The sequence below is a fragment of the Ipomoea nil genome, unplaced genomic scaffold (genome assembly GCF_001879475.1).
Source record: "Ipomoea nil cultivar Tokyo-kokei standard unplaced genomic scaffold, Asagao_1.1 scaffold1043, whole genome shotgun sequence".
NCBI lineage: Eukaryota > Viridiplantae > Streptophyta > Magnoliopsida > Solanales > Convolvulaceae > Ipomoea > Ipomoea nil.
Genome location: NW_017617471.1, coordinates 9,053,763 through 9,175,658, shown reverse-complemented (window position 1 = coordinate 9,175,658; position 121,896 = coordinate 9,053,763). Strand labels below are relative to the sequence as shown.

General features: G+C 34.1%; 10 protein-coding genes, 4 long non-coding RNA genes and 2 other non-coding genes across 19 annotated transcripts; 10 read left to right on the top strand and 6 right to left on the bottom strand.

Moving 5' to 3' along the window:
• Positions 1-756: 756 nt before the first annotated feature.
• Positions 757-9,411, bottom strand: LOC109181853. The gene is made up of 3 exons (XR_002054289.1): positions 9,402-9,411; positions 2,635-2,638; positions 757-842 (listed from the first exon to the last, which is right to left on the bottom strand). It is a non-coding gene; the product is annotated as an uncharacterized LOC109181853 (long non-coding RNA).
• A 3,017-nt stretch (positions 9,412-12,428) lies between these two features.
• LOC109181849 (WAT1-related protein At3g28050-like) lies at positions 12,429-15,168 on the top strand. Of its 2 annotated transcripts, none has more exons than XM_019331787.1 (7): positions 12,429-12,690; positions 12,775-12,837; positions 12,933-13,049; positions 13,133-13,361; positions 13,596-13,754; positions 13,869-14,020; positions 14,754-15,168. In XM_019331787.1, exons 1-7 carry the CDS (start codon positions 12,491-12,493, stop codon positions 14,893-14,895), a joined length of 1,062 nt encoding a protein of 353 aa, XP_019187332.1. In that variant the 5' UTR covers positions 12,429-12,490; the 3' UTR covers positions 14,896-15,168. The 2 variants fall into 2 exon arrangements, with proteins under 2 accessions (XP_019187332.1, XP_019187333.1); XM_019331788.1 differs by having other exon boundaries at positions 13,596-13,758; positions 14,754-14,860.
• Positions 15,169-17,981: 2,813 nt separating this feature from the next.
• LOC109181845 (WAT1-related protein At5g40240-like) lies at positions 17,982-20,536 on the top strand. Its single transcript, XM_019331781.1, has 8 exons — positions 17,982-18,123; positions 18,216-18,449; positions 18,539-18,601; positions 18,716-18,832; positions 18,989-19,244; positions 19,473-19,631; positions 19,743-19,894; positions 20,113-20,536. Exons 2-8 carry the CDS (start codon positions 18,250-18,252, stop codon positions 20,252-20,254), a joined length of 1,089 nt encoding a protein of 362 aa, XP_019187326.1. The 5' UTR covers positions 17,982-18,123; positions 18,216-18,249; the 3' UTR covers positions 20,255-20,536.
• A 4,079-nt stretch (positions 20,537-24,615) lies between these two features.
• Positions 24,616-29,723, bottom strand: LOC109181909 (light-inducible protein CPRF2). The gene is made up of 6 exons (XM_019331878.1): positions 29,176-29,723; positions 28,778-28,877; positions 26,823-27,027; positions 25,794-25,869; positions 25,593-25,718; positions 24,616-25,267 (listed from the first exon to the last, which is right to left on the bottom strand). Exons 1-6 carry the CDS (start codon positions 29,686-29,688, stop codon positions 24,875-24,877), a joined length of 1,413 nt encoding a protein of 470 aa, XP_019187423.1. The 5' UTR covers positions 29,689-29,723; the 3' UTR covers positions 24,616-24,874.
• Positions 28,343-53,985, top strand: LOC109181912. Its single transcript, XR_002054293.1, has 3 exons — positions 28,343-28,442; positions 47,443-47,454; positions 53,972-53,985. It is a non-coding gene; the product is annotated as an uncharacterized LOC109181912 (long non-coding RNA).
• LOC109181911 (probable prefoldin subunit 4) lies at positions 38,531-41,668 on the top strand. Its single transcript, XM_019331881.1, has 3 exons — positions 38,531-38,662; positions 38,751-38,867; positions 41,150-41,668. Exons 1-3 carry the CDS (start codon positions 38,654-38,656, stop codon positions 41,408-41,410), a joined length of 387 nt encoding a protein of 128 aa, XP_019187426.1. The 5' UTR covers positions 38,531-38,653; the 3' UTR covers positions 41,411-41,668.
• Positions 42,289-44,538, top strand: LOC109181910 (sec-independent protein translocase protein TATA, chloroplastic-like). The gene is made up of 2 exons (XM_019331879.1): positions 42,289-42,742; positions 44,075-44,538. The coding sequence occupies exons 1-2, from the start codon at positions 42,413-42,415 to the stop codon at positions 44,207-44,209; spliced, it is 465 nt and encodes a 154-aa protein (XP_019187424.1). The 5' UTR covers positions 42,289-42,412; the 3' UTR covers positions 44,210-44,538.
• On the bottom strand, positions 45,315-45,388 carry TRNAW-CCA. The gene has a single exon. It is a non-coding gene; the product is annotated as a tRNA-Trp (tRNA).
• On the bottom strand, positions 50,877-50,948 carry TRNAW-CCA. The gene has a single exon. It is a non-coding gene; the product is annotated as a tRNA-Trp (tRNA).
• A 2,796-nt stretch (positions 53,986-56,781) lies between the features above and the next one.
• Positions 56,782-62,655, top strand: LOC109182287 (metallocarboxypeptidase A-like protein MCYG_01475). The gene is made up of 11 exons (XM_019332417.1): positions 56,782-57,250; positions 57,718-57,775; positions 57,849-57,959; positions 58,220-58,357; positions 58,478-58,547; positions 58,652-58,707; positions 59,031-59,156; positions 59,675-59,814; positions 60,220-60,292; positions 61,948-62,022; positions 62,127-62,655. The coding sequence occupies exons 1-11, from the start codon at positions 57,072-57,074 to the stop codon at positions 62,439-62,441; spliced, it is 1,341 nt and encodes a 446-aa protein (XP_019187962.1). The 5' UTR covers positions 56,782-57,071; the 3' UTR covers positions 62,442-62,655.
• A 5,445-nt stretch (positions 62,656-68,100) lies between these two features.
• Positions 68,101-69,998, bottom strand: LOC109181089. The gene is made up of 3 exons (XR_002054170.1): positions 69,893-69,998; positions 69,709-69,794; positions 68,101-68,306 (listed from the first exon to the last, which is right to left on the bottom strand). It is a non-coding gene; the product is annotated as an uncharacterized LOC109181089 (long non-coding RNA).
• Positions 69,999-70,100: 102 nt separating this feature from the next.
• LOC109181090 lies at positions 70,101-70,574 on the bottom strand. Its single transcript, XR_002054171.1, has 3 exons — positions 70,512-70,574; positions 70,328-70,411; positions 70,101-70,206 (listed from the first exon to the last, which is right to left on the bottom strand). It is a non-coding gene; the product is annotated as an uncharacterized LOC109181090 (long non-coding RNA).
• Positions 70,575-75,951: 5,377 nt separating this feature from the next.
• Positions 75,952-80,213, top strand: LOC109181233. The gene is made up of 5 exons (XM_019330986.1): positions 75,952-76,133; positions 76,220-77,145; positions 77,241-78,461; positions 78,553-79,905; positions 80,050-80,213. The coding sequence occupies exons 1-5, from the start codon at positions 75,952-75,954 to the stop codon at positions 80,211-80,213; spliced, it is 3,846 nt and encodes a 1,281-aa protein (XP_019186531.1).
• A 1,199-nt stretch (positions 80,214-81,412) lies between these two features.
• On the top strand, positions 81,413-86,985 carry LOC109182180 (uncharacterized protein At1g04910-like). 2 transcript variants are annotated; one of them, XM_019332273.1, is made up of 10 exons: positions 81,413-81,809; positions 81,962-82,012; positions 82,126-82,216; positions 82,417-82,493; positions 83,120-83,208; positions 83,356-83,539; positions 84,368-84,549; positions 84,982-85,084; positions 85,628-85,959; positions 86,040-86,985. In XM_019332273.1, exons 1-10 carry the CDS (start codon positions 81,642-81,644, stop codon positions 86,479-86,481), a joined length of 1,719 nt encoding a protein of 572 aa, XP_019187818.1. In that variant the 5' UTR covers positions 81,413-81,641; the 3' UTR covers positions 86,482-86,985. The 2 variants fall into 2 exon arrangements, with proteins under 2 accessions (XP_019187818.1, XP_019187819.1); XM_019332274.1 differs by lacking the exon at positions 81,962-82,012.
• A 15,104-nt stretch (positions 86,986-102,089) lies between these two features.
• LOC109182354 lies at positions 102,090-108,003 on the top strand. Of its 2 annotated transcripts, XM_019332513.1 has the most exons (12): positions 102,090-102,579; positions 103,107-103,198; positions 103,347-103,540; positions 104,505-104,544; positions 104,689-104,770; positions 104,933-105,010; positions 105,172-105,297; positions 106,341-106,462; positions 107,001-107,040; positions 107,161-107,235; positions 107,319-107,574; positions 107,742-108,003. In XM_019332513.1, exons 1-11 carry the CDS (start codon positions 102,281-102,283, stop codon positions 107,524-107,526), a joined length of 1,356 nt encoding a protein of 451 aa, XP_019188058.1. In that variant the 5' UTR covers positions 102,090-102,280; the 3' UTR covers positions 107,527-107,574; positions 107,742-108,003. The 2 variants fall into 2 exon arrangements, with proteins under 2 accessions (XP_019188058.1, XP_019188057.1); XM_019332512.1 differs by having other exon boundaries at positions 107,319-107,786.
• A 5,585-nt stretch (positions 108,004-113,588) lies between these two features.
• On the top strand, positions 113,589-114,254 carry LOC109181232 (zinc finger protein KNUCKLES-like). The gene has a single exon (XM_019330985.1). The coding sequence runs from the start codon at positions 113,589-113,591 to the stop codon at positions 114,252-114,254; it is 666 nt and encodes a 221-aa protein (XP_019186530.1).
• Positions 114,255-121,896: the final 7,642 nt, after the last annotated feature.

Genomic DNA, 121,896 nt, shown 5'->3' with positions numbered 1-121,896 from the left:
CTTTCGATTTCTATGTTAAAAATATTGTGTCTCATTTATTATTTCTCTTCATTATTCATTTATTACTTGTTTTTCGGTAATATTGGACCATCATATGATTACCTTCAAAAAACCCTAAAATCAACATTGGCGCTGTTTGTGGGGGTTGATACAAAAGGTCACGTGGTTCCTACCCCAACAAATCAACAATCCCATATTTAAGTACGCACCTGCATGGAAAATTTGGGTCCGTGTACATACTATGACGTGGCAAGCGTAAAGGCAATTATATAGGGAAGTCGCGTGCGTTCTGTACAGGACAATTATAAAACATTTTATAACTGATATAAATATTACATTTCATTTTGACCCGATCCATTTCACGTATAAGGATATGTGAGACCGTCTTAAACAAGTTTTTACTATTAATTAAAATCTAATTATAACGTACATTTTGACAGTATTATTGGATCAATAATCGTTATTGTTGGATTCTACATGGTGATGTGGGGCATGTGGAGAGAGGCAATAATCATTCTTCCAAAAGGTTGAACCCCAACCCTAAGGATCCCCCACACCCCGGCCCAACAGAGCATTTGGAAGGATGTAAATCATGGTGACTCAACCATATAGGCTAGACCTTTGCTCACTGCGCACAAGAAAGCCCCTCACTTTGAGAGGTTACTCTCACACTGTCGCTGGTGAGACTCGATCCCTGGTCATTCTTCCAAAGTTTCACCTCTGTGACCAGTTGAGCTGCCCATGCGGGTAGAGAGGCAATAATCATAGTTGAGCCACTGGATATTTTGCGTCAAAGTGGAGCTGCTAATGAAACATCCCATCTGCTACAAAAGTAAACCGGCCTGGCCTGATAATCATGATCAGGGCCGGATTTTAGGCTGTGCAAGCTGGGCTACCGCACAGGGCCCCCAATTTTAGAGGGGCCCCAAATTTTATAGGTCCAATATTTAATTTTTACCTAGCTAGTTTAGAAATAAAAATTAAGAGTTTTCAATTAAACTTAAAAGGTTCTATGAAGAGATGGTAAAAATGTATATTTATTGTATTTTAACTTGGAGGTCAAAGGTTCGAAACTTGCATGTATTGATTTTAAAAATTGTGATTTTGGTAGGGCCACATTTATTTACCAGAACAGGGCCACCAAAATTTAAAATACGGCCCTGATCATGATTTACTTAAAATTAAAGATCCATTAAAGTTGTTTCAAAAAAAAAAACATTCCATTAAAGTAGCTAGTGATAGATGAGGCCAAATACTGATAAATGTTCTGTAGTAGTGAACTTTATTTGTGGTGGAAAAAACACACTGCGGTAGTTGCACGTGTTCGGTTGCATGAATGCTCCAAATTACATTTACATGACATTATTGTGATTGTGATTGGTGCATGGAGATATTTTTTACTAATACTGAAATTTCATCTCAATCTAGAAAGTGGTTAAAGTCGGTGTAATATATACCTCAAGATGAAAATAATTCAATGTTTTTTTTAAAAAAAATTAAAGGAGAACATTTCATTCATAAATACCCGAGGATAAAATATTACATTATTACAAATGAAGATAGGAGGATTGAAGGACCACTACTCTGAGCAACTAGACATAGAATTGGGAACAAGTACTTTGAAGAATATTTCATTTAACCTGTATAAGAAAATCCCCTTTTTCTAAACTTCTTTGGGTTTAATGGGACTGCTGGGATATGATTGGAGAATAAAAGCGTTGTAGGAGTCTGGTGGATATTGATAATACAATGCATTATAATGAATATATTTAATTTGAACACATAAATATAAACATTTTCGGCGATCAAGAACAAGGAAAAACACTTCTGATTTTTCTTCAAGTTTATTTATTTGTGTTGATTAGTTTTACATTATAATTGGTAAATATATAGAAAAGAAATGATACTTCGTATTAGAATACATTTGGTTTAATATAGTATTTAATAATGGCAAAAACTTGTATCGATGACATGGGTTGGGTCAATATGAAAATGTAATACTTATACTAAAAAAATGTAATACTTATACTGTAAAATGTAATACTAATTAGGAATAAAGTGTTTGTTACTTATAAAGAAAATAGTGTAATACTTTTGAAAAAAATGTAAAACTTTTACATTTTTCTCAAAAGTATTACGGAGTATATTTTTTCATCAAAATTATTACACTTTTCCTTATAAGTAGCAAACATTTTATTCCTCGCTAGTATTATATTTTTCAGTATAAGTATTGCATTTTCATCCCGCCAACCGACCCGTCTCAATGATAAAGATTTGTAGGACGGTCTCACGAAAGAGTCACTCTTTAATAATTAGGTAAATTATTTTGGTAAATAATGTATTCAAGGTAAACGTAATTGATTTAGTAATTAATACTTCCTAACTAATTAATTAACGAAATAATTAACAGTGAAAGGGCAATTTAATCTGAAAAGATTACAGTAAACTACTTTTATTTAAAATAACATACAACTTGACAAATATAAAAGAATATGAACATAATTCAAAGATATAACCTCCGTTAAATGATATAAGTTAGGTAAATTGTTTTGCCCCTCATTAAAGGCAATTTGCTCATAGGTACTAATTCATAACAGTAGTTCGAATACCAAATCTGATACCTTAAAGTCAAACTCAACTGATTCAATTAGACAAGTTTGACAATGACTAATTTGAAAGTGCCAAATTAACTTTAATTTCTCTATACAAAAAGATATTTGGTATGTAGTGAACTTTATCTTTGCGGGAGTTGTACGTCTTTGGTTGCATGGAAAGCTCCAAAATACATTTACATGACTTGATTGTGATTGTGATTGGTGCATGGAGATAGACGATGCTAGATGCACCGACATTATCACTCACAACTTTGTCACTCGATTTAATTTTGACGTGTCAAGTTCTAATAAGTTGATATTTTTTTAAAAAGTCTATTAAAATTTGTCACATACATCAAAAAGTGACAAATTTGTGAGTAACATTTGTAGGGATCAGATAAATATAAATAGCATTTTCCTATCTACTAATACTGAAATTTATCTCAATCTAAAAAGTGGTAAAAGTCTGTGTAATATATACTTCTAGATGAAAATAATTTAATGTTTGTCATCAACAAATGTAGTACTTATATACATGTGTTATTTTTATTATATGTAACATTCAGGCTTTAAAATTTTAATCTTTAAGGCACTATTTTCATATAATTGAAAAGAAATATATTATTGGTGTGTTTTTCATAATAGATGAGAAAGTTTAGTCTTCAAAAACTTTTGTATGACATGGTGTATGTTGCATGGAAAGCTCCATATATAATAACCAGATTGTGAGACATTTTTGTCTTTTCATATTTTTCTTTTGTTATTTTTCCGATTTTAATCAGTTTAATTGGTTTAGACTGTGGTCCACACAATAATTTGGCTAGTGGTTCATGGCCTAGTATTCCCAATCGTTATATCCTACACCACGGCGCACATAGCACTGTGCGCCGCGCGCCTCCCAAAACGATGTCGTTTTGGGGTAGTGTTGGGAGGCGCGGTAGGAAGTTGCTGAGATTATGTGTATTTGTTCACAACGTTATGTGTATTTGTTCACAACGTTATGTGTATTGGTTCATACAGTTATGTGTATTTTTTATACAATTATGTACATTCTTTTTATACAATTATGTACATCCGAATCAAAAAATTTGTGTGTATTATGTTAAGAGTTGATGTGTATTATGTTAAAAGTTTATGTTTATTATGTATTATGTTAGATTATGTGTATTATCTTTTAAAAAGAGTATGTATATTTTGTTATATAATTATGTACATTCATGTATAACATTATGTGTATTCTAGTATAACATTATGTACATTTTTGAACAGCGGGTTTTTTTTAAAGAAAAAACTACTGTCATTTACTGGGGCGGGAAATTTCAAAAAAAAAAATAATAATAATTAAAACGACGTCGTTTTGCATCTGGGCACATAGTGCAACGCGCGTCGTGGTGTAGGATATAAATTGCCTAGTATTCCTAGTAAAGAACAATGTTGTGGGCCTTGTGGCCTAGCTCTAAAGCGCACGTTATGATCAGTACTAGACCTAACATGGCGCGGTGGCGCCCATCTACTCCAACTCTGTATTAGTAATACAAGAGGCTGCATGATGTTAGGATTGGTCGTAGAGCGCGACATATCGTTAGAAAGGGTAGGGTATGTTAGAGGCAAATTATGCCCTGGACCATTGTGGACACGGGCCCAAAACGATGTCGTTTTTTCAAAAAAAACACGTCATTTAGTTATTAAAAAAAAAAAAAAATCGTGCGTGTTTTGGCGTTAACGGCGTTATTATTTTTTGGATTGAATGTACAGTTATGCCATTATGAATGTACAGTTATGCAATTATGAAATTATGAACACAGAGCTCTAACATTATGAACTTACAATTATGAACATATAATGATAAAATTATGACCATGGAGCTTTAAAATTGTGAATATAGCGCTTCGAAGATTATGAATGTACAGTTATGGAGTTATGAATGTACAGTTATGGAGTTATGAATCTACAGTTATGGAATTATGAATGTACAGTTATTGATCGAATTATGAACAAAGAGCTCTGACATTATGAACTTACAATTATGAACATATAGTGATAAAATTATGAACATAGAGCTCTAAAATTGTGAACATAGAGCTTCGAAAATTATGAATATACAATTATGGAGTTATGAATGTACAGTTATGGAGTTATGAATGTACAGTTATAGAGTTATGAACGTACAGTTATAGAGTTATGAATGTACAGTTATTAACATATAGTAATAAAATTATGAACATATACTCCTATAACGAAGCGGTCTGAAATTAAAAATTAAAAAAAAAAAAAAAAAAAAAAAAAAAAAAAAAAAAGAAGGAGATAACAAAAGGCACTGTTACCGGTGTCTAACATGCATGATGGACACGGGTCCATAGCATACCGATTGGTATGTATACCACGAAAGCCGACATATGAAGATAGATTAGAAATTGGTAAGTTTAGTAAGGTTTAGGGAAGAAATATCCGGTCAAATATATTCTTCTTTACGGGGCGTTTGGTGGGAGGGAATTTAAATTCCATTCCCACATAATTTCAAAGGCCATAAAATTCTTTAGTTTGGTTGGAAAGAATTGCAATTCCATGGAAATTGCAATTCTCTCATTTTCATGGAATTAAAATCTCATGTCCCCCCTAGGATTTTAGGAAGAAAAAAAAAACTAGTGATGAGACAAAATTACCCCTCCCTTTTTTAATCTAAAATTAATACCACAACAACTACAAGAAAAATTGTGAATCGCAACGAAATTTTTCCGTCGTGAATGGGTAATATTCCGTCGCGAATCGCGTTTTGCAACAGAATGGTGATAGAATTTATTCCATCATATATCACTTTGTCGTATTTTGACAGACGACGGAATATTTCGTCGCAACTTTTGGCGATGGATTATTTTCGTCGCCATTTGGCGAGGGAAGTATTCCGTCGCACATTTCGCAACGGAACTGTAACACCCCGTGTTACGACCCCTAAGATCAATTAAATCATTTAATCAATTACCCAAAAGAAAGAATTAAATCACAATAATTAATTAGGAAGGCCCACCATAGTCCACGGGTCCTTATCCCTAAACCCAATCCTTAGTCCCAAAAGAAATAGAACTAGCAAGCCCATAATATTAGTTCCTAACTAGGACACCTAAATATATAAATAGGGGACTTAAGAGGCACCTAGAACCCTCCCCACAAGATTAACGCCCCACCACCCCAAAAGAGCTCCAAGAATCCCCTTAGGAGAAATCAAGAAAGCAAGAAAGCTTAAAGAAAGACCCTTCATAGCCAAGGAATTAATTAAGGCTAAGAGGTAACCCATGTCTCAACAAAACCTATTTTCATAGTTATGATTTCCCCCGTAGGATTTCCCCATATTATTGTGTATTGATGATTTGTGATGTTATTATTGATGATTGATGGGATAATTCCATGGGTGATCTTGATATCGGGAGATTCTTGATAATTATGGTGTTCTTAACGATTATGTGGAGTTCGTGATGATTATATGTTGCTCTTGATAATTGTATGGCATTCTTGATGCTTGTGTGTTATTTGTACCGAATCTTGTAATTAGAAGACGAACCGTATTCTTGTTGATGTAAAAGTGATTAGAACCCTAGGTTGTATCGTATGATATTATTATTGGTGTATCGGGTGGGGAAATCGCATGTTTGGGTGTCAATTATGTTTAGAAAAGCATGATAGGTTATGTGACGTACGTTTCTCGTATTTGATCCGTTGATTGTCTACGTGTTGATCGTTAATTGCGTTGTAAAGTGTCTAAGCATGGTTTCGGATTCCACAACGGTTCCCGGGGCGTTTTGTGTATAAAGAGTCAGTGGGGGGTAGGTGGGGGGTAGGGGACCCGCCACCTACCCGCGGTCAAAAGAGGGCAGTCCCGGCAGCGGGCAGCTGCCCGCCGGCGACCCGCTGCCCGGAACAGTGTTACCGGCGGGTGGCCCCCCACCCACCGGCTACCCGCTGGAAATTCTCATTCGGGACCCCGGCCTCCCCGTTTGATGTTTCCCCGATCCCCGTGGTGTCCCAACAGACTCCGTCTATCGTGCCTATGTCTAGTTGGATATTTCGGGTACTGTTCGTAGGTTGTATGAGTCTTATATATTGCATGCTAGTTGAATTGGTATCCCGTTGACCTAGGTGGAAGAAGCATGAACCCCTTAGGATTATTCTTAGTATGTGAAGGATCACGCATAGGTTTTGTTATACGTTTTCTCCCCCTTCCCAATGTGTTAATGTGGGTTGCATGTGCTTGCTATGTGTTATGTGTGCATGATACCCCAATTCGGTTGCAATCGGATTGGTTATTCCTGAGCTGCGGTCAGATTTACACTCTTGGGCTGCGGTCCACCGTTTGGTTGCGATCAAACGTTTCCACATGAGCTGCGGTTCATACTTTCCTGGCTGCGGTCAGATGACATTCTCTTGGGCTGCGGTCCATTGTTTGGTTGCGATCAAACATTATGATGAGCTGCGGTTCATCGGTCGGTTGCGATCGACCCCTCCGTGTTGCGATACGGGGCAGGGTGCTGCAGGGCCGTGTCAGAGCTATATGCGCTGACCCTCATGTATGGGCATGCGATTGGTCCTGTGGCGCCAACAAAGTGTGCTATGTATTGAGATATGGATGAGTTGTGATTATGAGTATCTTGGGGGTTGTGACTATGGGATTTATGTTGGGGATTGTTTACGTTAGGTTATGATTATTAATGGTGCTCAGCTTTATCTGTCTTGCCTGTTGTGGATTGTATAAGCTTGTTATAATTGTTGCTTGTGTCTAGCCTTATCTGTCGAGTCATCCCCGGATTTAAAAGCTAGAGTTCGTAGGATATATCTTCATGCTCAAAATGGTTTTCGTATATCTATATATATCTCTATATGTAATGTATTTCAACGCGTTGGAGTGGGTTACCAACATCTCTCGCTGAACAGATATATTTGGCTTTCAGGCACAGAAGAATAAGTCACTGGAGCGTGCTAGAACTTGGAACGTAGAAGTAGATAGCTTCCTCCTCGGCCTGCGTGACATGCTTATGCATTTACATTATTGAGGATATTAGTTAGTTAGCCAGTGCACCTGAGTTCTCTAGCTCAGGTGTGACATAGCACCTCGTACTCTTGTATTATGTTTTGGGATTTAATGAGATTTCACCCTTATTTTATAAGCCTTAAATGTCTTGAAAATCTGGGGTGTTACAGGAACTGTTTCCGTCGCAAATTCGTCGTTAATTCTGAACCGAATATTACGTCGTCATATTATCTTTTCAGTCGCCCATTTCGCAACATAAATGTTTTCCGTCGCATCATTGTTAACAATTGGCGTTTTGGACTTTATACTCAGTGCCGTTCCAGGCCATGTTTTGCCGGAGCGACCGCACAGGGCCCCCAATTTTGGGGGGTCCAATTTTTTTTTGAAAAATATTTTAGACATAATCTATTATTTTTATACTTGACAATTATTTTTAAAAAAAATTTATAGATTGGTCTTAATTGTAATTGAAAATAAAATATTAGAAGCAATTGACATCGAAATTTTGGTGAAAAATTTTGTATTTAAATTTAAAATCGAAATTTTGGTGAATAATTTTTTATTTAAATATAACCGAAAAATGACACTTTTATATTAACTTTTGAATTGTATTATTTTTTTGTTAATTTTTTTATGCAATATATTTAGACAAAAATTTTAATTGTATTTTTATTTTTGTTATCGAATATAATAACTTGGAGTCCAAATGGATTTGAGCTCAATTACCTCATTTATAGATATTTTCTAGATCTTCTAGACTTCTATCTTTATCTTTCAGAGGTCTTTTGAGATCATGTTTCTTACCTTTATAAATAAAAATCTCTATCACTACAACGAAATTTAAATATTTAAACATTCTCTCTCTCCCCCTATGTTCTTGTCTCTCTATTATTGTTTTTGTCTTTGCAGTTTACTATATTATATATAGATTGGTCCATATTAAATTATTAGACAGGGCCCCTATTTTTAATGGAACGGCCCTCTGTTTATACTACTTATTCCCTTTCAATTCCCAAGTATACCAAACATTGGTAAATTATTGTATGGACCATGGTCCAGACAATGTTATGTGGACCAAAATAAAAAGTACATTTTTAACATACTAAATCTACATTATTTTTGTACTAAATGTACATTATACAATATAATGTACACTCAGAACAAAAATAATGTATATCCCCTGTATGCAATATACATTATTTTTGTACTGAATGTACATTACTTTATAATAGACAAAATATGGTCCACACAATAATGATTGCCAAACATTGGAATTGATATTTTCAGTAATTCTATTCCTGTAAACCAAACACTGAAATTTAAATTCCAACTTTATTTCCAATAATTCATCTCCCATGAAATTACAATTCTTTTTCCACGTCATTCTCCTTTCCAACCAAACGCTCCGTTAAGGGCATGCCATTATATATCCCTCCAAAATGAAGAGTTACATCTCCAACATGTACTCATGGCATGTTAGTTGTCGCTAACATCCATTATGGATATATATGTCTCTTCAAAGAAAGCATACCAACCACTACAAAATCCGCTTTTTAGGGATACTTGTTATACTTCCATTGCACTGATGATCCTCGTAGAGCAAGGAAGTGAGTGACTAATTATGAAATATATTCCAATAGGCAAGCCTAGCCCAACCGCAAAGTGAAATATATTCTCAAAGTGAGTCTCACCAGCAATAGTGTGAGAGCAACCTCTTAAAGTGAGGGGACTTTTTGTGCACAGTAAGTAAAAGTTTAGCATCTGTGGTTCATGTTCAGTTGAGTTACCATGATTTACATCCTCCCAAATGCTTTGTCAGATCGGAGTGTGAGGACCCTAGCCTTAGAGTTGGGGTTCAACCTTTCGGAAGAATATATGCTCATTTTCTTGATAAGAGAAATAGCCTACTGTTTATAATACAAATTAATGGTTGAAACGCTCAAAAGGGAGCGAAGCAAAACTTAATAAGAGTGTGGTCACATTTAACTTATCATATTCCTCACAACTCTTTGTTCTTGCTCTTCTCCACCCCAATATTCATTAATCATGGCACTAAGTCTATTCAAGTGTTGACCTATCAACACCTTGAATTAGTAACCCCTGTCAATTATTATTATTATTATTATTATTATTATTATTATTATTATTATTATTATTACATAGCAAATTTGACATTACAAAAATATCCTATTCCAGAGCTTTTATATATTAGAATAGTTATTCAGGAAAATGGTTCATTCTTGAGAATAAAAAGTCTTACCAAATGATAAAATAGACTTAATCACAAAAAAATTATTTCATTTCCGACTTATTTCGTAAATTAAGTTTGCTATTAGTGAATTAGGGGTAGATGAGTAAAGTAGAAAACGTGATTAGTTGGGCAAGTATATATTATAGTAATGCTTTTACTAATTGTGCTTTGCGACTCAATTGTTATACCGTGGACCATGGTCCACATAGCACTGTGTGGATCATAATTATCGATTGAAACTGTAGTAGAATTAAAATGATACTTTAGTACGTATTGCTATAATGAAACTAGTGTGTGGAGAATGATCGAAACTAAAAAACAGATGACATTATTGTCAAATGAAATTGTAATATAATTAAAATGATATTTTAGTGTTGCTATAATTAAACTAGCGTGTTTGAAAAAATAAACTAAAATCCAAAGCTATACGATAACATATATTGTCAAATGAACCTGAAATGTAATTAAAATAATACTTCAGCATTACTATAATTAAACTAGTATTTGTGAAAAATGAACTAAAAAAATGGAGTTGATGTAATAATGTATATTGTCAAATAAAACTATAGTAGAATTAAAATGATACTTTGAATAATGAGACTATGTCCGCCTGTGAAAATCTTAGGTTACATTCCAAAATATATATAAATAAATAAATAAATAAAAATTATAGTACTTGCATCCTTAGAGCTAGATGCCTACAATTCGATCAACGAGAAGACCACGAGGTGTCTTAGCAGACCCTAACTATATGAGAATTGAAGCTCGTACTATACTCAGACTAATTATCGTTCGCACTGGACCGACGCAATTAAGTGACAAAGTACTTGCCATATTAATTTTTTTTACACGAGAGGAGATTCGAACACCCGACCCCTCTTAAGCGATAAGAGTGCACGGTCACTTACGTTAACCAAGCTAGTTATGATCAACGAGAAGATAGATCACTATGTTGAGTTACCGCGAAAAAAATTATAGTAATGCCTACACCATTAGTATCAATTAGGCCGGGGGCCACGAGATGTGTTTTGCCCCCTTATAAGGAAATTTCACTTTATTACCATTACATGCATATTTCCTCCTTGACTAGTGAATTGCCTGATTGAGTACGTTAGGAATGCTATGGGTGAAGAAAGCTCATACTTAGGCTCTGTTTGGCAGAGCTTGCTTATAGCTTATTTTAAACTATTAATAAGCTATAAGCTTTGTTTAATAATGTCCCAAAATAAATTCCTAGCTTAAAATAAGAGTTTATTTTAGAACGCTACTTTAGGTAGCGTTTCAAAATAAGCTCCTAGCTTCCTAATTTTTTTTCCATCTTTATCCTTATTATTTTAAAGAAATCACATAATTTACCCTCCTAATTAAAATCATTTTCTCTTCTCCTTTATCCGCAACTTTCACCCGCAAATATTATTATTATTATTATTATTATTATTATTATTATTATTATTAGATTTGCAACAATATTACTACTTCATTATGAGATGCTAGATCATGATTATGCTAATAGTTTTATTTCAAAATGTTTTTTTTTAACGACAAAATGTTAAATTTTAATATGTAAACAAACTAATTTAAATTTTATGAAGATGTCTTTTTTAGTCTTTTTACCTTTATCAGCTTATCAAAAAGCTAATTTTACCAAACACTTTCAATCATAACAGCTAACTTAACAGCTTTTCATTTTTCAGCTCCGAGCTTATAGCTTTTCAGATTTCAACTCCTTTTCAGCTTTCAGCTTTCAGCTCCTAGCTTATAACTTTTCAGCTAGGTTTGCACAGAGCCTTAGCAAATTTTGACAATATGAGATGACCTAACCACGTGCATGCATTTATAATTACGTACATTGTCTGTAACTTAATTACCCAATATTTAGTTAGTAGGTGAGATTAGTGCTCATAGGTCTTGGTACTAATTCATAACACTACAATATATATACTAATAAATTTTGATACCGTAATTACCTTTAAGTCAAATTTTAAATTGTGAATATTCAGTATATAAATTGTGTATTTTGACTCTAAATCTATTTGGTGGACTCGAGTCCGTGGCATAACTATTGATCTTGGTTCTTCATTTTAAAGTAACCCCACCAACTATAAAAAAGCTCCTGCTAATTCGCGTGAGGCACAACCAATGTCCCACTATGTGGCCGTTGGGCACGTTATTTCCTTTCATGTTTCTTTTTTTTTTTTTTTCTTCTTCTTCTTTCACTTTTTTTTTTTTTTTCATTTTCTCTTCCTAGTCACACCTAAACTTCAAAAAGAAAATGATACGTGTACTCCCATTTTGTACTCTCACACACAAAATCGTAGACACTTGTATTGGGATCGACATGAAAAAAATAACTTGTTAAATCCGTCACAAAGTAAAATTTAGGAAGTAAGATTAGGCAGTACATGTAATGTAGTAGAACTCACTTCAAAAACTACCACTATTGAGGATGTTGTGTGCTCATAGGTCTTGGTAATGGGTACTAATGCATAGCATTATCAAATTACGCAATCACGACGTTGACGTACTATTTAATTTGAAAACTCAACTCAACATTTCAGTTCGTCTCTATACAAATATATATATCCCGTATGCGTATGCATCTGAAAGTGGTTTCAGAGAGCGGCCATGGCAATGGGAAATGAGATTCTGAGAAAGGAAGTTCTTCCATTTGCAGCAATGGTAGTAGTGGTGTGTATGGAGATGGCAACATCCACAATAGCCAAAGCAGCCCTTAATTCCGGGCTAAGCTCTCTTATTTTAGTGCTTTACTACAATTTCCTTGGCATCCTCCTTCTTCTTCCTGGATTCTTCATCCAGAGACACAGGTTTAACAGATCACTCCAATTTCAATTCCAATTCGTCTACCCAAATTTCCAAATTTAAATCCTGCATTTACTGTCCTGTTTCAGAAGGAACCCACTGCCTATAACGTTGTCTATTCTGAGTAGATGTTTCATCCTTGGCCTGATCGGGTAATACATTGATGAAATTTGTGAAAGGGGAGAATTGAAGATCTTACTTACTAAGAGATCAAAACAGTTTATTATAATGAATTATGATATTGCAGGACATGTTTGGTGATGGGTTTGGGTTTCCAAGGGCTCAAGTATAGCTCTCCTACTCTGGGTGCAGGCATTAGTAACTTGATGCCTGGTTTTACATTTGTTCTTGCCATGATTTTCAGGTATATATAATATAATGCTGGTTTAATTTTAGCAGCTAGCTAGCATGCTTTTGAGTTTTGTCTCTCAACTTCCATGAATTTAGGATGGAGAAGTTTGAGGTGAATAGAAGAACATGGCAAGCAAAATCAGTGGGCACAGTTCTTTCAATTATAGGGGCATCTATCATGACTCTATATCAAGGACCAACAATCTTGGGATCATCTTCATCTACTTTGCCTTCTGATTTGCCTTTATATTCCTCAAAGTGGGTGCTGGGGGGTGTTATGATTCTAGCCGTATACCTTTTTGCATCTGGGTGGAACATTTTGCAGGTACAATATTGTTAAAATCAAACGTTTATTATTGCATCAAAAGCAACTTTATTTCCCCACACTTTCGAGAGGTAGAGTACAAGACTTGCCCTTAGCCTCTGCCCAGCAATCTCTAACCATATAGTACTGGACTTGGCCTTTCACCAGTCTTCGCCAAAAAAATACAATTATGGATCCTATTACTGAAAAACTAGTTTTGATTTATTTTTTTTTTTCTGAGTTTTGAATCTGCAGACAGCTACTCTAAAGGAATACCCAGAACAGATGACGGTGGTGTTCTTCACTACTTGTTTTGGGAGCATCCAATGGGCAATTGTTTCAGTACTAGTAGAAAGGAAGGTAGATGCTTGGAAGGTGCAGCCTGGCATTGGAATGGTTGCCATTGTTGTTTCTGTAAGTAAGCTAGAATTTAAATTGTTAAACAAGACTCTAACAGATTTTGGGTTCCCGTCTTGCTATATTTTTCTTATGCCATTGATTATTAACAGTAACACATCTCCATTGTAGGCGGTTTTAGATCCTCTGTGTTGCAAAAATATTACTACTTTCTGCTTGGACACGAAGGGCCCTCTCTACGTTGCCATGTTCAAACCCCTGGGAATTGTCATTGCAGCAACTCTTAACCTTGTTTTTCTTGCGGAGGCCCTTCATTTGGGCAGGTAATTAAACACCATGCCCTCCGTATCTCCAATCAAACTATGGGACAATCCCAGCCAAATTGATCGGAATGTTGACTTGGTAATTCGAAGGTTACAAATTCAACTCCCATGGAAGTAGTCTATTGACTGACCTCTTTAATTTAAACCGGTCAACTTATAGACAACTTAAGCTGATTTATCTTGTCACCCAAATAGTGGTGGTTGAGAGCAGAAGGTTACAGAAAGTTCAACTCCCACTAGGAGCAGCCTATTGGCCTTGATTTGAATCAGTCAACAACTAGACTGGTTTACCTCATTCGGGTTTTTACCAGCTAAAGTGCATAACCCTCAAATAATGAAAGTGGATTTCCCTCCGTCACCCAAAAAAAACTCTATGGCCCTGTTTGGTAAAATATTAACCTATCAGTCAATTTTAACTTATTTGACCACTATTAATTATTTGATTTGGTTAAAAAATCAACTCCAAAATACTAAAATTCAAAAAGTTGCTCAAAATAGTTTTTTCAATTAGATTTTTGAGAAAAGAAATTATACTAAACAGCTAATTTATCAAACACCTTCCTACAATCAACTTGTGTTATCAACTACTTATACTCTCTAATTAACTCAATCAGCTAAACACCGCTTATATAAACTATGACTAATCAGCTATGATAACATTTTTGGCAGTGTTATTGATACACGGCTTATATAAACTATGACTAATCAGCTATGATAACATTTTGGCATGCAGTATTATCGGATCAATAACAATTATTATTGGATTCTACGGGGTGATGTGGGGCATGTCAAGAGAGGCGACCATAGTTGAGCCAACAGATATTTTATGTGAAAGTGGAGCTGTGAACGGAACGTCCCCCCTGCTACACAAGTAATTCAACACTGTTTAAAACGTGATTATATTGTGACCGTATAGATTATATTCCATTAGCTACTGCCTACTGGTGAGCCCAGAAACTAGATCACCTTTCCTCCTTTGTTGTGTAGTGAAGTTTATTTGTGGTGGGAAAACACATTGGGGAAGTTGTACGTCTTCTATTATTGCATAGAAATATCCAGAATACATATGAAACCTTATTGTGATTGGTGCACGAAGATATTGTATACCTATCCTGCGTGCTATCTCAATACGAGGAGTGTTTAAGGTCTCTGCAATATGTTTTTCTGTTGGCCTAGGAATTAGAATTTGTCCATTTAACTTTTTTTTTTTTTTTAAAACCAAACGACAAATGCATTAAACTAAATCCAAACGAAGAGAGTTACAGATGATAGGAGGAGGATTTGTGAACTACTCCGAGCAATCAGACAAAGAAATAGACTGTCTTGTTAATAAGTGGGTCCCCTGATTCGCATATTGCTTAATGAAATTTAAACTACAATGAGCAAAACCACTCATTAAGTTTTTAATATAGCTAAAATCAAATGAAAAGATGATTCTCCAATCTCAGAATTTAAGCTCTGAACAACTTGTAAGGAGTCGGACTCAATGATAACGTTGTCAACGGGATTTAAGCCAGCCAGGATAATGATTCATGGATCGCCACTGCTTCGACCTCTTTAGATGAAAACGATCATCTCCAGTAAGCTCCCCTTGCAGCCCTGAACTGTCCATGATCATCCCTTAAGACACAGCCAAATCCCATACAGCCTCGTTGACACTTATGGCAGCATCTACATTCAATGTATTGAACTTAGGACCATACTAGGTTTTTAATATTAAAGGTTAACTTGCATGATGTGCCACCATAGTTAATTCTGGATTTCTGGATAGCTATTTTTATTACAAAAATTTATTTTGACTCCGTTTCTCATTTTCGTCTCATATATATATATATATGAAATAAATTTTAAATATTAATACTTTCTTGTAAAAATGTAGTATATTCTTTATGAGTTAATACCTATTATGTTTTCACTAAGGACTCGTTGGTTCGTGAAAATCAAGAGGAGAAAATAGCGTTATTCAAATTTAATATAACTTTTGATTCCGGGAACATTTTGATTTATACTCTCAACTATTAATTCAAGCAAATTTAGTCTCCTAATTTTTGCATGTACTTTTTACCTGCATTCATTGATTGGGTGCACCTACGTTCACCTACAAGTGTACCTACTTTCGACTGCAAGTGCATGTAATTTTGTCTGGTTAACATTCATTGATCTGAGTTCAGCGGATAGTAATATCCCTGACAACCACCCGCAAACATTCATGCACCTAGGTGCAACTACTTATAACTATAGGTGCAACTACATATAACTATAAGTGCACTTAGTATCGATGCTCAGTGTGCACCTATAATACATTTTACATCCACTTGTAATACATTTTACGTGCACTTCGATGTTCAATTATTTACAAAAATACCACCGCGTTTTTTTTAAAAAATCACTGTTTCTCATCCATTAGATCTGGACACGTGAACGGACATCAGTCATTCCTATTTCGCTCCTGAAAAATCCATTAGCACGGGAGTGTAACTCTCTCTCTCTCTCTCTCTCTCTCTCTCTCTCTCTCTCTCTCTATATATATATATATATATATATATATATATATATATATATATATATATATATATATATATATATATGGGTTTTTATGAGAACACCTATTTAGGTGAGATTGTTTTAATCAAATCTTGTTCATCAATCTAATAAATTTTAAAGGTCTATTCAGGCGTTGACCTATCAACACCTTCAGTTAGTAACTTTGCCAATTATTGTTATTATATTATAAATACATAGACGGAGCCAGAGGGGGGGCAGGGGGGTCAGCTGCCCCCCCTCACCCCCACCCCACCCCTCTCCTACCCTATATTGTATATAATATGTATATATAGTACATTATTGATATAAGTATTATAAAACAGATTATGTAAACAAAGACTGTTATATATATATATATATATATATATATATATATATATATATATATATATGGGTTTTTATGAGAACACCTATTTAGGTGAGATTGTTTTAATCAAATCTTGTTCATCAATCTAATAAATTTTAAAGGTCTATTCAGGCGTTGACCTATCAACACCTTCAGTTAGTAACTTTGCCAATTATTGTTATTATATTATAAATACATAGACGGAGCCAGAGGGGGGGCAGGGGGGTCAGCTGCCCCCCCTCACCCCCACCCCACCCCTCTCCTACCCTATATTGTATATAATATGTATATATAGTACATTATTGATATAAGTATTATAAAACAGATTATGTAAACAAAGACTGTGATAGACAAAGTGGTAGCTAATGTGTATGAGTTTCAAAATAGTCTGGGTTCAAGTCTTTGCATTTATAATGTCATAGTTTTCTTCACTTTTTTTATTAACACAATTAAATTTTGGCATGATATATATAACTTCCATTATAACTTTCTTTATATTAATAATGGAATGTACAATTTATAATGTGTTTTATATTCGAATTATTTTATCAAATTAATTATGTTTCATATTTTGTTATAAATATTTTTATAAAGTTTTAATATGTTTTATTTTTCGCTATATCCAACAATATTTATTGTTATACTTTCATTTTTTTTAAACTTTCTCTTTTATTTTAATTTTTTTTCCTCACTAAAAAACATTTCTGAATCCGCCATTGAATCCATCCTTACTTCTTTGCCCCCCCCCCCCCCCCCCCCCCCCCCCCCCCCCCAACATATTTTCTGGCTCCGTCCCTGTATAAATATATAAATTGTGAACATTTAATATATAAATTGTATATTTTTACTCGAATTCACCTTACAAAGTGGACTTGAATCCATGACATAACTATTGAAGTATCTTTGTTCTTCATTTTAAAGTGGAGCCCACCAACTATAAAAAGGATCCTACTAATTTGCATGAGGCACAACCAATGCCCCACCATCTGCCCGTTGGGGGCGGTATATCCTTTCCTGTTTCTTTTTTTTTTTTTTTTTTTGTTCTTCTTCTTTCCCTTCTCTTAATCATCTTTTCTTTCTAGTCACACATGTAAAAACTCCTCAAAAACCACAACAATTGAGATGCTTGCTCTGTGCTCATAGGTCTTGCCCTCTTGGTGATTGGTACTAATGCATAGCATTATCAAATTTGTTAGTTGATGTCAAATGATTGAATTAAGCAAACATGACGTTGATTACTTAATTTGAAAATTCAACTCAACATTTCAGTTTGTCTCTATACCAAATACATATCCCGTATGCGTATGCATCTATCTGAAAGTGGTTTCAGAGAGCGGCCATGGCAATGGGAAATGAGATTCTGAGAAAGGAAGTTCTTCCATTTGCAGCAATGATAGTAGTGGTGTGTATGGAGATGGCAACATCCACAATAGCCAAAGCAGCCCTTAATTCCGGGCTAAGCTCTCTTATTTTCGTGCTTTACTACAATTTCCTTGGCGCCCTCCTTCTTCTTCCTGGATTCTTCATCCAGAGGCACAGGTTTAACAGATCACTCCAATTCCAATTCTTCTATGTTGTTTGTTTGAAATATAAAACCTGCATTTAATTTACTGTCCTGTTGGTTTCAGAAGGAATCCACTGCCTATAACCTTGTCTATTCTGAGTAGATGTTTCATCCTTGGCCTGCTCGGGTATTCGACGATGATTTTACTAGTACATAGATGAACTTTGTGAAAGGGGAGAATTGAAGATCTTACTTACTAAGAGATCAGAACAGTTTACTATAATGAATTATGATATTGCAGGACATGTCTGGTGATTGGTTTGGGTTTCCAAGGGCTCAACTATAGCTCTCCTACTCTGGCTGCAGGCATTAGTAACTTGATGCCTGGTTTTACATTTGTTCTTGCCATGATTTTCAGGTATATATATATATATATATATATATATATATATATATATATATATATATATATATATATATATATATAATATAATGCTGATCTAATTAGCAGCTAACATGCATCCTTTTTGTCTGGTAACTTCCATGAATTATTATTGATTGTTGCAAAATTTAGGATGGAGAAGTTTGAGGTGAAGAGAAGAACATGGCAAGCAAAATCAGTGGGCACACTTGTGTCAATTATAGGGGCATCTATCATGACTCTATATCAAGGACCAACAATCTTGGGATCATCATCTTCATCTTCATCATCTACTTTGCCTTCTTATTTGCCTCATCAATCTCTTCTGTCACATTCCTCAAAGTGGGTGCTAGGGGGTGTTATGCTTCTAGCCGCATGCTTTTTCGCATCTGGGTGGAACATTTTGCAGGTACAATATTGTTAAAATCAAGCGCTTATCATTGTGCCAAAAGTAACTTTATTTTTTTATACTGTCACATTTTCGAGAGGCAGAGTGCAGAACTTAGCCCTTCAGCCTCCACCCGGCAGTCCCTAACTACATAGTACTGGACTTGGCCTTCGCCCAACAAATACAATTGAGTATGGATCCTATTACTGCAAAACTAGTTTTGATTTGTTCTGAGTTTTGAATCTGTAGACAGCTACTCTAAAGGAATACCCAGAACAGATGACAGTAGTGTTCTTCACTACTTGCTTTGGGAGCATCCAATGGGCAATTGTTTCAGTACTAGTAGAAAGGAAGGTAGATGCTTGGAAGGTGCAGCCTGGCATTGGAATGGCTGCCATTGTTGTTTCTGTAAGCAAGAATTTAAATTGTTAATCAAGACTCATTTTGGGTTCCCGTCTTGCTATATTTTTCTTCTGCCATTGATTATTAACAGTAACACCATCTCCATTAATATTATAGGCGGTTTTAGAGCCTCTGTGTTGCAAAAATATTACTACTTTCTGCTTGGACACGAAGGGTCCTCTCTACGTTGCCATGTTCAAACCCCTGGGAATTGTCATTGCAGCAACTATAAACCTTGTTTTTCTTGCGGACGCCCTTCATTTGGGCAGGTAATTAAGTTGATCTGAATGTTGACTTTGTAATCAGCAATCTATTGGTCTTATTGGTTTGAATGGTCAATTTATAGACAATTTAAATTAATTTATCTCGATACTCAAATAGTGACGGTGGGTTTCCATCGTCACTAAAAAAAAAAAAAAAAAAAAAAAAAAAAAAAAACTCTGTATAAACTATAACTAATCAGCTATGATAACATTTTGGCTTGCAGTATTATCGGATCAATAACAATTATTATTGGATTCTACGGGGTGATGTGGGGCATGTCAAGAGAGGTGACCATAGTTGAGCCAACAGATATTTTATGTGAAAGTGGAGCTGTGAACGGAACATCACCCCTGCTACACAAGTAATTGAACAGTGTTTAAAACGTGATTGTGACCGTATAGATTCCATTTGCTACTGATGAGCCCACAAACTGCATCACCTTTCCCAATCATTATACCGTGAACCAGTGCACTTTGGACTCTGATCCTAAACGACGTAGTTTTGAATTTTAATTTTGACGGCAACAATTATTTGTTGTTTGTCTCTTGTGTTATGCGTTTCTGTGTCTCATGTTATGCAATTTTGTACTTTAAGCGTATGGATTCTGTACTTGAAATAAAGTAAAAATAACATGCACTTTTGTGTCTTGTGCTATGTGTTTTTTGTGTCTTATGTTATGTAATTTTGTACCTTAAAAATATGAGAAAATTTCAATTTTGGTCCACTGACTATTGGAGTTGTGTTAATTGCAATACTTGACTTTAAAAAATGTTAATTTATTACCTTGACTATGCAATTTCTATCAATTTTGATCACGCCAGCCAAATTGTCGGCCAAATCTCACCAAAAAATTTTAATAGGTCAAATAATTAGGGTATTTTAGTCATTTTACTATCTTTTCTTTCTTCCCCAATGAGCTTTTCTCCATTTCCGGCGACAATTTCTTCTCCGATGAACTTCTCCACTTCTTCTGCTTTCTTGTTTTCTTTCCTTATTACTTCTCTCTCTAAAACACTATGACTTCTCTCTAGGGAAAAAGCGACACAAGTTCGGCCGAAACTTGCGACTGCCTTTCCGGCGCCGGCAGGACTCCAGCCGGCGATCTGAACCAGTCAATCGCTCCGTCTCATGGAGACAAACACGGAGGTGGGTCAGCCGCCTCCCGAATATGTAGAACAAGAACTCGATTGCGCTAGGAACTTTCTGGCCGAGTTACGTCGTAGAATCGTGACACTTTCTCCATCGGCGATCTGCCGCCTCTTGGCCGGCAATGATGATTTGGAGCCGGCCAGTGATGTCTCCAACGCTCAGCAACAACATCGCCACCATCAGATCATGGATCGGCGGTCTCTTGCGATCTCCAGCACTCAGCAACAATGTCTCCTGCAAATGCTTCGTCAGAATGCAAAGGCGGTTATGGGTGTTGCTGACGTCAGTGTTCGTGAGCTGTTTCTGAATCGCCAGTTTCGCCGACACCTCGCGGGTTTCCGGCAGGAGGAGAATCAGGTTCTTGATTTTCTCCGACAGCCCTGGCGGTGGAGAATTAGGTTCTTGATTTTCTCCGCCGATGCTCCCTCATTCCTGGATCTCTTCCTTTTCCGGCCGTTTGGAGATAAGCTCATTGGAGAAGAAATTATCGCCGAAAATGGAGAGAATCTCATCGGAGAAGAAAGAAAATATAGTAAAATGACTAAAATACCATCATGATTTGATTTATTAAATTTTTCCAGTGAGATTTGGTTGACAATTTGGTCGGCGTGACCAAAATTGATAGAAATTGCATAGTCAAGGTACTAAATTAACATTTTTGAAAGTCAAGTGTTGCAATTAACACAACTCCAATAGTCAGTGGACCAAAATTGAAATTTTCTCTAAAAATGTTGATTCTGTACCTTAACTAAAGTAAATATAAAACATGTGTATATGTTTTGTGTTATGCGTTTGTTCTCACGTTATGCAATTGTGTATCTTAAGCGTATAGATTAGTAGTTGTGTAACACACAACATATTGTGTCTTATTTTACGAATTAATGTCTTGTATTATGAAATTATGTGCCTATAGGACATATATTATCTACATAAATCATATTTGAGAATAAGTAAATATATAACACATGTGTATGTGTTTTGTGTTGTTAGTTCGTGTTATGAAATTCTGTACCTTAAAGAGTATTGATTCTGTACCTAGAATAAATTAAAATTTGTGTTGAAACATAAGAAACGTGACACTACAGAATTTGTTAAAGCTTAAATATCAAAACGACGAAACGACGTTGTTTTGATCTAGGGTCCACAATGGTATGTAAACCCTGGTCCACGATATAAATTGTCTACCTTTCCTTTTTTGTTCTGTCAGTTGTTATACCATGGACCCTTGTTCTAAATTGTGTATTTTTAGTATTAGAATTGTGAACATCTAGAATATAAAGTGTGTTCCTATTGTTAGGATCGAAACGGGTTCACAACACCAAATTTACAATAGCAACTTGAACTGGAAATATTGAGAATAAATTCTAGTGTAAGATTTAAAGTAAATCATACACAGAACAAGGCAATTTGAAGAAGAATTTTTCTGTATTGGCAAATAATAATACAATAGGAATTATAAATATAACTCTCTATTTTTCTCTACAGAATTTTGCTATACTCTCTGTTTCGAATGAGATGGGATGGGATGGGATTATCTGATTAATGAAGGATGTTGCCTTATTTATAGCAATCCATGAGTCTAGAATTTTCCAAGCTAGAACCCATGTGCTTAGAGATAATGTTATTTCTTTCCCTGCAAGTTTTCCCCAAAACACATGCCCAAACCTAGCCCCATGCTCTTAGGCAAACCTCCTCCCAAGTCCCTAAATCTCCTCCTAAATTCCTTTAGGAAATCTCCTCCCAAAATCATCCCAGGCAAAAAATATCTGCCCATTCCACATTCTGACTTTAATATTTACACCTATGTTTAAAAAATTTGTGAATATAATAGAGTCATCACAAATTGTGATTTTTAAAAAATAATTATGTATATTTAATATGTAAATTGTATATTTTTAGATCTGGGTCCACCTTAGTCCACAGAATAATTTGCCTTGTTCTGTAGTGAACTTTATTTGTGGTGGTGGGAAAACACATTGTGGAAGTTGTACATCTTCTATTGCATTGAATTATAGAAATATCCAAAATATATCTTTGAGTTAAGTTTTTACCTTAAAAAAAATCCAAAATACATACGAAACCTTATTATGATTGGTGCAGGAAGATATTTTATACCTATCCTGCTATATCAATACGAGGAGTGTTTAAAGTCTCTGCAATATGTTTTTCTATTGCCCTAGGAATTAGCATTACCCATTTAACTTAGGAATTAGGACCGCTTTTAAAAGATATCTACCAAAAAATTGAAGGTTAACTTGCATAATGTGACACCATAGTTAATTCAGGATAACTATTTTTATCACAAAATTTTATCTTAATTCGGTCTCTCATTTCCGTCTTATATGAAATAAATTTTAAATATTAATATTTTTTTTTATGAAAATGTAGTATTCTTTATGAGTTAATACGTATTATGTTTTCACTAAAAGACATTACTTTTTTTTTATAGTGAACCATAAGAAAAAAATTATTGTTACATTAGAAGGTAAACATTATAAAATAAAATTAAGAGGAGAAAATAGCATTATTCAAATTTAATATAACTTTTGATTTTGGTAACATTTTGATTTATATTCTCAACTATTAATTTAACCAAATTTAGTCTCTTGATTTTCTAAATATACCAAAATTAATTTACAATATTTAAAATATCATAATTTGGAATATTTCACCGTTTTAGAAGTGATAACATTTTGAATTAAACTTGTTCAACCAATGTTTAATAAAACAATAGTCAACTTGGCATTCTATTGCCTACTAGCTTGCTTAAGCCCATAGAATTATCTCATCAACATACATACTTGGTTTGGCTTGTCACTTTGAAATCCAAGAGGGAGGACCATGTAGACCTCCTCATCTAAATAGGAAGGCATTATTGATATCCAACTATTAAATGTGCTACCACTGCAGAGAAAGTCTTAATAGTTGACAATTTTGCTACGGGTGAAATAATTTCTATATAATCCACATCAACTGTTGAGTGTATCCTTTAGCCACTAACCTGACCTTATATCTTTCTATTGAGCCATCTGATTTATGTTTGATCTTATACACCCATTTGCAGCCTATTAGAGTTTTCCCACGAGATAAATTAGTGATGAGGTCCACGTATAAATTAATTGTCTTGAATGCCTTGAATTTCAGCATGCATTGCTCGTTTCCAACACTGAAATTTGATTGCCTCATTAGTCATTATGTCTTAGGTTCAGAATTGGAGGAGATAGCAGTGGTTGTGAAATGACGTCAAAAAATTCACAATACCGAATGAATAAAAGAAATTTTACTGTGATTTAGTTAAACTTTTTTGTGTTCATAGTTCTATCCAAAATCACATCCTTCTTTGCAGCCACTAGCCATTTTATCCCAAAAAGGAAAAAATAAAATAAATTAGAGAAATAGAAAGAAAAGAAAATGGTAGTCTTCAGTCAAAGCAAATGCTGATTTCTTTCTCGCATAGCACTCCACTGAATTAAGAGATCAGATTCTTGGAAAGGTAAATTAAATGGAGACAACTACAATCAGAAGCTTCACAGTAAGTTCCTTAGCAGAATAAGCCAATGCAAACCAAGCATGCGAGTGACAACAGAAACTGAAGTACCTCAGTACTAATACCATGTTATAGGTTTAATTATCAGAAGTTCATGATACAATGACACAAAGAATAGGATCATTTCTGCACAAATGGGATTTTTTTTTTTCTTTTTGGTTTTCCAGAATGCAATGAGTATGGCCACCATTTTTGGTTCATAAGCATAGGACTAATGAGCATTCTGCTCAATGGGGTGAGCAAAAGCAAAAAAGAATAGTTGTATCAGTGCAATCTGGCAAAATAATCTTCACTGTTTTTGGTCTCTCTCGGAACTTCCTACTTCTCCACGGATTCGCTTCTGAAGATGTTCTAAGCTAGCCACTCGCTGCATTGAAGCTGTTCTTCCCATCTTGTTCGCCCCAGCGGCCTCTGATGCAGTTGGGCCCTGCTTTGCATCATCAATTGGAGGAATGTCTACTAAGCCATTCTGCATTCCAGGGTTGTGGGTGGGAATACCACTGTTTGACGGGGGTTGATAGAAGTGATGTTTGAGGTCATCTTGCACAGGTACGGAAGCATCAGAAGATGTGTCAGGACTACCTGCAAAGGGTGGCAAGCCCATTGTGGGTATCTCAGGCATCGCTTGAAATAGAGGATTCAGGCCAGTGGCTCTTTTAACTGCTTCTTCAGCCATCTTTACCTGCAAGCAGAAGAATGTTTTATATACGGAGTAATTAAGAAATGAGAGTAGCAAAAAGCAATCCAACTGAAAAGGTCATTATTTTAACACTTTGTTTCTTATGTTTAACAAGGTCACTGCATTTAGAACTTCTGTTGTCTCCTAAAACAGTGTTATAGAAAGCAAAGGTTTAAGACTCCTACAAGATGGAATGCACGGAAATCCTTGTTTGTTTTCATACTTCAGATCTTCAAATGACAAAGGATAATAGACAGATTAGTAGCTTTACCAGTTCAACACATAATGAAGAGAGAAAACTTAGTAAATCATCCTATGAACATGTTACCTTGGCTCTCAATGTCTCAACATCTGCTTTCAAGACTCTATTGTCAACTGCCGATTCATTGTATTTTTGGCTTATGTCGGTCAAACGTTTCAACAAAGAGGAGTTTTCAACTCTCAATTGAGAAACCTACAGAAAACCATGACTAATGCTCAGTTATCAATAGTCAGAGAGTAAAAAGACAAGTGGATCCAAGAAATATACCTGTGTCTCCAATTCCGTCAAGTGGGCCTGCTTTCTTCTCCTAGAACGTCTAGCAGACTCTCTATTGGATAGCATTCTGGTGAACACAAAAAATTAATAGTTTTAATATGTACATATTAGCAAGTGCATGTATGCATATATGTACCCGATGTCCCGATAGCAAGTATACTATTGCACTCATAAAATTCAACTTTCAGTTGCTAAAAAACAAGGAAATCAGATAAATATGTGATTGCACAGAAAATTTGTTGATTTGGTGAAGAAAAGAGTAGATTCAAACACCTCATGTTATTAATGCATAGTATCAACAAACAAGACTCATTTTCAGGAGTGTCACACAGTAAACATGCAGCCTCTAATGGATGAACCTTCCCTTCACTTTTAGTGCCCCCACTCCTAAAAAAAGCACCTCTTTTCCCTCAATGGCAACTCTTATTCACACCATTCTCAGTGGGATGGGAATTCTTTATCCTCTTTGGGACTTAATGCCAACCTAATTGTCTTATATAAACCTGTATGCTTTACCACAGAACTACTGACTATCCATGTAGTTTATAAAACCTTCACTGCACATCAAACTCGAGAGTCAAAAAAAATTAGTTTTCTAGTTGTCTTTCTTTGTACACAACCCATAATTAAATGAGATGTAAACAAGTGCATGGAATAATAGACTAGGATGCAACACAATGTGTATATAAGATTTTTTCCTTCAGTAGGCATCTACAATAATAGAAGACTATATCTTAGGCAAACTTCTTGTATAACAAAGGGAAATGCAGTTGATAGGTCAGGGTACTCAAGGTCAGGCAGAAGCCTATAATGATGATCATTGATCAATGAACTACAAAGTGGATGAATTGAAGCTCAGAAGCATTTGTTGTTGATCAGAATTTGCTCACTAACTAGATGAGCGACAATTCATTACAAATTGATGTGGCTGCTTAATCCTCCCTTACTCCCTATTTTATTTGCTCCTAGCAATAAAAAAGTCTAAATTGAACATAAAAATACTTATTTAAAAGTGCTAACCTCCTTACGCGTTTTACATCAGCAGGATTCGTTTTATCAGTTGTTTCTGCTTCTCCCTCAGCTTCTTCATCCTCTGATTGCTCCGAGCCACTTGTTGTTGATTTAACCTGGGCAACAAGTTTCTTCTGCATTGAAGGCAAGGAGGGTATCCCAATAGGCCCTCCAGCCTCCTCCTCTTGCACCTTAGGTAAATCATGTGCAGGCACTAAACAGCAAAGATAAATAGGCCAACAAATTTCCAAAATAAGTTTTACATTCAGGAATCACCCATTTGGCCAGACAGTAAATATGTTCCTCATACGTTCAACCTAGGTGGCATGGAAATGGGAAATAGGAGCAAGAAAAAACACCAATTTCCAAAAATGTAGGACATGAAAAGTAGAAAAATGTGTACAAATATAAAATTTATAGGTGTATATTTACAGTTTTTTTCCTTAATATGCAAAAATATTAATTTTCTACTTGTTTCATAATTAAAACTAATATACTAACAAATACCAAGAAGTCCATTTAAAATAAATAAAATAAAATAAAATGTCCAACAATAAGAAATTATATAAATTGCCAACTTTGGAATCTCTGATTTTGAACTGCTAAAGAAGTTATATGATCTCTGCTTCATTTGTGAGATTAGTCACTAGACTGAAAGCTAGGTACTAGGGTTGTATTGGATCAAAGGGAAGATTGAAAGAGTGAATACACTTATGGCAGTAGTCAGATCGGAGGCCCTTTTTTTAATATAAATTAGACCCTTCAAATGCATTTCTTGAAAATAAAACACATTTTCAATTTTTTCAAGTTATGAAAACAACCAAAAAACATTTCAGGACAATTTCTATGAGTTTCCATAGGGAAACATGCTCGAAATGCAGAAATGCTATCCCCCAAGGTCTGCCATATTTGTAATGATGCATAGCACCCATGGAGGTGGGATTAGCTGCCAAGACTATGGGGACCAAGCCAAGAAAGACTGCTTGCACATGAGGTGTAGAACTTGCTACTCACAGTGGACAAGGAAAGATTATCAAATTATTCAATTTAGAGAATTAGAGTTGATATTTAATTGACAATTTTGCCCATGCTTTAAAAATCCAATTGACGAAAAATTGCACAAACTCAATACTCAAAGGTCAAAATGGGTCAATTTTAAAGCTGATGATCAAAAGTAACAAACCCTTCTATGGCTAATGTCCTTATCAGCGGATTTTAAAATTGATTGGTAAGGAAATTAGCACATTACACATTTTCTAAGACATATTACAAATTTTGAATATACATATCACACATATTACATATCAGTGGGGTGTTTGGTAAATAGTTGTTAGCTGATTGGGTGAGTAGGTTTGTCTAGTTAATAGCATTAGCTGATTGTAGAAAGATGTTTGGTAAATTAGTTATTAACTGATAACTGTTTATAACTTTATATGCAAAATGACTTTCTCAAAAAGCTGATTGAAAAAACTACTTTGAGTAGTTTTTTGAATTTTAGTTTTTTGGAGCAATAAGTTGTTAAAAAAGTTAATTAATCAAACACTTATATTTGTTGTTTAAGCAAGTCAAACAACTAATATTGGTTAAATAAGTCAAAATTGACTATAAGCTAACTATATTACCAAACAGGTCACTAGATGTTATATTGATTATCCAAAAATAAGTACAAAGTAGCAGGCATGATTCACCTTTTATAAAATAACAGAGCCAAGCTGGTTTCTACAAAATACCTACATCTAGCACACATTTTCAAGTACCGTTCTACTCTGTAAAAATAGTGCTTCAACAAGAACAAGGAAAAAATCTCAAGCAAAACACCAAACACCAAAAGCAAGCCAATAAGTATCATGCAAAACTAAGCAGAAACAGGTAAATTTTACTCAGGTTATGAGCCTATTATATCTGAATATGACAGGCATAACAATTTCTATATAAAGTAATAAATCTAGGAAAGAACAACTAACCTTTAACAGGCGTCTGAGATCCTAGTTGTGGCGTATGGGAGGCCAGCGATGTGTTTTCAGAAGGCACCGAGGCTGAATCTTGAGCTTTCATGTTATTTGCCTGATAAATAAACACCACTTTAAATACACACTTCTTATACTCCATTTTTTAAAAATCGATCGCGGAAACCAGTGATTCACTGGCATGCATGTCATGGAAGGAAGATAAGCATCAAGATTAATAATAATTCGAAGATTAAATGGTATATAAGCATCAATTATTAAGTTCACTAATTTGCAGAAAAACCAATTAAGCCACGTAAGTATGTTCCTCGCTTCTTCTTTTTTTTTTTTTTTCTCAATATGGAAAATTAAATATCTACCGGGTTGAAATGGAAAAATAAAGCGTTGAAACATACGCGAGTCAAAGCAACGGCGGCGCAAGCCAAATCGAGGCGCTTTTTGAGGAATGCCTGGTAGTCCTCCGAATCAATCGGAATATCCGAGGCAGCTCCCGACCCTAACGACGTCGTCGTCTTTGCAGTTGTAGTCGCAGTCACCGTCTCCACCTCCTTGCCGGAGCTCTTGTAACCATAATCCGATTTCCGATCAGCATCGAGCCTCCCGCCCTGGATCTCAACCACATCGCTCGGAAGAGACTTTTGCGAATGAGAACTAGAAGTGGCGGAGGAAGCAGCGGCAACCGAAGACGGCGGAGCAGCAGCCTGATCGACGGCGGCGACTGCGGCGGGGGAGGAGTTAGCTGAGGCTTCCTGCAGGAAGCGTTGGAAGGCCCACTCCGAGGAGCTGCGGTTCATCACTTTAGATGAGGCGGAGGAATCTATGTCGAGGTCCGCCGCCTGCGACAGCCGAACCGGCGGCGGCGACCAGAATTGGTCAGCTATATCCTCGACGGAAAACACCCTATCCATTTATCTCTCCGTCAAATCGTCAATTCCCTATTTTCTCTCTCTTGTCCGAACCTTCTTACGATAAATAGTAGTGGCGTTGCATTCCGGTATAATTGAGTTTTGTTACCCTACATCTACGCCCAGGGGTAGGGATGGATACGCATACATTGGATGAAATAAATCACCATTATTTTGTTTCTAAAATTCAAATATTACTCCATCAATCATTTGATATTTTCTTAAATACTTTAATGTTTGGTTCAAGCTATAAATTATAATCAAAGGAATGTGACATTCTAAAGCTTACATTCATATGTATAGTTCATATTATTTTACTTTTATGAGAAAATATAACATTCGTCAAATAATGCAACATACCATTTACATAAGATTTTGAAGAGAATGAGATTCCCTTACACTTTTTGAGTTATCTAAGATTACGAGAAATATTTATAAAATTTGTCATTTTATTTCTAATTATACTACGTATATTTCATGTTAGCTCATTATATGTAGGCAAATTCTATTTACACCACCTATTTTGCCATTTGCACCACCTATTTAGTACGTCAAATAGCTTTATAGGTGATGTAAATGCAAATTTGCTATTTACACCATCAGCATTAAATGTGGTCAAAGATTATTATTTATTTTTCATTTTTTTTTAAATTAAAAAAAAAAAAAAAACAAAAAAAAAAACAAACAAACAAACAAACAAACCTCCCTCCCTCCCGTCACCTTCTCCGGTGAGAAGGCAACCCAGTGGGTTGTTTAACCAAAAAAAAATAATAATAATAATGAAGGAAACCATCGCCTTCTCCAATGAGAAGGCTATGGACATGCCTTCTCACTGGAGAAGGCAACCCAAGGGTCGCCTTCTCACCGGAGAAGGTGACCCATGTAGCCTTCTCCGGTGAGAAGGCAGCCCAGTGGGTTGCCTTCTCACCGGAGAAGGCAGCCCAGTTGCCTTCTCCGGTGATTCTCACCGGAGAAGGTGGGATTTTTTTTTTAATTTTTAATTAATTAATTATTATTTAAACATAATAAATGTGATTTAATTAAGGTGGTGCAAATAGCATTTTGACCACTCATTAGGCTATTTGCACCACCTATTTATTTATTATAAATTTTTAACTTTTTATATTTTCAATGTACTTTTTACCCTATTTTAGTCAAAGGGGGTGCAAATAGCAACACCCTATATGTATTATATTTAATTAGTTTTTCTAATTATATATTTTATTTTATTTGTTATTACGTCATATTTGCTTATAAAATAATTTTATTTCTCGAGTTCAAGATTTTAGTTAATTATTTTTAAATCATGTAATTATATATGATATCATTATCTCGTTGTTTATTTTAATTTTAAATTTTATTAAAATATATGAAAATATATTAAGTGTATTAAAGTAAAAAAAAAATTAAAAAAATATATACATAACATAAAAGATAACCTCTAAATCAAACAAGTTTATATTACATACCTCAATTTTAGCCAAACATAGGAATCTAACATTCCCAGCAATCTAACATTTCATAAGGTAATCTAACATTTCGTAAACCAAACGAACCCTAAAATCTTATTGAGTACCAACTAAATCCTGATTTTCCGCAGTACAAGAGGATTTTGGAAAAGCGAGAAAAAGGAAACCAATAAATTCTAACCAAAAAAAAAAAAAAAAAAAACTAAAGGCATTAAGCGCTCAAAGGCGCGTGCATTGCATGCGCCTTCTATGTGCGCAAATTGATGCACATGCGAAGCAATCTGTGCAAATTTTTGTCTTTCCTTCCAAAAGTGGATGATTATTAGGAAATTGAAATCAAACATAAAATTCAAATTCATATTTATGTGTAATTATTAAGAGAGAAGAACACAATTTATGAATTTACTTAAGAATTATTTACCTTGTGAGGTATGGTTAACTTTGCTCAGGATGTAGATTGAGGAACAACCACTCTGGATAATGCCCCGGTTGATATAATCAGTCTTCTTCAGGATGATGCGTGTAACACTCCTTATATAAGGATTAGATAATGCTCTCAAGTGAGGGCTTTAGATGTACCGAAAAATAAAATGTTGTAATATATCAATCTTATCACAAATTAAATGTATTTAATATTCAAATAAAAAAAATCAACTACTTCCTCTTATCCTATTTTATGTATTAAGTTCAGTTGACAAAATCTGATTCTAGTTATTTATAATACAATCTTTTGTAATATTTAGTTTGGTGTTATTATGTTATCATAATCTGAAAATTATATAAAGAATACTATTTTTTTTTTGAAACAATATAAAAAATACTATTAAATATATAAAAATTAAATAAATGTGAAAGAAATAAACTACAATATATTATTATTTTTTATTTCCCAAATGTGGTCAAAGATATTTGCATGTGAGTATAGTCCGCGATGCAGGCAATCCTTTCTACACAGATGTGTCGTCGCCGTAGGCCAATTGGCAGAGACAACTTTTCCGGTGGTCTGATTCGTGTTTCTATGGCAAATTACGATCCACACAGTGTTATGTGAATCATAATAAAAAGTATATTTTTAATATATTAAATGTATATTATTTTTGTAATGAGTATAAATTATATAATATAATGTATATTTAATACAAAAATAATGTACATCTCCTGAATATAATGTATATTAATTTTGTATTGAATGTACACTATTTTTGAATTGAATGTATATTATTTTACATATATAAATATGGTCCACACAATAATGATTGGTGTTTCTATTGGATAGACATTCTCTGGCCCATTTTACGGATAAATATTGAAATTCAGTCCACATATTGCAGGGCCCACCATTCATGCAATTGGGGCCCAACAGACCTTTTCTCCACTTTAAAGGTGCAAAAGCTGCGTTCGTTTCTGGCTCGCTAGTTTTGTTTTCTGCATTTCATTTTTTTTTTTCTTTTTCTTCCTTTGCGAAAAGTTCTCATGGATTATCCACAAATGGATTTCCACTTGGCCCACTTGGCCCACATGGATAATGGATTATCATCATTTTGACGTCGATTTAAAAAAAATAAAAAAAAATTCAGAATTACATAACTAAAACACATCCAGAATTGCATAACTACACATCCATAACTTCATAACTATAAATACAGAATTTTATAACTTCATAACTATACATTCAGAATTGCATAACTACACATCCATAATTTCATAACTATAAATCCAGAATTGCATAACTATACATCCATAATTTCATAACTATACATTCAGAAATTATGCACAACATAATGTTGTTGACGGGAATCGAAACTGATTTTTTTTTTTTTTAGTTTGACGCGTGTTTTTAGTCAAAACGACGTCATTTTTGCATCCATGTGCACCATGCATGGTGTACACGGATGCACAACATTATTTGCCGATGTTTTTAGGGTTGCGCATCGATAAATTTTCGGTTAATAATCAAAATTTTAATCGAACCTTTACAACTGATCAAAAATTGGCCGATCAATTTTCATAATCGATATAATTGAAATCGACGATTTCAATTGGTTTCAGTCAATTAAATATAACTGAATTTTTTAGCAAACTAGCTGAATTTTATTTTATTTATTTGATTAATGTTAAGAGACTTAATTATTAAAGGAAAAAAATATATTATTATTTATAATCAATCAATTAAAAGTAATATCCTCAAGTAAAATAGTAGTTTACTGAGATACAAATGAACTATATTAATGCGATAGATTATGAACTTGCAAAATGTAAATAGAATGAGGTTAGATTTTTTTTTTTTTTTCCTTTAGATTAATCTGTGATTTTTCTGTCCGTTTTCAATTTTATCTATAAAAATTGATAACCGACCCAAAAATTGAAATAATCAAATTTTTTTACCTTAATAACTGAAACAGAATAAAAAATTGAAATATTCAGACGATTTGATTTTTGATCGCGGATTTTTCAGTCAGTCCAATTTTTTTCTCACTCATAGATGCTTTACAGTTTTTATTTTATATTTCACAGGTTTTTTTAGGGGGTGTAAAGGGGAAATGGCTGAAACAAAAAGAGCACAAGTAGGCCAAGCAAATATGGGGTCGGGGAATATCTATTAAACAAACATGACCTCAATTTGCTAGATAGGGTGGAATTGCATTAACTTCCTTTTGGATATTCAGTGATGCTACATTTCCCTTTAAATTTATTTATTTGACTAGTTATAATACGAGGATCACACGATTAAATAAAATAAAAATGATGTATTAACAGTTTTCAGTTAAACTAATGAACTATTTTTAATGTGATATTGTGATCATTGATGAACTGGTAAACTTAATTTACTTTGATAAAAACTTGTGAGAGACAGGGTCTCACTGATCCTTGTCAGTAAGAGTGTAAGGCGGATCAAGTCGTAAACAATTGATATGTAAATATCACAATTTTAAAGTAGTACAATATTTATTATTAGTACCAATCAATTTTACTCTAAATAGTATCACAACTTCACATATAAGTATTACAATATCTATTATAAGTAACGATTTATGTATAATTCAAATTGGGTATTAAATTTTCTATAATAAGTATTATAATTTCCTTCATAAGTAAGATTTCACATATAAGTATTACAATATTTACATTAGAATTACATTTTGTAAGTATCACAGTTTCAATTATAAGTATTGCAATATTTGTCATTATTCATTAGTAACAACTATTTTGCCTTGAATAATATTATAATTTTCACATATAAATATTACAATATATATTATAAGTAACATTTTATTTATTTCAAAATTATATTAAATTTTCTGAATAAGTATTATGATTTCTATCATAAGTACTACGTAACAAACAACTATCCTAGATTCAACCCATCTCACAAATTAAGATCCGCGAGACAGTCTCATACAAGTGTGATTCACTTATTTTTTGTTAAAAGTAACATGATTATAATAGGCTTAATGATGATGTTAAATAGTAATTAAAGAGGTGTGTAATGAAGTTACAATGTACGAATTCATAGATTTTCTTATTGTATATGATCGAAACATCAATTGATGTTAAATATCAACTATTCCTCTTCTAAATCCTCATTGATATTTTGAAATAATAATTTTCCCTATAAGTTTGATTAGATTATTAAAATTTTAAATTTAAATTCTTAATGTATAGATAAATTTTGTCCCATACATAATAGATTAACTTGTAATAAAATATGAATTTTAATTGAAGCAATATAGTTTTGGAATTAATAATTAAAATCTATGCTACACTAAATAAGATTTGATTTAAGCAAAGTGAAGACAATGATGTTCAGAATAATTATAATATGACATTAATATTCTTTTAGGATAAAAATTTGAAAGAATAATATTAACACGGTTTAGGTATTAAAATAATGGAATAAGGTTCAAATTGGCCACTGAACGTAATCTGAAAATGCAATTAAGCCACTGAACGAAAAAAAAGTGCAAGTAGGCCACTGAACACTCCAAAAATGTGCAATTTCACCTGATAGCAGGTTACCCTCAATTTTAGCAGGTTATCTGCTTACGTGGCAGCTGAGTTGGCATTTTTAATAAATTTTAAATCATTTTTAATAAATTATAATAATAAATTTTTATTTAAATTTTTTTTTAAAAAATAGACTTTATTTTATTTTTTATTTAATTTTTTTTCAATTTTTTATAAAATTTATTATTAAAATTAATTATTAAAAATTATTAAAAATGCCAACTCAGCTGCCACGCAAGCAGGTAACCTGCTATCCGGTGAAATTGCATACGTTTGGAGAGTTCAGTGGCCTAATTGCACGTTTTTGGAGTGTCCAGTGGCCTAATTGCACTTTTTGTTCGTTCAGTGGCCTAATTGCATTTTCAGGTTACGTTCAGTGGCCAATTTGAACCTTATTCCTAAAATAATTAACCAAAAACCAAAAGAATTAAAGAAGTGTAAAATTGAACCGCTCGAACCTGCCAGACGCACACCCCTAATGCCACTATTTTTTGCAAATTGTACCTCCTATTCATGTATTATGTTGCCGTGAGGAGGTTCAATCATGTGTCATCTGTCGAATTCTTTTTTGCATCCTCATATGAGAATGATGGTCATTCATAAATTTGCGCATACTTCTTTTTGTTGAGCCCCCAGAAAATTTTTAAATATTTGTAAGAAAAAAAAAAGTCAAATTGACCGTTAAGTCAAACGAATAGTGTAATTATGTCTCATAAGTGAAAAAGCTACATTTACATTTCATAAATTTGTTAAAATGTTCAATTAAGTTCAAAATTACATGTTTAGCATGTTGGTGTTTTCTAATGTTGACACGTCTCATTTTTAAATTTGTATTTCTTAATATTTTTTTTTTATTATCTATTATTATTATTATTTTTTAGTTTTCATATAGCTACATGTGGTTGTCATTGTTCAAGGACAATTGTCTATCTGGTAGTCACGATTGCCCTAAAAGACGGGTATGACCGTATAAAAAATCAATTTTTTATTTTTTTTAGACAGCCGTAGCTGTCTTCATTAAAGTACAGTCCCGCGACAGCTACGAGTCTACGACAGCCTAAAATGACAATTGTGGTTTCCTGATAGCAACAGTCCATTATAGAGCTTCTCAAATGCCGTCAACAGCTTCCCCAACGGCGCGATTCGCAAGACCTCCGCCATCACTGCTGCCTGGATCGATTGGAAATAGACACCGAAGGCACACATTTTTAAGGTAGACGTGCTGACACTGAAGAATGAGGAGGTGAAGGTTGAGGTGTAGGATGGCGGGGTGCTGCATATCAGGGAGTAGAGAAGCAATGAACAAGATAACGGTTCTGGCTGCCCGAGAATAATGCTAAGATTGATTCAATGAAGGCAGTGATGGAGAACGGTGTGCTTACAGTTACTATCCCTAAGAGGAAATTAAGAAGCTTGAGATGAAATCCATTCAGATCTCTAGTTGAACCTAATCGTCTCTTTTGGTTTACATCAGTATTAATGTTGTGCTACTACATGTTTTGTTTTCTTTTTCCTCGGATGATGATGCTGAATAAATCATACGTGGCAGTTGGCTATATGAAAAAAAAAAAAAGACAAAAAAAAAAAAAAAAGAAAAGAGACACTTATCAACATTAGAAAACACTAACCTGCCAACTATGTAATTTTGAACTTAATTGCGTTTTTTAACTGATTTTGAAAATTTAATTGAAGTGTTTTTTTTTTTTTTTTTCGCTTAGGGGTTCAATTGCAATATTGGTTTAACTTCGGGGATCGAATTAACTTTTTTTCCTATTTGAAATAAAATAGGAATAAGGGTCAAATTGGCCACGGAACGTAACACGAAAGTGCAATCAGATCACTGAACTTAAAAAACGTGCAATTACCCCACTGAACGCCTAAAATGTCTTGAATTTCACTGGATAGCCGGTTTTCACTTGTTTCTCCCGGTTGATTGCTGACTTGGATGAATACTTGACATTACTTATTCTGTTTCTTTATTTTCTTTTGTTCTTCTTTCTTCATGCGTACAGAGACTCTAATTCAAGCACAAAACCATCATCGCTCCGATGGAAAATCCTTTGTCGTGCTCTTCTTCGTCGCCCGGTTTCCAATCTAGATCCGATCATATGTACACGCATCTATATACCCACTTGTCCCTACCACCACCACCATACTTCTCCAAGAACCCAAATGCAAAAACCCATAAATTCTTACTTCTATCAAACCCAGAGATTTCAAAACCAAAAAATGCAGAGGAAAGTACAACTATAACAGCTAAAATATAACCAAATTTTCCAAAAGAACAGAGCATTCTGCATCTTTTACCTGGAAAATTCTTGATAGCTCCAAGAAACGTGAGAAATTGTGGGTATTTCCAACTAAAAGCTTAGGCTGGGAACACACAGTGTTTTCTGATAACCCGCAAGCAAGTCGGCAAATACCAAGTTGTTAGCAGCGAGAGTCTCAGCGGAGAGCTCCAGCACCAAGGCACTCCCATTACTCCCCTTGAGAGAGACTCAACATCGCGTCGAAGATTCCCTCGGGACCGCACTCCTCCGTCAGGATTGGGAGCTGGGGTTACGTCGATAGGAGACACCTAGCTTGGGAAAAGGATCCGGCGAGTAGTTCGAGTAACAAGAGTGTTAATGTTGGGTTTGTGAGAGGGGGGAGGCGGGGAAGGAATGGGAAATGGAAGATGGGGATTTGGTCTTGTGAGAGAAATCAGCTGAAGTAGTAGTGGGATTGTCGGGGCTGTGAGGCGGCTCGACGAAGCAGTACCACGAGCGGCGGCGGGTCACAGCGGCATTTGGATTTGAAAAGAAGAGAGCGGAAGAAAGAAGAAGAGAGCGGAGGAGGAAGACAAGAAAATAAATGAAAAGAATAAAAAAATGCCAGGTAATTATCCCAGTCAGCAGTCAACCTGGAAAAAAGAGTGGAAACCGACTATCTGGTAGAATTGAAGACATTTTAGGCGTTAGTGGGCTAATTGTACGTTTTTTAAGTTCAACGATCTGATTGCACTTTCCTGTTATGTTCAGTGGCCAATTTGGCCCTTATTCCAATAAAATATGAATACTACCAACCCAACCCAAATACTTTCACTACTCAATATAATTATCACTTATAATTGACGTTTTTCTTTTAATATGATTTTTTTGGGAATAATTTTGTATGTTATAAATTAAAAGTTACTTAAATTTGAATATGCTTTTTAGTTTTCATAATGAACATTTAAAATATTTTTGAAAAATTGAGAATGAAAAATAGGTAATAGGAAATAAAAAATTGTACAGTACTAACCAATAGGGTAAGGGGTAACATGCAAATATGCAATAGAGTAATGATCAATGACTCAATGAGTAATATTTTCAAATAATAAGGGGTAACATGCAAATCTTAAAAAACACAACCCTCTCCGACTCTCATCAGTCTTGTTCGAATCACATCTTTCTTCTGGTTTCCACAAAACCTACGAAGACGATCTTACCATCTTCAATCGGTCCAAGTTAAACATGCAGCAGGTGAGTTTTCCTTTCGATTTCTCTGATTTATAGTGAATATATAGATTTTTTTTTTTCTAATACTGGCAAGGAATAAATGGATGCGAAGGTCGGAGCTTCGAGTTCGGAAGTGGAAGTGACCTGGGAGGATCAACAGAAAATCAACAAATTCAGCCGACTTAACACTCGCTTCCATGAACTCGAAGATGAAATCAAGGTCGCTAAGGTAATAATTTTACTTTTTCAGTGTTTCCATTTACAATTTACTTCATTTTTCGCGAATAATGATAGAATGGAATATAAATGAATGAAAAAACGTTTATTAGACCCTTACATGGAAGCAAAATAGGGAAATTATATTGGGAGTTGGATAAATCACATTATCATGACTATGGTGAAAAGTGCATTGTTAGAAGCATGATTGTTTCTTGGTATATTACTTTTTTCTTTGTCGTAGATGTGATTTCCATTGATTAACAAAGAGAAACATTGAAGCAAGTAGAGAGCTGTAGTATACAGGATGTGGAACCCATTTGTGTACTTGGGTTGTTTATGGTTTTTGGGTTTTAAGTTGGTAAACAGTTGTTTTATGTCTTTCATGTTCTAGATTGGCTCTTAAGTCTTAAGGTTCTCTCTCTCTCTCCTTTTTATGTTTTTTTTTGGGAGGGGGCACATCAGAAGAAAAATGAGGGACTAAAGTTTCATTACCTTGATGTCTAATGCATCCTCTGCTAGAATGCTCCTGATGCCATCGGGTTGTTATTCAGAGACAAAGGTTCCAGCTGGAATCTCCAAAACCATAGTTGCTTTTCCTAATGCATGCCTAACTAGTATAAAGAGTACTTGTAAACCTATTTCCAACAGTTTGCCAGAACTATAGAAGCGAGCCCCTTTTCGCTGTGAGCTCTTGAATCCCATCACAGCAATGGGTGAGTGCAATTCCACAACAAAATTTGCTATCCCTCTATCCTTAGCATGTAGAAATAACTAGTTAATGTTTGGTTCAAGGCCAATCATCTGGTCTTGTGGATTTCTAATCTGACCTCCAGCAGTAGCTAGCTGATTAGGTTCTTGCCTGGGTGCCTGGCACCATCTGTGTTTAGCTTTTAGAACCGTTCTTTAGGTGTTTTCCATCCCACTGTTCTTGGCTGTACAGGGTGAATACTGAATCCATAGCCAAGTAGCCAACTCTTAACAGCCTCATGCATCAGGTGCCATGCCACCCCACACTGTGGGCAGATATTAGAGATATTGTCTAATTCTTAGGGTTTCTCTTGTAAGTACCTAACATTCTTAAGGTGTGCACTCTCATTTCTACTTGTAACAATTTACTTATCAGAAAACTAAGGAAAAAGAGCATAAATCTTCCCAGAAAAAGTAAATGAATGACTATGAATGTAGGAACATAAAGAAAATTTCATCTAAAACAGAGCTTTCTCCATTACTCATGAGCGTCACACATTAAGTGCAACTCTAGTCTCTGACATCAAAGATGCCAGGAGATAATTCTTTATCATTCCTTCAATGCTAAATTCTAGAATCTAGATGTAGTAATCTTTGAACTAAAGATCTAAAGTAAAACTCAAATTTCAGAAACTACTGTATCTTGACTAATAATACATTCAAATAGCAATAAAAAAAAATGCAGAAATAGTTAAGCTCTGATTCCAAACCTATCGGCAAGAAATTGAATTAAAAGGGGCAGTGCACAAAGTTCCTGCTATGCTTAGGGTCCAGACTGATGATCTATTGTACCATAAATCATTGAATTACTGCATAACAGTCAATTGCAAAAGTACCCTTGGCCTTTTCAAAAGTAAAGTAATACAAAGCTAACCTAAAACAACTTAACTAATGTAAACCCATAATTCTAAATAAATGGTGCTCCAAGGCTTGAGCTTGACAGTTCCTAACTCATTACTAACCAACTTAACAATTTTGTTTGAGGAAATTTTTACCTTTGGTTTAAGAGAGGTGCCTGGGCCTGGAGCCCTGGATTCATTTCTTAGAAGTTCATTGGTGAGCACTTGGTCAACATTAGTCGCAATCTTCTAATGGTTGATCATTGCTTGAAAAAATTAAAAAAAAAAACAGAAAATTCTTTTACAGATTTCCAGTATGTAGCTTTCACCACTATGTTCCCCCTAGGTTCATGCATTGATTCACACGCAGTTGCTGTGTGTTTACCCCCATACACTCTGGATCTTTCTCTGATGTCCAGAGTGTTTTATGATCTTTAACCTGTTTCTCAAGTTATATAATCTTTGCATTTTGTATTTTATGATGTTTATGTCTGCCTTTGCTGGATTATTCAAGCCAAGTGTAAACCAGTGTTGTAAAAATCGGCCTAGGCTACCGCCCCTAGGCCAAAGGAATTTCACTCCTAGGCGCTATTTAGGCGGTCGGCCAACTCAGCCAATTGGTGTAAACTACTTTATATCTTGGAAATGCAATTTCCGTATTGTTTTTGTGCTTACCTACTGACTTTATGGTTAAAATTATTGGCAGGAAACATGTGAAAATATGGAAGATGCAAGCAACGAGTTAATTCTCACGGACGAGGAGGTAGTGCGGTTCCAGATAGGAGAGGTTTTTGCACATGTGGCAAAGGAAGAAGTGGAGAGCAGGATAGAGGAAATGAAAGAGGTTACTAGCAAGAAGCTGGAGAAACTAGAGGAAGAGAAGGAAAGCGTGGTTGCCCAGATGGCGGAGCTGAAAAAGGCGTTGTATGCAAAATTCAAAGACTCCATCAATCTGGAGGAGGATTAACAAAATGCCATACTCATACAGCCATAGTATGGTAATTTTGCCATCCATCCAAATATGCTATGGAATTGTAGCCTAAATACCATTAGTATCTTGCTGTGCTTGCCCTGGATTTGTTTTATTGAGTAGGATTGTTCACGTGTGAAATTGAATTTTCAGTTCATTTAATTTTTGATTAGTTTATTGGTGACAACAATTGGTACTACAACAACCAAGACTTTCAAGTTTAAACATGTTTTTAGGATGCAGTTCAGCTTATTCGCATGTTGAATCTTTTAAGTGGGATCCATTTCTTATATTAATATAATTATATGATTTTACGGAGTACTTTTATTCATATTTTAGACTTAATTATAGTTTTGAATTTTTTTAAAAGATAAAATTGATTTTTGAGTTTAAAATTAACTGATTCTGAATATTTAGAAATCATTAATGAAAAATAGAAAAAACTCAATAGTTGAGTAATCAAAATTGAATCGAAGTATTGAATGTATAAATAATAGACATTGTTGCAAAAATTCTGCTACGCACCGATTAATCGACGTCTACTCTGTCTAGGTGTTAGGTGCTTAGTCGGCTGCCTAGTATAGTTGTCGGTGGTTTAGGTGGCTGGTCGGCTAGGCGGCCTAGTTTAGGTGTTGATATGCCTCATAGGCACCGACTAGATCACCTAGTCTAGGTGTTGATAGGCTTCATAGGCACCGATTAAGTCGTCTAGTCGGTCAATTAACTATTATTCTCTTATTTTCACTCAAAACAACATCATAATGTTTGAAGAAAGAAATATAGTGCATAAAATGTTTGGTTTGCAGACATATGATTCATATGTATTGTACGTGCCAAAATAAATAAGGTTTGGTGAGATTGGGTTTCAACAACTACTAATCATCAGAAACGGCAAAAATATCAACAACTCATCAATTTGGCACACGTTTCCTTTAAGATAGAAAACCAAATAAAGCTGCTTCAAGATTTTGTTCTTCAAAGCTCCGAGTGCGAGTGGAAATGGCGACAATCTCATCAGTAACACCCACCATCTCACTCTCACGCTCACACGCATCAAAGCTCACTTCTTCTTCTTCGTCTTCGACTGTTGCTTTGTCTTCCTCTAGCTCCTTGTTCCTCAGAAGTAACGGGGCGGGGCTCCGGATGGTTTCGGGTCAGAGAGCTGCTAGGAGTAGTGGTGGCAGAAAGCGGTTTTCTTGCAACTGCTTGTTCGGGCTTGGGGTGCCGGAGCTGGTGGTCATTGCTGGTGTCGCCGCCCTCGTCTTCGGCCCTAAGAAGCTTCCCGAAGTTGGCCGCAGTATTGGCAAGACTTTTAAGGGCTTCCAACAGGTCAAATCTCTCATTCTCTCCCATTCCATCTACTTTTACTCTTCCTTCTATATTTGCTTCCCTATTCTCAAATACTCTCAATTTTTATTAGCTAGAGATATATGGCTTTTGATTTGTTGGATAACGGGGAAATTTAGTAGTTTTGCTACATTTCTACAATTGCCAGGTCTAAGGCTAAGTTGGAGAAATTTTCAAGGGAAAATTATTTATTGAAAAGTATAAATATCTTCACAAGCCACTTATTGCAGCCTGTCAAGGTTACTAGTTTGTGGTTTTGATCCTAATTTCAGTCATATTTGCTTTGTTCTTGACTGGCCTCAATTTGTTTGGTCACAACAGCTTTAAAGATTAACAAGTACTGGAGATCCTTTTTAAGGATAATTGTGCGAAGTACAGTGGATTAGATAGCGGAGGCCGTCTAGCTTAGTTGCTTATGTTAAGAATGATATTAGTGTAATTTGGTGCTGTCAATTGGAGCCTCGGAGGACTTGAAACAATCTTGTAGAGTGGCTTTCTGGTTTTGAATTTTGATTTTGAGCACAAGTTGAATCTTGTGGTTTGTGTAAGCATGAGGTTTCTCCCAATTTTTCACTAAAGGTTCCAACTAAATAGCCTTACAATCTAGCTAGAGTTTTGGCTTCTATTCTTGAGCTTTAACTATGACACAGTTGCACAGTTAGCCTTACATTTTAATCGCTGACTCTGAATAACATCATATTTGTATCTTCAATGCTCTATATAGAGCTGCAAATGTGATGATAACCCCGAAAATGCTATTTCACCATGTGATTAAAGCCTAATTAACGAATAAAGTTGGAAAATATAAAACTCTACATCTCAAAGCCAAGAAAATATAGAAAGCACAGTCTAGACTCTAGAAGTTCGCAAGAGTTTAGGATTGGTACTAGCAATTACCTTGGCTATGTTGGATCCAAATTTCTATATTTGCAAGCTTTAGGGGAAGTGTTTAGAGAAATATTGAGAGTGCGGAGCTAAAGCTATAAATAGGAACTAAAGAGGCATGACAATTAGTCAATTACTATGCTTGATTTCTTAATAACTCATTTCCACTAGAACCAGCCTTTATGGTTTTCCTTTTTTTTTTTTTTTTTTTTTTTACGATGTAGTATCTGTTCATACATACTTTCTCAACCTACTGAAGCACAATGTCCCCACTCTGGGGTTCAAACCTGAGACCTCTCATTTGAGGGGCCACAGCTATGCCGCTTGACCACAAGGCCTTTGGCATGGTTTTCCCTTTTGAAAACAAAGGATTGGAAGTACTATAGTTGTTGCCTTTATGCCTTCTTCATTGGACTTTGGTGATTGCAGGCAGCAAAGGAATTCGAAACAGAACTGAAAAAGGAACCTGATTCTCTAGCTCAGGCCCCTTCCGAGGGAGTCGAAGAAATAAATCAACAAGAGAAACGGGACGCTACAGTGTCCAGCACAAAGGAGGACTCGTAAACTGCCACAGCAACTCGTTTGCTACTGCTTCTAGTTTAGGTAATTCTCGTATTGCGTGTTATAAGCATTAGCTGTGTTGAGATGCTGTTTTGTTTCGCGTAGTTGTTTCACTTTCTCGGACGATAATCAATTACGTAGACTGCTCAGTCCTAATCTGGTGTTTTTTGCGGGAAGAATTAAACTGCACGGAAATGTAATCCAACTTTTATTCTACAGCAGCAGGATTCATGCTTCTTCACTGGTGTTGTGTTTATTTTTCTTATATAGATACTAAAGGGGCTAATTGAATTGCCTCTGAAAGTAATAATAATGCTTTGAATTTCAAGACAGCTCTTAGGAACTAAACACTGGCACACAGTTCACTTGTTGATGTAGAGCTCAAAGTCTTCTAAAAGAAAAAGAAGATAAAAATAAAGGGACCCAAAGGCAAGTGATTGCACAACTTCTGAAGGGAATTTCAAGTTTTAAACTTTTTTCAGGTAACCTGCCAATTTATGCCAGACTTCTGTGGCCATCAAGCTTGTGCCAATTCACTCTCTCTATTGGAATGTCATTTTTAACCGTAAATATTAATTCTAAATGATAATATTGTTGGTTTTGTGACTCGGAGGTAGTCCGTGACAGGCTAACATAACCAATTCGTGTAAATAATGTAAAATATAAATGAGTAGAGAAATAAGTAGAGACAGTAATTTTAACGTCAAAACCAAAAGGAGTTTGGTACATGTATAGTAGGGTGTTCTCTAAAGGGTGTAGCCCAACAAAAAGTATTATCTATCATGTATGACAGCGGTGAATAACAATTGTCTTTAACATAAAACACAATGGTGAAAAATTGTTGTCTTTAACTATGCATACATTAACAACAATTTTCTTTTTTCTTAAATGATACGGAGTAATAATTTTTCATTATGATTATTTTTTATGGAGTGCTACCAAAACACTAACTTTGATTGTTATGTATTAGTGTTTGTCTAATCGAACTTATATAGAAGTATATAAACTAAGACAAAAATAGGCCTATGGCTATATCGTAGTTAAACTATGTTTTGGGGATATTAATGTGATGAATGGAACTTCCATTAAAAGTACGGATCGAGGGATTTGAACCCGTAACGTGAATCGAACACGCAACCTTCTGATCTGGAGTCAGACGCGCTACCATTGCGCCACGGATCCTGTTGTTTTAATATATCATACAGAAACATCTTATTCAATGTAAAAACAGCAAAAGTTTATTGACTTTATTCCATAATCGTGGTGACTGACTATAGTAATCGAACAAATATTGTACAGTCCGTAAGGTTTCAAATTCGATCCCGTGAAAATTATCTATTAGTTTTATTGATTTGAGTCTGGTAAATTATGACAATTTATGTTAATTTATTTCTTTAAAATTTTTTATCAATTAAGGTCACAAGCATATATGTAGTATTTGATTTGGATTTCGCTACTGATAATATACTCCTTCCATACAAACACGCAGTCATTGTACTGCATGCATAAACAATTAATAAAATGAAATTTAACTCGGGGTGGTAGTTCAATTGACAAATGAGCTCCCATGACCTCCCGGAATGAACGTGGATTAGTCGGGTGAACCTGAACCGTTAAACAAAATCACCTCATGTTTAAAAAAAAAAAAAAAGAATGAATGAAACTTGATCTTTTCTACTCTTTATAGATTGTTTGTTCATTCATTTATTTTGGATTAATTAATTGAGTTATGTTTATGTCATGCATGATTGTATCAAATTAAACTTACTAACTAGTAACTACTTAACGTGCGCATGTTCTGCTGAGTGTTGTAGTAATTGTTTGTATCCTTGTATGGTGTAAATTACAAAAACATCTATGTTTTATTTTTTTATTTAATTCAATTATTTATCATATTTATGCTATTTAATTAATTCTATGGTTAATGTTTGTATTGACTGATGAGAGCAAATTATTTATATTTTTTAATTAATTCTATGGTTAATGCTATTTAATGGTCATTTATTTAATTTTTTTTTCCTGGGGAAAATAGTACTATAGTTGAGCAATAAAAAAAATTAGAGGAGGATCGGATAAGATCGGTTAATTTTAGGATTCTTAATCAGTCCTTATATTAAAAAATAAGTCAGAGAATGTTACTTGTTTTTTGTGACAATTTCAAGTTTAATCCTAGACTATTATTTTTGCTATTTAACACCCCAAACTATCATATTTTGAACAATTTTAATCATCCGATAATTTTTTTTTCCGGAGAAACTCCATTTTAGACAACAACATGTTTGTCTCATTACTTTTTTTTTTTTTCTTGATTTTCTTATTCTCTTGTGCACGGGCAGCCAGTTTTCTTCAATGCTTCTTTCAGAGTTTCAGCCCCAAATCACTTTTGGTTCTTCTTCAACACCAATTGAAACGAACCCTATAAGTATTTAATTTGTGAATTGTTTGATGGAAGCCAATAGTAAACAAGAAGCCGCCATTGAAATGTTTCAAGCTCAGGCTCATATCTACAAGCACGAATACAACTACATAAACTCCAAGGTCCTTGCCACTGATACAACTCAACTAAATATTCCATACATAATCCACAACTATTGAAAACCAATTATCATTCCGGAGCTTGTTTATGCACTTAATAAACTCCCTTCGCTCCTCAGAAATCTAACACTCAATAATTCCAGCCTTCTGCTGAAGCCATCATGTTCAAGGTACGAAATTTATTTCATGATACTTTATAACGTAATTCCTTTTATACTAAAAATTGACAATTTGATTAAAATCATGCATGTTATGCATAGTTAGTTAGAGTGATGAGGATTGTGTGAAAATACTGAAGAAAGGAAAATAAGCTATCAGAAACAAGAATGATGGAATGAAGGGGAAGCTCATCATCATTGACATGGTTTGAGCGCAAAGAAAGAGACATAATTGAGATGAAGCTGATGTTCGATGTTTTAGCTGATGATGGTTCTTCTTATTGGGAGGGAACAAATAGAGTAGAAGAAAACTGGAAAATTATTATTATTATTTTTTTAATAAAAAAGTGATGGAGACAAAAAAATTCTTGCCTAAAATAGAGTTTTCGCTAAAGAAGTTGTTGGAAAGATCAAAAGTGTCTAAAATATGATAGTATGAGGTGTTAAATGACAAAAATCATAATTTGTGACTAAACTTGGAATTACCACAAAAGACAAGAGACATTGGCTAAAATAGAGTTTCGTCGAAAAAGTTGCTGGAAGGACCAAAATTGTGTAAAATATGATAGTATGGAGTGTTAAATGACATAAAATCATAGTCTATGACTAAACTTGGAATTACCACAAAAGACAAGGGACCTTCGCTGAAATTAACTCTAAAATAAATATGAAAGTAGTAGTTTGTAAAATTATTTTATTCGAATAATACAGAAAATAATTTTGTAAAATTTACAAACTACCTATATCTCAAAAAAAAAAAAAAAAAGAGTCAATATTGCAAGCGATCGAATGGGTAACCTCAACCAAGTTGATCAAACTATTGACTTGATAGCCACAATGTTATAACTTCGATTTCAATGAGAGTGGCCAATGTTGGTCTTCTTGGTTTGAATCGGTTAGCTATTGGCGACATGGACTGGTTTACCCAGTCAGTTATGGACAACCTAGGCTGGTACCCTCAAAAGGGTGTGCGTGGCTGAGTGGGTGGAGTGAATGGAACATAATTCTCGTTATACATGGTCTTCCTAGTGTAGTCAGTTATGGGCAACCTAGGTTGGTACCCTTGAAAGGGTGAGTGGGTGGGTGGAGTGAGTGGAACATAATTCTCGTCACACATGATCTTCCTAATGCATTTATCTATCTCTCTCTTGTGTGGTTTGCGGACTATTACAGAAGAATACCCGTGATGGAGTGAGTGGAACATAAGTCTCATCAGACATGGTCTTCCTAGTGCGGTTTATCTCTCCCTCTCCTGTGTCGTTTGCGGACTATTACACAAGAATACACAGGAGTGGCTAAGCGGGGGAGTGAATAGAACATAATTTTCGTCACACATGATTTCTTAGTGAATGTCTATAATAATAATAAGTGCACAAGCCCATCGCACGTGGTCTTTCTAATGTAGTGTGGTTTGCAGATTATTACACATGAGTGGTGTTTACCTAGTACACACTCTCAAATAGTGATGGTAGCTTGCATGTTTCCTTTATTACCTAAAAAATAATAATAAATATTATGTTACAATTTTTTTTTTATTTAATTAAGAGTAATCCTACCACCCCTCCAAATTAAAATTTTCACTCCAACCTTCTCCTCCTTATATAACATTTTATAATTAAACAACTAACTTTATTTTTAACTAATGATAAGATTAGCCAATTCATAAGCACCCAATGAATTGAAACAATATCGGAAGGGAATGATAAGAGGAAAAATTCAAAAGGGAAAAATAACATTTTTCTTTAATTAATTGATATGTTAATGTGTCAACATACATAAATATGAAACCTAAATTACCCTGAAGGAGACCTGGTGTGACTTGATTAAATTAGTTATAATTTACGAGATAGGGATATTAGTGTAGTATGATTTTTTTATTATTATTATAAATAAAATAAAACGAAGAAGATAAAAGAAATTAAACATCGTACATGCTAAAGGTGCTGAGTCGCATTTATAGGTCACATCCTTGGTGTGTCTAAAACACACTTATAACGAACGGGAATATCTCCTAATTTGAAGTTTAATAATATACGTACAACTTACAATTGTTAATCCCATGCATAAACTGTTTAATGCATACATAATCTTATTAAACTAAATAAACTTGTAGTGTAGTGAAAAAAATGTTTGGGGTTGGGACAATATTTATATTTACAATAAATAAATTGGTAATTTTTTGTAGCTGGTACGGTAATGGTTTAGTGTGGCATGTAAAACAATTTAATTATTAATTCAAATATTTTTAATTTACTTTCAAAAAAAAAATATTTTTAATTTATTACTCATATCATGTTATGTGAGTCAACTCATTTAATAACTATTCTTACATTAATCAAAGTAACAAAATACGAAAAATGTGATAGTAGGTCAAGTTTTACTCATTACTAATATACATTTAAGATTTACTTAAATTTAAGATTTACTCATTACCCTGGTCCTAAACGACGTATAAATGGTCTATTTTTAGTATTGAAACTGTGAACTTTTAGAATATAAATTGTATTTTTAAGTTAAAACACATAACAATTATAGAATGAAATTTGTGAATACAATATAAGATCATCAAATCATAATATTAATATTGTGTGACTGCAGTATTTGAAAGGAGCTTCAGAATACAAAACAATATAGTCAATTACATATATGTTAACATGGTGTGTTTTAAAAGGTAAATTGTGAATATTTAGATCTGGGTCTACATAATAACTTATCAATTTATGGGATCCAAGACATATTTCATTGGATTCATAGGGATTTTATGCCTAAATTGTCAAATGTTATATCATGGATCTAACAGGGCGTTTGGTTGAATGGAATTTAAATTCTCTTCCACCTAATTCCCACCTAATTGCAAAGGCCACAAAATTCCCTTGTTTGGTTGAAAGGAATTGCAATTCCATAAAATTACAATTCTCCCATTTTCATGGAATTAAAATCCCATCCCCCCCCCCCCCCCCCCCCCCCCCCCCCCCCGGGATTTTAAGAAGAAAAAAAGATAGTCATGAGTCAAAATTACCCCATCTTTTTTTTAACCTAAAATTAATGTCTAACAACATCAATGTACATTTTTTGACTTTATACTACTTATTCCCTTTCAATTCCCATGTATACCAAACATTGTAATTGAATTTCATAGTAATTCTATTCCTGTAAACCAAACACTGGAATTTAAATTTTCACTTTATTCTCAGTGATTCATCTCTCATGAAATTATAATTTCTTTCCCACGTAATTTTCCATTTCCAACCAAACGCCCTGTAAGGGGCTTGTGGTTCCCAGGAGATGTACAATCAATGTGGTTGTTAGGGCACTTTAAAATAAATTCAAACATATAATATGAAAAAATAAAGGTTTTATTTGAACTTTTAACTCCTTTGAACCAACTTTTATTGATTATCATAAATTAGCAAATTCACTCTAAAATTGTAGAATCACTTCCATCTTCATCAGCGTAAGGTGAAAATTCGTTGTCTTCAAGATAACAATTTTTTAATCAAGTACTTGTCACTATGCTAAAAAAATTGTAGATAGTAGCGAAGACATACACAACTTGCAATCAGTCCCATGGTCCGATGATAGGATGCTGGACTCAGCTCTGATCTCTAAGGTGCAGTCCAACAAAAAGTATTATCTATCATGTATGACAGCGGTGAATAACTATTGTCTTTAACATAAAACACAATATAATGATAAAAAATTGTTGTCTTTTAACTATGCATCCAATAACAACAATTTTCTTTTTTCTTAAACGATAATAATTTTTCATTATGATTATTTTTTAGGTAGTGCTACCTAAAACACTAACTTTGATTATTATAGTATTAGGGTTTGTCTAATCGAACTTATATAGAAGTATATAAACTAAGACAAAAATAGGCCTATCCGCCTATGGCTATATCGTAGTTAAACTATGTTTTGGGGATATTAATGTGATGAATGGAACTTCCATTAAAAGGCATACGGATCGAGGGATTTGAACCCGACGTGAATCGAACACGCAACCTTCTGATATGGAGTCAGACGCGCTACCATTGCGCCACGGATCCTGTTATTTAAATCTCTCATACAATAACATATTATCTTAATGTAAAAACAGCAAAAGTTTATTCCATAATCGAGGTGACTGACTATAGTAATTCATATTTGTACAATTGTACAATGCGTAATGTTTCAAATTTGAAACCGTGAAAATTACGGAGTATCTATTAATTTGAGTCTAGTTTTTTTTTTTTTTTTTTTTTTTTTTTTTTTTTTTTTTTTTTTTTTTTAATGTGGCCCTATTACATAGTGTAGTATGTGTCACCAATAACGCCTCCATTGATGTTCGAACTCATAACCTTTCAAATGGAAGTCCAACCCGGGTACCATTAGACCACATAGTCTTGGTGATTTGAGTCTAGTTAATTATGACAATTTATGTTAATTTATTTTTTTGTAGTTTTTTTATTAGTTGAGATCACAATGTAAATTTCATTCAAAGTGTACTCTCTTGAATTACAATTGCATAAAGTGTTTGGTTTTTCTTTCCCACAGACAAGCATATATGTAGTATTTGATTTAGGTTTCGCTAGTGATAATATATTCCTTCCTTACAAACACGCAATCATTGTATTGTATGCATAGGCAATTAATAGAATGAAATTTAACTCGGGGTAGTAGCTCAAGTGGCAAATGAGATCCCATTACATGGTCTTTCGAAGTAAATGAGGATTAGTTGGGTGGACCTGAACCGTTAAACGGTCAGAGAAAGATCTGGACCACCTCATAGTTTAAAAAAAAAAAAAAAAAACTGAAACTTGATCTTTTCTTCCTCTTTATAGATTGTTTGTTCATTCATTTATTTTGGATTAATTAATTCAATTATGTTTATGTCATGATTGTATCAAACTTACTAACTAGTAACTACTTAACGTACGCATGTTGTGCTGATTGTTGTAGTAATTGTTTATATCCTTGTGTAAATTAAAAAAAAAAACATCTATGTTTCTTTTTATTTAATTCAATTATTTATCATATTTATGCTACTTAATTAATTCTAAGGTTATTGTTTGTAATTGAGTGATGAGAGCAATTTATTTATATATTTTTAAATTCATTCTATGGTTAATGCTATTTAATGTTAATTTATTTAATTTTTTTCCTGAGGAAAATAGTACTATAGTTTGAGCGATAAAAAAACAGAGGAGGATCGGATGAGATCGGTTAATTTTAGGATTCTTAATTAGTCCTGACGATATGATGCAATCATATCATATATTAAAATAAAGAGTTAATTTCAACGAAGGTTACTTGTCTTTTGTGACAATTTCAAGTTTAATCCTAGATTATTGTTTTTGTCATTTAGAACACACAGACTATCATATTTTGGATACTTTTGGTACTTTTAAAATTTTTTTTGGAAAAATTTCATTTTAGGCAAGGACTTTTTTGTCTTACCACTTTTTATTTTTCTAGTTTTCTTATTCTTCTCTTGTGCACGGGCCAACCCGTTTTCTTCAATTCAATGCTTCTTTTAGCCCCAAATTCTAACTCCAACCCTAAATCACTTTTGGTTCTTCGTCGACACCAATTGAACCCCACAACTATTTAATTTGTGAATTGTTTGATGGAAGCCAATAGTAAACAAGAAGCCGCCATTAAAATGTTTCAAGCTCAGGCTCATATCTACAAGCCAGAATACCGGCCTTCTGTTGAAGCCATCATGTTCAAGGTACGAAATTTCTTTCATTATATGATACTTTATAACATATTCCTTTTTATACTAAAAATTGGCAATTTGATTGAAAGCATGCATGTTATGCATAGTTGGAGTGATGAGGATTGCGTGAAAATACTGAAGAAAGACAAATAAGCTATCAGAAACAAGAATGATGGAATGAAGGGGAAGCTCATCATCATTGACATGGTTTGGGCGCAAAGAAAAGACAATGAAAGAGACATAACTAAAATGAAGCTGATGTTCGATGTTCTAGCTGATGATGGTTCTTCTTATTGGGAGGGAACAAATAGAGTAGAAGAAAACTGGAAAATTATTATTATTATTTTTTAATAAAAAAGTGACGAGACAAAAAAATTCTTGCCTAAAATAGAGTTTTCGCTAAAGAAGTTGTCGGAAAGATCAAAAGTGTCTAAAATATGATAGTATGAGGTGTTAAATGACAAAAATCATAATTTGTGACTAAACTTGGAATTACCACAAAAGACAAGGGACCTTCGCTGGAATTAACTTTAAAATAAATATGAAAATAGTAGTTTGTAAAATTATTTTATTCGAATAATACATAAAATAATTTTGTAAAATTTACAAACTACCTATATCCAAAAAAAAAAAAAAAAAAAAAAAAGGAGTCAATATTGCAAGATATTGAATGGTAACCTCAACCAAGTTGATCAGATTGTTGACTTGATAACCACAATATTACAACTTTGATTTCAATGAGAGTGACCAATATGAACCTTTTTGGTTTGAACCGGTCAACTATTGACGACCTGGACTGGTTTACCTAGTTAGTTATAGACAACCTAGGCTGGTACCCAAAAAGGGTGGCTGAGTGGGTGGAGTGAGTGGAACATAATTCTCGTTATACATGGTCTTCCTAGTGCAGTCAATTACTCAATTATGGACAACCTAGGCTAGTACCCTTGAAAGGGGTGACTGAGTGGGTGGAGTGAGTGGAACATAATTCTCGTCACACATGATCTTCCTAATGCATTTATCTGTCCCTCTCTTGTGTGGTTTGCGGACTATTACACAAGAATACCCGTGATGAAGTGAGTGGAACATAAGTCTCGTCAGACATGGTCTTCTTAGTGCGGTTTATCTCTCCCTCTCTCCTGTGTGATTTGCGAACTATTACACAAGAACACAAAGGAGTGGCTAATTAAGTGGGGGGAGTGAGTATAACATAATTCTCGTCACACATTGTTTTCTTAGTGCAATTTACCTATAATAATAATAATAATAATAATAAGTGTGGCACAAGCCCATCGCAAGTGGTCTTCCTAGTGTAGTATGATTTGCAGATTATTACACATGAGTGGTGTTTATTTAGTGCACACTCTCGAATAGTGATTATAATTTTTTATTTAATTTAGAGTAGTGCTACCACCTCTCCAAATTAAAATTTTCACTCCAACCTTCTCCTTGATCCTTATATAACATTTTCTAATTAAACAACTAACTTTGTTTTTAACTAATGGTGGGGTTAGTCAATTCATAGGCACCCAATGAATTGAAACAACATCGGAAAGGAATGATAAGCAGAAAAATTCAAAAGGGAAAAATGACATTTTTCTTTAATTAATTGATATGTTAATGTGTCTGCATACATAAATATGAAACCTAAATTGTCCCAATGAGACCCCTTGATTAAATTAGTCCGTTATAACTTACAATTTATGAGATATGGATGTTAGTGTGGTATGATTTAAAAAAAAAAAATAAAATAAAACGAAGAAGAAGAAAGAAATTAAACATCGTACATGCTAAAGGTGCTGAGTCGCATTTATAGGTCACATCCTTGCTGTGTCTAAAGCACACTTATAACGAACGGAATATCTCCTAACAATATGTTAAGTTTAATATACGTACGAGTTACAATTGTTAATCCCATATTCCCATGCATAAACTGTTTAATGCATACATAAACTTATTAAACTAAACTTGTAGTGTAGTAGAAAAAATGTTTGATGTTGGGACAATATTTATATTTATATTTTAATATTTATCAACAATAAATTAATTGGTAATTTTGTAGCTGGTAATGATTTACTGTGGCGTGTAAAACAATTTAATCATTTTTTAAAAAAACCAACAGAAAATTTTTATTAAATTAAACGTTCAATACAATTTTTTTTTGAATGCTACTGGTTCTATTACATTGTAGTATCTGTTCATATACTTTCTCAACCTACTGAAACACAGAGAACCAATAACGCCTCCACTGAGGCTCGAACCCATAATCTTCCAAATGGAAGTCCAACCCGGATACCATTGGACCACATAGTCCTGGTAACGTTCAATACAATTAGTAATAGAAGAAAATCAATTAAACGGACCAATTTGTGAATGAACCGCTGATCTAGCTAGGAATGAACTTAAAGGACACTGCTTCAAAGTATCGTCGAAACTCCTTGCATGCATTAATGACACAGCCTGCATAAGACAGATCAATCCTGAAACTGTTAAGCAAAGAGCAAACTGTCATGACCTTAGCATAGCCTCTTTCTTTGACTCACGAAAGAACTTCTTTAACAGCCCCGACTTCTACCAAATGAGCATCATTTAAGCACCGAATCAAACCATTCCTAGCTGTCAAAAAATTACCATCGCTATCCATCGCCATACAACCAAAGAAAGCCTGTTCAGGATAAGAGAAAACCGTTGCATCAACAAAGACTTTAATCATATATCAGATGGGGCTTCAACCACATGCTGCAATAGTTTTAATTTATTACTCATATCATGTTATGTGAGTCAACTCATTTAATAACTATTTTTACATTAATGAAAGTAACAAAATAAGTACAATGTGATAGTAGGTGAAGTTCTACTCATTAATAATATACATTTAAGATTTACTTGAAGTTGTGGGGTCCAAGTCATATTTCGTGGGATTCAGGGGGATTTTATGCCTAAATTGTCAATTATATTGTTATATCATAGACCATCAACTTAACTTTACATTGTGAATAGCGATCCAAAACAATATTTAAATTATGTATGTATTTTTAATTAATAAATTATGTACATACTACAATTAATATATTATATATCTGCAGTTAATTTAATATATACTTGCAGTTAACATATTATGTATTTGCATTTAATAAATTATATACATACAATTAACATAATATGCACCTTCAACTTATTTATAGGTACATAATCTGATTGAATGTACATAATATGTTAACTGTAGGTATATAATATCATTTTTGAACTAGTGACCTTGGTCCATGGTATAATTTGCCCTAAATTGTCCATGGTTACATTCTCACAAAAAATCAGTTTTGAAATCTTGTGATTATCAAACTAATTGTATGACCAACTCAATTGGGGTTACCGCTACGGTCATAGTTATAATAGTGTAATACGATATCTACTCGCAAGTTCTACTCTATGTTGATGTGCCATATTCTAATTGATCTAAATTTATTTTTCTTTATCCAATAAAATTTGTACACGTGACGAGAGTTATATTTCATGATAGTACATTTATCATTTTCTGTATTTTTATTCATTTATTTTTTTACCCATTAAAATTTGTACACATAAAAAGAGTTACACTTCATAAGACTACGTTTATCATTTTTCTGCCCGCATTGACAGCTCAGTTGGTCATAGGGGTGAAGTTTGGAAAGAATGACCAGTGATCGAGTTTCACCACAACCTCTCAAAGTGAGGGGGCTCTTTGTGCGCAGTAAGCGGTCTAACCTATGTGATTCAGCTGAGTTACCATGATTGGGCCGAGGAGTGGGGGGCCTCGGCGATTTCAACCTTTCAGATGAGTTACCATGATTGGGCTGGGGAGTGGGGGGCCCTTGGAGTTAGCAATTCAACCTTTAGAAAAGAACGTTTATCATTTTCCTATTTAGAGTAACAATACGTAATTGTATCAAATATAATTGATATTAATAATAATTATGTGGTTGACACTATAAAAATTTTCATAATTTATAAATTATAAATGAGTTAATACTCAAACTTTTGATTAAAATCACCGACTACAATAATTTTTTCAATTTAATCATTGATTTTAAATTCTAATCGTGAATAACTCAATTAAATAAAATCGTCAAAGTTGATAATCTAATTTAAACATAAAAACAATCATTTAACCCCACATGTAAATAAAGAAGAGAGATCTCGAGAGAGAGAGAGAGAGAGAGAGAGAGAGAGGATATGCGGCAATGCGCGTTGGATTCACAGGCCAATTGCCCAACCATCGTAACCGTTAAAATCAAGAACTTAGATCAATCGACGACGAACGGAGGCTACATCCTCCCTTAATCAAAGTCGTCTTCTTCGTCTTCTCCTCCCTTACATTTGCTGTTTCAAATTTTGCGAGTCCCGACACGACATTGTACTGTTGATTCAAATGAGCACGCTGACGACAGCTGCTGTCCTTGTTCTTCTTCCCTTTCCCTTCACCAATCTCCAGATTTAGATGGGCCGCCGTCGCCAACGCCGCCTCTATTCTCTCTTCTCCTCTCCGTCGATCTCCTTTTTGTCTCTTCTCTTCCTATTATCATCCTTTGCTTATTTTTCTAATGTCAATGCCAAAAGTAATGCCACCAAGGGCCAAGCTTCTGTGACGCCCATCAATCGCGATCTTTATCATACCAGGTAGGTAGCTTTTACATTATTTTCTTTGTGTTAATTGAGTAGTTGCATTTATTCGTGGTAATTAGAATGTTAAATTATCAATTAGTACAATAATATGCAGAAAATTTGAATCGTTCACTAGTGAGATCCAGCCGGGAACTTCTGGGTATTTATGATGGTATTGATTGATACTGGTTTTAAAGACATGACATATTCACTTGTACTAAAAGGAAAGAAAAAAGTTATTCTGCACTCTGCTGTGGTTAATTCTAGTTCACCAGTAGCTTGACTTTTGGACTAATTAGGAAAGACTGCATCTTTTTTTCAATTGTGTAAGTGGGTGAATATGTGTTTGGCAACTCTAAATTAATAAATGTTGCACTACATATTTTAGTTCTTCTTGTTGATTTTCTTTTATTTATTTATTTATTTATTTTTGGGTTTTGAGCATTTATTCTTTACCCATTTGACATTTTTGTATTCTGCAGTGGGGCTTTGCTGGAAGAAATTGAGTCGTTGGTGCATCGACACCCAGACAAACTCTTTGTTGGTTTTCTCTTTTTCCTTCTTGCTTTGTTGATTTTGGATTCTGTCTTCTGATTATTCATAATTTATGCAGATTGAAACCCTTTCTACTAAGAATAGAGGGTATCATGCTGATACAACTATAGTTACATATTGCCAAGGTGGGAAAGACTGCGATGATAGATCAAAAGTTAGAATCCTCCTTGTAAGTGTTCTTTCCCTCAGTATGTGTTCGTTTATTTTATTAGATGTGATTTGTAATGCTTAGTAGTCCTCAGGCATTACTTAGTATATTTTGCACAGTTAAGAGGGGTGAAAGAGAGGGAAGGAGTAGTGATGCATGTAACTCAGATGAAGACATTGAATTAATGCTTTGTTAGATCTTTTATTTGATTAGGCACAGTGTGAGAAAATCTCAGATTGGGTATTCATTCTATTTTTGACAGATAATTACTTGTGTTCCAGACTTTTGGGCAGCATGGGAGGGAGCTCATAACAACCGAGCTTGCATTACGGATTCTTTCTATTTTAAGCGATGAAGAATTCTTACCAAAGCAATACCCACTTACACTTAATAATACTTTGGACAAACTTGTTATTAAGGTAAGATCTGTTTCAGCTCAATCCCTATGCCAAATGAATCCATTCCAGATGGTTAACCATCTTGGTTCTTATGTTTTTTGTATCCTTCATCAATATACTTCCCTTGTATCTTGTTCTCAGATTGTTCCAATGGAAAATGTGAATGGGCGCAAACTTGTAGAGGAGGGGGAGCTTTGTGAAAGAAGAAATGGTTCTGCAGTTTGTCTTTCCTTTTTTAATTTTTTAATTTTATTTTTATCTAGACAAAACAAATTATTTGTGAAATGGATATGAAAATACTTAATATATTTTCAGGAAGAGGAGTTGATCTCAATCGGAATTGGAGTGTAGATTGGGGCAAAAAAGAGAAGGTTTGTTCAACATTTTGTTGTTTAAGGTTCTATTCTGTTCATTACACTTTATTGGACTTTGGTCTTTGAATTTCTTTCCTGCCATGTGCCAGATCACCTATGCTATGCTTTTGTGTTTAGGAAACAGTTGAGATATGTTTTTACTCTTAAACGATAGATTATAGGTTAATGAATGTGTATCTGTAAAATGATTCTGCCCATTGAACTTTTGTGTGTGTGTGTGTGTGTGTGTGTGTTTTTCTTATAAGGTTCATTTGCAAGTATAACATGATATTAATATTTGCTAACTCCTCTGCTCTCCCCACTTTTCTCTATCCTTTTAGGATTATGATCCATATGAAGAGAATCCTGGGACTGCTCCCTTTAGTGAGCCTGAGACTCAGTTAATGCGGAAATTATCTACATCATTTGAGCCACATGTATGGGTTAATGTGCATTCCGGAATGGAGGCAAGTTTGAGCTGCTATTAATGTATTTTACTGTTGTTCTTCGAATCTAATTTGTCTGTAATTATCAAGGGGATTATCTAAATGTATGAACTATGAAACCTACCTTAATTGTTTGGTTGAAATGTGTTGGTGATTAGACTGCACTTGTAAGGTTTCTCCCATGTAACAACCTTCTTTCTTAGGGGGAGATAATTCTCAGTTCTTATGAACAACACCCAAAAGGTTTAGAGCTTATTAAATAAAACTATAACTAGAATATGATATCTTTGCACTGACCAACATTAAACACAATTTGTAGAAGAATCAACTTGTAAATTAGGAAGACTAGACACTTTGATGCATATTAATGAAACAAGAGAAATAGACAGTATTGGTATGTATGTTTCTTTTTATCATTACTACTTTGTCTATCTCTTCAGTATTCTCATTCCATTTTTCAGTAAATGACAACCAATTTCATCTCACTTGCAAGAATTTGTTTTTCATGTTTGAAACAATTCTTCTCTTTGATTTTTTAGGCTCTATTTATGCCATATGATCACAAGAACACAACTCCTGATGGATTTCTCTCCCAGAGGATGAGAATGGTGCTTGAAAAGCTGAATCATTTCCACTTGAATGACCGTTGCTTAGTTGGATCTGGTGGAGGGTCTGTAGGGTCAGTATGGTTTAGGCAAATGATTTTTCAATGAATTTTTCCTGGTTTAATTTTCTAGTACATGTGAAAGCAATCCTGGAAAGAATTACTTGTTTAAAAAAGATCTTAAGAGTTAGCTTTGACTCTTTGAGGGCACAACCAAAAAAAAACAAAGTTTCAAAGATCACTACTTCCTTGTTTTCTTCTGGTGGGGCTCTGGAGTCTGGAGGCAGTATGGTTTGGAAAAATGATTTTCCAAAGAACTTTTCAAGCTCCAACTTTCAAGTGCATGTGTGAAAGCAATCTTGAAAATAATTTCTTAACAGTTAGCATTGAGGGCAAATAAAGGAGTTTCATATACCATTACTTCTTTGTTTCCTTCAAACTAATTTTTTTCCCATGCTAATTTTGTTTCGTACTGTATAGGTATCTAGCTCACGGTACAGCAACGGATTACATGTATGACATTGTGAGGGTGCCTATGGCTTTCACATTTGAGGTTTGTGTCATCATTGTTTACATTTTAAGATGACCTGTTTTGGTAAATACATAGACTGACAAATACGTGTAAGTACACACAACTTACAAGTAATAGAATGATGAATAGGGGACTAAATCTAAATTGCTACCCACCAAAGAACAACTTAACATCTTTATTAGATTGAATGACAGATAGTATAGAAAATAAAAGATTTAAGAAGTAAACACAATAAATATATATATATATAAATTAATGCTAAAGAAGCAATTAAATTTATTAAGGAAAATTTATGGGAAAAAATAAAGGCTAGGAGTTCTAACTTCACCAATGTAACCTTATTTACTAGTTTAATTTTTTCCCTTGTTTGAAGTTATCAGTTGTGAGTTGTGACAATCAAAAGGGAAAGATATTCCCAGGTTGTTTCCAGTGTTTTAGAGAGCATAATTTGTTGATATTATTGCTATATTTCGATACTAATCAAAGATGAATACAACCCATTAAGATTAGTCATTTAGTTGTTACATTGGTTTCCTACTCACAGGTATATTTGTTTCCTATGTGACCATATGTTGATAAAGCCAAATAGCTAATACCTCAACACTTCTTTGTGGATATTTAACAATGATGGAGAGAAATCTCAAACCATAGAATAGGGTGCCATCAAAAGACTATGGACAGAATAAACCAAACTCAATTGAGTAATTAGCAAAACTAAGTTCCATAATAAAACGAGCAAATAAATCACATGGATATGTTAGAACCCTAGACAAAGAGTCTAGTTTCTTGCGATAGTCATAAACATAGCAATTAAATTAATCATGAGTGAAGACATCACTTTGAAGCCTTGTTACATCCCACTTTTGCCACTGGAATTCTTGCTACTTTTCTCGTTGAAGACACCATTTGCTGCTTAAAGTTATGCTCTAGAAACATTTATGTTGCTGCTGCAACTCACAAGGATCTCCTTTCATAGCTCAAAATCTTAGTCCTAGAAGATGCACAATTAAGGGAATTTAGTCATTCCTAATCTTGAAGTTCTCCAAATCTTGTCTTCGTCTATTAGGAATATTTTTCTGGACCATCTTGCATATTGACATTATTAAATAGTCAATCCATATGCAAAAATATAGAGACTAAATTCATTTCACTTGTGTGCAAAATAGGAAACTAAAGTTCCACTCTTGCAATGCTTTTTCTGGCAGTAGGTTCCTCTGTCTTCAAAGTTCAACCAGCTATAAACTTAGGCAAAAAAAATTAGTCCTCAATCTCTTCGTGAAAGCTGTAGCCTTTTAAATTAGCTTTCCGATGCTGCTTGAATCACCTTAATTGGACTATACACTAAGATCTGCTAGAAAACCACACAAGGGTTAAATGTTTTGGAAATAGAGTTTATTTTTTTTCCTCTCTTAGAATCAATTTATTCTTTTCTAATTCCTACACCAAAAAATACTTCAAATTAGTGAAATAAACAAATTCTAAAGCTATTAAATTGCTCACATTTATCAAATAAATACCATATATTTCATACTCGGTAGTTACTATAAAATATAAACTCAACAGGACATGAGTTTCAAAATCTTTAGAATGCCTAGTTTATTAACTTTATTTCCTTTTTAATATTGGCAGATATCAATACTCACTCATTTCCTTTTGACTATGGCATTGATATGCAGATCTACGGAGATCCTGATGCCTCATCAAAGGACTGCTTTAAGATGTTCAATCCCACTAGCATGACCACTTTCAATGTACGTTATTCTCTGTTTTTTATAACCATGGGTTGTCAACATGATGTGAAGTACTAAGCAGTTAAACCCTATGAAAGATTTCTTACCGAACTTTTCTGTTGCAGAAAGTTCTGAATGAATGGTCTGCTGTATTCTTTACAATGTTCAGTATCAGTGCACACCAGATTGATGAGTTTCATTCGAACGCTTCAGCATCTAGCAGTTTCGAGAAGTGGGTTTCCATTGATGACTACTTGAATGGTTATTTGATGGAGAGAAGAAGTAGGTACGGGAAAAAGATGGAAGTGCTTGAACTGGGAATGCAAGAAATCAGAACATATTTTAGGTTGTTCTTGCTGTCCTCAGTGCTACTACTGTTTATGTTTTGTTCTAGGATCTCAAAGAGCAGTAGGCAGATTGTGTCTGCTATGCCCTTTTGATAGCCATAAAGAAAATAGTTTTAGGAGATTCTTGGAAAAACGAGATAGGGAAAATTAAACATTCCAGTGTGTAATTTATTGCCTTTTTGTTTTTTGAGTTACAATTGCCTTTCCAGGTTTGGAGATTTGTAGTACAAGTGATAATTGTGATTCATGAAAACCTTAGCTGTGTATTCGCCACATTATTATTATTATTTTTATTTATCAAAGTTTGAAAAAAAAAATTAGTGTTATCTAAATTGTAAGGTTTTTTGTCTCCTAAATGGAATGAATAAATGTCTTTCATGCCAAACTTTAAATGATTTCGCAGTGCATGTTTGGTAAAACTTTCAATTCAGGTTATTGGAATAAGATTATGGATTTAGTGGGGCAGTATTGGTTCTTTATACATATTTCACCTCTTTAACCGGATGGTGGAGATTTACTTGATCATATAACTATGATTATTATATTTCTAAAATCTATCTTAAAAATTCTATACAATTAGTTCTATAATATTTATAAGATTTTATTTAATATCTAAATAATCCTATTTAATTATGAAGATGTGCTTTTTAGTTTTTTTTTTTTTGTTTTTTTTTTTATTTTTTTTTATTTTTTTATATTATTATCAAAAAGTTAATTTTACCAAACACAAGTATAATTAGTTAGTTTGCTCTTCATTTTTCAACTTCTAACTTATAGCTTTTCAGTTTTCAGTTACTTTGCAGTAGCTATTTTTTAGCCTAGACATTATAACAGAGTCAATAATACTAAAAAAAAATGAATTTAAAATTATTTTTTAAAAAATAAAGTGTTTACAACTTATTATTAAGGAAACACGCCATTATTATTTGAAAATACATACTAAGTCTATTTGGTGCAATAAGTTTGACTAAGAGAATTTTTACAAGCAATTTAATAATTTCTTTTTTTATAACTTGGAACAACTAACATAAGTAACATTTGAATAAGGTTAGGAACCAAGCCCTCTCTACCATGTTTTAATGACAAACCCCCTTATTTTGGATTTGGAATTTCAACTTTAATTAACTTTTTCTTGGGGTTTGCTATGACTTTGTTTAACAAAGCATATTTTGTTAATAATAATTTGATATAAATATAAATATTTTGTTAATAATAATTTCGGAAAAATGTATTTTAAGTCTTTTGTTCATTTTGTCACTATTTATTATTATTATTATTATTATTATTATTATTATTATTAAAATATGAGGCGGCTTGCAATCCTGGCAAAGATTGACAGTCTTGAAAAATGTGGCAAAATTATAATGAGAGATAGTTTTTGTTACTCTTTTTTTCTTTTTTTTTTTCTTTTTTTTTTTTAAAATCATGTTTAATAATTTGAATAATAATATTGATGAAATATAATAATTTTAAAAAGTGATGTAAAATGTGGATCCACTTTTGAAAGTGTGTTGAAATTACAAAAATATAGATAAAATAGTGAACGAATTGCAAATATGATTATGTAAAAGTATGACCCGCTTTTAAAATAAGAGAGTTTTGCAGGGATAAGGATAGTCTTACTTGTCTTGACCTCCAACTCATAGACCTAGGTTGGATTCATATTGAGTCCAATATTAGTCCTAGCTCATTAAGAGCATCCTCATCGTGTGTTTTTTATGTGGTTTTTGAAGTGCCAACTAGGAAAGAAGGGATGAAAAGAAAAGAAGAAAAAATAGGAAAGAAAAAAAAGCAAAATAGTTTATCTAACACCCCCTCCCCCCCCCCCCCCCCCCCCCCAAAAAAAAAAAAAAAAAAAGAGAGAGAGAGAAAGACATAACACATCAACGCGACAATCGACGTGTGCATTGCACGCGCCCGACAGGGCATGTTTTCGCGCAGAGCTGTAGCTATCCTATGATTTTTCTCTCTACTGGCGGGCCATTAAAAAAAAACTTCACTTGCAAGTCATACCCAAATTTCTCCCTCTTAGCTTCTCTTTCTTCCACCTCATAATGAACCCCACAAAAAAAATCATAGATGGGATGGGAGCGTTATGCTATGCAACCGTGCGCACCATGCATGGTGCACACGGTTGCAAAAACAGCGTCGTTTTGACGTCCGACTTAAAAAAAAAATCAGAATTGCATTACTACACATCCATAATTTCATAACTATACATCCAGAATTGCATAACTACACATCCATAACTTCATAACTATAAATCCATAATTGCATAACTACATATCCATAACTTCATAACTATACATTCAGAATTGCATAACTACACATCCATAACTTCAAAACTATAAATCCAGAATTGCGTAACTACACATCCATAACTTCATAACTATACATTCAGAATTGCATAAGTACACATCCATAACTTCATAACTATACAATTAGAATGTGAAATTATAACTTCATAACTATACATTTAGAATTGCATGCATAATTATACATCCATAACTTCATAACTATAAATCCAGAATTGCATAATTACACATCCATAATTTCATAACTATAAATCCAGAATGTGAAATTATAAAATTATGAACATATGTTTACGTAACAACAATCGAAAATGATTTTTTTTTTAAAAAGTAAAATGACGCCCTTTTTGCATCCGTGTGCACCATGCATGGTGCACACGGATGCACAACATAATTTGCCCTGTGCAACCGTGTGCACCATGCAAAGTGCACACGAAATTGGATCCATAATTTCTGTACTATAGATCCATAATTTCTATACTGTAGATTCATAATTTCCAAACTGGATTCATAATTTCTATATTATAGATTCATAATTTCTATACTATATATTCATAATTTCTAAACTGTATAGTCATCAAATTATGAACATATAGTTCAGTGATTTGTGAATACAGAGTTCAACAATTGAGAATATAAACATCGAAAATTATGAACATAGAGTTTTGTAATTGTGAATATAGAGTTCAATAATTATGAATCTATAGTATAAAAATTATGGATCCAATTCTATGTGCACCATATATGATGGACATGATTTCTATGTGCACCATATATGATGGACATGATTGCAGAGCATAACGCTCCATACCCTTTTGATGATGGGCCGATTCTTCTAACTTTTAGCAAAATACTAAAAAATGAAAATACATTTCAAAAAATGAATCACATTAAATTAACTTTTTTTTCGTGTTTTCTAATGAATCCTAAATAAACAATGTGTCCTTATTTGGATGGTTAATGTTGATAGTTGTGTGTGTGTGTGTGTATATATATATATATATATATATATATATATATATATATAGTTCTTTATCTTTTCTTTTTATAGCCTTACACATTTTTTTTTTGAAATAAAAGAACTAATTCATTAATTATACGATGAAAAGTTTACAATAAGATCGATGGAATGATAAAACATTCTTACAATCAGACATTGAAATAAAGTTCAAATGCTACACGAAACTTGAATCTCTTACTGTTTTTCAAGATTGAAGCTGAATTCGTTTGGAGAACCTGAAACTTCTTTGATATTGTTAATGATCTTGCTATCCAAGTCTGACTCTATTGCGACTCTTCTGCCCATAGACAATATCTCCATTAATCTGAAATGCATATCAAGGTTCATATCTTCTTCGGTGTTCGGGATGAAACAAACATACTCCATTATTAGATAAATTGTTTCACCTTATGAAAAAAGAACTCGCCAAATTAACGAGAGGAAAACTGCTAAAAACACGTGAGGGAATAACTTTAACGAAACAACATATGAAACAAATCCTAAACACCAAACCACTAACTAATATGTGTGTGTGTGTGTGTGTGTGTGTATATATATATATATATATATATATATATATATATATATATATATATATATATATATTGAACCGCTGAAAAAAGGTAAAGAAGCTTGGATCTGGAGTTGGAGATAGCGAGGGACGATGGTGAAGGAGGAAGAAATGTCGGTGAGGGGTCGGAGGAGATGTTGGCGGTGGAAGAGAGGCGGGAAGAGGTGTCGGCAGTGGAGGAGAGGGCGAAGAATTGAAGGACAAGTGATTGAGAGACGGTCGGAGTAGGGGAAGAAACGAGAGGAGGCCGGCGCCGCCTCTGCAAAACGAGCGGTTGGCGGCGGCCGATCAATGAAGGATGAGGGAAAACCCTTATAGAGAGAATATTAGGTTAGGGAGCGGTGCATATCCTTACACATTTGAATTGTTAACATTTAAATTTTATTTGAACAGATAGTACAATGTAATAGAGTAAGTAGCATTCAAAAAAAAAATTATCTTTTATATTAAATGCAAACATTGAGCCAAGTTTTTCTTAATGTGTACTAAATTTCAGTACATAATAATATGATGTAATAATAAAAAAATTATAAAAAAAAAATGAGATAGTAGATTAGTAGGTATGATAATGTTGATAGGACAAATCATATAATTAAGCGGAGAGGTGCATAACTAACAATGATAATATATAAACATGTGACGAGGCATTGTCTAGGCCAAGGTACTTGTTTGGATAATATTTCACCCGATTATTAATTTAGAGTGGTTAAATTATTTCCTATTTGTTATACCTGATTTTTTTTTTCTTTTTAGTTTTGTGATCTGTCCTTGTTGCTTGAGAACATTTTACTATAGTAAAAAAAAGGTTAAATACCTACTATTATTTATAAATAAAATAGAAAATAACATTTTTTTTTGTTTTTAAAATTATAAAAAAAATCAAGTACTTTTCTTGTCTCGTAATTATATGCATTGTTATATTTCATCCTTCAAGTGACTTTATGTTCCTAAATTCCATTAGGGTAGATTAAAAAAGTCACTTCGTAAACAATTGATGGGCAAATTGAAAAGTAATAATCGCATAACTTGATGAACGCAAATTGTTATTCCTTCTTATTTTGGAGACAAAATGTTTCATTTTTTTTTTTTAAATAAAAAGAAGTGCTCTACTAACTACTAAGTAGTGTGATGGTTCATCTATTTCCATTTTAATTGGGTGGTCACATGATCGAATCCTTACAAAAGTATAAAACATATACTACCTTGTAAATAATCATTATTATTTTTAAAGTGATGTCATTTTAAAATAATTATCATGTTATTTACAAAAATGTTACAAACTCTTCTATTTACAATATAGTCATTGTATCTTTTCGCCATTTTATAATTTGCTGAATTATTATATATCATTTTGTATATTTTTCAGTTTGTTTTGTATTATTATTACGTAATAGTACTGTTTTGACAACCTTGGAAGCATGATTGTGTGAGAATCAGAGAATTTGGGATGATGATAATTATGATGTTGAAATGGTAATTTAAGAAAGAGCATCATAAGATCATTGAAAAGCAAGTAACTTCAAAATAACAAACATAATAAATCAAAAGTAATGAAACATAGGAATATCTATATATATTAAAGCAAAATAATAGGAGCAAAAAGTTCCCGCCCAACATGAACGACGCCGTTTTGGGCAAACACTATGAATTTATTATTTTTGCTTCGGAAAACCAAAGGACTGCGCAGTATACTAGCTCCATGTATATAGGAAACCTAATTTGTTCAATATATCTACCCAAATCATTCTCCCATCCAATGGGATTAGAGAATGTATTTAAGGTAATCACTATGAATTTATTTTTTTTTGTTTCGGAAAACCAATCGACTGCGCACTATACTATTCTCTAGGTAATTATTGATCAGGATGGTTACGATCAATAACGAAGGTCATCAGACCTTATATATACAACGCATGTACAACTATTAATACAAAATACAATCTCCCTCTACAAAGCCTCTCTGATTCTTCTTGAATAGCAAAAAATGTTTGTTCTTGCTAGCCAGATATCTCCCATGAATACCAGGCAGGCTCTTAAGCTTCGGGTGGTGCGAGCATATAAGATCCCTGAAAGAACTGATACTTCGAAGTTTAGGTCAAAAGAGGTTGTTTTCCATGATGAAGAGGTATGTATTCTTTAAATCTAGATATACAGTTTTTTCAATTCGACGGTTCGTTTTTTTACTACAAATTTAGACCCAGTACATATTTTTCTACATATTCCCATATTTTATAGTCCATTTCTTTGTTATTTACACATACATAGGGGTCCTTCTTGCACGCTCATATACCCAAAGAGTACGTGGATAAGTACCTTAACAGTTTTGTGGAAGGTTCAGTGTGTGCTATCAAAAATTTTTGTGTTATCACAAATTTTTACTCCTACAAAACTAGCCCACAGAAGTACATGATCAAATTTAACTATCAGACTGTTGTTAAGGATTTAAAGCATGTTAAGTTTCCTATGAAAATGTATCGGCTCAAGACCTTCAGAGAGATCAAGTCTAACGAAGGCCTGGATGAGAAAAGCTTATTTGGTAATCAGTATTTTCTATCAATATGTGGTTTCTAATTATATTCTATTATGGATACTATTCTATATTCTAAATATTTATTTTGTAGATGTCATTGGTCGAGTGATCGAAATACACTGCCCACAGGATAAGCTAATCAATGGCAAGAACTCCAGGCTTATTGACTTCACCATTGAAGATACTGAGTAATACTGTGATCCAGTGCCTATGATTTTGAATATATTTTACACTTGGCTTTGTTTCTAATATGTTTCTAATCATTTTCAGTGGAATACAACTAATGTGTACTTTGTGGGATGAGCATGTGAGCAAGATTGAGGCATTCTACAATTCTACTACACAAGAACCACTGTTGGTCCTGATCCAGTTTTGCAGGGCAAGGGTGTGCCTAAAAAGTAAGTACAGTAAATCGTATAACTTCTCCTATCGACTATCTACTATCTTATTAACCAAGAAGCTTTTCTAATCTCTATATACAATGTTCTTCTTAAAGGTGCTGATGTAAAGATTTGTAGCTCCTATGATGTAACACAGCTGCTATTCAACCAAGAATCTCCCCCATTTGAAGAGTTCAGGAAAAGGTACCCTGAAATTTTTTTGTTCTACATGAAGTTTTACAACTATTATTGTTGCTCATTTTAGGTTATGTTTTTCCAGTATTTGCCAAGAACAGACTCCCATGCGCAGTATAATTTCCCAGTCAAGTTTTCAAGAATGTAGCTCATATTCTGTTTCCCTAGGAGCTGATATGGAAGTTCGTACTATCAATGACATCTACAGGGATAAGGAGGTAATACTGGGTTTAACCAACATAGATCCTATTCATTTTATTTTACCATACAATTCCTTCTAAGGTTGACAGATCATAGCATTATGCACTTAAAAATATAATTCATATGGAAATATAATAGAGTTGTGAGCAATTGTATATTGCTGTGTTATACCTTTATATGCACTGAATATGATTTCAGTCCCTTTTGAAGTTCTGCTGACATGGTGCACACTGTATCCCACTTCTTGGGATATATACCTGTCTTAGAAATTTATTCAATAGTCAGAAACTGCCTAGGGTATACCTAATCTGTATTATGTTGTGATATTAACTCAATTAGGATTTTAAAACAATACCTATGTGGACTCTTTTCATTTCAATCAGCCTTTCAGTTCTGCTCAAAGTTGTAGACTAGGTCCATCTTCTTGGCTTTTTAACCTGTATTTTACCATAAGAATTGTATGGAATAATAGAAGACAATGTGGTCTATAACATTATAGCTTTAATGCATAAATATTAACAATAATCTGACTACAAACTATCCCTCCACCACTAAGTACTTATCTCTTTCAGCTATGGTGTTAATTGTTGATAGTCCACTAATTGTTGATATTCCACCAGTGAGCAGTCCACTAATTTGCTTTCAGGTCTTGTGTTTTTGTCCACATACCTGCACAATCAAACACATATTCATGGGTTAAATAGTGTTATAGACACAATGGTCTTCACCTGGATACTATAAAAATAAGTACTCATATACTGATTTGGTTAATGTTTTAAAGTGGACTAACATTCTTTCATATGATGCAGTTTGGCGATTTTTGGGTGGCAGCTAGGATTGTATTCATTGATGATCCAGAGTGGTACTATGCTTCCTGTAGAACAAAGGGGTGCAACAAAAAACTGAAACTCAAAGGAAAGTGGCTATGGTGTAGTACATGTGATCGAAATTGGGGTGACGGGACACTCAGGTACAGAATTAAGGTTAGGGTTGTGGACTTGGATGGCAATGCTCCTTTCCTTCTATGGGACCGGGAGTGTCTCGATCTACTTGGAATCAGTGCAGATGATCTGAAGGATAACCATACTAAGGTACAAATACAAAACTATAAGATTATTGAAATAGAGAAGTTTTGTTTTAAAATTATATATTCCATCAAGATGAATAGAAACTAAACATTATATGGTATATAGTATAATTAAAATCTATACTAACTCTTGATGTAGGGAAGGAAGGGGCTGCCTAAGGAGCTCGAGACTCTCATTGGACTGAATATCTTATTTAGAATTGCTGTTCGCAAGGAACAGTTCCAGAATTATCTCAATGCTTTCCCTGTTATGAGGATCATCACTGATGAAAAGATTGTACAGAAGCATGCACCCGAACTAATAGGAGTTAGGGACAGGGATCTCAGTTCAAAGCTCGAGGTGGAGCTGACAGATGAGGACCTATGGGATCTAGAGGTATACCTGGGGTTCAAGTGTAACATTTTGTACGAATTACTGTAGAATTTATTACTATTGAGCATATCCATACACTTTGAACTTCTTATTTTTTAGGAAGCAGACCAAGCAAATGAAGCTGAAAGTCCACTCCAAGTTGTTGCACAGAGGCTGGATGCAGAGAATGGTGTTGAGAATGGAACAGTTAAGAGATCACTAATCGATGAATTTTCAAGCACTCAAAGTTCAAAAAAAACCAAGGAATGTGTGGTCAAGATTGAGAAGGACTCAGATTTGTAATGACTTTAATGATTGACAATGTGCTCTATTGGTCTCTTTTTTTTCACAATGGATTTTATGTTGACAGTTTTTGGGTTACACTCAAACAGCTAGACTGAAACTTTCAATCATTTAGGATTATATTCCTAAATAATTGTTTTTTATGAATGCTCACAATTTGTTACTAGGTCATGTTATGTGTACTGGATTTGTTATAGTCCTTTTGCAGATTTTTTTTGGCAGTGAGAGATGCTACAACGAAGGAACAAGTTTAGAGATGGTGGAAAAAATATCTGAAGAGATGGCTGTCGCGGAAGAACAAGATGAAGAATATGGCATAGATAAGACAAAAGAGGAGGAAGATGAAGATAACATCTAGCAAACACACCATTGAAATAATTACTTGAAAGGGATGTTTGAAGGACTACTTTTTAATGTAATAAGTGAACGGGAAGTTATTTATCGTAGATTAATGTAATGTCATTTTTTTTGTTACTAGAGATTTTATAAGATCTATTCTAAGCTCCAACTAATAATTCTAATCATACATTTTCTATGCCAAATTATAAATTCACCTACATTAAAGAGTATGTCAAGCAAGTTCTCATTGTCACCCAAAATTAAATCCAATAATAATGTAAACAGCTTATACCATTGTAATATTCTATATAAACCATCAAAAGTAATTAGTACTCTAACTTGAAAATTTTAATGTAGAATTAAAACATATCACTATCAATCCTTGGTTGCTACTCAACACCTTTAGAGGTTTGGTAAAATATAAGTCATTAGAAGATGTTTAAAGCAAGGCTTAAACTTATTCTGTTAATGAATACATAAATTGGCAATCCAATTGCGTATAAATAGTTCTGATTATGTACTTACCACCCTCTGTCATCTTTAAGCTCACTTCAAAGTCCTTTGATGAAAACTTCCCGGCCCTTTATTCAACATTTGCTTGATACTATCCTAACTGCACTTTAAAAAACAAGTTGTTGATTAAAAATATCAATGGATTGCTAAATCAGTAGTCAAATTCTAACAAATGGATTTATATTGGAAAGATAGTTATGGACTTGGTGCTGATTAGTGGATTACCCTTTCATTTCACAGACTTTGATATTACAACGCTTCCTTAATTAATGTTAGCTGGTAACGTTGATATAACCGATTAGCTGGATTTGCCAAAAACAGAATTAGCTGGGTAACTCTTTATAAACAGTGTCTAATGAATGAACACACAAAAGGATCTGCAAGTTGGTAATAACATAATATCAGACATTGGTAACCCGAAAAAAACTTATTTGTCAGCTGTGCGTATTAACCGTTCCTATGATATTCTTTACATCCTCTTTTTTATACGATACTAAAACACCTATAGTGTAGTACTGAATGTCTTTCATTCCCTGCAATTGTAGAATTTTATTAATTGTATTCAAATCATATAAACATTAGATTATTTACGAATAGATAGACAATATTCTAATCATAGTAAGCCTAATTAGATTAAACCAATTTTATAAATGTAAAACTTATCTTACATACAAGCGTAGCAACCTCTTTTGTACAATTCCCATTATGTTCTAGAAACAGATCCAACATCTATTTTTTCTGTGCTCTATTCAACAGAGGTTCATACAGTTAAGAGTTGCTTTTGATATCAAACTCCAAGCAACTTATTTTCATCCAAATTTTAGTCTCTTAATCCCAAGATTCTACAGTGATTGTGACCTGCAAAACAACATATATTAGATAAATAAGGTTCATTATTCGAATCCAAAAAAAGTTCAGAAATACAGTTTAGTAGGGAAAAACAAGTAGTAAGAATATCAATCAGCTAATATATTAATGGCACATTACATTAACTATCTGATCAAAACCTTTTAGTATTCCAAAAGCAATTATAATTGACATTTTCCAAGGTTGTCTGCAAATATTAATGGACTAAGTTGCAGCTATATATTTAACAACCACATATTATAAACCTCTGTTAAAACCACATCTACAGAAATCCCTAACTTGGCAATTCATCTCCCCTAGAATACATGAGGAAACTTACATCTTCAACCACCATTGGTTCGAAGCGCAAGCATCCAAGCAACAACCAAGGTAAATCTAAGCACTCTTTTTGCAGTTATACTATTCTGTCTTAGTTTATACAAAAACTATACGATTTTTGTAAACAATACTACAGATATTAAAAACGATTAAGGAAGCTGAAAAGAATTAGGTTTAGAAATCAAAACCCACTTTTTCTTCATCCCAACATTCACCTGACAAATATTATAGTATCTTTTAAAATAAATATGCAAACAACAAATTCAAAGAAAAAATACACACACAAAAATACAGGTTAAAACTTCGAATCCCCCAAGATAGATAGATACTTTGTTTAAAATCCATTTTTTTCTCAGATTACAGATGCATGCGATTAACAATGAAGGATTTCATCATATCTACACTTTAATGGGACTTAGTAGTTAAACAAAGCCTCAACAGTTAGGTTTCACGGTATCTACTCTAATTGTGCATAATTGTTTCATAGAAATGGAATTAACTGAGCGATATTGTAGATAACTTATCGGAATAGGAAATTCATCTAAGAATTTGTAGTAGTTTGCGCATGGTCTTCGGGTAGAATTTCTGGAGATGTTGTTCAAACAACTCCAGAGTGAAGAACATGAGCAATGGGAGTGCATCTACGCAATGAGAGACAGAGAGAGTAGTGATGTTGGTGGAAATGCGGGTGCTTAGAACCGGTAGTGCGGTAGTGGTGTCCGTATGTTTGTATTAATATTATTATTATTAATCTGAATATTATTATTATTATTATTATTATTAATATTAATATTAATTAGGCAGTATAGTTAACACTGCCCAGAAATTGTGGATTTTCTAATTGTTATTATTAATATTATAAATTATAAATATTATTAGGTTTTTTAATATTAGTGCAATTTTTATAATAGTATGTTATTATATTAATTTGTTATTATTGCGATTTGTGTCCATCAAATGTTTATAAACTCTAGACATTTAAAGTAAATCCATCCTTTACAAACTATCATTTAAGGAGTAAATTCGGAATCTGTATGAATCAAAAAAATTGTGATACCAAATATACAATATATAATTATATCATTGTTTTTTTTTTTTACAGAGAATGATAATCGAGGGGTCAGTGATGAATCGTACATGTCGTCCGTTGAATTCGGCAACAATACACACAATCGTACACCCCTACGTGGTGTTTTCCAAAGTTCGTTAAGTACGCCTTTAAGTATTGTGACAAATGGTAAGAGTGTTCTATACGATTGTGCAAGATTATAATTAATTGTTGCTAACATGTTTTTAATGTGAAATTGACAGCTTCAAGCGCAATTCGGACAACAATTCGTAATTCCCCTTTGCAAGATTCGGGTAGCAGAACACCATTAAGCAACATATCCAATAGTACGAACCTAAACACACATTTTTGATGTACCATATTTTAAAAAATGTGATAATTAACATTCTAACAAGTGTTATGTACGACTCTTATATAATTAAAGGAAATTCCGCAAGGTTTGACCATGAGCGTGAAAGAGCACCTATTACCCGGCGCCACAATCATTCATTCGACTTAAATAAAACCCCACACTCAGAACTAGGTATAAAAATAGTATCCAATGATACCTTTTTTTGGAATTTAGGACCCTGGTGTCATTTACATGTTCTAATGATTAATAATAATCGATGTTGTTAGAATGCACAGTTTCATCTCCGTTACGTATGATCATACATAATACACCACCGCAAGAAATGAGTTGCAGGATGCCATTTAGCAACATATCAACTGGTATGAAGTTCAACAAATATATTGTAATAAGATTAGTAATGAATTATATATATATATATATATATATATATATATATATATATATATATATATATATATATACAAATTTAATACTTATTAACATATCTTTTTTATTATAGCAACTTGCGGTCAAGTCCATGTTGTCGCCGGCAATCCACTTACATCTAATCGTCAAAATTTGGGTTTCGACTTAAATATATCACCAGAGTCGCAGATAGGTATAAATATATATTCATATTATTTAATATTATATATGTAGTTGTCACGCAGTTAACATGCTTATATAAATATTTAATCAATGTAATTATAATGGGATACTTTTCTTTTAGGGATGTACAGTAATTGTTGCCTTTCAAGTGACAACAATATAAGACCAGTGCCGGTTGAGCCGGATATTGAAACCATTCCGCATTACCGGAATTTGTTGACAGATTTCCAAAACGTTGTTGAACCCTTACATGACAATAGTCCCTCAATTACTGGTGAGTTCATATGAAATGTGTTACAATAAAAGGGTATTAAACATGTACTACACTAAAATACAGTATCATGGTAACTAATATTTTTTTTTTAGATTATTATTTTGATCTTGGTGATCCAGAGTATCTTTGCGAGCATTGTAATTCATTGTTTTGGTACAATGAACGGTCTAGCATATCAAAGTCACGTGAAAGTCCAAAATACTCAGCGTGTTGCGTCAATGGGAAAATAAAGTTGCCATTTATGACAAAGCCTCCTCAAAAGCTATATGACTTATTCTTTAGGCCACATGACAAAAACAATTGTTTTTTAGAGAATATAAGGTCATATAACAGTATGTTTTGCTTTACGTCGATGGGTGGGAAAATTGACAGAACTATTAACAACGGAACATCGCCGCCTATATTCCGTATAAATGGTCAAAATTTTCATCGGATTGGAAGCTTATTACCTTCAGATGGCATTCAACCGAAGTTTGCCCAATTATACATTCACGATACAGAGAATGAGATAGAAAATCGATTAAACTCTCTGAGGTATACTCTTTTGTTGTACTGCAATTTCTTTTCCAAATAGTCGGTTAATTCAGAGAATCTTATATTATATATTCATCTTTGTTTAGGGCCGAAAACAATGGTTCTGCATTGCATAGTGAGGTAGTAAATGACATTAAACAAGTGCTTGATGAACACAATGTGTTGGTTAAGTCATTCCGAATGGCCAAGTCGTTTCTGGAGTCTAATCCTCAAACGCAAATTAGAATGAGATTAATAGGGAAGAGGACTAAAGATGCCAGGACTTATGCGTTACCGACTACTTCCGAGGTTGCTGCACTGATTGTTGGGGATATAGACCCGTACATGGGTCAACGGGATATTGTTGTCGAGTGTAGGTCTGGAGCGCTTAAACGAATAAATGAATTAAACCCGGCATATTTACCATTGCAATACCCAATCTTATTTCCATATGGGGAGGATGGTTTTCGAGAAGATATACATTTTGCAACACTTGGTACAAAACAAGATTTTGCCAGAAAGAGTGTTTCACAAAGAGAGTACTTCGCGTTCCGTATCCACGAAAGATCAAATGAGGTCTCAACAATAATGTATGCTAAAAGGTTATTCCAACAATTCTTGGTTGATGCATATACTATGGTCGAGTCTTCGAGGTTGCTCTATATTAGGTCAAATCAAAAAGCTTTGAGGTGTGAGGCGTACAAAGGGCTGTCTGATGCGCTTACGCGCGGTGAAGTTCAACCCAGCTCGACAGGGAAAAGAATAATATTACCATCAAGTTTCACCGGAGGAGCAAGATACATGATACAGAACTATCAAGACGCCATGGCAATTTGCAGATTCATAGGTTATCCAAATCTTTTTATTACATTTACATGTAATCCTAAATGGCCCGAGATACAACGATTCGTGGAGAAAAGAAACTTGAAAGCGGAAGATCGTCCCGACATTGTCTGCCGTGTTTTCAAACTTAAGCTAGACTGTTTAATCAAAGAAATAAAAAATGGGAAACTATTTGGTCGTGTAAAGGCAGGTGCGTCTTTCAATTGCATATAATTGGCAGTTTTAAAAATAATAGATATTATTATATGAAGGTTATATCTTACAATATTTTTGCCTTTATGACAGTAATATACACGATTGAATTTCAAAAGCGTGGTCTGCCGCATGCGCATATATTATTGTTCCTTCAAGCGACCACCGACTTTGCCGATCCGGCTTTTATGGACACGATCATTTCAGCCGAGATTCCCGACAAGCATTCAGACATTGAGTATTACCAAGCTGTCGAAGAATTCATGTTGCACGGCCCATGCGGTGTTGCAAGAATTAAATCCCCGTGCATGGCAAATGGGAAGTGTTCAAAGCATTTTCCAAAAAGATACATTGATGCATCACATTTTGACCAAGATGGTTACCCGTTGTACCGAAGAAGGGATGATAAGAAGACAATAAAAAAGAATGGAATAGAGTTGGATAATAGATATGTTGTACCACATAATAGGTACTTGCTTTTGAAATACAAAGCTCACATTAATGTAGAGTGGTGTAACCAATCTCGGTCAATCAAGTATCTCTTCAAGTACGTCAACAAGGGCAATGACCGTGTAACTGCTGAGTTCTATAAGACTTCGATGGACGAAGCGGGTAATGAGATTGTGGATGAGATAAACATGTACTATGATTGCAGATATGTATCTGCATGCGAAGCAGCTTGGCGATTGTTTAGTTTTGAAATACAGTATAGGACACCCCCTGTTGAGCGATTAAGCTTCCACTTACCTGATTGTCAATCAGTTGTTTTCCAAGACGATGATAGCATTGATAATGTACTAAATAGAGAAACAGTTGGTCAAAGTATGTTTAATGGTTGGTTTTTAGCGAATCAGACTTTCAAAGAAGCGTGTTTGTTGACTTACATTGAGATGCCTACCAAATTTGTGTGGAAAAAAGACATCCGTGAATGGCATCCAAGAAAGTCAAATAGATCCTCAATTGGTAGAATATTCTATGTACCTCCAGCTTCAGGCGAAATTTATTATTTGAGATGTCTATTGAACATAGTACGTGGTCCAAAAAGTTTCAAAGATATCAGGACAGTTAACGGTGTTGAGTACTCGACGTTTAGAGATGCGTGTTATGCGCATGGACTGCTAGATGACGATAAGGAGTATGTTGATGCTATAAATGAGGCAAGCTATTGGTCAACTGCACACTCATTGAGGAAGCTATTTGTTGTTTTACTAACATCATCCTCAATTATTAGACCCGAAAATGTTTGGAATCAAGTTTGGGAACATCTTTGTGAAGATGCTCAGCACCAGCAAAGAAGATTATTAAAACAACAAGGTCAGTTTTCTTATGTTTCTTTACAATATACTATTCCGGAAGTTTATTAAGTTAACAAATTATAACAATTTTGGTCTTGGTATTGTAACAGATTTGGTTTTAACAGTAGAGGAGAAAAAGAACTTTGGATTATTGGAATTGGAACACCTTTTGGGTCAACAGAACAAATCCTTAAATGATTTTCCTCCGATGCCCACACCAAGTACCGATAATACAAGGTTGTTTCATAATCGACTGGTGTTTGAAGAACTGAATTACAATTCAGAACAATTGAAGGCAGATTCTGAAATGATGTTTTCCAAACTAACAGAAGAACAAAGGCTCATTTTCAATACTGTTACGCAAGATATTGAAAGCAATAAAGGTGGATTATTTTTTGTATATGGATATGGTGGTACCGGAAAGACTTTTTTATGGAGAGCATTGCCTGCTTCAATTCGTTCCAAAGGACAGATCGTTTTAAATGTCGCATCAAGTGGCATAGCTTCTTTGTTGTTACCAGGTGGCCGAACAGCTCACTCTAGATTTGCAATACCTATTTCAATAAATGAGGACTCTACGTGTAACATTAAACAGGGTGGCGACTTGGCTGAATTGTTGATAAAAACGAGTTTGATAATTTGGGACGAAGCTCCAATGATGCACAAACATTGCTTTGAAGCGTTAGATCGAACCATGCGAGATTTACTGCGTTTTGCTGACAGTAACAGTGAGATGAAGACGTTTGGTGGTAAAACCGTGGTACTGGGTGGAGATTTCCGGCAAATTCTCCCAGTTGTTCCAAAAGGTTCACGTCAAGACATTGTTTCATCCGCTATAAATGCATCGTATTTATGGGATAGTTGCAAAGTTTTTAGATTGACGAAAAACCTACGGCTAAGTTCGGCTAGCAGTTCTGGTAATAGGCAGTCATTGACAGAGTTCGCTAACTGGATTGCCAATATCGAAGATGGGAAGATTGGAGGCAGGAATGACGGGATGGCAGAAGTCCAAATACCTAACCACATGTTAGTATCCCCCGGGACCGACGACATTAAAGCAATTGTTGAAAGTACATTTCCAATGTTTGCATTTGGAAATGCTGACCCAGAGTATTTGATAGGTCGTGCTATACTTGCACCAACGCTGGACGTTGTCCATGCAGTTAATGAATATATGACTGAGCTGCATGATGCCGAAAGTAGGTTCTACTATAGTTCAGACGCAGTATGCAAAGCCGACGGTGATAATGGGATACTTGGAGATGTACACACCCCGGAATTCCTAAACAGCATCCGTGTGTCGGGTCTACCAAACCATACACTGAATTTGAAAATTGGATCACCAGTAATGCTAATGAGGAATATTGATCATTCTCTTGGGTTGTGCAATGGAACTCGGTTGATAATCACAAAGTTAGCAGACCATGTTATTGAAGGCGAGCTTCTAACTGGGCCCAACAAAGGTACGAAAGTGTTAATACCCCGAATGTCAATGTCACCCTCGGATCCCAGATTGCCGTTCAAGTTCCAACGAAGGCAATTCCCGTTGATGCTTTCATATGCAATGACAATAAACAAAAGTCAAGGCCAAACCTTGAAACATGTAGGGTTAATACTAAAGAAACCGGTTTTTGTACATGGTCAGTTGTACGTAGCTGCATCTCGTGTTAATAATCCAGACGGTTTGAAAATACTTATTGGAAAAGATTCAAGTGCAACTACTACATCAACCACTAATGTTGTATATCATGAAGTTTTCAATAATTTGTAATTTTGTAATATATTGTTTTTATATTGACAACATCTTTGAACTATTAGTAAGACACAATTTGATTACGTGTCGAAATTGTATTTCCCAATATATAACACAAATCTTAACATAAAACACGCACAACTAAAAATACTTAAATAACATCCCGTGCATCGCACGGGTCAAATACTAGTTTGCTTTATATACCTTTTCTCTTCCCAAACAATACTATCACCATAATAAAAAAATATTAGAAAATGAATTCACAAGGAAGGGTTAAATAGACAAAATATGATTGAGTTAAGAGTTTTTTGCATTTTTGGTCCCACGACTATAATGGTACTATCAGAATTGATTCACAACTTTCAGACCTTGCAATTTTAGTCCATGACTATTGTTTTTTTTTTTTTTTTTTTTTTTTTTTTTTTTGACAAAAATGGTCCTTCCGACCACTTTTCCGTCAAAATTTCACCGGACTAAAATTTCTTCATTTTTAAGAAGGCTAAAGTTGACATGTTTAAGAGGCTTGTATTACTGATTGTTTGCTGCCATATTTTGCAATAAAGAATTGTTTTTTTTATCTAGGAAGAATTGTTAAGGGAAATGTCAAATTTTTAGCCCTCTTAAAAATGAAGAAATTTTACTTCGGTGGAATTTTGACAGAAAAGTGGTCGGAAGGATCATTTTTGCCAAAAAAAAACAATAATCGTGGACTAAAATTGCAATGTCTGAAAGTCGTGGATCAATTCTGATAGTGCCACTATAGTCGTGGGACCAAAAGTGCAAAAAACTCATTGAGTTAATAAATATGATTGCCTTCTCCACTGGATAGGACGACCGGACTGGTCGCGTTCTCAAGTGGAGAAGGCGACCGGACTGGTCGTCCTCTCCAATGGAGAAGACGACTTGATCTGATCGGCTTCTCCACCGGAGAAGACAACCGAACGGTTGTCTTATCCGGTAGCTTTTTTTTAAAAAAATATTTGTTGTCGTCAAAATTTTTTGACCGATTATTTCAGGTGAAAAATTTATTATTATGTTTATTTAACTCAAAATAACAAATTGAAAGGACTAATTGTACCTTTTTAAAGTTGAAGGGTCTAATTACTCTTTTGTCGTTCAAAGATGTATTTGACCCTTTTCCAATGTATAAAAAAAAGAAAAATTTGACCGCTCCAACAAGGCAAAAAGGAGCCATAATCATTTCGTGGTAGCAGCGTTTGGAATACTTGAATCTGCGGAAAGAAAACAGTAACACATCCTTGTCGCCATCGTAAAACCTTCCCCGCTTCAACAGGAGAGAGGCGCCTTCTCTTTCTCTTTCTCTTTCTGGTAAAACCTTCCCCGCTTGAACAAATTCCTTCTCCTCTCTAAAATCTCTTCCCTCTTCATCAGGAGGAGAGGGGTTCAGAGAGGGGGGAAGCCAGTCTATACGCCACCCGTTTCCACATGGCGTTTCATCGGCGGCGCCACCAGTATACCACCCGTGTGCGCTTTCTAATTCCGGCTATCTCCGCCATCTCCGGCCTCATTCTCCTTTTCTTCTTCTTCCTCTTCTCGCTCGCCCCTCCTCTCACTGATAACCATCAACTCCAACTCCTCCGCCGCCATATCTCGGTAACTTACTCACCTTTCTCTCCCTCTACAGTGCACATCTGACAGCCCTGGCTAGTTGCGGCGTTTGTGTTTTTACGCGTGAAAATCCACAGGCATTATTGTATGTATGTATGGACGCAGAGTTATTGAGCTTATTCAACCTTGTGTTTCAGGTCAATGAGGGCGTTATTAATGAGATTGGAGTCCCGGTGTTTAATGTTCCGGTTAGGGTTTAATTTCAGCCTCGGCTTATGCTCTACTTTGCCTTTATCAAGTTGTTGCTTTGATTGGATCTGAGTTTTCTAAAATGTGATTGGTATTCATTTTTGGGATCTAGATAAGTGGAACAGTGCATGATCGGGATCTTTGGAGGTCAAAAAATGCCAAATTCTTCTATGGTTGTAGTAATTCCAGTACCAAATTTGCGAGTAAGCTTCATAAGACCTCCATACTCTGTTCTTTTGTATTCCTCACCCCCTAGATAATCAATTTCTTTCTTACATATTACCACATTAGTAGGATACTGCTTGTACATAAACTGAAATTGGTAACACTTAAGTTTCTTAATATGCATAGTCCTTTTGGTCATTTGGTGGTTCTGGGTCTTACATTTCTGACCAATCTGCAGAGGCTAAAGACATCACACATCCAAATCGATACTTGTTGATTGCAACCAGTGGGGGTCTTAACCAACAGAGGACGGGGGTAATTTTTGAACACATTTTTCACTGTTGGTTTAGGAATTTGATGTCAAATTAGTGAGACAAAACCTGTGATATGACTAGTTGTTCATAGTTATCTCGTTTAATTTCTTCATTGTCTTATTTACATACGTATTTAAGAATACTTGCTTTAAGGCACAATATCTGAGGGAAAGGTTTCTTGTTGAGGTTCTATAACCAGAAGGCTGAAAATCTGTTTTTGACAGTAATAACTCCCATTACCTATTTCTTGATAGTTTATGCAAGTCATTATGTTTGAACTTTCTTAGTTTCTTAGCCCTTGGGCCTTGGCTTTTAATTTCTCTCTTTTTACTTTTACGTGGAGAATCTCCAATTACTTTTACTGTTAGAAGGAAAATGTCTTAAAGCATTTGATGACTGGACCTTTACTGACATGTTCAAACCTGCACAATGATAGTGATTCTGTATTTGCTTAAAGTTGTGTTCTTGGATGCTGTCGTAAAAAAGATGATGCTACTAATTATTAGCTCTATTATTGGGCACTACTGTATTTAAGTTCTTGCTGTTAGTCTACTGTGTGGGTTCACAAAAGTATGCTTAGCGATTAAATATATATGGTGTGGATTTCTTTTGGGCTGCATATGGCAGATAACAGATGCAGTTGTTGCTGCTCGAATTTTGAATGCTACCCTTGTTGTTCCTACTTTGGACAAGAAATCCTTCTGGAAAGATTCTAGGCAAGTAATGGAGAATTCCTTTGTTTATGCTCACTGCCTTTCTTATACTAAGGTCTAGGGCTAGTGGTATGTTAATAAACTTAAAAGAGCTTATGACTATTACATGCAATTCTGAAACTTAACTAACATTAGTCCTTTGGTTTGCAGTGATTTCTCAGACATATTTGATGTCGATTGGTTTATATCACATCTTACAAAGGATGTTAAAATCATAAAAGAGCTCCCGCCTAGGAGAGGACAGATATGGGTTCCACATACTAGAAAGGTTCCCAGAAAGTGCAATGAAAAATGCTATTTAACTCGGCTGCTGCCTGAATATTCAAAAAAGCGTGTATGTCTTCTACTTATTTATGGTAGACATAAACATATTGAGAATAGCTCAGAAGCATCTTTCTGTACAAACTTGTTAAAAAGATTAAAAAAAAATGGTTTGCCTTATTGGTTAATAATTTATTCCTCAACTCTTTTTGTACATTTTTTTAGCAGTATATGTTTCTTAATTACATCTATATTCTTATTAGTTGTTTTTACATATATTGTCTGACAGTGGAATGCCTATGACAATTTACACATCTATTTGCCAGTAACAGCTGTTGTACCAAATTATCACATAATATTATGTGATTAAAGTGAATTCTTACTTACTGAACATGGAAGTACTACATTGTATTATTGTGCTGAAATAACTATAGATATGCAACTGTAGATCTGTACTCTCATGCTGAATTGCTGCAGTTTCTTTTGGATGGTGAAATAAGAATTTCCAGTGCATAATAAATACAGAAGTCGTGAATCCATTTTAAGAAACCAGGCTAGCCCCATAAGTTGAAATTTACCAACGTCTCACTGCCAATTGAATTTGCTGAATCTATACCTAGCTGTGATCTAGCCTTTGTTGACTAAGCATAAATGTAATCTAGATCTAAAAGGGACAGCAGCCCTGTTCTGGGACTTAATCTGAGAAATATACAGCAGATATCCATAGCCCGCAGTCAATTTGGAAAATAGTCCTTAACTTTGTCAATTGCTATGTAGCTGTCCTGCTTGTAGATAGAAAAGTGGATATTGCATATTTGCATTGATTTGTATGTAAGTGTTAGTAAGGTCTTGATTGAATCATTTTTATTCTAGGCCAGTATAACCTATGTGTTTTCTGCAGGTAGTTAGACTCACCAAGTTTGACTACAGACTTTCAAATAGGTTGCAGACCGAGTTGCAAAAGCTGAGATGCAGAGTTAATTATCATGCTTTGAAGTTTGCTGACCCTATACTTGAAATGGGTAAGGAATTGGTCCAGCGAATGAGGTTGAGGAGCAAGCATTATATTACGCTTCATCTAAGGTTAGTTGTCATTTGTCAATTTCTCTCTGGGCTTGAATATTCTATTTCTTTCACTTTTCCTTTTTTCTCATACTCTGTTCTTGACTACTTTTAGTTCTAGTTCTGGATTATAGAATCAAATCCAGTAATTCTGAACCAATTTTACTGCCTTCATAATTTCAACCATAATGAAGGTGCATATGAAACATGTTGAGGATAAGATCATAAGATTAAGGGCGCTTCATAAGTTTGTAATCTATTAGCACCATTACACAATAATTTGTCAGTTAAAGAGTTCTAAAGTTACTTTTAATTATTTAAACTGTACTTTTTGATTTCTTTGGGTACTGGGGATTGCTTGGCAGTAATAATGGCTGCAGTGTGATGTTGATTATCTAGTTCAGAAATATAGTCATTAGAAAGCTTACTGATATGAGTTAATTCATTTTACAGGTTTGAACCTGATATGCTTGCATTCTCAGGATGCTATTATGGAGGAGGGGAGAAGGAAAGAACAGAACTTGGGAAAATACGGAAGAGGTGGAAAACTCTACATGTAGGTCTAACTACCTATTTCTATATCCTGTTATGTATTTTGATACCAAAGTACCAAACACAAGTGTAACTTTAGTATGATTTTTTAAAATATCTTTTTTCACGCTAAGTGTTTGATTTTCTCTATGGTTCTTTTCCTGTTTTCTCCTTTTTTTCACTCAAGTCTCCACAATTATTGATCAGGACTAATGTGTTTATCAAGGATAAGAAACTATTTACTCCAAGGATGCACTATTTTCCCTCTGTTGTATAAGTATAGATAGTTTGCGTAATAAAGATGGCTGGGCTTCTTCTGGACAACCAGATGGTTGACATGACCCCTTATTTGTATTTGCTTTAGAAAATAATATTGAGAGTCAAATATGAATACAACATTTAAAGGTGTCTTAATGAGAGAAATACTATGTTGGCTTGGTGACCGCTTTTCATTGTTTTCACATTTCAAACAGAAATTTGATATCAATAGTGTCTATTCTAAATTATTATTATTATTATTAACTGCTTTCTGCTACTTAAAAGTTTCTAAACTCATTTCACTCTATAGAGTAGCAACCCAGATAGGATGAGGAGGCAAGGCAGATGCCCTCTAACTCCCGAAGAAGTGGGTTTGATGTTGAGAGCACTTGGATACGGCAGAGATGCTCATATCTATGTAGCGTCTGGTGAAGTATATGGAGGGGAGGAGACATTGGCACCTCTAAAGGCTCTCTTTCCAAACTTTCATTCAAAGGACACTATTGCCACAAAGGAAGAACTAGCACCATTTTCTCAATTTTCTTCTCGCATGGCTGCATTAGACTTCATAGTTTGTGATGAAAGTGATGTTTTTGTTACCAACAACAATGGAAACATGGCAAAGATATTAGCTGGGCGAAGGTTTGGTGTTGTTTTTATAATGTATATATTTCTAAAACAGTTATGGTATTGGCTAATTTGTATCTTTCTCTCGACTGCAGGAGATACTTTGGACATAAACCTACCATTCGACCAAATGCCAAGAAGTTATGGCGTCTGTTCTTAAACCGGAATAACATGACATGGGAAGAATTTGCATCTCGATTGCGCACATTTCAAAAAGGCTTTATGGGGGAACCTAAGGAGGTGAGGCCAGGCCGGGGTGAGTTTCATGAAAACCCTTCAACCTGCATATGTGAGGATTCTGGTGCCAAAGCAGAGGCGAATTCAGATCCTCAGAAAATTGGTAACGGAGATATTGCATCACAGAAAGAAACTGAAGATCATAATGCAGACAATGAACCAGAAATATCTGAACCTGAGGATGAAGAAGATGGCTTAGAAGGTGAAGAATTCTCTGAAGCTTTATTCAATGCAACAAGTTCAGATTATGACACATCAATATCTGAGGAGCCCGAGTTGGAAGAGATGCTTTCTGATTGATAAAAGGAGCAAAAAACCAATTTTTTAGAGGCTGAGCATTGTAAATAACAAATTTCTTCGAGGGAATGTGATATCGCGGTACCTTCTTCACACAATGAGCTGCAGTTTGGTCATCATCTCAACTCAGTCGATGGCAGAATAGAGAAATTTTGATTAAACGGAAATGAAGACAAAGTCTTGTATTAGCAATGAGATTGACAAGCCTGGGAGGAAGGTATATTTAGTTAAAGGGGGTCGGAGAATAGTGGGGTGGTGTATATGGCATATCATGTATAATACCAAGTAGAATCTCGTTTTGTTTTGTTTTATTTTTATTTTTATTTTTGGTTTTCTTATCCTAAATGACTGACTTGATTTGAAGGTAGGTTAAATTTTACAAGGTCAAATGTATACTGTGCTATATACAACATGCCATTTCTAGTAGACAAACTAGGCGACCTGCTATTAACATTACAGGTTCTCTTTTAAGGGTTAGACAATTAATTGCCTTTTGTTGCCTTAATATATTTTCCCCTCTTCCCATAACAACCATTTGGTTTGCCCAAAAATTGAAGTCTCATTCATCTTTGTCTCACTCAAATGTAAACCAAGCCTCCAATTTTTTCCGATGAGTTCATCCTCCACTATTTGGACAGCCCACTGACCACTGCTGTGTGTTTGTACTCTACTATACTCATTGGTCATGTGGACCAACCTAAACCCATGTAATGTATATTCAATTGTTATACCATGAATTATGGTTCATATTGCATTGTGAACCTTGGCCCAAAAATTATGTGCTTGCAGTTAACATATTTTGTACGTACAGTTAATAATTTTTGTACCCGTAAACAAATTAAAGGCATATAATATTGTAATTACAGACACATAAATTATTAAATGTAGGTATAAAATAGTAAAAAATGATCAAATAGGTCATCAAACTTTACCTAAAAATTCAATCAATTTAGTTCATCAATGCCCAATTACCTGTTAGTGACCTGTATACTAAGTCACTAAACTTTCGATAGTTGTCCGGCAATAAAATTCGACGACGGAGACCAAGGCGTCGCTGGAGAAGGCGTGGCCATCTCCGGCGATAGAAGATGGCGACCAAACTGGTCGCCATCTTCTAGGGATGGAGAAGGCGACTAGTTGGTCGCCTTCTATGTCCCTTGGAGATGGTGACTAACTAGTTGCCATCTCCGTTGACGGAGAAGACGACCATTTTGGTCGCTATTTCTGTCAACTGGAGATGGCGACCAAACTGGTTGCCTTCTCCGTTCCTGGGGAGATGGCGACCAATTTAGTTGCCATCTCTAGTCGTTGAAGATGACCACGCCTTCTCCGGCGACGTCTTGATCTCTATCATCGATTTTTATTGCTAGACCGTCATTGATAACATTATTATTTTTTAAAAACACACAAACAAGCATTTTGTATATGATGTTTCTCTAATTTTTCCCATGCATGCTATCTAGACTTCTATTTTTTATTGCATTATTTTTTATGTGACAAACTCTAAATTGATTAAATAAAATACGCAAGTTACAATTTATTATTATTATTATTATTATTATTATTATTGTTGTTGTTGTTGTTGTTGTTGTCGTCCTTCAACAACCAAAGATATATAATAATATTATTTTTTAAATACACACACATATATGGGTATGATCAAATGAGAACAAAGTCCTATAGGAAAAATGAGGACGGATCTTAATTGCCCATCAGGGTTCATCAATGGTTGACGGTTTTAGTAAAAAAAAAAATAAATGCAGGATTAATTTTATAATATTGAAAATTATTAAAAGCGTGATTCATTTTATAATTATTGCAAACTTGAAAATTTAGGAATAGTAAGATTCCGGCCTTTGATTACTCAAGATGGAAGGTGTGGATGTGTCTACACTTTATACATGGAAAGGTGTTATCACACACACACGCACGCGCGCGCACACACACATAAGAGATCACATGCGGATACTTTGTCCAGGTGAAAGATGGGGTTGAATGATAGTCTTTGATCTCGCTAAAAAAGACCGTCCAGACTGAACACAAATTAACAAAAGAACGCGGTGGCATGTGGTTTTCATTCTTAAGGTGCGTGGTTTCTGTGCTTAAGGTGCACTAGTTCTTCAGTTGAGAGCTTAAGCTACGTTTTTGTTGAAACTTAATGTGTGCCGGTCTAAAGCTTTTGGTGCGTGGTTTTACTTCTTAATGTGTGTGGTTTCCATTCTTAAGGTGCGTGATTTGTGTGCTTAAGGTGCGTCAGTTGTTGAAACTTAAGGTGCGTCGGTCTAAAGCTTTAGGTGTGTGGTTTCTGTACTTAAGGTGCGCCATTTTAAAACTTTAGGTACATGGTTTGTGTTCTTATAGTGCGTGATTTGTGTGCTTACGGAGCGTGGTTTGTGTACTTAAAGTGCGCTATTTTAATGCTTACGATTAAGGTGCGTGGTTTCCTTTTAGACGCGTGTTTTTTTTTTTTTTGAACCGTTGATCTAGATTTGATCAATGGCTTAGATTAAACCGCATGTTCACACCTGAGTAAATTTCCTCACCAGATCTCTCATATATATATATATATATATATATATATATATATATATATATATATATATATATATATATATATATATATATATATATCCTTTGTCGGACCTTGACTTACATTTGTTCGGTATTGGATCCCGTACTTGAGTAGAGCCCGATCCAAACATCGTTGATCGTGACTGTTCTCATACCCGACCTAAATCCGGACAGCGTGTAGTCCGATAGGCTGAGCGAAGGGTAGTAACGATCGACCTGCCCCGACTACTTAAGGTCGGGACGGACATCCGACCTGTCACACTCAGAGCCCAAGGCTTAGTTCCCTTGCTAGCCAAGCTTGCTGACGACACACCTAAGGGGGTCAGGAATCTTAGGCCACGTGGACGAGTCTGCTTGGGCCACGATCTCGCCCTATGCATGTTCTCTACGTGAGCATGCCGAGAGACCGGTTATTGTCTCATGTATCCTTCTATAAGTATGGCATTAATTGTGGTGAGGGGGGGTGGGGGGGACTTTTAGCAATTTCTTAATAGCTTACCTTAACTCAGAAACCTCTGGCCTCACGCCGTTAACCGAACATAATACCTTAAACCAACAAGCAGACTAAAGAAGAACCCGATCCGATGCTGTATTTCGTACGTATCACGCACTTTAAATTTGACCTAGATCCCAAAAGATCAAATTGTCACCGTGCATTTTTTTTTTAATCACTGTTAATTCTGAACGTTGATTTAACCACACAACCACACCTAAGATAGCCAATCGCACGGCAACAATATATATATATATATATATATATATATATATATATATATATATATATATATATATATATATATATTAATTTAAAGGAAAGCAACTTCTTTTGCGGACAGTCGTCTTCAATTCCATGTCAGCTGCTACAAAGCTTCATCATGATCACATGCCCCATTTGAATATATATATATATATATATATATATATATATATATATATATATATATATATATATATATATATATATATATATATATATATTTGATTTGTCAAAGCTGAATTGGCTGTCCCTAAGTGTGTGGCATATATGATATATACCTTTGTGTGCTAAATGCTAATGCATGGTTGTTGTATCTTCCTCTGTCATTTTTTTGCAGATTTTCGACAGGTATCGGAAACGTTATTTCCTGAAAAAGTAGAATCTCTCTTTTTTCGTGTTCTTGCCCTACTCACTCTGTGCCCCTATCAACTCGTCCCAATGTCGGTGGATTTTGGAATATTTGTTGGAATCCATACCACTAAATTTATTTCATTTTCATATTTCAATTTAAAAAATAATACATGTATTCTCATTTTTTACTTCTAATTTTTATTTTCACACACAAAATTATGATATAGACGCTTCTATTGAGATTCACATAAAAAAAGATAGTCTATATGTGTCTGTCACATCAGGGGGTAAAATTTTGGAGTCCATGTAATAGAACTCTTTAATTTCGATTATGATAGTATTTTTATAAGAAAAATATTTGATGCACTTTTATTTTATATTCTTAACTTCTATTCAATCTCATAAGTTCTTGAGGTAGACTTACGTGATAAAAATAAGGAGCGTTATGCTGTGCAACCGTGTACACCATGCATGGTGCACACTGTTGCAAAAACGACGCCGTTTTGACGTCCAACTTAAAAAAAATTCAGTTTCAATTGCCGTTAACGGCGTTATGTTGTGCATAATTTGAACTATACATCCATAACTTCATACCTATACATTCAGAATTGCATAACTACACATCTATAACTTTATAACTATACATTCAAAATTGCATAACTACACATCCATTAACTTCATAACTATACATTCAGATAGAATTGCATAACTACACATTCATAACTTCATAACTATACATTCAGAATTGCATAACTACACATACATAACTTCATAACTATACATTCAGAATTGCATAACTACACATCCATAACTTCATAACTATACATTCAGAATTGCATAACTACATATCCATAACTTCATAACTATACATTCAGAATTGGATGCATAACTACACATCTATAACTTCATAACTATACATTCAGAATTACATGCATATATAACTACACATCCATAACTTCATAACTATACATTCAGAATTACATGCATATATAACTACACATCCATAACTTCATAACTATACATTCAGAATTGCATAACTACACATCCATAACTTCATAACTATACATTCAGAATGTGAAATTATAACTTCATAACTATACATCCATAATTGCATGCATAACTACATATCCATAACTTCATAACTATACATTCAGAATTGCATGCATAACTACACATCCATAACTTCATAACTATATATTCAGAATTGCATAACTACACATCCATAACTTCATAACTATACATTCAGAATGTGAAATTATAAAATTATGAACATATGTTTACGTAACTAACGACAATCGAAAATGATTTTTTTTAAAAGAAAAACGACGTTGTTTTTGCAACCGTGTGCACCATGCGTAGTGCACACGGTTGCACAACATAATTTGTCCGTATATTTTTAGTTGTCACACCATAGGCTAAAAGTGAGGCTCACAGTAGAAATTGAGAGTACATATAATAACTCTTTTTATAATATTATGTTATTAAATATTAATGTTTTTTTTATTTTTTTTATTTTTTATTATTTGTTTTAAATTTAAAAAAATATAGTAGCACATAAACATATTTTTATGTTTCTCTTTTTAATTTTCAATTTTTATTTCTGCAGACAAATAGAAAAATATAAATGGACAACACGGATTATTTTACTTGTCTAAAACTATTTCATTATTATTTGAGTTAAATTTTAATATAAACACTCAACTACATTGAAATTGTCAAATTAGATAGTCCATTAGAAAAAAAAAAAAAAAGTTTATCAATTTTAGTCATATTTGACGTATTTAGTAAATGATGAAATCGTCAAAATTTTGATGGATATACTATTTTGACGTTTTGACCTTAGCTTGGTCAAAACACCAAAATAGATGTTTGGTTATTCAGCGGTTTGCTTCAAATCGCTAAAAACTGAAACACTGCAATATGCATCGTTTCAGTTGGTGTTTTGGAGAAAGATTAATCTTTTGCCTAAATCCCCTTGTAATATTTAAAAGACTTAATACCCGATTTGGTCCATCTACTATTAGGATTTTACCACTTTGGTCATCGACTTTTAAACTTGCTCAATTTTATCCCAATTATGCAATTGTTAACCAAAATGATCCTCAATCAAGATTATTTTGGTTTGGACTAAGGACTAATTTAGGTAAAAATTACATAATTAGAAATAAAGTTAAACAAATTTGAAAATTAAAGATCAAAGTGGTGAAATTCTAATAGCTAATAGTTCAAATCAAATATTAACTCTATTTAAAAAAGAAAAAACTTATACTTAAATATTAGGATTCAAGCTCCTTCATTACAAGAGCCCTTTTGACTCCTTATTAAAAGAGTCTGGCTCCTTAATAATGCTTGCCCATCAAATTTATGGAGGAGTCTCAAGGGCTCTAATCCCACTTTTCTCATTGATGTGGAAAAATTGAAAAAACAAAGGAGGCCTACATTTTTTTATATAATAATAATAATAATAATAATAATAATAATAATAATAATAATAATAATTATTATTATTATTATTATTATTATTATTATTATTATTGTTATTGTTATTGTTATTATTATTATTATTATTATACCCTTATAGATAATTTTACATGTTAATGGCTAACTTAAACAATTAATTTTATCAAATATCTTTTTACAAACCACTAATACAATCCGTTAGTTAAACCCGCTAACTGCTGATTGTCAAATATATTCATTATTTTTTGGAAGAAAACTGAAAGTAGTTGAGATCAATACAAATAGAACGTTTTAGTATTGCATTCTCTTTTAATAATAATGTAAAAATAATCACTAATGCTTTAATCATTATATTTGTTCTAATGACTACCACTTGAGTTTCACCTTATTTAAAAAGAGTAATATTATGCCAAAGACATTGTGGTCAAGCGGTATGAAATGACTCTCTCAAATGGGAGGTTATTGGTTTGAGTCTAAAGAGTAATACTATATGTAATCTCAATTTTTACTTTATTATTAACACTCCTTACTTATATAACATGTTTTGGTCCATCCAAAAAGAAAAAAAAAAAAAGGTAACAATTTTATTTTTTTCCTTATATAAGTTAATTTCATTTTTAGTCCTAGATTTATATATAGGTGGCAATCCTTTTTTTTTTTTTTTTTTTTTTTTTTGAAAATCAACCTTAAAGACTTTTATTAAATCATAGAAACAATACAATCAGGTACGGAAGAAATCCAACTAATAGAATCAGTAAACGAACGAGACACTCTAGCCAACGCATGAGCTGCCCTATTCACTGACCTGCTAACATACCGAATGGACACTACTTCAAAGTGTCGTTTTAATTCTTGACATTCACGAAGAACACACCCTGCAAATGAAAGATCTTGTAAAGAATTGAACCATTTAACATGTTACAAACCAACTGACAATCTGGATTAATAATCACTCGCTGCATATGTCTTTGTTTAGCCCAGGATAGGGCCTCCTTGACCGCCATTGCCTCTGTGAGATGAACATTATTCAAACACTGAAGAGGACCACCTTTCGCCACAGCGTAATAGCCATTGTTATCAAAGATGACCATTCCAAAACTAGTCCTGAAACACAGGCACACACCCGCATCGACAAATATACGATGAGCCATATCACCTATTGATTCCACCTTTTGGTCTTAGTCTTATTATGACATGACCATTTTTGGTCATTTGTCAACAAAATTGTTGAAATATCGTTAAATACAAGTACATATTGATCTTTTTATACAAAGTGGATTGACCTGCTATATTTTTATCACTGTTGCAAAAATCGCGCCTAGGCGCTAGACCCCCGACCTCCTAGGTGGCCTAGGCGCTCTAGGCGCCCGCCTAGGCGTTCTAGGCGCCCTAGGCGGTCCCCAGGCACCTAGCGATTTTTTCAACATTGATTTTTATTAAAAAAATATTATAATTGAAGACCTAAATGCTCTTGGATTTTACAAATTAAATTTAAACAATTTTGTTAATGAAGGGCAAAAAATGGTCATGTTAATTACAATAATGCTAGGATCAAATGAGGATATTTAAAAAAAAAAAAAAAACTAAAAGTAGATGGTCAAATATAAATCTAGAACCAAAAATAAAATTAACTCTTATTTTATTAATAAAATTACAACGCATGAAAAAAAAAAATAATTCATAAGAATCGATATATCATTCTCTATTCAAAAAATTGGCCACCCAGCTAAACCATAATTGTTCAAAACATAAGTCACACCGAAAGCTATCACATTTTCTTTTTTATATTTTCTCCTTTCTGATAAATAAGATTTAATAGATTTTATCCCGTTTGAAAAATCCGTTTACCTTATCCAATACTAGATTTTGGTCTTCGACATGACTGTACAAGAAAGCCAAGACTCAGACAATAAATCCACGTGTCATAATGGGAGAGCTTTTGATGACTTGGCGGATGCATGCTGACGTTGCAAGCCAAACTATGTTGATAAGCTGAAAATATGATGACTTGCGAGCCATCCAACAGACTCAGATTTCGTGGAGCAAAACACGCCACGTGTACTCTCAGACCAATTGGTTATGCCATTGGACTAGGAAACACAATCACTTTTCAACAATAATAATAAAAAAATAAAAATTGTAGATACTGTGCATTATGGATAAGATTAAAGTCATTTTAGCCGTGAAAGAACAAATTTTTTCATTAACATTTTGAGACTATAGCCACATATTGTCCCTCACCTTCTTTCACTACAATGTTTCAACATCACAAATCCACAAAGTCACCATATCCTTGCTATGGATAATATTGTATGATTGTATCTAGCTAACTTAAAACCTTTTGCAACTTGATCACACCCATCATGATCTGATTACAAAAAAAAAAAAAAGGGTGAAGGGTTAAATAGCACCCTGAACCAATAGCGAAATGTCATGCCGCATCCTAACTTTTCATAAGTGCTGATTCGATTCACAAACTAATTTTTTTTTTTTTCATCTAGAACTTTTCATAAGTTACCTATAGGTTGCAGGTGATAATTTGCTGACATGAATTTTTTTTTTTCCATCAACATAGTCAACACAGTTTTCTCATCACCCATCTTCTTCTCCAACCCGTCCAGCTGCTTCTCACCATCATCAACTCTGCTTCTCCATCAGTCCATTTCTGGTTGCTTAGTATTCTGGATTACAAGAGTAATCCGCCATCATTTCCATTCCAATTATTTCCATCATCCAATCAATAGACTTTTGTTTCATCTTTGCAATCAAATTCTGTGAAGCTCTTCGCATGGAAGACTGAAGCTGTGGGTAAATATCATCATGTTGCATCAAAACTGTAACCATTGTTTTCTCAATATAGTCCTACAACTTGGCCACAAAATCTTTTGCCTCCTCCAAGGCCAAAATCTCTTCCATTAAGAAATTCTTGCAATCAAAACTCAAACCAGTTTCCCGCAACTCATCTGCATACTCATTTAGCATTTCCACCAATCGTGTCGTGCAATGCACTTCTTTCTCATCAGGGTACTCATCAAACTTGGACAAGAACGGATGACTCCGGAATAGCTTTGCCTCTTCAACTCCCAATGGCGATCCTTTTCTTTGCCTAAACCAGATGACTATGGAGACAACCGCTTCAGATGAGATGAGAAGGGAAAGGACGGAGCTCGTCCCGTCGCTACTTCTAGACGCCGCCGTCCACTGCTACTGCCGGATCTGTTCACACTGGACTAGATGAGGCAAGAAGTCGCCGGATCTGCTTGTTGATGGCACCGTGCTGCCATTAACGAGGAAGAGGAAGCGAAGATGAAGAGAAAAGCACGAGAAGGGAGGGGAGTTGGCCATCATCGATGCCTGCTTGCTTCGCCGAAAGGGAACACAGGAGAGAGAAAGAGAGCAAAAGTGATGAGAGTGGCGAAGGTCACGGTGGTGCTGTCAGTTGTCTTATTTTTAATTAAAATTAATAATGCCACATCATATATTACTGGTTCCATGTCATCAGATTTACCGGGTAACTTATGAAATGTTCTAGATGGAAAAAAAAAATAGTTTGTGCATCGAATCAGCACTTATGAAAGGTTGGGGTGCGGCATGACATTTCGCTATAAATTATAGACTCAGTCCATAAATTATTGCTCTATACAACTTTTTCTTTTTAATTAAGTTGAAAGTGTTGCAAATAATGGTTGATAAAATCAATAATAATCCTACGAAAAAGGATTATTATTTTTTGGGAATTTCTAGGAAGGACGATAGGATATGGTAGGAAGGTGGTTAGTACGAGTCGAGCGAATCACTTTTTCCTTAAAACCTTATTTACTACATTTCAAAAGTGAGCGTTATAACCTAGGTTTTCCAGGATAAAACGTTCTACGGTTCAATGTTTGAGCACACAAACAAATGAACTCGACGAACAAGAGCAAAGCAAGAACAACAAAAGGCAAGAAAGGAGTAGAAGTAGAGATTTTGAGAGCTGAAAACGTAGGTGATCAAGTTGTAAAATTCGGTTGCTCTACAGCAACTTTATATAGGAGTTGATCTGAGGATTAAATAGCATTTTAATAGTCGCATTCAAAACTGAAATTATTTTAGCTTTGTAACTCCTGTAACAGCAAGCCAGCACCTAAAGATTTAATTCAAAATTTTAAAATTGAAATTAATATGGAATTAATTCCGTAACATCTAAATTAATCCTCCAAACGGTCACTGAAACGGTACATGTGACTTCGGAAGGTTGTTTTGCAGGAAGATACCGGAAGATGCATTCCACTTCAGAAGATGTCTTCAATTCCGGAAGGCGCGTTCCCACTCCGGAAGATAACTCGTCAGTGGTTAAAATGTTGAAAAATATTTTTTCGAAAAGTTTGCATAACGTATGAGCTTGCGAGGCCAACCACTTTTCCAAACGACATTCGTGCCCATAAATTATGATGGCGTACACAAGTCAAGCCTTTCGGATTTGATTTGCACCCCTTGCGCACGAGAGAAAACCTCTATGCTATAAAATTCAATAAGTTTTAAAAGACTCTTGTATAAATAGTGGTGCAAACCCACTTCCAAAATTAATGTGAGACAAAAGTTACTTTAAAGCCTTTTCTCCTCATTTTCCAACTCAAATGTGTCTACTTTGAGAATCAATTTCTCATTTACCCATTATCCGTTTTGAGCATATAATATATCAATCTCTTCGTCTCACTACGAAGAACCCAAATCCACTTTGACCTGACCCAAATCGGATGCAGACCCCACTAATAATTGTACCACAAAATAGCCACTTAAAATGTCATTTTTACTATTTTATGTTTTTTTTCGAACAGAAAGTGGATGTTTCAATCCATTACTTATAAATTTTATTAAAATTGAATATTTATTTTGATTTGTCAAATTATTAGAGGACAAATTGGTCATTTTGTAAAATTTTCCCATGTATAACAAAATAAGTTTTTCACATTAATGATTCCAAAGTGAATGTTAGGTTTGTTGTAATGTTGATTGCACAAAAAATATGAGATGAATTTGTCCTATTATTAAATAATAAATTTAATTCTTAATTGTTTAATACATGTAAAGTTTTCAAAAAAAAAAAATACATGTATAAATAATTTTTGAATTTTTAATCAATTTTTAATCATGTTTCCGTTTTGACCTTCTCATGCCGTGTGCTTGCTTTCGACATTGAGAACATGTGTGTTCGCCATGTCATTAGGTCAACGAATTATATAGCTCATGTCTTAGCACGGGCTTATGGTTCTTCGTTTGTCCTAAGTTCGTGGTATTCTGTGTCACCGGCCTGTATCTCATCTCTGCTTGATGCTTAATGAATTTCATCATTTCTTTTCAAAAAAAAAAAAAGAAGCAATTTTTATCTATAATTTAAAGATTAAAATTGCAAAGTGACATGATTAAAATTGTAATGCAATAAAAATTTTGAGAATTATGTTCCTGATAAACAATTTAATTTTTTTTGAATGCTACCGACTCTATTACATTATAGTATCTGTTGAAACATACTTTCCCTAATGAAGCACAAAGAGTCAACAACGCCTCCGCTGAGGCTCGATCTCATGAGTGTGAGAGGTCACTACATGCCATCTAAGCACAAGGTGCTTGACAACTATTTAACTAATTTAGTTTATTAAAAAGTATTGAGAATAAATTGAATTTAAATTTTATTAAAAAATACTTGAAATATTGATTATATTATTTATCGGTGAAAAATAAATTAAATTATTGAAAATAATTACTCCGTAGTATAAAGACTCAATTGCTCTTACATAATAAAGATATGTGAGTGTAATATAAAATTCATATTATATATTTTCTCAAAGTGTGAAAAATTATATATATAAAGAGATTAAGAAATTCGTTTTCCTGAGATAAAAAAAAAAGATGGAAAATCCATTAACTATGCCTAAATTGTAGACTAAGGTATTCTGGTGTAAACAACATTACAATAAATCTAACATTCACTTGAAATCATGAAAAGCTTTTTTTTTTTTTTTTTTTTTTTTTTTTTTTAATTTATTTTATTTTATATATATACTTAGGGAAAATTTTACAAAATGACCAATTTGTCCTCTAATAATTTGATAAATCAAAATAAATTTTTAATGTTTACAAAATTTATAAGTAATGGATTCAAATAATAACTTTCAACATAATTAAAGGGGAAAAGTTGTATAGAGTAATAATTTTTGGACTGAGTATACAATTTACAATTGTTATATCGTGGAACCGTGTCCATCTTGCAAGGTGGACACGGTTCCAATACGACGCTGTTTGGCAATTTTGGAGTAACGAACTAACGGTGTCGTTAGTGGCACCGTTTTCCGCCACCAATCAGATTTTTTTATTTTATTTTATTTTTTTTGTTAATTTGTCAAAACAACTCAACGAGACGCTGTGAATATAGAGTTCAAGAATTAAGAATATAGAGTTCAAAATTTATGAAAATAGGGTTCTATAATTATGAACATATAGTTCTGTAATTGTGAATATAGAGTTCAATAATTGTGAATATGGACTTCACAAATTATAAACATAGAGTTCAGTAATTATGAACTCTATGTTTATGAAAATAGGGTTCTATAATTATGAACATATAGTTCTGTAATTGTGAATATAGAGTTCAATAATTGTGAATATGGACTTCACAAATTATAAACATAGAGTTCAGTAATTATGAACATAGACTTCTAGAGTTCAAAAATTATGAACATAGAGTTCTATAATTATGAACATAGAGTTATGTAATTGTGAATATAGAGTTCAATAATTGTGAATATGAAGTTCAAAAATTATGAACACAGAGTTCTATAATTATGAACATAGAGTTAAGTAATTATAAACACAGAGTTTTAAAGACAAACGCTGTTAACGGCGAAAGAAAGCAATTTTTTTTTAATTGACACGGTGGCGTTTTCCACCAAAACGAGCCATTTTGGAACCTCCACAACATAATTGGCCTACAATTTAGGTATAACAAATGGAATAAAATTGATATTTTTTCCAAAAAAGAAATATCAACATCAAATTAAAGTATTAAAATGTAGTGTGTGAAGAACATTAGTATCAAATTGATTGTTGGATACTATATTCATCAAAAGCTTTGAACTTATGCACCTGAAGTACAAAATTTATGTACTTACAGAAAAAATTTGTGCACATGAAGAACAAAACTTATGCACGTGAAGAACAATACTTGTGCACCTGAAGAATAAAACTTATGCACTTGAAGCACAAAACTTGTGCACATGAAGAATAAAACTCATGCACATGAAGAACAATATAATACGTGTGCACTTGAAGAACAAAAGTTATGCACTTGAAGAACAAAATTTGTGCATCTAAAGAACAAAACTTATGCACCTGAAGAATAAAATTTGTGCATCTGAAGACCAAAAACCACCATGCACTGATATGTTGATCAAATGGGAGAGACCCCCTGCACACAGAATAAAGAGGTAAGGTGAGAATGGGCCAAACTTGTCTCAAACCACGGGTTGGATCAATTGTATTAGTTAGGGTATCATTCACCAAAACTTTGTACATTGTACCTAACAGTGCTGATGCACATATTTATAAGATCAATGAAACCCATTTTGAATCACGTAATAATCATAATTTCTTGGAAGAGTTTCTACTCCATTTTATCATATACTTTAGTCATATCCAATATAAGGAAACACCAGCCACTTGAACCCTCTCTTTTTCAACTTCAGAAGCAATTATGACATTGTCACTTATAAGTCCTCCCAGAATAAATGCACTTTGAGTATCAATGGCAAATCCTAGCACCGTTTTTATTGTGTCTGCAATCATTTTAGCAATGATTTTGTATATGACATTGCACAATATGATGGGGGATGTTTGAGGATTTAATACACAACAAATTCTTTAAACAAAAAATTTATCCAAAACTAAAAGCTAATCCACCAATAGCAATCATTTTAACAAATTTACTCTACTTTGATCATTAAGATAATGAAATAGAACATTAAATTGAGTGGCATACATGATAAGATTCTTGTTGTATGCACATTAGTAAGTAGCTAACTAGCTATTTACTAGCTAACTACAATTTTGGCTAGCTAAGTGGCATGGTTTGATTGTACTTGATAGACTAAATGTTTTGTTTTGTTTTGTTTGTTTGTTTGTTTTTTTTTTTTTTTTTTTTTTTTTTTTTTTTTTTTTTCAATAGCCACTTGCCTGTTCGTAAGTAGCCATTTATTGGCCAACAACAATTTTGGCTATTTAAGAGGCTAGGTTTACATGACAAATAGTTTCATGTCACATACTCACATACTATATATACAGCTAAATCACGTCACTTAGTTAATGGCCATTGGCCAAATGGCCAAGTAAGTGAGCTGCATTTTACATATACCTCCTTACCTCAGCGCATATTGCAGAATCAGATTTAATTAAAGACCTTTGGAGCTTGACCTATGAACCTTTATTTATAGCTGCCTTTGTCATAGAAGTCCATTTAACACATTTTACGTGATCATTTTAATTAAGTGAGCTGCATTTTACGCATGCCTACTTACTTTGGCGCATAGTGCAATGCCAGATTTAATTAAGTGAGCCGCATTTTATGCATGTTTGCTTACCTTGGCGCATAGTGCAAAATCAGGTTTAATTAAAGACCTTTGGAGCTTTCAGGTTTGCCCTTTGAACCTTTATGTATAGTTGCCTTTTTCATAGTTGTCCATATACGGACCTCAAATAGATGACAACCATGGCTGCTTGTTCGTCGATTTTTTCGAACAATTGATTGATGTTTGTAATTTTTTTAAAAGTCCAAATTGAACACCAGATCCACATTAACATTAAAAATCCGTTTGTCAACTCACATCAACTTTAACCCACTAAACAAGTTACATTAGGACTTAATTGAATATTTTTACAGTTTAAAGGATTTTTTTTAATTTATATATAAAAATACTTGGGATTTCAATTGCACTATGCTAATGACTTTAGAGTTTATTTGACATTTAAAAAAAAATCACATTAGCCTTAATCTACACTTGAATGATTAAGTAATATGCTAAATGTTCTAATTACTATTACTTAATCTACACTTGAATGATTAAGTAATATGCTATAAAAATACTTGGGGGTTCAATGATGCAATCAAATTTTTTTTTTAGAAAAATAAAAAATGATCATTTACTAAACATGCCCCTTATGTTTCCTAAAATGCCCATTCAAAAATGTGCTCAAGTAAATTCCAGAATATAATTTGTTTCTTTAATTTCATCATTATATTTTTCCCTTATATATTTCAGGTTGAAACGAGGGATGAGGTGGGCCCAGGTGAGTGAGCTAAGCTGATTCAGCACCCACAACGTGGCGAATCCACAGTGGCAAAATGGATACAGATGGAGAGAAGAACGGGACCCACATTTGGCCACGATGTGAGAGTGTAATTTTTGAAAGATTAATAAATGTCTGGGGACTGGGGGAGAGATTTACATATTTTTTTTTGAGTTTTCTTCAGAGCAAAACCCATCTCACCAAACGCACCGTAAGCCGTGCGACACAGATTCTCCGATTCTCTCTCCATATTTCCCGACCTCTCTCTCTACTCTCTACTCTCTTCTGCTGTTATACAGCGAACAAAGTGGGCTAGGGTTCGTTCAGTCCATGGCATTTCCTTGAATGGCAATGGCGGCAACTTCGAGGGGTGTGGCCACGCCGTTCAAGACTAAAGCGAGGAGAGCCGATGCGTTGCCGGTTTCTGGATTTGTGGAATTGCGGCGGTGGAGGAAGCGGAGGTCGCTCGGCGGAGATGCGCGGTGGAGTGTCAAGTGCTGCTGCCCTGACTCCGTGGTGCCTATCAGGCGGAGTTCCGGGTCGGGTAAGAGTGCAGACAACTGTGAGGAGTGGCGCTTCGATCCCCTGAAGATTAACAGGGTTCGCGTTCATGCTTCGCCTGCAATGCGCTTTGCTTCTCCTCAGTGAGTTTCTTATCTAATTTTGCTCTCTTTTATTTTTAACAAATGTACGCTGCTCAGTAGAGAATTAGTTATGATCACTGAATAGATAATTGAAGGTTTAGTTTTTTTCTCAATCAATTTGATTTTCGGTTTCATTTCTGTCAAGTTTGAAGCAACTCAGCGTGTGGCCGCATTTTTTTATTTTTATTTATTTATTATTATTATTATTATTTTGTTTTGTTGGTGGTCTAATTTTCAAACAAGTCAATAGATTCTACAATTGTTTAATTGCTTCTCTCTTTGAGACATGCACATTAGAATATAGAGGTGCAGTGCACTGGAAGCTGTTTTGACCAGTTCTCAGGGTTTAGCCTTACTCTGTTGTCTATACCTTTGCACAAACCCTGAGCTAGTTGTTTAATTAGTTTCAGAAGTTCAGTTGCTTCAGAGGCAAAATCTTTCTCTTTATATTTTTCTCAGCATTGCAATTGTTTGTTTTATTTTATTCAAAATTTAAAACTAGCTTTCTGATTGTCGGCATGTTACAGATCTCGGTTTGTTTCAAAACCAGAAAAGTTTTTCTCCCGTTGCACACCTAGAAATTCAGGCCCTCAATCTCGTGACACTCCGCCCAAACGAGGTATTTGTGCTTCCTTGCAGTGTTTCACATTTTCTCCAGATTATTCTGATCTATTAATTGATTTCCAAAGTCGTGTTTAGTTGCAATTCAGTTGGTATAAGTTTTGGTGTCTCTGACATGTCTCCACTTTATGCTTCCTTTATTTTAGATACAGGTATTGCAAATGAGAAAGATTGGGGCATTGATTTGTTAAATGAAAATATTAATGAATCTGGCGTTAACGAAGACGGTAGTACTTGGTATCGAGAAAGTGGAGAAGACCTGGGAGAAAATGGTTACAGATGCAGATGGGCAAGGATGGGTGGTAGGAACCATGATAGCACCTCTGAATGGAAAGAAACGGTATTGAAGTTTTCCACAGTAATATGTTCTAATACTTTATGATTGCATGAGTATAGGTAGACAATATGTTACTGGTGAACTTCTGTTTGAACTAAATGCCTACCAAACTCCTCTAATTTTCCTCTGTTTCTCGCGAATATTATTTTGATACCATCCCTTCATGAATCTAGCAAATTATTAGATTTCAATTATAGAAACTTTTCTGTTTCAATTTCAAGAAGCTTTGCCTTGATGGAGACAACTATCTTTACAGTAATCCCAATAATTTTGACGGGAGGATTATCCTTGATTCTAAATGATGGAAATCTTTTTATTTATTTATTTTTTCTGTTAACTTGATGCTAGTAAGTGAAAAAACTGTTTCTTTTCAGAAGTGCTGAAACTTCTTGATGTCTTGCATTTTTTGCAATGCTTGCTTCTTGAACGTATTCTTAATCATAAAACCTGAGTATTACTATGCTACAGAACAGCCTTAAAAGTGAAATGAGGGCGTCCACAATGTAGTGGGGATATTTCCCCTCTACATCATCAACCAATATCCATCTATCTCTACACCCAGCAATGAATATTATTTATATTATATATTATATATTAAACAAAAAAAAAAAAGGAAAGAAGTTGTCCGCCACTTCTGATGCACCCAGCAGGCGCGTGCAATGCATGGTGCCCGTTGGGCTCATGTGCATTTCATTCGCACATCTTTTATTTATTTATTTTTATAAAACCCTGCTGCAAATGTGCGGAGACTGCAGAGTATTCACACATTTGCAGGTTTGGTTGAGGTGGGAATTTTGGCTGAGTTGGAAGATGAAATATCCCTCACTAGGGATGCCCTGAGATTGACTTGTAAAATGCTCAATTTTGGTGATTGCGTCAGTAACTTTCTATGTTATTGTTTTCATAACCTTATTAAGTATCATCCTAGGTGGATGCATTTAATTGGATTTGTTGATCTCCTTGACAGTGGTGGGAGAAAAGTGATTGGAGTGGATACAAAGAGCTAGGTATTATCATTCTTTTCTTTACTTTGTCCTTCAGTACCATTTGTGGGGCCTGACTCTAGGTTTTCTAATCAATAATGCTCTAGTGTTTTCTACAACTGTTGAAATCTTAAGGTTATCCTTGTTTATTTTACAAACACTTTGTAGGTGTAGAGAAATCTGGGGAAAATGCTGAAGGGGATTCATGGTGGGAAACTTGGCGCGAAGTTCTTCACCAAGATGAGTGGAGGTTGTCTATTATCCTTGTTTTTGTATCTATATATTGTATATTATATTCTCTTGGCATGCTCTGCCGCTCTGCTGCAAAATATCATAATTCTAGTGTATTTGAGTGCAACATTTATTATAATTTTCAGACATTAATTTTGCGGTTTGCCTTTTCAAATTGTAGTAATCTAGCTAGAATAGAGAGGAGTGCACAAAAACAAGCGAAGTCAGGAACAGAAAATGCTGGATGGTATGAAAATTGGTAAGAGGATTTTTAATAGCAAAACAGTTATTATCATGGTTGACATCAAAACGTTGGCCTTTTTATATTGACCAAATAAGGTTCAAACCTTAGACAAAATCCTGCACCATTTGGAAGCCTTACATTATCGAATTGAAGCAATTTATTTATTTTTGATGCAGGTGGGAAAAGTATGATGCTAAGGGTTGGACAGAGAAAGGTGCACATAAGTATGGTAGATTAAATGAACAATCATGGTGGGAGAAGTGGGGAGAGCATTATGATGGAAGGGGATCTGTCCTGAAATGGTATTTTATTTAAATTTTCTTGGCATCTTGACTTGCAGAACTCTTCCTTGACAAATAACTATTTGCATTTGTTTTGCTGTAAATCTGTCTTTGGGTGGTACCTTCTTGGTACTTAAAAGAGTACCGCAATCTCTTTACTTGATTAAAGAAAAACTACATTCCTGGTGTTCTTTGACTAACTGGAGACTTTAGGAATTGAAATGACATGCACATTATAACTAATAGTAACCTCTAAATTTTACATTCTTTGTATATTGATCTTACACTTTCTAATTTTGCATGTTAAAGCTCATATTTAGCATAGGAATTATACCTGCTGTTAAGTAGTGAATGACTGCTAGAATTCAGAGGTGAACATTGGCTGTTGGTCTTTGATTCACCCTCTACATTCTTTGATATGAAAATTGAGTTTAACATGTTGACCATGACAGATATGAAACTAAGCCGATGATCTCCATAAGAATTAATATCATTTTTGGTCCTTTGACAATGCTGGCATTTACACTTTTAATCCTTGACTGTTAGTTTGACCAAATTTAGTTCCTCAACTTTTTTAAATCAACAAAATTAAGTCCAAAATGTTCGAAATGCCATTTGTGGCCATTTCACCAAAAATCACCCTTTTGCATGTGAGAGTAATTTGGACTGAATTTGGTCAATTAAAAATGTCAATAAACTAAAAATTTGGTCAAATTGATAGTCAAGGAGTAAAAGTGGAAATGCCAATATAGTTAAAGGATCAAAAGTGAAATTAACACATCTCTATAAATACACCCTCTAATATTGGATTTTGCATGCATTCAAAATATTGTCAGTACCAGTTGTTAGAGAAATGAAATTCAACTAATGAAAGTATGACAATTGGGAAATTATGCTATTTGCATACCTGTGGTCTGCAAACTCGTCATTTGAGAAAAGATTAGGAGTTCCACTCGAAGCATTTCCCCTACTATTGGGAGGGTTTGGTTGCTTTAGGATTCTTTTCAACAGATGTTATAAAGTTGAGAAGAGCTCATTCTATTGTTTTTGTTGCTTGCTCTCAGGACAGATAAGTGGGCAGAGACTGCATTGGGAACAAAATGGGGTGATAAATGGGAAGAAAAGTTCTTTGCTGGCATTGGGTCACGGCAAGGTGAAACTTGGCATGTATCACCTATTGGTGACCGTAAGTGACATCTTTCTTTACTAAATAATTGGCAAAAATCATTAAAATGGAGAAATATGCTTTTGGTTCATATATTGTGCTCATAGCTAACCTACTTTGAAATTTGCATAACAAATCTTTAATAGGAAATAGTTTAGCATACACTTAGAAATAAATATGTCGATTGTTCAGGACACTGGAGAACTTTGGACTAATCTGCAGTGACTTAATTTGAATAGTTTAAGATTGGTGACCACAATGTATACATGCATGGGTGCTAATGACTAGGCTCTCCTGATTATTCAGGACAAAATAGGCTCTCCTGATTATTCAGGACAAAATAGTCATCATGAATCACTAAGATCAATTTCCTGAAGTTTTTCTAGCCAATTATGCCTTTTCTGATTCTGTTAGATACTGCCAGATGTTGATATTACAGATATACATGAGTTGGTTAATGTATTCTTTGAATTCCTAAAGCAGTACTGACCCCTTTTGTCTAGCAAGATGAAACTCAATTGATATTTGTATCCCATTTTTTTTGCATTTCTTATTTCAGGGTGGTCAAGAACATGGGGAGAGGAGCACTTTGGAAATGGGTAATTCACAATTATGAGTCTCCTTGCTCAACATTCCAAACTTCTGTATACACAACTGAAAAATTAGTAATTTTTCTTGTCTATATATTGAAATTCAACACTGCCTTCTCTATGTATCAGCAAAGTGCATAAATATGGGAAGAGCACAACTGGTGAAAGCTGGGACATTGTTGTAGATGAAGAAACTTACTACGAGTGAGTGACACCCCTGTGGGCATTTCACAAATATCAGAAAATTTTACCTCTTTCTTATGTTGCTTTGTTACTTGTGATTGAAGGGCGGAACCACATTACGGTTGGGCAGATGTGGTAGGTGATTCAAACCAGTTATTGTCCATCCAACCCCGAGAAAGGCCCCCCGGTGTGTATCCAAACATGGATTTCGGACCAACAGCACCACCTCCCTCTTCATCACAGCCAAGCGATGAATTGCCTCCCTCTTCTTCATCACAGCCAGATGATGAATTGCCTCCCTCTTCACCCTAGTGACTAGCCAGTATCACCTCACAAAGCTTCAATAGGCTGTCTGCAATGGTATTAGCATATTCATTTGCAATTTGGTTAAGCTTGTGTAACAGATCGAATGCTTCTTTCTTATCTGTTATTCATTAATTTCATTCTTTCGAGATTTTGGTTCTTGTTAAATTGTTGTGATCTGTTGACATGGTTTAATTTGGCACTCTTTCTGGATTCTGTGGTAGGATGAACAAGCTAAGGCATTCTGCAGTTCAGGGTTTGCATTTTGCGCAACCGATATGATTGTGTGGTTCTAATTCAAGTCATTTTATGCTGCCAATAATAATAGAATCAGAATAATCTTTAGGAGATTTTTTTGTGGGCAAAACACTCATTTTGGAGCATGATTTGCACCCTCCTTGCATGTGCATGCAAGAGATTGAGAGTATTATAGTAACATATTTTACCTACTATCTTAGAAGTGAAAACATATTTATATTAGTTCAAGTTCACATGCTTTCACATTTCTTTTTCCCAACTTTATTGTATGTTATACTTGGAGAATTAGTCAAAGGTTAAGGGTTTGATCCTTGATTTTGGGAATTGAGCAACTTTAAATCTTCAGGTTAGCTGTCTCACACAAAAGAGGTGTCTACAATTCAGCGAGGGGATTAGTCATTGTGTTCGATGGTGGAAACCCTGGGTGTACCAAAAAAAAAAAAAAAAAAAAAAAAAAAAAAAAAAAAACTTAGGAGAATTAGTTTCTCATTCATCTATTAACCATTTTGAGTCTATGGATATAATATACAAAATTCATTCTTCGACTCGAATTGTTAGTGGATCTCAATCAAAATAATGCATAAAAATAGCTATTTATTGCTAAATTTTCAACCATTTTCCTTTTCAGAAAGAGTTTGAATTGTATAGCATAAAGATTAAAAACTCTTGCGGGTAGTGTAGTTTTCTCAGTTGATGCTTATGTCTCGATTGACGTCGAGAGGAGTATATTTTTTCACTTCTACCACTTTTCGGGGGTAACTTTTTGGTGTACTATTTTGAAAATGTGTTAATTATGATCAATAGAAATTAATTTCGTATTAATTTCAATTTACTTTAAGAATTAACATTGTAAGTGCTAGTGTTAATTTTCATATTAAATTGTCGATTTCGAAGGTTATAATCTAATTTTAAATATGATACTAAATGCCCATGTTTATTGCTATTTTTTTCTTCTAATCCTAAAATATTGTGGTGTTGGGCATATTTGTTATGCTAGTTTTTGAACAACCTCAAAACTCTTGATTTTCCTAATTCTCTCAAAAATTATTTCTAAACTCCTTGTGTTCTAATTTGCTTAGAGTAATATAGCTTGAGTGCTCAACTATATTACTGTACTCATTTTATCCTGAGAGACTAACGTTACAACACTTTTAACACCATCGGGAGGTAGCGAATAAGTTTTTAAAAAATGTGTATTACACACGACTTAAATTTCCTTACTTTCGTTCTTTCCGGTTAGGTTTATGTTCTCAGACTTTGAACTCTTTATTATATTTATTTTTTATAAATAAATTGTATTATAAACTTATTCATTCCTACACATACATGACACTTATGCAAGTCTTGTAACAACATTTGGTTAACAATCAAACAGATCAAGTGCTCTGTAACGACCGTGTTACCGTACCTCTAAAGAACTGTTACAGACCCCATAAACCTAGCTTGCACACATCAAACCAAGCTAACTCAACCTCAACCAAAAATAAAAGTTCAACTCAAGATCTTCTTAAACTTATCTCCAACTTGTTAGTCCAATATCTCCATCAAAATTATTATTAAATATTTATCACTCATCATTCCTAGGGGTGAGCAAACGGTCGATCAGTTACATAACCGACTGAATAACCGAAAAATCGACATTATTTTTTGACCTTCGTAACCAACCGAAATCGACCGAAGGTAATCCTATGACTGACCGAAACCGACCGAAGGTAGTCCTATTAACGATACATCCTTCCTCTTTCTTATTTAATCAGAGCAAACTCTCTCCCACCCATAGACTCTAATCTCTCTTCTTTTATTTACCTTCCACATTTTACTTTCCAATTCACCTATGTTTTAATTCTTTCTCCCTCTACTTTTATTTACCTTCCAAACTTCTTACTTTTGTATGAGGAGTTGGCTTAAGCATGAAGTTCAGACTTCGAATTCGTGTGTTTGCAACTTTGCAAATGGAATAAAATCGTTAATAAAGGTTTCTGATTGTGACTAAATCAAAATTTTATTGAATTAATCTTATTTAGTGCACAGTATGCGAAAAGATTATCTGGTTCAAAAATTTTATTTTTCGTCCTTGTGATGTTTATAACCAAAATTAAATGAGTATAAATTTTATTTATAATAATGTAAAAAATATTTGATTTATCATGGATGTATAAATACACCAACTGACCAACATAAACTACAACTTATTCGGCACTAGGCTTGAGGATCAAGTATAAGATCATGGTATTGAAATATGATGTTGGATATTATACAAATATAAAAAATATATATATAATTGTACATTCACTACTAGTTATCACTATTGAGACATTATTTTGATTTGTTAGTTGATTAATTAATCAATGATTTATTACATGTTTTTTTTTTTACACTTTTAAGATATACATTTGCTAATTTAAAAGATTAAATTTGGAATTGACAAAATATAATATTGGTTTTTAAAAAAAAAAAAAATTGTCCCTTGATGTGGTAAATACACCGGAGTAAATACACCAGGGTACGTAGAAAAGTGTTTGTATACGGATTTGCTTCGTAAGATTGTACAAGTCTGTTTGTTGGTTTCAATAGTCGAGCTCGAGAAGAGGTGACAGTGGGTCGGAGCGTCCCGAGCTCCTTAAGGTTAGGTATAAATGTCAAAAGTCTCTCTCTTCGCAATTAATGCGCTATTTATAGGAATTGAGAGGGGCACATGTCGTGCTCTCAGCATGTCTGACCCGTGTCGCGCATGCAGTCGGCAAGCTCGAGCTGCTGTATTGTGGAGTTCACGTGTTACGATATTCCTAACTGGCCACTAGGTAATAAGATCAGGTTGAGACTAGGAATCTTAGTTAAATGCGCTCCAAGTTGCCTTGCTCGGGATACTCGTCCCGACTCCACAGGGTCGATACCGGTCTCAAGGTAAGGTAGAAGGTGTACATTGTACACTGACTATTTATTTGCTTGGCTCTTGCAGCGAGGTCGGGTCGATCGAGATCAGTAACCGTTCCTCAGGGTAACTAGATGGAGTCCCGAGCAGGTATATGGTACATATGCTCGGTGAATATTCCCCATCATCCCTCAAATTTTAAAATATTATTCAGTTAATCAAATCAGTAAAATGAATATCATTTAATTATAAAAAATTATTGTCAACAAAATAATTGAAAATTTTTATTTGATAAAAGAGTGACAAATAATATTTAAATACAATATTTTTAATTATTGCATGTATTTTTTATTATTTGAATATTTTAAAAATAACAATCGCCATGAGTGCCAATCATACTTGTATAATTATGTACTTTACACATTATTGTATAGAGAGTATCATTATAAATCATTGTCAAATAATACTTATTACAATCATGTATGTCATATATAATGCTATATATCAGATATGATTTGTACTGATGTCGATTGATATTGCAATTTTTCTATATTACTTGGCCCTTCCAACATGATTATTCTTAATTCACCCCTGCTTTTGGGTTAATGGTAAGTGGTAAGCGCTTGGTCTTGACAAAACTTACCACCTTATTAACTAAAATCTTAATATTGACCAAACACTTTTTCTAAAAATAAATTGTAATAATTCGTAAAGTTATTTTTTTTGTCATTGAAATACTGTATTACTTTTAAAATTGAACTCTACTGTCATACCATCAAAATTACAATTCACAATTGTTTTCTTCATATCTCAAAATATAATAACAACGCTAACACCAACACCAACACCAACACAAACACCATTTTTCAATTATTATTATTATTTTTTTAAAAGCCAAGGAATTGAAAGAACACAAAAGTCACTTTTTCTAACAAATATCATTTGCAAATTGCAAGGCTTGCAACAAATGCAAGCTCGAGAATAAGTGTCCAAGAAAAAAAAAATCTGTTGTGTCACGCCAAATTGCCGGTCTAAGATTCTAAGCTATTACAATTATAATTATTATTTGATGTAATTAAGACTAATTAGTAATGTAATTAAAATACTCCGTACAAGGAAACTAAGGATACAGACACCCAAAATTAGTGGGATTTTAGTGGTGATGAGAGTTAAAATTTCTTGGAACTTCATGACATCATAAATACACAATTAAATCCATGATTGATTCAACAGTTGTTGGAATTTGAAATCTTCATTTTTTTTTTTTGAAAAGGTAGAAATCTTCATTAAGACTACCATTTTCCACCTGGAAATCTGGAATACAGTAATGTACAATTAATCTCCCAATACTTACCCAAAATAATCTCTGTTTTTATAAACATCTCCATTATCTTAATTTTCTATCATTCTCCAACTAATGATTAACACTTAAAAAAAATAATAATAAAGAACAATAATATTGGGCACAGAGTAGCTCTCCCAAATAGGAGGTTATGAGTTCGATCTCCAGTGTGGGTAGCATTGACTCTGTATGTTTTAGTACTTGAGAAAGTAGTTATGAACAGATACTACATTGTAACAAGAGTCAGTACTACTCAAAAAAAAAAAAAACAATAATATTGGGATATTGTAACAAATTTTTTTCTTTCAAAATCTTTTACGTTATGATGTAGAAATAATATTTTTTTCTTTTGGAAGAAATTTCTTTTATTCATTATTAGTTATCATGAATTAGTCGATCCCGCATGTGTTAAAAATTTATTTATTAATTAGTAAAATATGAATGATATATTGTCACTTCAAATTAAATAATAAGGATTATCCATAATATTATTGCATCAAATCTTTCCCACCACTGCACCAACTTTTGTATTTTATGATGTGAATTTATTTAAGACCTAATATTTAAAATGGGCCATTAATAATTTTATAATTTTCAAATTGGTCATTTACTATCAATTCATCAAAAATTGTTCTTCAAATATGTAAAATTGTACTCATTTTAGTCCCTCATTACGTACACTAATGACTGAATTGAGTAAATTTTTACATAGTTGATGGATCATTTTGGATGAATTGGTAATTGATGACCAATTTGAGAATATAACATAGTTGAATGACTATTTTAATTTGCGTATTTTCTCTTTATTTACTTAGAGATTTTTCTAAATTGTTGATTGACATCTTTTTGAACTAAATACGAAAATGTATGCTATAAGTTGTATTGGGTACTATTCACAATTGTCCTATAGTATCTTAAGCAATCAGATATAAAATGCATGATTGTATCCAACTATACAAGACAAGTAATGAAATTTGTGCCGATTGATATTATTGTACAAATTTCTTTTAATTAAATTATAACACGATCATTTTCGATTTATAAGTAATTAATAAATATGACATGAAAAGTAAGTACACGTAGTATAGGTCAAATGGTGTAATATTCTGTAAAATACATATATCAAACCAAAAAAAGAAAAACAAAAATTACTAAAGGAGGAGAGAAGAAACAACTCAGATCACTAATTATTTGTATTTTTTGAGATCATACACTGAACTCATACATGGAAAATTATATTATATTGAACTAAATAAACGTAAAATAGTGGAGTTAAAGTTGCAGATACTAATCATACACTGAACTCATACATGGAAAATTATATTATATTGAACTAAATAAACGTAAAATAGTGGAGTTAAAGTTGCAGATACTAATCATATTAAAACTTTGTAATATTTGGAAGATATTTAGCCTTTTGCAAACTTGATCATCTCCCAGTCTAATTTGATATGAATCGGTAAGGTTTAATGTTGTCTAAAAATATGCATTGTTTCCATAATTGGTCATTTTTGGGATATTTATTTCATCCTCTATTTAAAAAGGTAATCCATTCCAGACTTTCGTCATTTCGATCCACATTTCCTTTGGATTAGAGTCATGACGACTTCTTCTCCCCCGCCTAACAACTCCCCGAATAAGGGAGAGCCTGCTAAACATCGAGATTTTGAGTCTGAGAGAGGTTTCTCTTGCAATTTCTGTAAAAGAGAGTTCTTGACTTCCCCAGCTCTCGGGGGCCACCAGAACGCGCATAAACGAGAGCGTGCCTTGGCGAAAAGGCGGCAAGGGTTGTTGGACACGGTGGCGCACTACCACCCTTACTACCACCCCTACTCGGCGTTTTCGTCGCATTTGCCGTTTTATAACTCTTTTGGCAATCGATCGCTCGGCGTAATGCCCAATTACTCGTCTGCTATTCATCGGCTGCCGTCTTCCTATCATCATCCCTCGTTTTTGGCGGAGAATTCTAACTACTCTCGCTTCGGCGGCGAGAAGTGGTCGCCGAGATCACTGCTAACACGGCCGGAGAGTATTCAAGGAAATAATGGCGGCAACGCTTTTGGGACGACAGGTTTCGTCGCAAATTCGTTTAAATTGGAGATCAATAAGGGTCAGCTTGGTTCTGCTATTAAAGTTGACGATAATCATACTTCTGCAGATGATGATTCAAAAAATGGAGGTAAAAGTAATCCTTTATTGGGAGATGAGGATAAGGGACAAGATCAAGAAGATGCTTCAGGGATTGATTTGAGTTTAAAGCTTTAATATAGTTTTTTTTTTTTTTTTTTTTTTTTTTTAATTCTTTAGCTTTTTTATTTTATGTTTTGAATTTCCCACTACTACAAAACACACTTACCACGGCGGTTCTTGAAGTGCCGTGTAAGTGGCCGCCTTTGTAAATAAAAACTTTACGGCAGTTATTTGAACCGACGCTTTTCTTGAAGAACCGCTCATATAAATAGACGACGGTTCTTATACATCAGATGCTCGTTACGGTTGGTAGGGGGGGGGGGGCGCTTCTTTAGGGACCCTGTAATCCTGTTCCCGTTGGTTCACAAGTATCAAGCACACCACAATCCGAGTTATACTCGGGGTTCAGGGGGGCTCAACCATATAGTTCGGGGGGGCGGGCTCAAGGTCCCGAGCTCAAGGTGCAGTGTAGGGCCCAAGATCATTTTTATCAACAACATTCCAACCCATGCTTGGGATGGGAATCGATCCCGAGCCTGCCTTTTTGAAAATCCATACCGGATGCCATCAGACTACAAGGGAGACGGTTAATTATGCTATGTAGGAACATAATATACGTGCACATGTATATAATTAGAAAATACTAGGTTTTCTTGGATTAAGAAACTATTAAGCTTAATGAATAATATTGATTTAGGAAAATTTAATAAAATTAGTCGTATGCACATACGGTCCTCGTACAATGCCCAAAAAAATATGGAGTATCACACCTTTACACGACGACCGCCGTCTATTAAGTGACGTAAATATATATTAGAAGGCGGTTATTTAAGAACCGCCATCTATTAAGTGACGTAAATATATATTAGAAGGCGATTATTTAAAACCGCCGTCTATTAAGTGACGTAAATATATATATTAGAAGACGGTTATTTACAACCGCCATCTATTAAGTGACGTAAATATAAATTAGACGGCGATTATTTCAGAACCGTCATCTATTAAGTGACGTAAATATATATTAGAAGGCGGTTATTTAAGAACCGCCATCTATTAAGTGACGTAAATATATATTAGAAGGCGGTTATTTAAAACTGCCGTCTATTAAGTGACATAAATATATATTAGAAGGCAGTTATTTACAACAGCCGTATATTAAGTGACGTAAATATAAATTAGACGGCGGTTATTTAAGAACCGCCGTCTATTAATTGACGTAAATATATATTAGACGGCGGTTATTTAAAACCGCCGTCTATTAAGTGACGTAAATATATATTAGAAGGCGGTTATTTAAAATTGCCGTCTATTAAGTGACGTAAATATATATTAGAAGTCGGTTATTTACAACCGCCGTCTATTAAGTGACATAAATATATATTAGACGGCGGTTATTTAAGAACCGCCGTCTATTAATTGACGTAAATATATATTAGACGGCGGTTATTTAAAACCGCCGTCTATTAAGTGACGTAAATATATATTAGAAGGCGGTTATTTACAACCGCCGTCTATTAAGTAACGTAAATATATATTAGACGGCGGTTATTTAAGAACCGCCGTCTATTAATTGACGTAAATATATATTAGACGGCGGTTATTTAAAACCGCCGTCTATTAAGTGGCGTAAATATATATTAGAAGGCGGTCATTTAAAACCGCTGTCTATTAAGTGACGTAAATATATATTAGAAGGCGATTATTTAACAACCGCCGTCTATTAAGTGACGCCATATATAATAGACGACGGTTATTTAAAGACAGCCGTCTATTAAGTGTCGTAATATATAATAGAATGCGGTTATTTAAAGACCGCCGTCTATTATGTGCCGTAGTATATAATAGAAGGCGGTTATTTAGAAAACCGACGTCTATTATGTGTCGTAGTATAACAAAATATAATAGAAGACGGTTATTTAAAAAACCGCCTTCTATTAAGCGACGTAGTATATCATTTCTGTAGTAGTGTCCTGGCACAAGGAAATCTTATATTTTGTCTTAGGGATTAATATATTTTTATTTAATTGAGCTTCTGTAAAGTTAAAATTCTAACATTATATTTTTGTGATAGTTACTTATATATTATGTCTCGAGGTTGGACATATTTAATTAATTAAGCACATTTTAAAGAGACAAATTCATGTACTAACTAAATATAACAACAAATTACGAATATCTCACAATCATGATTTGTATTTCTTTGAAATTCCTGCGAGAGTTATTATTTTAGCTAGACTTTTTGCTCATTGGGTTGGTGTTACTTGTTCTAGTAGAGTTATCTAACTAGTTTTCTATATTTCTTCCTCTTTAGTATTTTGAAAAAAAAAAAAAAAAAAAAACCCTAAGTAGGGTTAAACTTTATAATTGTGTTTGCGCATTTGTTTATATAATAAATTTTATTTCAATGTCAAAATATTGATAGCATTTGTAATTTGTACAACTAATAATTCTATGTATCAAGTATCTTTGATTTTTTTAAATATTGACTGCTTGTGTTCTGTGTGCATGGTGGGGTATGAATGTGTGCAGTCTTGTTCTATAGTGTATTATGAGGGTTTTTTTATTTGTTTTCGTAGTGACCGTGTGCATTGGTCTGTGTGACTGTGTACAACGTTGCTTATTGTGTGTGCATCTAACAACTATTATGTGTGCACGACAGAACATGTGTGTTGTGTTCAATTCATAGTAGCAAACGTGTGAATCTATGTGTGCATGTAAATAATGACAGAATGGCCTAATACGCATACAAAACATTAGACTGTGCATTCCTATAATTTTCAATGAATAAATTACTCACACGATGGATGATTTTAAAGTATGTGTGTGCACCTATTTACTGTTATGTGTAGTAGTTCTGTGCATGATTATTGTGGTGAAGTATGTGCAATTTTTTAATATATTGATTTGTGCATTTTTTTTTTAATGGTTGTTGCAGTTAAGAAGGTAAAGGTATTTCAGTTTGAACCTGGTGTCTCGCACAGTTCGTCACCTTTGTCTTTCCTAGTAAGATTGCAAGATGACATGGTTTTTGAATGCCCTGACCATAAGCTTACTGCAGAAGTGGATGCAACGTTCCAAGGGTGGAGATTAAGGCGTCGTCTGCTATTTTCATTAAATTTTAAACTGTATTTTGGTTATGCCCTTTTGTGGGTGTTTGCTGTTTATTCTTAACATTGTATTCAGCTATAGTATGCGCCTCTTTCACATTGCAGATTTTTGTTGTCAATATTGTATATATCTCACATTTTTTGCTCATAGATGACAATTTATAAATGCCTATGTTTTTTTTTTTTTTTTTTTTTTTTTTTTTTTTTTTTTTTTTTTTTTGTTCTTAGTGGGCACATTTGTGCATACATGTGTAGAATTATGTGCATTCCTCTTCCTCTTATACAAGACAACTTTAGCATACATATCGTTTTGCAGTATAAGTAATTTAGGCACATGTACATCCACCCAATCACATTAATGCACAAATGTTGCAAATCAAAAACACCGTGCACACAAACACACTGAATTGTGTACACTAAGCCTGCAAAATGGTTAATGTTCCTTGTTCATCCATGCGTGCACTCCAAATCATAACTGTGTGCATCGCAATCATGACACCCTAGCGCTACGTGTGCATCCTGCGCAAAACTGTGTGCACATATAAATGTGAAAATTGAACATACTGGAAGGAAAAAATGAAAACTTAGTAATTTGATTTCATTCTTTTTTTTTTTTTTTAATTTAATGTGATGTGAATGAGCTTTTCGTTGGATGAAAATTAAATAATAACACGAAATTGCGAAACAACACTTGGTCTGTGTGCATAAAATCCTCAAAACACATGCGCTCAAAAATATAATATGTCGATTGTTGGTTAGGGTACAACAATGAAAAATCATGTGCACGTAAGCCAAATCATGTGTGCACCTAATGTATATAACGTAACACAACACTAAGGCAATGTGCGCACCCTATAAATAAATTGTGCGCACACAACACACAACACAGAACAAAACATATAGGTCAAGTTACTAAACCAAGTTAAAAACATTAGCAACATTCATGAATAAACATTATCCCAATAAAAATCACAACCTACAAACTTCATATTGGCAAATCAAAAACTAACTGGTAACCAATGGAGTAGTCATAAATTGAAATGCCTGAGCTAGATTCCTACATATATGTGAACATTGAACTCTAAAACAACAATATCCTTCAAATACAGTAATCGTAGGCGCTGCAACTCAGAAGTTTCATCTTTGTATAACCCACAATCCCAATTCGACACACCTTGCCCTACATACGTCTCCATGTGATGCATGACATAGACACCACAATCGACTTTATTTTTAGAATCACGCCAAAACATATGCATCCTCTTGGCAACCAAATTTGCACAGATGGCAGACCTGACAATATCAATACACTTGAAAAACTCAGACAACATGTTCTTCTACAGAACAGAAAAAAAAAAATTAAAATGAATAGCAAACAATTACACATGAGAAAACCTTTAGTGATTCATACGTCATTACACATTCTTGTACACTGCTTGCATATTGATCTTCACTTGTTGACCATTAAAAAATTATTAAAATGTGTTGCATATTTTATGATGTGCATGACCCTTCAAATATTATTACTCTCAATAAGGTTTACTAATAGTTGCATGGTGTGTGCATCACCCAATTGCGTCATTCATTCACTGCCCTAAGGTGGAAGCAAGTGTGGTAATTCACTTTAACTGGGGTCTGGAATGCGTGCTCCGGACCATTTACCTGTGTGCGTGGCCGGTAATAATCGAAACCATTGCATCCCGTAACATGTTCTTACCCTGGTTTTGGGTTCTGGGATGTGTGCACCGTACCCTATAACTGTGTGCGGGACTACAAAATTACAGCCTCTACATTGCGTAAAATTTTCATAATCTGAACCTCATAATTAGTTAATATCCAATTCACATAGTTAATATCCAATTCGTTAATTGCAGCCTCATAATCTGAACCTCAAAATTAGTTAATATCCAATTCGTTAATTGCAGACATAGTTAATATCCAATTCACCTCATAATCTGAACCTCAAATTTGCAGCCTCTACTACGCATACATACTCCCCATTTGTTAATATCCAATTCACATAGTTAATACTAAATCATACGCATGATGCACATTCAAGAATTGATTACACACTGTGTCCTTAAACTATCATAACCAATTTGGCTTGTTTACCTGAGAGGGAAGTCGACATATTCTCCACATTCGCATCCATGAGTTATCGCCGTGTTGTTATGTCTAAATGCCCTTTTTGGATGGTGTTTGCCGTAGATTTGATTGTTGTTGGTGGGAGGCGACATCTATTATTTTGTTTAATCCTACCATAATTATTCTTCTTTAATTTTGATCTTATGGCCCCTATTTGTCCTCACGTTTGTATTTTAAGGGTGTTTGCATGTGAATGCAACCCTACATAGCGGTTGATTAATGTGCGTGAGTCGAACTCATAATCTTCCAAATGGAAGTCCAACCTGGGTACCATTAGACCACATAGTCCTGGTATATATATATATATATATATATATATATATATAAAATTTATTGAACCGTTGAAAAAAAAGTAAAAAAAGCTTGGATCTGGAGTTGGAGATGGCGAGGGACGGTGGTGAAGGAGGAAGAAACGTCGGTGAGGGTCCGGAGGAGATGGTGGCAGTGGAAGAGAGGTGGGAAGAGGTGCCGGCAGTGGAGGAGAGGCCGAAGGACAGGGGATTGAGATACGGTCGGAGTAGGGGAAGAAACGAGAAGAGGTCGGCGCTGCCTCCGCAAAACAAGTGGAGGCGGCGGCGATCAATGGAGGATAAAGGAAAACCCTTGCAGAGAGAATATTAGGTTAGCGTCAAAGTCGCCCTTGGCATACAGAGGATATAAAACTTGTCTAGAATGTGTGTGTGTGTGTCTATATATACATATATACATATATATAAATATATATATATATATATATATATATATATATATATATATATATAATAGTAAAATAAGTAGTACTACTATATAGTAAATTATAAAATTTTCAATAATTTTGGATAATTTTTTACTATTTTTGTATCGAAACTACTAATTTTATTTTTAAAAATTAACAATTTAGTTATTATATTGAAATTTTTTTATTATGTTATATTTTAGTATAACTAATGAATTTTATTATATATGAGTAATTTAAATATTATTTTTAAAAAAATAATAATAAGTTGATAAGTGGTGGGTACCCGCAACCGGTAGGGTGGGGTGGGTTTTAAAAAATTCCACCCGGTGTAGGTTGGGGATGGAGGTGGGTGGAGAAAATGTAAGGTAAATCGAGTGATAGATGTAGCTCTCCCCGACCCATTATTATCCCTACTCATGACCTGACAAGAAAAAAAAAAAAAAAAAAATCTTGACTCATCTTGAACCCATAACCTAAATTTCAAGAGATTCAGTTTTAAAAATAAAATATATCTTAATTTATATCCTCTTAATTCTCTTAAGATACACTGGCACTAACAAAAAATAGTCAAAGTTTGGAAATGAAAGGTGAGGCATGTATGATCGAGTAGTCATGAAGAATTTTTGAAGTCAAATTAAATTAGAGTATAATCATAATGTATACGCGCTACTTTCAAAAAAAATAATGTATACGCGCTGTTACATACAACTGTCGTCGTTATCGTTAAGCAATGAAAGTTAATTGCATACGGCGGCGTTGTTGATGGAAGTTTTAAACGTTAATTAGCTATTCATTCTTCCAAAAGGCTGAACCCTAACTCTAACGCAAATTATGCCATGGAATCGTGTTCACCGAGAATGGTGAACACAAGGCAAAACGACGTCATTTTTAGGCAAAATAAAAAAAATAAAAAAAATCGCGGATGTGGAGTTAACGGCGCGCGTTTGATCAAATTATGAATTTTCTGTTATGAGATTATGAATTTTATGAAAATTCATAATCTCATAACAGAAAATTCATAATCGCATAACAGAAAATTCATAATCTCACAACTGAAAATTCATAATCTCACAACTGAAAATTCATAATCTCATTACAGAAAATTCATAATCTTATAACAGAAAATTCATAATCTCATGGTTCCAAAGTGAATGTGTAGGCATGGTTCCAAAGTGAATGTGCAGGCATGGATTCATAATTTATGAATGTCCGTGCTTTCGGACGGGAATATGTAGGCATGGTTCCAAAGTGAATGTACAGACATGAATTCATAATTTATGAATGTCCGAAATTATGAATGTAATGAAAATTCATAATCTCATAACAGAAAATTCATAATCGCATAACAGAAAATTCATAATCTCATAACTGAAAATTCATAATCTCATAACAGAAAATTCATAATCTCATGGTTCCAAAGTGAATGTGTAGGCATGGTTCCAAAGTGAATGTGCAGGCATGGATTCATAATTTATGAATGTCCGTGATTTCGGACGGGAATGTGTAGGCATGGTTCCAAAGTGAATGTGCAGGCATGAATTCATAATTTATGAATGTCCGAAATCTTTGTTCACCTCAAATTAAAGTGAAACCGCAAAATGTGAAAATAAAGAAGAAAAGTCACGCAATTAATTAAGAAAAAAAAAAAAAAAAAAAGAAGATAACGGTGTACTAACACCGTTGGAACCGTGTTCACCATGAATGGTGAACACGGTTCCATGGCATAACGTCTCCAACCCTAAGGACC

What these genes read in the sequence shown, in the direction of transcription:
- LOC109181849 (XM_019331787.1), top strand. Translation starts at nt 12,491, where the DNA reads ATGGCAATGGGAAATGAGATTCTGAGAAAGGAAGTTCTTCCATTTGCA. An exon ending in CTGGGTGGAACATTTTGCAG is followed by an intron (nt 13,362 to 13,595) that starts GTACAATATTGT and finishes TTGAATCTGCAG; the next exon opens with ACAGCTACTCTAAAGGAATA. An exon ending in TGGTTGCCATTGTTGTTTCT is followed by an intron (nt 13,755 to 13,868) that starts GTAAGTAAGCTA and finishes TCTCCATTGTAG; the next exon opens with GCGGTTTTAGATCCTCTGTG.
- LOC109181845 (XM_019331781.1), top strand. Translation starts at nt 18,250, where the DNA reads ATGGCAATGGGAAATGAGATTCTGAGAAAGGAAGTTCTTCCATTTGCA. An exon ending in GTTCTTGCCATGATTTTCAG is followed by an intron (nt 18,833 to 18,988) that starts GTATATATATAT and finishes TGCAAAATTTAG; the next exon opens with GATGGAGAAGTTTGAGGTGA. An exon ending in GACGCCCTTCATTTGGGCAG is followed by an intron (nt 19,895 to 20,112) that starts GTAATTAAGTTG and finishes TTTGGCTTGCAG; the next exon opens with TATTATCGGATCAATAACAA.
- LOC109181909 (XM_019331878.1), bottom strand. Translation starts at nt 29,688, where the DNA reads ATGGATAGGGTGTTTTCCGTCGAGGATATAGCTGACCAATTCTGGTCG. An exon ending in CCGCCGTTGCTTTGACTCGC is followed by an intron (nt 28,878 to 29,175) that starts GTATGTTTCAAC and finishes TTTATTTATCAG; the next exon opens with GCAAATAACATGAAAGCTCA. An exon ending in ATCTCAGACGCCTGTTAAAG is followed by an intron (nt 27,028 to 28,777) that starts GTTAGTTGTTCT and finishes TTTGCTGTTTAG; the next exon opens with TGCCTGCACATGATTTACCT.
- LOC109181911 (XM_019331881.1), top strand. An exon ending in ATGAAATCAAGGTCGCTAAG is followed by an intron (nt 38,868 to 41,149) that starts GTAATAATTTTA and finishes AATTATTGGCAG; the next exon opens with GAAACATGTGAAAATATGGA.
- LOC109181910 (XM_019331879.1), top strand. Translation starts at nt 42,413, where the DNA reads ATGGCGACAATCTCATCAGTAACACCCACCATCTCACTCTCACGCTCA. An exon ending in CTTTTAAGGGCTTCCAACAG is followed by an intron (nt 42,743 to 44,074) that starts GTCAAATCTCTC and finishes TGGTGATTGCAG; the next exon opens with GCAGCAAAGGAATTCGAAAC.
- LOC109182287 (XM_019332417.1), top strand. Translation starts at nt 57,072, where the DNA reads ATGGGCCGCCGTCGCCAACGCCGCCTCTATTCTCTCTTCTCCTCTCCG. An exon ending in CAAAAGTTAGAATCCTCCTT is followed by an intron (nt 57,960 to 58,219) that starts GTAAGTGTTCTT and finishes CTTGTGTTCCAG; the next exon opens with ACTTTTGGGCAGCATGGGAG. An exon ending in GCTTTGTGAAAGAAGAAATG is followed by an intron (nt 58,548 to 58,651) that starts GTTCTGCAGTTT and finishes ATATATTTTCAG; the next exon opens with GAAGAGGAGTTGATCTCAAT.
- LOC109181233 (XM_019330986.1), top strand. Translation starts at nt 75,952, where the DNA reads ATGGGTGGGAAAATTGACAGAACTATTAACAACGGAACATCGCCGCCT. An exon ending in AATCGATTAAACTCTCTGAG is followed by an intron (nt 76,134 to 76,219) that starts GTATACTCTTTT and finishes ATCTTTGTTTAG; the next exon opens with GGCCGAAAACAATGGTTCTG. An exon ending in ATTTGGTCGTGTAAAGGCAG is followed by an intron (nt 77,146 to 77,240) that starts GTGCGTCTTTCA and finishes CCTTTATGACAG; the next exon opens with TAATATACACGATTGAATTT.
- LOC109182180 (XM_019332273.1), top strand. Translation starts at nt 81,642, where the DNA reads ATGGCGTTTCATCGGCGGCGCCACCAGTATACCACCCGTGTGCGCTTT. An exon ending in TTAACCAACAGAGGACGGGG is followed by an intron (nt 82,494 to 83,119) that starts GTAATTTTTGAA and finishes TGCATATGGCAG; the next exon opens with ATAACAGATGCAGTTGTTGC. An exon ending in CTGAATATTCAAAAAAGCGT is followed by an intron (nt 83,540 to 84,367) that starts GTATGTCTTCTA and finishes TGTTTTCTGCAG; the next exon opens with GTAGTTAGACTCACCAAGTT.
- LOC109182354 (XM_019332513.1), top strand. Translation starts at nt 102,281, where the DNA reads ATGGCAATGGCGGCAACTTCGAGGGGTGTGGCCACGCCGTTCAAGACT. An exon ending in TGACACTCCGCCCAAACGAG is followed by an intron (nt 103,199 to 103,346) that starts GTATTTGTGCTT and finishes CCTTTATTTTAG; the next exon opens with ATACAGGTATTGCAAATGAG. An exon ending in GATGAAGAAACTTACTACGA is followed by an intron (nt 107,236 to 107,318) that starts GTGAGTGACACC and finishes TTGTGATTGAAG; the next exon opens with GGCGGAACCACATTACGGTT.
- LOC109181232 (XM_019330985.1), top strand. Translation starts at nt 113,589, where the DNA reads ATGACGACTTCTTCTCCCCCGCCTAACAACTCCCCGAATAAGGGAGAG.